At 28.8% G+C, this 144179-nt stretch overlaps 20 protein-coding genes across 38 annotated transcripts in view; 9 read left to right on the top strand and 11 right to left on the bottom strand.

Annotated features, from left to right (window-relative positions):
- The window catches only part of dally (division abnormally delayed protein), a 121282-nt gene extending 86817 nt beyond the window's left edge, over positions 1-34465 (top strand). Inside the window, exons 5-8 of the mRNA XM_015319989.2 lie at positions 7873-8165; positions 27853-27994; positions 29996-30191; positions 31066-34465. Coding sequence (XP_015175475.1) covers positions 7873-8165; positions 27853-27994; positions 29996-30191; positions 31066-31172 — 738 coding nt within the window. The 3' untranslated portion in view covers positions 31173-34465. The remainder of the gene's footprint in view (positions 1-7872; positions 8166-27852; positions 27995-29995; positions 30192-31065) is intronic.
- Positions 34466-37249: 2784 nt separating this feature from the next.
- Positions 37250-50625, bottom strand: Ipk2 (Inositol phosphate kinase 2). Of its 3 annotated transcripts, none has more exons than XM_089173712.1 (6): positions 50346-50625; positions 49328-49524; positions 48588-48799; positions 46485-46661; positions 45740-46000; positions 37250-45193 (listed from the first exon to the last, which is right to left on the bottom strand). In XM_089173712.1, the coding sequence occupies exons 3-6, from the start codon at positions 48757-48759 to the stop codon at positions 44415-44417; spliced, it is 1389 nt and encodes a 462-aa protein (XP_089029838.1). In that variant the 5' UTR covers positions 48760-48799; positions 49328-49524; positions 50346-50625; the 3' UTR covers positions 37250-44414. The 3 variants fall into 3 exon arrangements, with proteins under 3 accessions (XP_089029838.1, XP_089029837.1, XP_089029839.1); XM_089173711.1 differs by lacking the exon at positions 50346-50625 and adding an exon at positions 48954-49147 and having other exon boundaries at positions 49328-50019; XM_089173713.1 differs by lacking the exon at positions 49328-49524.
- A 135-nt stretch (positions 50626-50760) lies between these two features.
- On the bottom strand, positions 50761-51565 carry LOC107065936 (zinc finger HIT domain-containing protein 1). Its single transcript, XM_015320071.2, has 2 exons — positions 51424-51565; positions 50761-51351 (listed from the first exon to the last, which is right to left on the bottom strand). The coding sequence occupies exons 1-2, from the start codon at positions 51563-51565 to the stop codon at positions 51029-51031; spliced, it is 465 nt and encodes a 154-aa protein (XP_015175557.1). The 3' UTR covers positions 50761-51028.
- Positions 51143-52143, bottom strand: Tfb5 (transcription factor B5). Its single transcript, XM_015320084.2, has 2 exons — positions 51962-52143; positions 51143-51818 (listed from the first exon to the last, which is right to left on the bottom strand). Exons 1-2 carry the CDS (start codon positions 51994-51996, stop codon positions 51632-51634), a joined length of 222 nt encoding a protein of 73 aa, XP_015175570.1. The 5' UTR covers positions 51997-52143; the 3' UTR covers positions 51143-51631.
- Positions 52144-52291: 148 nt separating this feature from the next.
- On the bottom strand, positions 52292-55313 carry LOC107065928 (nibrin). Its single transcript, XM_015320061.2, is given in 10 exon segments — positions 52292-52446; positions 52553-52624; positions 52700-53148; positions 53151-53291; positions 53365-53502; positions 53582-53840; positions 53945-54104; positions 54193-54347; positions 54438-54571; positions 54653-55313. Coding segments are annotated over 10 exon segments (1572 nt in total). The 5' UTR covers positions 54678-55313; the 3' UTR covers positions 52292-52407.
- A 715-nt stretch (positions 55314-56028) lies between these two features.
- Positions 56029-58207, bottom strand: LOC107067151 (BAG family molecular chaperone regulator 2). 2 transcript variants are annotated; one of them, XM_015322404.2, is made up of 3 exons: positions 57783-58207; positions 57272-57384; positions 56029-57184 (listed from the first exon to the last, which is right to left on the bottom strand). In XM_015322404.2, the coding sequence occupies exons 1-3, from the start codon at positions 57991-57993 to the stop codon at positions 56951-56953; spliced, it is 558 nt and encodes a 185-aa protein (XP_015177890.1). In that variant the 5' UTR covers positions 57994-58207; the 3' UTR covers positions 56029-56950. The 2 variants fall into 2 exon arrangements, with proteins under 2 accessions (XP_015177890.1, XP_015177881.1); XM_015322395.2 differs by having other exon boundaries at positions 57272-57387.
- Positions 58208-58351: 144 nt separating this feature from the next.
- Positions 58352-60218, bottom strand: Urod (uroporphyrinogen decarboxylase). The gene is made up of 7 exons (XM_015322370.2): positions 60045-60218; positions 59654-59951; positions 59421-59579; positions 59181-59342; positions 58971-59108; positions 58710-58883; positions 58352-58611 (listed from the first exon to the last, which is right to left on the bottom strand). The coding sequence occupies exons 2-7, from the start codon at positions 59948-59950 to the stop codon at positions 58471-58473; spliced, it is 1071 nt and encodes a 356-aa protein (XP_015177856.2). The 5' UTR covers position 59951; positions 60045-60218; the 3' UTR covers positions 58352-58470.
- Positions 60219-60364: 146 nt separating this feature from the next.
- RpL38 (ribosomal protein L38) lies at positions 60365-61418 on the top strand. Of its 3 annotated transcripts, none has more exons than XM_015322412.2 (5): positions 60365-60464; positions 60630-60657; positions 60983-61043; positions 61130-61252; positions 61346-61418. In XM_015322412.2, exons 2-5 carry the CDS (start codon positions 60655-60657, stop codon positions 61384-61386), a joined length of 228 nt encoding a protein of 75 aa, XP_015177898.1. In that variant the 5' UTR covers positions 60365-60464; positions 60630-60654; the 3' UTR covers positions 61387-61418. The 3 variants fall into 3 exon arrangements, with proteins under 3 accessions (XP_015177898.1, XP_089029846.1, XP_015177903.1); XM_089173720.1 differs by having other exon boundaries at positions 60397-60459; XM_015322417.2 differs by having other exon boundaries at positions 60404-60534.
- A 514-nt stretch (positions 61419-61932) lies between these two features.
- LOC107067115 (uncharacterized) lies at positions 61933-68022 on the bottom strand. Of its 5 annotated transcripts, none has more exons than XM_015322331.2 (5): positions 67871-68022; positions 63551-64027; positions 63125-63398; positions 62540-62867; positions 62034-62455 (listed from the first exon to the last, which is right to left on the bottom strand). In XM_015322331.2, the coding sequence occupies exons 2-5, from the start codon at positions 63998-64000 to the stop codon at positions 62428-62430; spliced, it is 1080 nt and encodes a 359-aa protein (XP_015177817.1). In that variant the 5' UTR covers positions 64001-64027; positions 67871-68022; the 3' UTR covers positions 62034-62427. The 5 variants fall into 5 exon arrangements, with proteins under 5 accessions (XP_015177843.1, XP_015177817.1, XP_089029842.1 ...); XM_089173716.1 differs by lacking the exon at positions 67871-68022 and adding an exon at positions 67674-67855; XM_015322340.2 differs by lacking the exon at positions 67871-68022 and adding an exon at positions 66742-67060.
- Positions 68023-68208: 186 nt separating this feature from the next.
- Positions 68209-70227, top strand: LOC107067105 (tektin-B1). Its single transcript, XM_015322319.2, is given in 8 exon segments — positions 68209-68396; positions 68455-68617; positions 68688-68948; positions 69020-69190; positions 69260-69482; positions 69559-69742; positions 69745-69781; positions 69872-70227. Coding segments are annotated over 8 exon segments (1287 nt in total). The 5' UTR covers positions 68209-68350; the 3' UTR covers positions 70074-70227.
- LOC107067096 (U3 small nucleolar RNA-associated protein 6 homolog) lies at positions 70071-72961 on the bottom strand. The gene is given in 10 exon segments (XM_015322308.2): positions 70071-70495; positions 70581-70755; positions 70839-71009; positions 71123-71205; positions 71208-71467; positions 71562-71849; positions 71922-72112; positions 72193-72333; positions 72424-72550; positions 72717-72961. Coding segments are annotated over 10 exon segments (1869 nt in total). The 5' UTR covers positions 72809-72961; the 3' UTR covers positions 70071-70154.
- An 86-nt stretch (positions 72962-73047) lies between these two features.
- Mppe (Metallophosphoesterase) lies at positions 73048-75628 on the top strand. 2 transcript variants are annotated; one of them, XM_015322381.2, is made up of 7 exons: positions 73048-73314; positions 73557-73766; positions 73931-74093; positions 74207-74338; positions 74452-74586; positions 74688-74919; positions 75020-75628. In XM_015322381.2, the coding sequence occupies exons 1-7, from the start codon at positions 73298-73300 to the stop codon at positions 75208-75210; spliced, it is 1080 nt and encodes a 359-aa protein (XP_015177867.1). In that variant the 5' UTR covers positions 73048-73297; the 3' UTR covers positions 75211-75628. The 2 variants fall into 2 exon arrangements, with proteins under 2 accessions (XP_015177867.1, XP_089029843.1); XM_089173717.1 differs by having other exon boundaries at positions 73049-73314; positions 73661-73766.
- Positions 75629-75851: 223 nt separating this feature from the next.
- Positions 75852-77109, top strand: LOC107065588 (DNA polymerase beta; the record flags this gene model as incomplete). Its single annotated transcript, XM_089173633.1, is given in 6 exon segments — positions 75852-76037; positions 76106-76144; positions 76147-76268; positions 76340-76622; positions 76685-76893; positions 76962-77109. Coding segments are annotated over 6 exon segments (954 nt in total), but the record flags the coding sequence as incomplete, so codon positions are not given.
- A 107-nt stretch (positions 77110-77216) lies between these two features.
- On the bottom strand, positions 77217-81086 carry LOC107067171 (heparan-alpha-glucosaminide N-acetyltransferase). Its single transcript, XM_089173709.1, has 12 exons — positions 80852-81086; positions 80450-80633; positions 80255-80364; positions 79899-80005; positions 79674-79789; positions 79475-79572; positions 79273-79380; positions 78934-79210; positions 78561-78840; positions 78359-78483; positions 78080-78263; positions 77217-77979 (listed from the first exon to the last, which is right to left on the bottom strand). The coding sequence occupies exons 2-12, from the start codon at positions 80576-80578 to the stop codon at positions 77801-77803; spliced, it is 1713 nt and encodes a 570-aa protein (XP_089029835.1). The 5' UTR covers positions 80579-80633; positions 80852-81086; the 3' UTR covers positions 77217-77800.
- A 220-nt stretch (positions 81087-81306) lies between these two features.
- On the top strand, positions 81307-87214 carry glo (heterogeneous nuclear ribonucleoprotein glorund). The gene is made up of 9 exons (XM_015322445.2): positions 81307-81467; positions 82130-82396; positions 82621-82764; positions 83736-83874; positions 84978-85147; positions 85220-85413; positions 85507-85626; positions 85812-85911; positions 86036-87214. The coding sequence occupies exons 2-9, from the start codon at positions 82138-82140 to the stop codon at positions 86119-86121; spliced, it is 1212 nt and encodes a 403-aa protein (XP_015177931.1). The 5' UTR covers positions 81307-81467; positions 82130-82137; the 3' UTR covers positions 86122-87214.
- Positions 87215-100972: 13758 nt separating this feature from the next.
- LOC107067295 (cholesterol transporter ABCA5) lies at positions 100973-125881 on the top strand. Of its 8 annotated transcripts, none has more exons than XM_015322716.2 (25): positions 100973-101926; positions 104893-105726; positions 108425-108546; positions 114087-114260; positions 114348-114529; positions 115050-115254; positions 115374-115449; positions 115573-115726; positions 115824-116010; positions 116143-116286; positions 116374-116524; positions 116603-117129; positions 117236-117585; positions 117701-118107; positions 118206-118466; positions 118576-118843; positions 118935-119109; positions 119204-119540; positions 119631-119905; positions 120002-120148; positions 120231-120613; positions 120687-120894; positions 120974-121313; positions 121433-121555; positions 122747-125881. In XM_015322716.2, the coding sequence occupies exons 3-24, from the start codon at positions 108454-108456 to the stop codon at positions 121534-121536; spliced, it is 5148 nt and encodes a 1715-aa protein (XP_015178202.1). In that variant the 5' UTR covers positions 100973-101926; positions 104893-105726; positions 108425-108453; the 3' UTR covers positions 121537-121555; positions 122747-125881. The 8 variants fall into 8 exon arrangements, with proteins under 8 accessions (XP_015178202.1, XP_015178211.1, XP_015178161.1 ...); XM_015322725.2 differs by having other exon boundaries at positions 117701-117998; positions 118068-118107; positions 121433-125881; XM_015322675.2 differs by having other exon boundaries at positions 100974-101926; positions 121433-125881.
- Positions 111527-114080, bottom strand: LOC107067329 (tubulin polyglutamylase complex subunit 2). Its single transcript, XM_015322738.2, has 2 exons — positions 113062-114080; positions 111527-112737 (listed from the first exon to the last, which is right to left on the bottom strand). The coding sequence occupies exons 1-2, from the start codon at positions 113330-113332 to the stop codon at positions 112085-112087; spliced, it is 924 nt and encodes a 307-aa protein (XP_015178224.1). The 5' UTR covers positions 113333-114080; the 3' UTR covers positions 111527-112084.
- On the bottom strand, positions 124139-127177 carry PIG-F (phosphatidylinositol glycan anchor biosynthesis class F). The gene is made up of 2 exons (XM_015323642.2): positions 127038-127177; positions 124139-126914 (listed from the first exon to the last, which is right to left on the bottom strand). The coding sequence occupies exons 1-2, from the start codon at positions 127048-127050 to the stop codon at positions 126208-126210; spliced, it is 720 nt and encodes a 239-aa protein (XP_015179128.2). The 5' UTR covers positions 127051-127177; the 3' UTR covers positions 124139-126207.
- Positions 127178-127246: 69 nt separating this feature from the next.
- On the top strand, positions 127247-134891 carry Ltn1 (E3 ubiquitin-protein ligase listerin). The gene is given in 25 exon segments (XM_015323629.2): positions 127247-127388; positions 127598-127807; positions 127881-128147; positions 128226-128341; positions 128439-128514; positions 128516-128794; positions 128874-129061; positions 129135-129270; positions 129351-129600; positions 129603-130036; positions 130120-130333; positions 130411-130759; positions 130840-131335; positions 131465-131580; positions 131640-131805; positions 131900-132078; positions 132160-132343; positions 132422-132596; positions 132686-133040; positions 133133-133279; positions 133375-133505; positions 133568-133779; positions 133868-134059; positions 134131-134298; positions 134372-134891. Coding segments are annotated over 25 exon segments (5145 nt in total). The 5' UTR covers positions 127247-127343; the 3' UTR covers positions 134432-134891.
- A 175-nt stretch (positions 134892-135066) lies between these two features.
- Positions 135067-144179, top strand: part of LOC107067783 (mind bomb 1) — a 35276-nt gene continuing 26163 nt past the window's right edge. For both annotated transcript variants that reach the window (XM_089173646.1, XM_089173647.1), the window contains exons 1-8: positions 135067-135273; positions 135663-136010; positions 136101-136301; positions 136411-136530; positions 136642-136971; positions 137063-137210; positions 137300-137541; positions 137683-137880. In XM_089173646.1, coding sequence (XP_089029772.1) covers positions 135172-135273; positions 135663-136010; positions 136101-136301; positions 136411-136530; positions 136642-136971; positions 137063-137210; positions 137300-137541; positions 137683-137880 — 1689 coding nt within the window. In that variant the 5' untranslated portion in view covers positions 135067-135171. The remainder of the gene's footprint in view (positions 135274-135662; positions 136011-136100; positions 136302-136410; positions 136531-136641; positions 136972-137062; positions 137211-137299; positions 137542-137682; positions 137881-144179) is intronic.

Genomic DNA, 144179 nt, shown 5'->3' on the forward strand with positions numbered 1-144179 from the left:
ATGCAAATCGTCTTATACTATGGGTAACATCAATTCTTACGAGAAAGAGAAAAATAAATGCCGAAGAATTCATTTCTTTTATTTTCTTGCTTCAATAATATATATATATTTTCTATTCCTTTTCTTTTCTTTTCTTAGTCGAATATCAACAATAAGGAAAAAGATTCCTTTTTTCTTTATTTTTTTATTTTTTTTACCTTTCTTTTGCCGATAAATATTTTCTTATATTAAATTCTTTTTTTATATATCTCGTTCTTTTTTTCTCTTTTTAATTCATGGGGAAAATACAAATATTTTTTTTAATAAATTTGAATAGTATACAATCTTAATATAGAATAATTCAGTAACTCTTGCCACCTAAATAACTCCGAAACTATGATAGTTGCAGAAAAGTTTATTAAAAAAAGTTGCATTAAAAATTCAAGACTATAATATAACGTAAGTTTTATTTTAGAGATTTATAATTAAAGATTTATTATTTAGAGGTTATGTAAATCTTTAAGTACTGTAAGTTTTCAATGGATGCCGCTGTATTACAATACAATTTGATGTAGTCATTTCATAAGTTTTTTTTCAGATTTACATATGACATAAACTACTAACCTTGCTTTTTATATTTTTTCGTGAATTATTATTTTATGTCTTCCATTATAATTGTAGTATTATTTTGTATGTGTTATTATTTACTAAATAATTTAGAATTGAATTAAATCAACGTTTTATAACAAAGTCACAACAACACGTAACCAGTACATCCTAATGTGTATATATATATATATGATAGCAAATAGATATAAATATTAAATTGATTATATATTCTATGATAGAGAAGACAAAACAAAATATTAGTTGATTCAATATTTGAACGTATTTATCAAAAAAACATTCTCTTTTCTTTCTTACTCTTACTCACACCCTTTTATCTTTCTTATTTTATTCTACAAAGAGAAAGAAAAAAAGATCAGAACGCGTAAAGAAGACTTTCTTATTACTTGTAACCCGGACGTAGTCTTTACTCGTAAAGGAAAGAAATAAAATGGATAAAAACGAGAGATGCAAGAGGGGGTAGACAGTTTTCTCGTAAAATAAAGTTGTCCTTTCGTTTTGCAACTACGACGACACCCCCGAGAGAAAGAGATACAAAAAGAGAGTAAAACATAGTAAGCAAGAGAGAAAGAGATACAAAAAGAGAGTAAAACATAGTAAGCAAGAGAGAAAGAGAGAGAGTGAAAGAGACATATTAAGCGTTAGTATTCATCGGTACACTCGAGAGAAAGTATCTTTTGCTATCTGCGATCTTAATAAACGCTTGGCAAGCAGTACTCCATTCCAAATGAAATCCTTCAAATTCCAACTTTAATCCACTTGACACGTGGAATTCGAAAGAACGTAAAATGTGCGTCGGAGAGTATATTCTTCTTTCTTCTCATTCTCTTTTTCTATTTTCTTTTGACTCTTTAAACTCACTCGGTAATATATTTTTTCAAGAAATTCTATACGAAACAAAATCATCTATATATAAAAATATTTATCTTTTTCTTAAACCTAAACATTTCAACAACAAAAATATACCACAAATTTATCATTCGTAATCTTCGTATTCATAGAATTTAATTTAAAATTCCTTTTTCGACGGTATGAATACGAAATTCTTTTTACGATCATAGAAAAAAAAATAAATCCGAAGTAAAATCGTGTTTATTATTGATCTTTACCGATCTTGTCGACAAAAATTTTACCAAATCTCGTTGATGAAAAAGAGGATTAAAATTTTCTTATTGAAAATCAACCTATAGATTTATAAGAAAAGAAGAACTACTAACCTAGCATTTTGTATTCATAGGTGTAGTCTTTTTTTCCCCCATGTACGAAAAAAAGACTATTAAAATTTTCAATATAAAAGACGACGACAAATCCTACTCCTTCCTTAGATAACAATCTAAAATGTTCAAAAAAAAAAAAAAGAGCATTTATAACAATAGGCATACTTCTTCTTCACGTTGTGTATTGTAGGCGAACTCCCAATAGAGGAAGCCCAAAATTTTTGCTGAATCGAACGATCGAAGCGACCACCACCGCCCGATTTCCGTTTCTCGATGACTCACCTGTCGAGAATAAAAAAAAAAAAAAAAAGAGAGAAAGAAAAGGAGATGGATGAAACAAAAAAAAATGTTGGGTGATAAAATAACAAAAAAAAAAAAAAAACACTTCTCGAATTACTCGAGACATAAGATTTCCTCTCGATATATACCACCAACCAACCAACCCTCGTTAATAAACGTAGAAAGAATAAGAACGGGATGAAGGGAAAGGGGAAAAAAGGTGAAATCGAGTCACCCCTTCGCGAATTCGTTCGCCCCTTCGATAGTTATCGATATCGTGGCTTATATCGGGAAATCGACACTACACTACACTACACTACGACGACGACGACAACGACAACGATCGACACAACCCTTTTCCAAAATCCTCCGATAAACTTTTTTTCCTTCTTTTTTTTTATCCTCTTTTCTTTGTTATTTTTTTTCCCCCCCCCCCCCTAATATGTATTTTATTCCATGGAAAAGAAACGAGAAAAAAAAGAGATACAAATATTATACGAGTCTTGATTTTTTTTAGGTTATGTTTGAATTATTCTCTTAATTAATTTAATTTTTTTTTTTTGCTAGAAGATAAAAAAAGAAAATAAAAGAGAGAGAGAAATATAAAGATGATTGGAATAATTGATCTGTTTTTATTTTTCTTCATCGTACTTATCTTACCCCTTTTCTATATATATATTTATATTCATTTTATATTATATATATATATATTATTTTTTATTTTACTGAAAAAAGATATATAGAGAAAAAGAACAAGAAAAAAAAATAGGAAAAAAACGATTCGTCTACGTATATCGATCCTCATCTCTCTCTCTCTCTCTCTCTCTCTCTCTCTCTCTCTCTCTCTCTCTCTCTCTCTCTCTCTCTCTCTCTATCTTTTTTTCTCATAGACGTACACGTACATACACACACAGATACACATACTTTTTTTGTCTCTGTTTGTCTTTCGTTCAACCCTCCTACAACATGACCGTGAAAGCTTCCCAAGCTACCCACCTTGAATTCGCGATTTTACTTTCTCTCTTCGTGGACGTAGACGGCTCGAGAGATTCATGCTCCCGATAAGAGGAAAGGAGAGTGAAAAAGAGAGAGAGAGAGAGAGTGAGAGTGAGAGAGAAGCACCCTCGTTATTATCTCGATAATAGGCCTTGTCGCAAGCCACGTCCGGATAACACGGCAGCAATTTCACGATATTACGTCGTCGATAAAGACCCATCCTAAAAAGGGGGGTGACTAGGGGGTGTACGGAGGCAAGGGAGACAGTGCAAATATATTATCGATTTTTCCTTAACCACCCGTGTCCTGATATTTTTCCAACAAATTTTTTATTCAAATTCGATCAATCTAATCTATAATTATCTTATCTTTTTATTTTTTATTCTTCTTTTTTGTTACATATATAATTGTATATTTATTATATACAGTTATAATAAATGTATTTAATTATGTTATTAATTATTACATATTAATACATATATTGTGTATTATATTTAACATATAACAATTATGTGTTATATTAATTTTATTATATATATATTATTATATTATAATTATATTATAATTATAATATTATATAATTAATTATATTATTTTTATTGTATTAATATATGTATATATATTTATTATTAATGTTTTAATGATTGGTTTGAACATATTTTTAGCAAAAGATATCACATAATTTCTTTTATTAAATAAATAGTTTTGATAAACTGTATAGTAGTGTACAATAAGTATTCAGCACATAATTGAAAGAAAATAATATGTGTAAATTATGTGTAAATCACGTGTACTTTTTAATTAATCAAAAACGAAAAACACATAAATTTTATCTATCATTATCTCATATTTCAATTTATTTTATATATATATATATATATATATATATAATAAAATTTATTACTAATATTTAATTAAATTAAACAGATTGTTGAAAAGAGATGACACTTTAATAGTCTCCCAATGAAATATTATAATAATTTACCAAAAGACATTTATTTATATGAATTTTCAAGTAAATAACATTAAAGGTGCCAAAATAAATTTTCTATACGACATATGCCAAAAGTTTCTAACCATAAGTGATTTTAAACGGTCAATTATTCTTTTCGTGACAACTTTTTAGATTTGTCAGTAGGTTTGTAATTTTATAATTAAAAAAAAAAATATATATATATATATATATCAACATGCCAAAAAGTTGGTATTAAATTTTAAAACGATTTTAAAATAACAATTATTATTTCAGAGACAAACTTTGATATTTGAAATTAGGCTTATAGTTTTATAGATTAAAATATATATCAACTTGGCAACACACAGAAAGTTTCCGAATAAATATCAACCGATTTAAAATGAAATTATTTATTAAGTTTAAACCCATCCTGTTAGCATCGTTACTGTTTCAATATTGATTTGCATTCAAAATAGTCGAATTGGAGATTTGGTTCCTGCATAAATTTCACGATCAACAATATATAATAATAGACAAAATATATGCAAATAACTTCATTATAAATATAAGTTTATTTTGTTGAATATTTATATTTCATTGATTCGAACGATAACAATTTAATTGTTGCTTCGTTTAATAATGTACATGGATTAATGTTTACAATTTGTTAAATTCCACGTTAGATAGAATATTTTTCTTTTGTTTGGATCATAAAAGAGTTAAAACATATTTCCGATGAGAACACATCTCATAATCATAGTCGTAATAATAAAGAGGAATATTATTTTTCGTGTTGAACCTTTAAATGAACCGTCCCATTAGTTTACATCCAAAAAAAAGTATTCTAACGGCCAAATTGATAGAATTGAGGGGAAAAAAAAGAAAAAAAAAATGAGAGAGAAAGAGAGAATAAAAATGAAGGAACACGTCATTTGCCAACAATGTCGCATAACAGCTTTGTAAAACGTATTAATTGAAGTACAAATTGTGAAGTTTCCTAACAGAACGAATGTGTATCGTATAAAAACAACAAACGCGTTTATAATTAAAAAAAAAAAATACACATACAATGTATATATACAAAAGAAGAAAATAAAAAATAAAAAGGAGAATATTCCAATTATAATTTACAAAAAAAAAAAAAAAAAATAAAAACCTCATCCGTTTTCGTTGTTACAAGTAATGAACACGAAATAAACAAAATAAAAAGTAAAAAAATGAAAAGGGAAGGAAACAATTTTCCGATTATATATTTTGTTGTTGTTTTTATCTCCTCGATAAACGAGAAAAGTAATTAGTTAACTCGTTATAAACTCATTTACCTTATTTATTCCTCATTCGTCTTGAATTTTTTTTTTCTGTTATTTCTCTCTCTCTCTCTCTCTCTCTCTCTCTCTCTCTCTCTCTCTCTTTCTTTCTTTCTCTCATAACAAGAAAATCCTCGTTCATTTTCCTTCGCTAAGCTTTGAATTAGAGAGAAACGTATGTGAGTATATGCCTTTATACGAATTTAAGTGTGTGTTCGTTCGTCTGTGTATATATATATATATATGTGCGTATGAGAAAGAGAGAAAGATCGAAAATGGTTAAAGAAGATAGACAGAGATACAAGCTTGTTAAACGTAATTGGAGTTTCAGCTTCCTAATCGCTTTTGACCGAAGCAAGTTTAACCGCTCGTAAACGGATGCTAAGGCTGCGAAATTGATAACGGAAATCTCACTAGGCGTATGCAAACGTTGAAAGAGAGAATATTCGTTATTAGCTATTAAGATGCAAAAGAGACTTTTGAAATCGGCATGATCGTATATTTAAGTATAACTTACATATATCTATATATGTATATGTATATAAAGTGATGATACAAGTTTCTTACTGGGTCAAAACATTTTTTATAAACTAATTATACAAATTATATTCAGTAATTTGTTTCCATGAAATGATATTAATAACTTAATAACAAATCTTGGAAAAATAATAGAAACACATTTTTTATTTATATAGGAAATTTCTTATTTGTATGTTTGTAAAATAATATTTTATAAATTTCACGAATAATACGTATGCCAAAATAAAAGACAAACCAATAAAAAATAATTAATTTATGTTTCTAAAATTTCTATTAAAGCATGGAATTTTAGAAACATAACAAGACCTATGTTGTACAGAAATTTCATTTATATAGTATTTAAAAGAAAGTTATATGTTTATAAAAAAAAAAAATATAAAAAAGCAATATATTACACGTTAACATTAAAAAAATTATTATTAATATAGAAACATAATAAATATAAAATAAAATATATATGAAAATAATATAAAATAATATAATAAATATAAAAAAATAATAAAAAAAGTAATATAAAATTAAAAACATGAAGAAAATAATAATTCAATTAAATTATTTGTGATATTCTAATAGTCCTCACCGTGCGCACCATTTAAGCATCAAAAAAGGTTGGAACCACTTTTAATACGTTCACATTTCAAAGAGTTAAAAAAATATATAAAAGAAGTTTTACAAAGTGTTTGACTTTCAAAAAAGTAACTTTTGTATTTCATCCACATTATTAATAACACGTCTCTATAAAAGTTGTACGTAATATTATTATTATTAGTGCAAATATATGTTATGGTGGTATCATACGCGTTCCACCAATTAAAAGATAATCTTCTAATCCTGCTCATTCGAGAGACACACGGAGGCGGAACCAAGCTCTTAATATTATCGTCGTCGTCGTCATAGTCATCCGTTTATTCATAGAGGAGAGAGAAGAACGGGTCAAGGGTATAATCCGTCTCCTCCTTATTCGTCCTCCCTTGAGAGCCGAAGGTTAAACGAAAAGCATGTACTATGAGAAGAGAACAGTACATATATATATATAGATAAAGAGTGAGAAAGAGATAGAAAAAGAAATAAACTAAGAACAAGGAACAACATTTACACGCCCACACAAGTTCCATCTTAATTACTTTATATGACCCCTCAGCGCACACGGTTTTACGATCGCAACTTTTCTTATTTTAAAAGTCATCTCGAATCTTTATCTCAAATCTTCATCTCGAACTGTTCGTATTTGATTAGCACACCGGTCACATCAGTGGGTATTTTTAAATCATTACGTATAAAGTTATATATATGGTATATATTATACTAAAGAATTTTATTTCTTTTGGGTTTCTATTTTTTTATTATTACTTACTTTTTATGTTTATTCAATTTATGATAATGGACGTTTTTTAAGTATTATTTATTTATTAATAATAAAGAAGAATAATACGTTTAGTTAAAATTAAACGTAGATCGTACTATTTTAAACATAAATATACATTCATTTAAATTTTATATATATATATATATATATATATATATATATATATATATATATAGCATTATTATGTTAATTTAATGATTCGGTACTCATCGGAGGAGACATGAATGCGTGGATAAGGAAGCAAAGAGTTAACTACTCAAGAGTAACTCCCAAACGTACCATATTATTAATTCAATACATAAATATTAATATATTATATTTATATCAAATAATATATTACAATATAATCATTTTATTTAATCATATTTCAAGATTCAAAATTTCATTTAAAACTTAAGATATATATTAAACAAAATTATTAGAAAATATAATAGAAATTCATGAGCTGTAAACATAATCAAATCAATACCAATTAATTCTTAAAAGTGAATAATTTGTTATTAATTTAAATTTTAGAAAATAATGATTAAACGAATTATTAATTGTAAATTGATTGAACCATTTCGTGATTAGATTTTTAACAGATAAGAAACGTTTGTTTTACAGGTGCGAAAAGTGTGCGGTCGTTCGGATGTCGAACAACCGTCTGAAAGTAGTGGAATAGCACCAGATACAGTTGAAAGGTCATCAGAAGCCAGTTTAGAGATGCACGCAGCTGCACCGCCACCTTCATCGTCCTCATCTACAACCCACAGAATACTACCTAACAAGTTGCACACACAACTGGGAAATTTCTTGGCCAGTGTAGCAAGTTCTCGTACCTTCTATGACACCCTTGCTGATACTATTTGCGAAGATCATCCCGATAAAGGTTGTTGGAACGGTGAACGAGTTGGAGAGTGAGTAAAATTAATCTTTTCTTCAAAATTATTTAGATCTTTCTATTATTTAATTTATTTCATTATCTCAACAAACAACAAATTTGAAACTTCGATGAAACCCTGGTGCAATTGTATTAAACTTATACGACATTATATAAATGATTAAAAATTATTATTTAATAATTACATAAAACGCGTACTTAATTTATTTTTTTTTTTTTAATTACACGATGTTTATTATGAACTGTTATTAAAACGAACCACACAATGTCATCTGTTCTTGATAAAGAAACGGACGTTTGAAGGATAAATAAAAAGAAAAAAGAAAAGAATATATGAAATAATGAAGTACTTATATATACATATATACACACATATGTATTTATTTATATATATATTTACTTATATATACGTGCTTGGAAAACGTTCTTCGTTGATGACTCGATTGTCGACCAATATGTACTTCATTCTCGTTATTAATTCGCTGCATTTTCCTTGCAGCCGTTCTCGTTTTGTTAGCTACGACAATAATGACTATAATTCGTTGACATAATATCGCACCTGCTCGATAACGAACGAGTAACACAATAAAAGACGTCAGAACCTGAACGATACGTGTTCGACAATATTAAAAACTTCCATACGGTTGTTTAATTGTTTATCTTTAACTTGTCGTTCATTTTCAAATGTTTAATATTATGATTGGATGATTAAGTATTATCAAGTGTTCTTATATCAAAATTCTTGGAAAATTTTATTGTTTTCATTTTTTATTATTTATATATAAATATATATATTATTATATATAATAATATATATAAATATATATATTATATATATATATATAAATTATTATATATTTTTATAATAATTATTATTATATATAATATAATATATTATTATATATAATTATAATATATATTATAAATAATATAAATAAAATATATAGATACTATAATATATATATATATATATATATATATTAAATTATTCTAATTACATTTTTTCGTAATATTTTTTTTAATTAAAGGAATTATTACAAAAAATTAAAGAATACTTCGTAATGATTTCTAAGATAGTGTTAAGATAATTTTTCTGTATTATTTTTCTTTTTTTTTTTAACATATTTAACAATTTTCTGAGAAAGGGATAGAAATTTAATGTAGTTCTTCCATTATACTAAGTTCGTTAAAACGTTTCACCGCGAATACAAAGAAAACGTGTATAACGTTAGTTGTGAGAGTATTATTTCGGTATCAAAAGCGTGCAAACGTGTTATATTTATGAACACGCGAATACCAACAATCTTTGAATATGGAGATTGTAAATTTAAAAAAAAAAAAATTAAAAAAAAAAGAGAGAAAGAAAGAAAAGAAAGAAGACTACACATATCGTTGCATAAAAAAAAAACGAGAACTCGGTGACGTAGTACAACGCGTTGGATGCAAAATTCGTGAATCGAAACGATGCATGTTTTAATATGTAGACGAGAGAAAGCCTGAGGACTTTCACAGCGTTAAAAACAAAAAAAATATAAAAAAAATATGACAAAGAATATATATATATATATATGTACATGTATATATGTACTGGGCGAGTCAAAAGTTACTATAAATTTTTAGTTTTATGATCTAAAACAAAACATGAGACTAAAAGTTCAAAGTTTTTAAGTCAGATTTTTTAACATGTTGGTAGTTTTGCAGTTTGTGATATGAAATACAAGAATTATATTTTAAAATGTCGACTAATAATAATTTACATTTTTTCCTTTTTGATATAAGTTTGCAATTAAACGATTTAGAAAAGAAACAAATATAATAAAAACAGAAATTATATTAAAAATATTTCGGTGATAAAATAATTTAAAGTTATTTTAAACATACAATTTTGTAAGTTTGTAGTTTTTTAATATAGAAAGAAATTAAAACATTGAGTTAGAAAATTTGAAGAAAAATTATATTTAAATCATTTAAATCTTAATTTTCTCTTTTAATTCTTCAATCAAAAGAAAATGTTAGTCTTAAAATACAAAATTTCGTTATAGAATATATTATATTTTTAAGATTCGAATTTAGTAGTAGTATTAATACCATTTAATTGTAAAACCTATATTATAACTTGGAAAATGTCTCGAAAATGGGTAATCGATTCAGAATAAAGTTACATACATATATATAATATATAATACGATATATTGTATATATAATAAAATACATATTTCGTTAAAAATATTACATATATAATATATTACGAACAAAATTTTTAAAAAATAATTTTTATCATTATAATAAAAATTATATTATATTATATTATAATTTAATTTAATTTATTATTATATTTATTTAATAGATCATTAAATTATTTTTATGATCTATTAAATAAAAATTGTAAATAGTTACATTTTATGAAAGAAATTTATTAAATAATTAATTTAAAAAATTTTCAACAAAATATAATGTATAAATATTAAAAATATATCTCGATAAAGATTATTTTTGTGTAAGTATTAAGGACTAATAACTTATTTTACAAAAAAAAAAAAAAATAAAAAAGAGGAATTGAAAAGAAAAAGAAAAAGAAAAAGAAAAACAAGAAAAGCAGAACGATAAATAGATAGAAGGTAGAGAGGGAAAGAGAGAAAGAGAGAAAGAGAGAAAGAGACAGAGAGACAGAGAGAGAGAGAGAGATAGATAGATATAATACAAGTAGGAAGTTAGAATTAATCGTTAGAGGTCACAAGAGCCAAGCTTTATATCGCAACTTTAAAGTTTCCTACAATGATCCATCCCTCGACGACTGGGACGACCGACTTTTTGGTTGTCGCAATTTCGTCTAATTTTTCTCTCTCTCTCTCTCTCTCTCTCTCTCAACGTTTGAAAACTTGCCATATAAATCTACCTACTAAAATAAAAAGTAAAAAAAAAACTCTACTTTTTCGTTTCCAAAACTTTTTCGTACCCCAATGCACATATAAAAAGATATTTACTTCCTCTTTGACGAATTTCCTAATGATACTTAATTACGCAATATTTTTCTTCAATAAATTTTTATCTATCTCTCTCTCTCTCTCTCTCTCTCTCTCTCTCTCTCTCTCTCTCTCTCTCTCTTTCTCTCTCTATTTCATTTTATTTTTTTTTTGTTCCATCATTTCGTTCCCATCAAATATTTTAAGCAAACGTTTTCAACATTAAAAGCAAGTTAAAGTATAGAAGAAGAAAAAGAAAAAAATGGAAAAGAAACATTTAGCAACGATATCACAGGATGGAACATCCGAAGTAAAGTTAAATATCTTAGTTAGAGAAGTATAAATAAAGATAGTTCTCTTTTCTCTACAAGATGGTGGTTCATACGAGTATATAAAAGTAGTTGAAATAGATAAAGGAAGATAGAAAATAGTTTTGCTAAGATAAAGAACGGAATGTGTACGACTGTGGAGAAAAAAGTTTAAAAAAAAAAAATAAAAAGAATAAAAGAGAGAGAGAGAGAGAGAGAGAGAAAATAGCATCATCTAACTCGCTATTTTGTATTTTTTAAACAGACCGACACATCTTTTACGGTCACGAATTCGAATAATTAATTCTTTCAAATGCAATGAAAAAGTATATTGATTATGTTAGTATAATATTCTACGAATATTTTTAACGAGGATATATACACACTTATATGAAAACATATATATACATAAATAAACGAATATAATAATTAATATACACGTATTAAGTATAAATACTCATACTCATGTATTAGCATACATGTAGGATAAATTAATATACGTACCAAATTTATTTCTTAATTTTCTTTACTGACGTGAATTTTGTATCGACAATTATATTTTTTATTTTGAAAGTATTTGTATAATATAATATTATAATATATAAATTATTGTATAATAATATTAATAATAATATGAAATAACAAAATAATCATTTGTATAAAAACTTACGAAGCGAAAGGAAACTCCGAGAACGTACGAGATAATTCATAAATTTTTTAAATATTTAAAGCAAACTATGTTCCAGGAAACCTTTTCAACGAGTTCTACAAATTGTTGTTTGCACATCCATAATTGAATCGTTTATTTTGAAATTGGTGTATATTCATTTCTTTTTATTTTAAAATGAAATATTACACATAATTTGTGAATTATTTAATATAAACTTTTTATTTATAACTAGTTAATATTTATTATCTTTTAAAAATACCAATATTTTGTTTTCCACAAAATTAACCGATAAAGGAAATCACGTAATGAATAAATTATGAAATTGATGTAAATTCAATCACAGTACGCAAATATATTTATTTTATCAAATACACCGAAAAAAGAAATTTTTATAATACAATCGAATTACATATTGAACAAAGTTAATAATAAAATAAATAATATAAAGTTAATATATAAGTTTAGTATATTATATATATATATATATAAACACTGCTAAATTAATTTATATTTTCTTTTTTAAATTGACCATTAATATTTTTATATTTAATTTTCTCGAAAAAACATCAAAAATAAATTGACACCATTTTCAAAATAAACCACATCACGTGTTATATATTACACATTACACATATATATTAATATCATTTGTCATGTTATAATGGTGTAAAAAACTGGGTTACGTTAAATATTTTTGCACTGATAAGGGTGTTGTGAGTCGTGAAACGACAAAAATTTGAAGACCACTGGTTTAAAGGAAACGTACTTTGCTTACATATGTAGGACAAGTAAAGCTTATAGGAAAAGAGAAAAGTGTGTGTATATGTGTGTGTGTCCCTCTTTTTTTCTTTCTCTCTCTCATTGCGACATCGTGACCTCGTATCTACGAGACGAAGAAGCATTTGGCTACATTCGCGTTGAGATCGGTGCGACATAGTGGCGCCCATTTCCTCTTCTTGCCAGACTCTTTGGCGGCTTGGCGTCCCACGGGCTACGTTCGACCTCTTCTCCCACTTTACTAACTCATAAACACACACATCCACATACACATATACGGATTCAATATACGTACTATCGCACAACAAACTATTATCTACCATTTGCTAGATTTTATGTATACATATATGTATGTTTATGTGTGTGTATGTGAGGGGGTGTGTTTGTGTAGTATTATACTTACGTAGATCATGTCTGTTAACACTTGCAACAATTGGAACGGGTTGGTCGCATAGGAAACGAGGTCACCTAATTAAATATATGTCACCGAGAAACCTTCCCAATAAATATTTGAGATTTCTTTTTATTTCTTTTTATAGTTTTCATGTAAATGTCAAGTGCACATAGAAGAAGTGTTGACAAGTTGTAAATTACGTGTCATTTATTTGTATATATATTATAATACAAAGTTAATATTTTCTGAGTATATATATATATTATTATGGAAGATATATGTTATCAGAGTTTAATATTTTATTGTTAATTAATTAAATATTTTATGAATTTTTTGGTTTATTCGATTGTGTCCTTATAAATAATTTAACAGTTAGTTCATATAATTTAATCAAAATTAATGTTTATCGAATATACATATTGTTTTAATATAGTATTTATTATTTTGCACGATACTAATATTTTTTTTTTTTTAATAATAATAATATTATGCAGACATATGTTATATTTAATCTTCCGTATTATAAATTACAAACAGAAGTAAAAAGAAATTCAATTAGTATATACAAACTTTTAAATAACATTTCTCATATTGAATACGTTTTTTTATTATTATTTTTGTCTGTTTTTTTTTATATTAATTCCTTAATTTAAATTTCATTTCATTTGTTTCTAACGACGCCAAACCCCTAACTCATCGATTATCGATAATAATCGTCGTTGGCGCCACATCGTTTTACGAATTGATCATCGTTGATTCATACAATCAGTGAACGATATACGTTCATACAGATTAGTATTCGTTTGATCTTACGAACCAACCGATGGATTTAATATATGCAGAAGAGATTAAAAAATAATAGAAAGAGAGAGAGAGAAAGAGAGAGAGAGAGAGAAAAGTATCTCGCTTCTTCTTTTTTATTTTATTTTTACATTCATTTAATTAATAATTCTTCCTTTGATTAATAAATTCTCTCTCTCGAACTGGCTTCTTAAACAAAAAAGGAAAAACAATTTCTTTTCGTTAATATTCCGCTTGTATCCTAACTCCCTCCCCCATACCACCACCACCCATTATTCTTTTTCTTTTTTTCTTCTTTTCACCTTCTCCGTTTCTACCCCTATCTTCTCGTTTCATTCCACCCCTTTCTTTTTACTTTCATGTAATATCATTCGCATACATCCTATTCACTGTCTACCTTGTCATTTAATATTTCCAACATGGTTACCACTTGTTCTTAACTCTACCATTGGAATTTTAACCTGACTGTTATACTTCCGATGATTTTTTACCTGATCTCTTTTACTCTTACTTTGTTATATAATATGTACGTATATATATATAATAATGTTCGTTATTATACATAATAACGATTTTACTATTACACATCTTTTTTTGTTTTTTGTATTCCATCTTGTAACTTGTTTTTTTTATCTATAACGATCAGGATTGAGATAACTGATATTATGTAAAATTGCGGATATAAAATTTTTTTTTAAGTATCTATTCGTTACATATAAACGATTAGAAAAATTACTTATTTATTTCTGAAAAGTTCTGTAAAAAAATTCATAGCAATAAAACGTGTTACGTAAAACGACGTATGTCGTTTGTATGTATCGTTTACAATAAATAAACCTTTGGAAATATCGTTTATTAAAAAGGTTTAACCCTTTGAGAGTGCTAAATATTTTTAAGTAAAATGTTTTGTAGGAACGGAATAATTTATTATTAACTAGATTCTTATAATAAATTATATTTAATAATTAAAGATTTTTGTTTCTATGAATATAATTTAATTAATTAATATAAACATTACACTATTTTATATTAATATTAACAAATACGTATATGCGTCGATAGACCACTCTGGTAATTTTTACCAAACGCATATATGCGTCCATAGCACTCAAATGGTTAATCAATATCTTACGAATAATCCGACATTTTGTTATAATTTTTACAATATATTTTTCTTTTTCTTGTTTTTTTTTTTTTAATATACGTTTGTTTTTAACAATGATCCAACTATTTTTTTTTTTTCGTTACGATTAAAATAATTTGAAGAATACATTTTCATTTCTTTTAAAATATTTTTTAATTATCTCTTTCGTAACATTTGTATTTAAATTAAATAAAAGAATGTAATTTAAATTAAAATTCTTTTTTTTCTTATTAAACCAATCAAAATTGTTTAGTCGTTTTATTGGAAAAAAAAATATATTTCTTGAATTATTTATTATTCGCAATAGTAAAAGAAAAACGGTAGTAAGGGGGATAAGAAAAGAGGGGGGTAGTGAATGAGAGAGAACCTTCGAGCGCTTCTTTGAACCTCGATTACCGACTTACATTCAATAAACGTCATTACAACGAACACGCCGCTGTGGTACGGCCAATTTTCCATGATTACTAAATTGCAAATAAAGGAGAACGCATAACAGATAACGATCCTTTCTCCCCACCCAAATACCTCCCTTTCTGTTACAGCACTGGTGTTCCCAATATCATCTCGTTCTCTTTTTCATCGTAGTATTAAGATTATACTCGCGATGATACGCATTGTAAGAAAATAATCTAATAATAAAATTATTATTATTATTATTATTATTATTTATTCGATTAAAAGAAATAAATAATTTGTTTGAAATTGTGTCGAATGGTTAAATAGTTTATTTTCAATATATCAATTTAATACAATTTCATAGATTTTGAATAAAAATTTATATTTTAATTTATTATTATAAATATATATGTAATATATTATAAATTATTATAAATATTATAATATATTATAAATTTATATTTTAATAAAGTTATATATTAGTAAATATATTAATAAATATATATATATAACTTATATAATATATTAAACTAACTAAATTATTATACTATATAATAGTTATGTATACTATTATATATATATATATATATATATATATATATATATATATATATATAGTTATATATTATTAATATATAAATAATATATTAGTAAATATATAACTTTGGTTTACTAACCAAAAATTGTTATTTTAAAAGATAAGACATTTTCGAATATAGTTACTGTAATTTTTAATCTCAAATTAAAGTAATTTGTAACTTATATTTATAAAATTCATGAAACAGTGATATGTTATATAATACTTTTAAAAATACTTATTTTTTGTGGTACGCTATTTTTAATAAAAAAAAAATAATCAAGAATTGAAATTACAAAAACTGTAATTTTTTGTATACGTTTCGATATCGTAACAAAATAATTTATTAAATTATTCATACTCATTAAATATCCAAATTAAAATGACTTACAATATCAGACCACTTATATAATCACCATAATTAATATAATTTATCATAATCTTCAAAAAGAAAAAGTAATTTTTTAAATATACGCACCACATTAAAAAAAAAAACTATAATCATTTAATATTATTACAAAAATACATTAATAAATAAATAAGAATATAAATTGAAAATGATATCTTTTTTTTTTTTCGAAAAAAAGCAAACATTTCATAATGACACAAAAGTAAGAGATAATTAAAGATTATTTAGTATCATCTTTTGTATTCCATTCATGGGCATTTATGACATTGAAGAAGAAAAAGGTAAGGATAAAGAGAAAGAGGGGGAGGGGGAGGAGGAGGAGGAAATAAACGATAATGACAAACTTTAAAGCTAGAATTTCGAATGACACGGTACACCGTTGAAAGAAGAAATAAGAGAGGGATGGAAGGAGGAAGAAACGTAATAAATCACTTCTACCATAATATATTTCTTTGGCAGACCCGAGGAATAGTAGAATGTAACACTCGAAACAGTATTTCACGATTTCGTTCCCGCTGTGTGTTCTCGCACCCTCTCCTCTTCCCCCTCCCCACGATCCACCCTTTTTCCCACCTTTTTCCCTGTGCCAAGTATACAACAACTTTCTTCCCTTTGGAAAAAGAAGAAGCTGGTGCAATCTTGAATTCCTACCATAAATTCGTGTACTAACCTAAGAGAGCAGCAGCCCTCATTCTGAAACCAACGTTCAGCATACTTTTCTTCAAATATACTAAACGATTTTCGTTGTACATTAGATAATTGGAAAAAAAAAAAAAGAAAACAAAAAATTGTAATACAATTTATAAAGCTTTTCGCAAACCTTTGAAGTTTAGATCGAATTACTTTTTCTTTTTTACTACTTCATCTTTCGTTTTACAATTTGATGAAATAAATTGGACCATTGATAAATTAGAAATAGAAAAATTATATGTAATACGAAAGGAAATGAAAAGTATAAGTTGAGTTAAAAGGTTTTGAAACACACCCTTTAAATACGAGGACATATTTGATACTGATAAATATTATGGTTTTGAAATACACCCTTTAAGTACGAGAACATATTTGATATTGATAGATATTGTGATATAAATATTGTAATTTGTTCATTAAGTATTGTCGTAATTTTTGTATAAGCAATAAATAATTTACTTTATTATATTTTTCCTTTTTTTTTTTAATATAAAATACAAAAGAGAGAGAGAGAGATTACTTTTTTGTGAAACAATACTTACACGAGTAGAAAAATAAACGCAAATTAAATAATAAAATAAAACAATCCGAATTCAAAGGATTTAAATAATATTATAATAAATATACTATATTATTAATTTAAACAATAGTTAATAAAAAAAATTTCAATAACACTTATACCGACCCACACACAATCCAATTTAAAAAAGAAATTTGAAAATGTTCAAAGTCAAATAAGAAAATTACTCTAATTTTCTTATCTTTCTTTATCTTGTTGTCTTTATCTTTTGTTACTTCTTTTTTTTTTAATATCATACATGTAAATTACCGTATTAACCTGTACTTTGCATAAAAACGTATTACATATACATATATATATATATATATATATATATATATATATATATATAATACTTGGATTGATGTAATCAAACACGTTCGAAATAAAAATTCGAATATTAGAATGAAGAAAATTCACGTTAAAAGTTACACATTTAAACTTCGGATGATGACGTAATGGAAGACGTATTAGAACAGTACCTCAAATTCTTCATCACGTTAAAGGAAAATTGGGTTCTCTCGATCGTCGTTCTGGTTACTATATAACATAAAACGAAGAGAGTGTGTCCTACTTCTGTTCGATCCTCCGCATCTCTAGCTAAAACCACTTTAACCCGATAATTCATTCATCCTCCAATTATTTCGATCGTTCTTCAACGTTCCCACCTCCTTCAAGAAATTTCTATAGCTTTTAGTATACCAGAAACTCCTCGTCCATTTTCTCTTTAGAACAGAAAGAGGGATAGAGAGAGATAGATAGATTCTGGATCCTTTCTAAAACGTCCCCTAAGAAAAGGGGAACCCCTTTTCCCTAACGGGAAAAGCAGAACGGTGACACCTTTCGCGAGATTTCTACCCCACCCTCTTAAAACGTCTCTCGATATTTCTTCTTCCCCATTATTCTCTCTATATAATACATATATATATATATATATATATATATATATATATATATATATATATGTGTGTGTATGCATTTGTATGTATTTCTATGTGTATGTGTGTATGAATGTGTTCAATCTGTGTTCATCAGGAACCAAGGAAATGTCCCCATGACAATGTCTACCCCCATACAAAGAGAATACTCGACTCGTAAATCTCGTAGGATGAGAAGGGAGAAAAGAGATTGTTTACACCTATCTACCTATCACCCTTCCTTTTTATTCTATTTCTTTTTTTTTACTTATTTTCGCAGACCACCCCCACAAATTATGTTTGCATCCGAACGAATGAAACGAAATGAGAAAAGAAGAACCAAACGCGAGTTGGAAAAAAAGATCGAATTAAATTAGCTTGGATCGATGTTAAGATAGGACAGAAGTACTTATATATAGTTAGTAGTAGTGGTAGTGATTGTTGTAATGGTAGTAGTGTATGATAGGAATAGACGGTGGGTTTCACTTTTCCCCTGATTGGCTATAGGAAGATTCAATCGTAGAGAGAGAGAGAGAGAGAGAACCTCAAGGCTTCCTTTTGGTCGGATCGAATCTCATTTAGATTTTCACCCCAAGATATAGTATACTATACGTGGGTCTGGTAGGACCTTCTGGAGCTTCTCTTGCCACGCGAACAACCACCATAGACGTATATATATATCACTGATGTGTTACGGGTTTTTATTTTACAAAATGATCAATTTAAATTTATACTTCTATTATATTGTACAGATAATAAACTCTTAATACATATTCAATAATCATTTAACATTTTACATATGATAATTATATTGATAATTATTTATTTATGTAATACATTTGCATATGTTTTTCTCTCCTTTTTTTTTTTTCTTAGAATGACTGAAAAGGAAAGATTATACAAGTACCGTTTTTTTATTTTCTTTTTTTTATTTCAGATAAGTGTATAAATATATAAATATAAATGATGTCTTTAATTACTTATAAATTTATTTAATTTATATTTTTTACGATTTGCTTCTATTATTAGTTCATTATTATTCATTAATACTTTAATATTGAATTAGTTCAATTATTAATTCATTAAAATGTTATTAACGTTTGTGTATTGTAGAATTGAACCCAAAAAAAAAAAACAAATTAATGTATACAATCACGCGAATGACAACTCAACGTTAATAAATCAAACTTTATTAGAACAAAAATACATTTTTATCGATTGATTTATGAACTTTCCGATGTTTACACAAAAATTATGAAAGATTATAATGATATTTTATCAATTCGGTGTGAAAGAAACTTAAAGTTGACGCACACACACAGCAACAACGTTGATTAGTAATTCTCATCAATCTTAAGCTGCGTACACACCGAATTATAATCTTATTTTAAACACACAAACAAATATAATATTTTTTGTTAATTTTTTTTTCTTTTTTTGTTGAGGTGGGTAGGAGGGGGATCATTTTAAGGGCAAATTTAGGTTATCGAGATCGCTGTTGGTTAATTAGGAAAGTGTCCTTAATTACCAGTACCGATAATGGTCCCGAATATTTCCCGTTTTATTACATCGTGTCAAAGGTCGTACCGATAGCAGAAACTACGACGCCGACACAATTTGTCACGTCAAAAAGGAGAGAGATAGAAAGAGAGAGAGAGAGACACACACACACACACAGAGTATGTATGAGAGAGAGAGAGAGAGAGTGAGACCGTTTCGTACATTTTCGCACGACCTAAAAAAGGAAACGCTTGGCTAATTGTCTGCCTCGCGGCTTTCATTCGTGCAATTAATACCTGCCGACACGTTTAATTGAGAACGAAGTTCTAACTTTTCGCGTGAGTTCATTTGCTTTATATGAATTATAAGCCAACGAAGAGGGAAATTTAAACCACACGAGATGTTACTGATGCAAAATGATTATGTAGTATCATATATACATATTGATTTGTTTAATATACTAATATACATATATAGATTTTTATGTATGGTTTAATAAGTTACAGAAATACACCTGTTTGTCAATTTGAAGTAATTAATATTGAATTTTTCATGAAATTTTTCCAAATATTTACACACAGAAACAATATTGTAGTTTTATTTAATTTTTGAAATGACGATATTGCATAAAAATTTTATTACAAAGGAGCATTCTGTATCGTAAAATAAAAAAAAGAGTTGAATTTTATTTATATTATTTATTTATTTATCTAATATTCAAACATCTCATATATTTAATATAAATTTTATTCGTCTGTTTGTATTAAATATTAATCAATTAAATTATTATTAAATGTTAATTAAAAGTAATCATTATTTATACGTATTTAGGCACGTATACATGTATATGTATATTTTGAACAAAAAGATCCTTACAGTTATAATCAATAAATTTATTTATTTATAATTAATAAAAGATTCATATGTGTGTTAATAAAAAACAAAGGACCCGAGTATAAACATACTTGTACACACACACACACACACACACACACACACATACGTCTCGAAACGTGTTAAATTAAATATTTAATTAATATTACATAACTACACTTTGTATATAATATGTACGTTGTACCATAATTACAAAACACACGTGTGTGTATGTATGTGTGTACATAAACATATCCAAGCATCTTAAAAAAAGAAAAAAAAACTTCGAGTCAATTTTTAACTTCCATTTAACTACCATTTGTTAGAAAGTAAAAAAAAAAAAAAGTAAAAAAAATATACACATCAGGTTTGTTATATATATACAAACTTCGAGTTATTCTAACGGCAAGTATCTGTCACTATACGTGAGAATAAAAAGTTAAATAAACGCTAACATTTTTTATTATGATTCTACGATCACGTTTATATGTTTCTTATAGTTTCACTTGCTGTTTCAAATAAACACGATTCTAATCTTACTGATTTAATTCTCTAAAACTCAAAAAACAAGCAAGCAAAAAAGAAACAAAAAATCACACTCACACACACAGTGAAAATTACAACCAGGTGGTGGTTCACCAAAAGATTCGATCCACTTTTGCGACATTTTATTAAAAGACGAGTTTCAAAGAGAACAGAACGAAAGGTTTGAAGGGTAGGAGTGGGTTGGGGGGAGGTCGTTGAAGAAGAACTGAAGAGAGAAAGTGGGATGGGAGGGTTGGGTGTACCTTTAGTTAATGCGAACGTGCATCAGTCCCATTCAGTATGAAACTCGGTTGTTAGGTAGAATGAAACAAACGTTAGATGAAGAGAGAGAGAGAGATAGAAGAATTAGGAGAGGGTGAGCATTGTAACGATCCCACCGGCATTAAGCTCGGCGTTCAATGTTTTGTTTCGAGCGTGTACTCGAATCATAATGGCCCAATTATTCCCCACTATTTTTCACCTATATATCCTCTATACGTAAGTATGTATATATAATTGTGTATATGTATATATACGTATGTGCGTGTTTAGTTATATACACTAGATCGGATCCTTAAGCTTTGTTACTTTGATGTTTTCTCGTTTAACGTTCTAATTTGTTTCTTATTGTAGTGTTAAGAGGATTTAAAAGATGAATAAAAAGAGAGGGGGAGAAAGACAGAAAGAGTAAGAGTGAGAGAGATAAATAAACGTTCATTCTCTTTGGTTTTTGTTATGAAGAAATAAATAATGGAATTGAAAATAAATGTTTCAGAGTTTTATATGTATATACGATTTTATAAATTTTTAATTATAAAAATGGTAAAGTTCAAATGATAGATACGGTGGTGATAAATGACGTATATTTGGTTTCATTGTCTCTTTATATTCTTTTGTTATATATATATATAGAATTATTTTATATTAAATTATATGGAATGTATTAATATTTGTTAAAATGGAAATATAACTTGTATTAAAATATTCTATAAAAATGTGTGTACTTTTCGTTTTTACACGAGTAGAGATGATTAAATTTCAATCATTTTTTGAAAGAATCGAAAAATAAATAATAATGATAATAATAACGTAAAAGTATTATTATTAAATGTAAAAATATATAGGATTTTATAAATTGAAAAACAATGTGCAATTAAATAAGAAAAATGGAGATAGAGGTAAATGACATAGATATTTTGTTTTATTTTTATTGCAGAGTTATGTTATATATTGCATTAAATGAATATATTGTATTTATTGAATTGAAATAACTTGTTTTAAAAGTTTATATATTGAAATGAATGCTCATGTAGAAAATTGAGAAAATTTTAATAATTAAAATAAGAAAAAAAAGAAAGATATAATAAACATTTATAATTTTATTTTCATGAAATGAAAAAGAAAAACTTAATATATAAAGTTGTTCAACAAAATGTTTAAATGAAGAAAATAAAATTTTAACGAATTCCTTAAATATTATTACAAACATTATTGATATATAAAATAAAACAAAAAAATATATCGTCACGTCAAGATAGTCTTGAAAAAAAAAAAGAAAAGAGAAAAAAATAAGTGTAATTTATCTTCGTCTTTTTGTCTTTTTGGAAATCAACGCTCCAATCACAGATCCTTTGATTCGTATATACTTCACCTGGATCTTTCGAAAATTCCCAAGACCCTTTTCCAATTACAAAAGCTTCCCAGGGATGAAATGAAATTAATCACGTGGTTTCTATTCCCCTTTTTCTCTCTTTCTTTCATTCTTTTTATCTCATCAATATTTCCTTTGCCATCTTCTGATCATGCATCATCTTTTCTTGAAAGATCACATCATATATGTGTATATAAATATGTATGTATGTGTATGTCTGAACATTTTCGTGTAACAAATTCCTATTAACGAATCACTTTCAATACTATTATTTATGTATAAATAAAGAGACTGGCATCGTCTGACAAATGAATTATACACGTACGAATACATTCTGACATACATGCACACACACACATATATATACACACGGTCTGTCGTTTTCGTTATCTATTGAAATATTAATTCGTCTGCAAAAGGGTCGGTCTTTCCATCACTAATATCGATTGACGTCTGACATTTCGTTTATGGTTTCCTGCGCTTATGTGTTTTTGTGTTTGCATACAAAATCAACTATTAAATGAAATTATTTCGAAGAATTAAAAATCTAGTTTTTTTTTTACAAATGTCATTAATTAAGTTTTATTAATACCTATTTAATATTTGTTTACTATATTTATATCAAATTTCATTAATTGTTTTATATCAACTTAATTTATTGTTTCATACAAATTTATTATATATTTATGTAATATAATATAATTATTATTTATTATATATATATTTAATTATTTATTAATTATTTATAAAATTTATTATAATATATAATTATATATTAATTATAAATATTATATATTTATTAATGTTGATTCATTTATTAATTAAATTATTATTAAACATTTAGGAATTATTAAAACACGTATATAAATCGATGATCGATAAATTGATTTAATAACAAATGATCAAATTAAAATAATTAATTTATTATATAATTTGTATAATTAAATCGGATTATGGCATAAGAATTACGTGATAGGTTAAAATATTTTTGAAATTTAAAATATTAATAATTAGAAATTTCTCTCTCTCTCTCTCTCTCTCTCTCTCTCTAATATTCATAATCAAATATTCAATAAATAGATTAAAATATCGTAATAATTCTCTCGATCAATCTAATTTGAATCATCGCATATTCATTTTCATGAATCATCTCTTCGCGATATATATATTAACTTTAATATCTATTCAATTTATTTTATTTCTAAAAAAGCACAGATTAGAATAAAATAAAAGGAGAGAGAGAAAGAGAAAAAGCGATTAAAGTCAGATATTTTTGCTTTTTTATCTCACGAAAAAATGATTTCTTCTTTTTCTCTTCCTTTCTAAAGAAGATCGAACGAAAAGAAAATCAAAGATGAAGAAGAAGAAGAAGAAAAAGAAAATGATGAAGAAGAAGAAGGTCGTGTACCATGAATGGGTAGCATTGAAGAAGATTCGCGATACTATTGCAAAAGTTTCCTTCCTCTCGTCTTTCCAAGCATACATATATCTTCTCCCTCACCCTTTTCCTCCTCCTCTTCCTTTTTTCCGCCTTTTCGCTTAGAAAGAGAGAGAAAGATCAGGAAGAGAAGAAGAGTCCGGGAACTCGTTGATTAATCGACGATAAATGAGGCACTAAGCCAGAACGCAACCAACACCAACACATATTTTACCACTACCACCATTAAATACATCAGCAATATCACTCTCTCACTATCCACCATTACATGTGCACCCATAACACCACCATCACTAACACAACATACACTAACAACTAAACGTTTTAAATTGTTCATTAATTTTTATAAAAATCTAATACATTTATCATTGTTATTATTATTGTTATTATTATTATAAATTGTTAACAAGGTGAATTATTTTCTAAATGATTTTCAGCATATTTTTTTTGTAATATATTCGTATAATGCTTTTATTAAATAATATTAATATAATATTAAAATAATTATGTTAATAATAATATTAAATTAATTATAATATAATTAATAATATTAATTTTTTATTTAATTAAATAACAATTACAAAATATTAACCAATAATGTAAATGAAATATTCATAAGTATCGCATATGCATATAAATATCTACACGTATTCATATATATGTACACATACTTCTTGTATACATAAAAATACGTGTATTTATACACATATATGAACTAAACATACTCGAGAATGCATGTATGCACGTATGAAATCACAGATACTTACGCATACACATTAACATACACATACTTCTCGTATGCATAAAAATACGTGTATTTTTACACATATGAATTACACATATTCAAGAATGCATGTATGCACATATGAAATCATAGATACGCATACACATCAACATTCATACACAGTATTTTTACATAGATGCTAATAGGTATCACTATACATATGCATGCATGTATACGTAAATAAGATTATACATAAGTACGATCGTATGTATTAGTGAATGCACATTCGTGTGATTTAATGAATGACTCGAGACCGTTTGTTGCTCGCACGCATCGAAGATTTAAAAGTCTTGATAGAAGGAATCACCACAGAGGGAGAAAATACGTTCGTTATTCTTTAAATAGCCATCAGTTTCTCTTTACAGCTTTCTATCTTTATCTTTGTCCTTTTCTCTTTCACTCTTTCTCACTTTTATTTTTCTATCGACAAGAAAAACAGAATTACGTAGAAGACGAGAAATTTTCTTTTTGCATGACTTCTCGATCAATCATTTTCTTCCATTTAAAAAAAAAAAAAGAAACAATTCGTTCAATCGTCTTCTACCAATTAACTCGATTACACTTGTTGAAATTTTATCGAATGATTATACTTATCTAAATAATTGTTTTAAACATTAATTATATTCTTTATCATTGTTGTTGTTGTTTTATTTTTCGAATTAATTCTTATACGAGTCTGAAGAATATTCGAAAAACATGTAATTAAAATGTTTCAAATTTAAAGTAACAATTTTTGATATCACTTTTTATGTTCAACGAAAATTATATTCGAGAGAGAATAATATCTGTTATTGATTTTATTTAATTTTTTGTTTGTTTTTTTTTTTTTGATTTTAACATTTTCGCATCGGTTCATTTTGTACATGAAAATTCTTTCCCTTTTTTTGTTTCTATATTTTTTTTTATCGAACACATGTAACAAGTTCGACGAATGATCGGGAACGTATAAACGATAAAACTGAGTGACGTGGTTCTGAGAAATACGCAAGTTGAATTTTATTCTCTTTTGTTCTGAACACTTCTCTAACATCCAACCACCAAGAGTACTACAACAGAAGATTACAACGAGCAGCCAATGAATCGGAACGGCTTTTCTCGCATCGTCTTTCTTCGAACGGATTCTCCATCGTTACGATTCTCATAAATACCAGCAAACAGACGAAGGATACTTGCTTCCTTCCTTCCTTCCTTCCTTCCTTCCATCTTTCCTTCGTTGCCTCCTTTCGACACGCGTTGTTTTATCGACTAACATTGAAAGGTGTTGCCTGGATCTTTTTTTGACGGTTCCAACAAAAAAATATATATTCCACTTTCTCAGAAATACTATTTACTAAAATTACTATCGTTGAGGGGAGGAGAGGGCGGGGGTAAAGGTGGAGTCATTTAAAAAAAATTATACAAAAAAGAAAATGTCTAATAAATACCCTAGAATATTTGTGTGTGTGTGTTTCTTCTTAACAGAAAAATGTACAGAATGTTAAAAATAATGACTAAACTTGTAATCCGATAAATACGTACTAAAAAAATATAATAATATACTTGAAAAGTGTTTGTAGTAAATTTCTATAACTCCGTACCACGTTTATACAGATATAATACACCTAATTTTGTAATAAATTATAAAAACATACAAAATAATACTACAATTAGAATGGAGTACATAAAATAATAATAATAATAATACTCGAAAAAAATATCAAAAATCAAGGTTAGTTATGTCATTTGTAAATCTGAAAAAAAACGTGTAAAATACAACGCCATCTATTGAATATTTACAAAATCTAGAAACTTAGATAACCTCTGTATAATAAATCCCTTAAATTAGCAATAAAAAATAAAAAAATAAGCTTGATCAAAACAAAATTTCATTAAAATTGGTTGAGTAGTTTCGAAATTAATCGCAAACCAACAATGTGTGACACTGAATTTTTATAGATGACAATGGCCTAACTCCATTCATGGTTAAAAAACGTATATTGTTCATTTAATAATTGCCACTATTTTAATAGGAAAAATATAAATTTAAAGCCTTTAGAAACACTTAAGCAGTATAACTCATTAGTGCAATTTTTCATTGCATTGAAACGCAAATTCTTCAATATCTCGATTCGAATATAAATGGAGGTAGGCCATTTTCAAAATAAGCGACTCATATATGCTTTAATCATATTAATGCACAATCAGAAATTAAGCTAATCGCCCATTTGGTAATATATCTGATTAGCATAACGTCCTTCTATGCCTATGAATTTCTCAAAGTAGCAATAAGCATATATGATCTGTTTGATATCAAACTCGTCCTAATGTCACTTGATTTGTCTGTTCAGATATTCGAAGACCGTGGTAGACTCCAGTTTAAGTGCTCAGAGATACAATCCAGAATTCACAGTGACAACGGTATCGTCAACCGCTTCCTACGGCAATACGAACACCAGCGTACTCATTGACCAATTGAGGCACATTAATCAGGTGAGTCCACAAAGTGTATGTAATTCGTCGTCGTCGTCGTCGTCGTCGGTTGGTTTAGTCTTGGTTGGACAGCAAGGCTGCCTCGGTATTAAATACTAACACACCAGCGTGTACTCATTGACCAATTGAAGCACATTAATCAGGTGAGTCCATAAAGTGTAATTTGTCGCTCGGTTTAGCCTTGGCCAGCCTTGCCTCGGATTCAATCGTGCGGCTTACATCCTGTGTTTTCGTACTCGTACTTCGTACAGGATCGACGCCCCGTGAAAACTCATTTTGGTTGATATTAATCTCTTTTCACCGTAATTTTAATACATTTCCCCCTTTTAGTCTTCGAATCTTTTCGAATTAAGACTTATCAATGCAAGGCATATGTGTTCTGTAATTAATGTCCTGCTGTGTTCTTCAAACTTTGATTACCTATGCTCTAATCATTGGAGAGGATGGGGTTTGATATGTTTTATAGTCTAGTTAATGTTCAACGAGTTTTCAATTTGTTATGAATAAGAATATTAGGATTTTGCACCGTGTCTATATAACTTTACTAATTATTTGAACTATAAAATTATGCTAGGGGATAATATTTTTTTCGTTATTTGATATTACCAATTGATCAAATGCTTATAATATTTTAATTTTTATATTTATACTAAGATATTTTTAAAATATATATATATATATATATAGTATTTGTTTCGTTATTTGATATTAGCAATTGGTTAAACATTTATAATATTTTAATTTTAGCACAGATATATATCTTATTATTAAAATTATTTTATAATATTTTAATAATATATATAAAGTGGTTATATAAAATACAATTCGCAATATATTTAATTTTTATATTAAACGCAATTGATCGTGATTATGCAATTAAATGATCGACTGTTAGAATAAATAAAAATATCATTGAAAATAAACTTATATTATAATTTGTAGAACGCGTATTGCATTGAAACGTTCGATGTTACAAAGTTAAATTTGGCAAAGGTTTGCTCGTGCGTGATGTTGTAAGGTGCGAAAATATTGCGTAGGTGGATATCGAGCATAGGACATTTGTCGTTAGCCTCGATCGTGCTCGACAGGTGAACGCAAAAAGTCAACGGACAGGTGCCAGAATTAACTCAAAGTAAAATCAAGTATGACATTTCTTAACACTTTACGTTTGGCTTCTACGCCAATTCAACGTTAATCGTCTAATCATCGTTGACCAATCCCAAACAACTGTTTGGATAATATCAGATAAAATCATTATCGTTTATGTCCTACTTGTTGTTAATGTTGTTGTCGTTTCATTCTATGGATTTTCGATCGATCGATAACTCCAAAACGATATCACCTGTTAATTGCAAGAAGATTAATGGATCTACTAAGACCGGAAGATACAGATGATACCATCTAACACATGTTACCTGTCTACGATCATTTGTAATCTCAGATTTTTTTTTTATGACTATCTTTTCATTTTAAACTATCCTTTAATGTTATTCGAATATTTTTTTTTTTTTTTTAATAAAAAATTATAATTTATTCAAACTTGTAAGATTTTCAATCTATATAAAATTTGAATCCAACTTTTATTAACAATGTCTTTAACACACAAATTGTTTGACTTATTGTTAAATTAATTCGAAAGCACTGATTGAAAAATTCAATCATATAAAGTTAGAAAATAATACTTATTGTTAGATAAGAATAAATTCATATAACTCTCGAATCATGGAGAGTATTTAAATAAAATCGTATTTCATTTTTATTTTTATTATTGTTTTTTATTACTTTTATGAATTCTAATCCTATTTCCTAGTTTTAATCCGACTTTGATAAATCGCAGATCTGTTAAATTTACGGTTATATTCCCAGAGTATTTTCTGTTGATCCTTCTTTGTATACAATATACATATATACATACACATACATACATACACACATATATATATATATATATATATATATATATATTTATATATAGTTTTTATTGTGTTTGGAATACCACAGATAGTGCAGTTGCAGTTGGCATTGGCACCGGACGGAGGAACTCCGCTTGCCGAAGAAGCTCACGATGGTTCCGGAAGTGGTGACAGACCTGGTTGGAGGAAAAAAGGTGACATGGAAGACGATGACGAAGATTCGACGAATGATGATAGAGATGATGAAGAAAACTCAGGATCAGGAATGGGACCCACTACACCAGGTAATTTATATTATTTATTGTTATTTATTTTTATCAAATCTTTAAAATGATAAATAATTTAAAATGATAGATATTTTTACTTAAATTCTATTGGCCCCCAATTAATGGATTCGGTTATAAATAATTATAATATATGCATAATTCTTTTTATTGTTTATCATTCACTGTACTATTTATTCTTTTTGACTTTGCTAACTTTTTTCAATTTTTGTTATTTTTTTTTTTTTAAGATTGTTAAAATTTAAACATAAAAAAGATATAGTAACGTCGGTCACTAGTGAAAACCCCATTTCATTCAACTTGTTAAATATTAGATGTATAAATTCATTCGATCCCTTTTATTTTTTCATTTTTTTTTTAACACCAAACCCTACCCACAAGCAGTCAAACGAATCGTCGTCAAATTACCGTAATTTGTACAAATACAAAACATGCTCTTCGATAATGTATAAAATTTATATTATTTATTTTTAAAATAAAAGAAAATATTTTCTTTAACATAGAATTTGTTTAATATAGAAAAATCTCTAGCACAAAGGCTAAAATTGTAAGTTGAATAATTGCTAAACGATTGTAAAAATTAATTATTAATATTTTCTTTTTGAATAAAAATTAAATTTATATGTATATATATATATATATATATAATAGTTTCTCACGGAAAAAGGAAAGTAATCGATTTAAATAAAAAAACAATTCTTCAACCTTTCGATCATTTGCACCGTGCATTAAAAAATATGAGAATTATAATATTAATTATTATTATTACTACTCTGTTATTTTCTATTGATTAAAAAAAAAAAAAGGAAAGCAAAATTATTAATAAAAGATAATATAGAAAGGACAAACAAAATATTTGATTTTCTTGTTACAGATTCATCGGTGAAGACCCACCAAGATTCACACCCAAAAGTAGCCTCATCGAATATGCTGATGCCATCGTTGACGTTGATCCTCGTGTTCTGCATATTAGTTGCCTAAGGAAATAAAAAAAAATAAGAAGGAAAGAAAAGAAAGAAAAGAAAAGAAGAAGAAAAAAAATAAAAATCATTTCCTGTTTCCGAAATAAGAGTCAACCCCCTCTTCTTCCCCCCTAGATTGGTGTATCCAAACAAAAAAAGAAAACAGGATTTTCTCTTTCTTCCCCTTTTTATCCTCGAGACAGTGAAATCGATTAAAAAGGGGGAAAAACGCGAATAAGAGACACGAATGTGTGTTTAATCCGCGATATACGCTTTTATTAAAATTATTTTTGTTTCTTTTTTATTTTTATTTTGTCCTATTAATCGTCCTAGTCGAAATTAGAATGAATTGGACGAAAGGAAAAAAGAAAGAAAGAAAGAAAAAGCTAGAGAAAGAGAAAGATAATTAGTTGATTATTATTAGTAAATAGACAAACGATAATCTTTTCGACGAAATAATGTAATAGTTGAAGTGTCGGAGAGAGAAGAAATAAATAAAATAAAATAAAAAATAAAATAAAAACAACGTATCATCGGTCAGTGTTAAAACTCAGGTGTCTCGAGGGTTATTTAAAAATAACAAAATAAATAAATGAATAAATAAATGAATAAATAAAGTATAAAAGAAATTAATGAAAAAAATAAAACTTAAATGAAAAATAAAATGTGAAATGAAACGAAACGAAACGAAACGAAACGAAATGAAATTAAGTGAAAAAGTATCGTGTAAAAAGAAATGGAAAAAAAGAAAATAAAACTCGAGTCGAGTTAGTGGCATTACTAAGCACGTACGTATTTAGAAAATTTAGTTGGCGAGTGTTTGCGAGGACATAGGAGTTTGAAACTTTGCCAGATGCAAAGCCAGACTATACGACGTCGAAAATCGTACGACGAGTTGCCGAAACGAGAAGTTACGAGAGGAGAGACGCTTTCCGATAAAACTATTAGAAAATCACCCGTCTGAAGGGAGAAAGAGAAAAAAAAAAGAAATAGCGAAAGATGGGTGGGGATGGGTTCTTTTGGAAGAACATTTTTCTCGTTTCTCGCCACTTCTCTCGAGACGAATATTTTCTAACTTTTCCAATGCCTAATTTATCGCTTTTTTTCTTTTTGTTTCCTCGACAAATGCGGAAAAAAATTTATTCTTTTCCTAATAATTTCTTGCTAAAGAAAACTGTAATATACCAATCGTGTCATTGGAAATTAAAAAATTATGATAAAGTTTTTTTTAGTTTTTTTTTTTTTTTATATCTGATAAGTCTCGCTTTTAATTTACTTTTACATTATTAAAGTTTGGAAATGTTGAGATAGAAAATTGTAGTTTTTGTTTTATACAATATTGAATTAACGTCAATAAATTTACATAGAAATAATTTCTGATTAACAAGAATAATATCGTTTAAAATTTTTATCTTTTCAATACGTAATAAATTTCTTTTTTATTATTATCATTTCTTAAATTATTTTTTGTTTTGTTTAGCGTATTAGATTATTCATAAATTTGTATATTAAATGAGATTACACAATGCCATTTCAAATAAATGTCCATCACTTTTTTGTCTAATTTTAATATGTAATTTTTAATTTTCGTTGAACAATTTATTGATCGTACACATATTCTATTTTTTAACGAGCTTTCTTTGAAAACCTGAAAAACAGGTCATTAAAAAGTATGACACGATTAAAAGTGTTAAACTCTCTTATTCCGGCAAACGCATTTCGTTCATTCCGTTGCTCGTCGTAAATTAGAACAAAAAAGAATTTAAAAACAAGAAAAACGAAAAGAAAAGAAAGGAAAGAAAGATGAGTTTGTTTTTACTCGCTTGTGACGAAGTCGTCGTGATCTATAGATCATCGAGAAAATATCCTACGATCATTGATGACGTTCGTCAGTGTGATATCGCGTATGCCATATACATATACATACATACATACACACACGTGTCGAATATTATAATACAATTGTAACTAACAAATATATATATATATGAAAGAAAAAATAGAAAGATAAAAAACTAGGAAAGAAAGAAAGAGAAAGAGAGAGAGAGAGAGAAAGCTGAAACACCGAACAAACATGTAAATTGATTAATTAATTAATTGAGTAATTAATTAATTAATTATACAAAGCAACTTCGTACATTCGCGATAATAAACACACTTCGTTTAATGTGATTCGAATGAACATTTTTTCGCGTATAGTTAAAATTATATATACATTATGTAAACGTACATAATAATATATATATATATATAAATTCTAAATGAATATATCATCATTTTTCCTCACTCTCTTCAACACGCGTTTTCATTATTCGTGATAATGAATGTTTCCAATTTTTTTTTTTCCCAAAACCTTTTTGTCTTCTTAAAATAAACGAAAAATAATAAATTATCCGAGAGTCATCATGGATCAAGAAGATATCGAAAAAGGGGAAAACGTAAACCGGAAAAAAATACGTGACGCGTATTTTACATGGAGAAGTTCCTAAATTCGTTAACAACTGTTGTATGAGAGATATTTAAATGATCGAAAGTAATTGAATAGTAAAAAAAAATGTTTTTTATCGGCGAATAATTCGTTGATCCGCTACGAGAAAAAATAATAATAATAATAATAATAATAATAATAATAATAATAATAATAATAATAATAATAATAATAATAATAATAATAATAATGATAGTATAATAATTATTAAAAAAAAATAATAATAATAATATATTCATATTATTAATAATAATAATAATAACATGCAAATACATAAATCTAATGATTTCTACTCGTATTACACATTGCTATTAAAAATACAGTATCGTTAATGTTTTGCAAAATTAACAACGATCTTTAATTTCAACTTTCCTATTGATCGTTATTAAATGTAATTTAATAATAATAATAATAATAATAATAATAATAATAATAATAATCATAATAATCATAATCATAATATCAAAACAAAATACCCATGAAAATTCTTCGCTGTAAAATCGTTAAACGTTCGACGATGAAAACCCGTTCGTAACTGCGAGGCCTTCGATGTTGTTTAAAATAAGGAAGAAAGGAGGAAGATTTTTTTAAACCTCTAAAAAAAAAAGAACCAAAAAAAATAGAAAAAAAGAAAAAAAAAGCAAATAAAAACAAACAAAACCAAAAATAGACTTTGAAAACGAGTGAAAGTATTAACGTTTAAGGAAGAAGGATCATCCACCGAGGATATAAACAAAACAAAACAAAACAAAAAAATTAATTAAAGGAAGGGTGAAGGGGGAAGGGAAAATTGAAAGAACGAAATGTAATGAAAAAACAACAAATTAATATATTCGTAAAATAAATTTAACAAATAATAATTAATTGAACAAATAAAATAAATACAAGTGCAACACACAACCAATTGCATACTTAACGAACTTCGTACTGCATCATTCGTTGCATCGTTGATTTTATTCGAAAAAAAAAAAAAGTAAAGGAAAAAAGAAAAAAAAGAAATGAGCATACGATTTTATTATTATTATCATTATTATTATTATTATTGTTGTTGTTGTTATTCTTATTATTATTATTATTATTATTATTGTTTTTCTTTCTTTCAAAATCACAATATAATTGGTTTTTTGACCATTGGAAAAGTAATTCAGTTGATTCCAATGGTGTAAAGAATTTTTGGACAATATGTGAAATCTGCAGTATGGTTGTTTTCGATGTTACTGGTATTAGATCAACAGACAATCCAATCTTCTGGAGATATCTCACAAAGTTTTTAGACACCAAACCTTCAGCTGAGATAACTATAGAGACAACAACAGTTTTTTCAACACGCCAAATGTGTTATTTCCAAGATTAGGTTTTTTGTACTTGGTTTTCTTTTCGTTCTCCGTTTTTACGACATTTTAGATTTATTGATGAACATATAGTGTTCCCTCATGTGTACCACCCCACATTTAGACAACTTATTGATACTTTTAATGCTTATTCCAATGTTAACTAATTTGGAATAAGTAACAGATAGAAAATGTTGTTCTATTTGTGCTTGATTTCCATTTTTTTTTGTTTTTTGTAAAACAGTTTCATTAATCATTGCAAAAACAATAAATATAAAATCTTTTCTGCCTCTGTCAAATTTAGGTACTTATGTAATCTCACTCTTGGTATTGATACTAAATTAAAGATGGTTCTGTCTTCTTTTAGCTTATTAACATCCTTCAAACTATAATCTCTAGGAATGTGGTCTAAATATTGGTTTTATTGATTTGTAACAGAATTTCTTTATCAAAATTATATCCAACTTCAACGCCTGATATTTGTAATATAAATCTAGCATCTTTGTATATTGCTAACAAATACTTTATTCAAAAAATTAATTGTATCAATATTAACAAACCATTTTGTTTGTTCCTTCAATAAAAAATCTAAATCTTTCAATAGTCTCAACGCCATATCTTCGTAGTGATAATAACTTCTTATCTTCTTTGATGAAATAGACAGGCTTTGTTTTTTAATTCAATGGTTTATTCACGACTTTATATTTATGATACCTTATTATTATTATTATTATTATTATTATTATTATTATTATTGTTATTATTATTGTTATTGTATACTTGTATTCGAACGATTCTACGAATAAAAACAATTCCAATACGATGATATAAGGAAATATTCATATCTTTTTATTACGTAAATATGATTCGTAGTAATGCTACCCTTTATACCTACGGTGTATATTCTCAAGACTGAACATATATATATATATATAGCTATGGTGGTGGAATGGTACATGAAAAAGAAAGAAAAATAAAATGAGAAAAAAAATAGAAAGGAAGAGTTAGTACAAGAGAAAAAGAGAGAAAGAGAAGGAAATACATAATTTCAGTCGTCGCGATAAAATCGAGACAGACATACAGACAGACAGTCAGACAAACAGACAGACAGAGAAAAAAAAATTGTCTACGCATTAAAATACCGAGTCGACCGAGCTTTCCCCGAACGAAAAATCCATGGAAATTCTTTTACGATAAAAGAAACAAAAAGATAAAAAAAAAAACCCTAAGGGATGATGAATACACGCACGCGATAACAAAAAATATGGGGCAAAAATTGTGGATAAAAAGAAAAAGTAAAGATGATAAAAATGAATGTAGAAAAAAATAAAAAAGATAAAAGAAGAGAATCGTGGAAAAAAAAAATAAGAATTCATTAAAAGCGAAAAAATAAAATTAAAATAACAATAACAAAAAGAAGAAGAAGAAGAAGAAGAAGAGAAGAAGAAATAGAAATGCAAAAGATGATGAATTTGTAAATAATGAATCCGTAAGATATTAATAGATTCTATATATAAATAAATAAATGTATACTTCGATTGAAAAAAAAAATAAATAAATAAATAAAACCCAAAGATATCCCAACAAGAGTTATGGAAAAGGGGATTAGGGTGAATAAGCATATTTGAAAATTATGAACTAATAAAATCATTAATCGTATTATAATTGCGTCTTCTAATAAAAGAAATGTGGGAAAGAGGAGAGAGAGTTAAAAAGAAAGGGAAAACTAGAACGAGAATGAGAGTGAGAATGAGAGTAAGAGTAAGAGTGAGAGTTAGAGTTACCGTTTTAGAAAAAGCGAAAGAGAAAAAGAGAGAAAAAGAGAAAAGAGAGAATGAAGAACGAACGCGTAGGCGCTAAGTAATATTAACCCCTTCACGCTCGGATGGCGCCACGCAGGAAGCAAACGATTTTGCTCATCAAGCCTTGGAAATCCGGACATTGCTACTTTATCGTGTTTAAAGATTAACGCTACGATTAAACGAAACCTTTTTTTTTTTCTTTCGTAGGTGTTGTGTTTAGAATTTTTGTTCTTTTTTTTTATACGCCGCAAGAAAGAAAAAAAATGTTTTACATCAAACAAGTTATGATAAATTGTAAAATAGGGGGATGGGAGGGAGAGGGTTAGACGATGACGACGACACACACGCACATTGTTATAATTATTACAAATTTAATAAACATATAATATTAATATAAATATTGGGTTGTCCGGAAAATTCGTGCCGATTTTGACAGAAGATTGAAATGCAACGCATTAACAATTTTATATATATATATATATTTATTTATTAAATTATATATAAAAGTGCCATTCCGTTTCACAACCTTTCACCATCTTTAAGGGTTACTTAAAAATTTCGTCCTTCCAAAATTTGTCAGGTTTTTTAACAAAAAAAACTTCATGTCACCTATCGAAAATCGGCACGAACTTTCCGAACAACCCAATAATTGTATTGGTTATTATATACACGATGAGAAACGAGTTTTTTATTTTTATTTATTTTTTTTATACTTTTTTTTTTTTTTGACCAAATCATATTGTCGATTATTTCTTTTTATTTTATTTTGTTTTTATTATATAACAACGCTACCACCCTATACCGATCAAAGAGAATTTTTATTAGCATTTCACGCGTTCCAGACTTTTTTATCAAAATTTTATTTTTCAACGAACAGGGGGGAATGATTATGAAAGAATAGGGGGAAAAATTGTTTGATCAGTCGGATGAAATGAATTCTTTTCCTTTTTTTTTTTTTTTTTTTGATTTGAGAATTTTGTTCGGGTTTTGTTTCGTCGAATTAAAGGGAAGAGGAAACACAATGAATGAATAGAAATAGCTATGAATGTGTGTAAAAATGTTCTATTCGATGAATGCGAATTAATTTCTTTTTTTCTTTTCTTTTCTTTTAACAACCAAATTAAATCGTCGATTTTTCAAACGCGAAACTCGCTTTTTGTTACAGGTAACAAAGTAAAACAAAAAAAAAACAAGAAAAGAAAGAATTTTTAGGAATCCTTTCGCCATTTTTGTAATTAAAATTCTTGTTTTTAATTTGCATTTTCATTCAGTCGATATATTATTTTCGATAACAATTAAAATCGAAATTAAAAGAATGAACGAATGCACATATTTTAAAACAGAATAATTCGAAACGAAATGTGTTTTCTAAACGATGAGAGAATGCTTTTGAAAATATTGTGAACTTCTCGTTAAAAAATAAAAAAAGATTCAAGTATAAGAAGATATAAGATAAAAAAAAAAAAATCATTAATGAAACAAAAAGTAGCCAACGATTGCAAAAAAATTGCAAGAAAAAATGAAAACGGAAACAACAATAACAACAAACATAACGATGACAACGAAGAAAACGAGCCGGTTTCGTTAAAACGTTTACCAATAATAATAATAATAATGGTTCTGGTGCGTTTAAAAAAAAAAAAAAAATGATGAAAGAAATATCTCGAGAGAATGATTGAAAAGTTCGCGCCAAATTAAATGTGCACGACCGCACGATAATAAAAAAAAAAAACCCTCCAAGCTCCTCCGATGTGTAATAGTTCCATTTTTTTTTCTTTTTCTTTTCTTTCTTTTTTCTTTTTGCGTGTGTGCGAGTATTATATGAATGTATACGTGCCTGTTGCGTGTATGTACGTATGTGTGCGTTTATGTGCATGTGTGTGCGCAGGGACTTTTTTGTCTTGCATCCTTCGTTGCTTACGTATTCGAATATTATATTGTACGTGCATTATGATTGGTCGAGTATATATGTGTGAGTTTGCGTGCGAGTGTTATTCTCTTTTCTGTCCAAGGTTCGGCAATCGTGATCGACATAATTACGGGAGCGGAAAAAGATCGATCGTTTCGATTGGACGTCTCGCTTATCCGTCGTCCTTGAGATGGTCCATTGACTCGTGAGAAAATAAAAAAAAGAAACACACACACACACACATAAAAATAAAAAAAGATAAAAAAATTAAGAAAATAATATGACAGCCATTTTTGCTTGTTGCCATCGAAAATTATGCATTTTTTTTTTTATTAATTTTATTTTATTATAATGAATTATTTGTATGTGTTTATTAGTGATTAATGCGTCAGTAGTTTTTCCCTTTTAATCGCCTCTTAAGGACAAGCAAGGGATTACTGAGGGGGTTATTCTTAAACGGGTTTTATTATTATTATTATTATTATTATTATTATTATTATTATTATTATTATTATTAATATTATTATAATATTTGATCGAGCATCCTTTTAAATTTTGCAGTTTTTGCAAAGATATTTACTATGAGTAAATAAGATCAACGAATTCATTATATAATAAAGTAACATTGTTTTTTAGTCCAAGTGATTATTTTAAAAATAAAATGTTTTCAAAGAAATTTGAATCAATAAGATTAAATTTGATTAACTCAACGTCATTTTTAATGAACATGTGTGTATAATTTATATTTATGTATTTATAAGGTTGGATCAAAAGTTATTAGGATCATTTTAAATTTATTAGGGTTACTCTTCATGAAAAAAAAAACTTTTGAGAATAATCATTTGTTGTTTCTAATTATGAAAGAATAAAAAAAAAAGGGTCTAAGAATGTTTGACCCTATTTAAGAACTTTTGGTTTACCGTGTAAATACATTGACTGTGTACTTCTCGATTACTGAGAAATATCTGAATTAAGTAAAACCAATAAAAAGATTCATTTTCTCGCTTTGTTACTTTTAAACGACTTCGTATTCGAACTAAGAAAATCACCGATTAACGTTGTCCATTTATCTTACAATTAGAAGTTTTAAACAACTTTCAATGGAAGTAGCACGATACGCCACGATTTAATATGTACAATTATAGTTAATCTTATACGTTATTTTTCTTCTATTTTTTTCTTTTCTATTTTCAATTTTTCAATTTTTTTCGTACGAAACAAAAAAATCTACAAAAATGTTAACTGTCGTTTAACATTTTTTTTGATAATTGTTAATCACCTTAAAAGTAAAAAAAAAACTAATAATAATAATTTAGTATTATTATTATTATTATAAATATCTGCACAAAATTATCTTATTGTTAGTTAAATATTTTAAATATAAAAATGTCACACATAAGTGATACGCACAAAATATCAAAATGATTAATCAGTGTTCTTCAATCTTAAACGAAATATCAGACAATTCGAAATTTAAATTATTGATTAGAAAAAATATCAAACATATCAAAAAAAAAAAAAAGGATTGTATCGTAAGAACAATTCAAAATTTGACCAAGCGTTTGGTGATTATCTGTGATCGATTAAAAATAAAATATTAACAAAAGACAAAAAATAAATAAATAAAGAAAAGAAAAAAATCAATTAAAATTAAAGAGAAAAAAAAGCGTATAAACGAGGACAACAATAAAATAATTTTTATTCCTCTTTTCGCTCAATAATGGTGCTTTGTTAGATAATATATTAGATATATTAATATTATTATTAATATTAATACATATTATCTCTGTAGGATAGGAAAAATTATACAAATGATTTTGTTTCCTTTTTTGTTTTGTTTTCTTTTAGACTTGATAGAAAACAAGAACAAAAAAATATCGTAAAAAAATAAAAATAAATAATTAAAATAATTAATTTATACATTTATTATTATTATTAATTACTACTACTACTACTGCTACTATTATTACTATTATTATCAATATTAGCAAAATTGTAAGATTAAATTAAATTAAAAATACAATTCGCGCCATTTTGACTGTGATCCCCTTCGCGGCGTATCGTGTCCATTGATTTAGAAAAAAAAAAATAACAACAACAACCAAAATAAATATAAACGAACAATTAAAAAAATTTTAAATTCGAAATGAAAACAAAAAATAATAACAAGAACGAAGCCGTTGAAAAGAAAAAAAAAAAAAAAGATTCGTCGAAATCTTGTTGAGTTTGATGTTTCAGAAAACTTTTTTCTTTCTCGTAAAAATCTTGTGTCGATCAATTCACGAACGTGAAAATAAAATGCCATAAATTATTCAATGAAAGTAAATAAAAAAAAAAATTTATCGATTTTTCTTTTTCTTCTGTTTTCTTTTTATTTTTTTTTTTTCTTTATCTTTTATTTCCACCGAAATTTCGAACTTCTCTATCAATGTTTATAAAATATTTTTTTCTTTTCACATTATGAAAAAAATCACTCGTAAATATTTTTTCGAGTATTACTAATTATTACAACTAATAATTTAAAAATATCGCGATCGAGATTGTGATATATTCTTAGGTCATACTTATATATATATATATATATATATATATATATATATATATATATATATATGTATGTACAGTGCTTTTTTTGTATTGTTTGTTTAACTTTAAACTCGAAAAATATCTAATAATAATAAAATAAAAATAAAAAATAAATTAAAATAAATTACGTTGAATTTTTAACGAGCTTCGTAACGTATAAGAAAAAAAGTAATTTAATTTTCATTTCAATGATATTCGTGAACATAATTTAAAGAAATTAGTTCCGGTACCAATTTTCTTTTCATCGTAAAGAAAAAGAAAACAAAAAAAAAAGCACTGCGTGTGTATGTATATAAAAAATATAATCTCGTGCACGCGCACACGTTGACTTGATTGTTAATAAAAACACGCAAAAAAAAACGACGATGCGGTCCATTGTATGCATCGGAATGTGTCCATGAGTGGAAAGAGTTAAAGTTTCATTGTGTACGTAAAATTTATATGCATATATGTAATAATGGCTGATTAGTTAGATTTTTTGTTTCATTGAAAAACTCCTCTCTTATTTTATTTTTTCCCCTCTTTTTTTGTATTACTATTATTATTATTATTAATACTAAAATTATTACTATTATTATTATTATTAATATTATTATTATTATTATTAGAAATACTCTTATGTTAAAAGTATACGTAATCTTTATGGTATTTATTATGTGATATAGTGCTACTTACTATTAATATTACTATTAGTTTTATCAATAACATTATTATAATAATAATTATTATTATTATTATTAATTGTATTAATTATTTTTATTATTATTATTATTATATTATTCATAATATTAGTACTATTACTGCCGCTATCACTGCTACTGCTATTAATATCATCGTCGTTATTTTTCTAACGACTAACATGTGTTGTTAACTTTGAAAAAAAAAAAAAAATAATAAACAAGAAAAAAATTGTTTCATATTTTCTACGCTATTGCAAGAAATGTTTGTTCAACGAATTTGTCCTTTTGTGAAAAATCGGCGATACATTAAAAAACGTATATTTAAAAAAAATAGAAAAAAATAAAGAAATAATAATGAAGATGAATTATAAGTTTCATCATGATCGATAAGTAAAGCTCCCAGTAATTATGTTACACACAACAACAGATGTATCTGTTTTTAAAAGGGTGTTTCAAAAATCGCTATTTTTCTCTTTATTATTATTATTATTATTATTATTATTATTATTATTATTATTATTATTATTATTATATTCAAAGCCATATTTATACCTTCGGAGGCTCCGAATGAAAAAATTATTAACACTAGATATACCACCATTTTCAGTATACCTATTTCTACCACACTAGTCAAAATGACTGGTGTATAAAAAAAAAATGCTTTTTGAGGCTTCCAGTCTTTATTTACTCTTTAAAAATAGCAAAAAATGTTTAACAATAATAATTTTAATAGATTAATAGACTTATAGATATTTTTAAATAACAAAACGCTTAATTATTTACAGAACTCAAATGTTACATGAAGTAGAAATTTTGAATTAAAATGGGCCGACCAATCCAAATGACTGATCTCGTACATCTAGTGTTAAAAAAGCATCTACATTTCGATTAATCAAATTTGTAAACATTTATTTACTTTTTGTGTATTTCTTTCTCTTTTTTTTTCTTTTTGAAAAAATAAAATTCGAAATAATTGAATAACGATTTTCTGACACACACACACTCTTGTATTTGATAGACGATAAGTTATTGCGAATAATTTTGATATGAAAAGAAAAGTTACGAAATATTCTTAACTCTCGTTGTATTTTCAATTGTAATTTCGTTAAAGAAAAGAAATAAGAATTATTTTATTGCGTTCGTGCCAACGCCAATTTAATTCTCGTTTGTATGAGCTCAAAGCTAAATAGAATTTAAAATTACCAAAAAAAAAAAGAAAAGAAACAATACATGCAACAATGAGAAAACAAAGGATAGATAAAAATTTGCTTATTCTATTGCAAAAAGGGTAAATTTAATACTTGTAATACCACCGTCGTTTGATTGGTTTATTTTTCCATTTATTTTATTCACCTTTTTTTTTCTTTTCTTTTCTTTTTTTTCTTTCGGAATACAACAAAGAAATAAGAAAAATTAATTGAGATCGATGTCTTATAAAGAAAAAAAGAAAACGTAATAATAATACAATCATTACTCGCACGTACGACACACGCGTGCCAAAATAAGAAAAAACATATTGAAAAGGAACACGCGAAAGAAAAGGTAAAAATTAAGTGAATAATAATAAATAAATTAAAATGGAAATAATAAAAAAAAAAAAAATAACACGAGTGTCTGCGAGAAAATGCGGCGAGCGATGTGCTACGTGATGACTGCAGGCGATGATCGTAAGCAATCGATATAAATATATAAATAAATAAAATAAATCTATATATATACATATATATATATGCATATATATAGATACATATATATATAGATATATATAATATAAATATTATTATAAATGTTACGACGAATTAAACGAATTATTATTATTAATTATTATTCTTTCAGTTGAGATAGATCACTAATCGAGAACTAACTTAAAAAAAAAGAAATTAAAATTACTCTGAAGAAAAAAATCTGCAGACGACAATGTAAAAATTGTTTAAGAGTAAATGATGAATAAAAAGAATAATAAAAATTAAAATAATAATAATAATATTAATAATAATAATAATAATAATAATAATAATAATAATAATAATAATAATAACAACAACAATTATAACAATGCGATTAGTTTTATCTTTATTTGTGTCAATAATTTTTTGACATGCAAGAACAAAATATATGTATATACATATACGAGTCATTTCTTTTTTCTTTTTATATCTCATATTTACCGAAGAAAAAGAAGAAGAAGAAGAAGAAGTAGAAGAAAAAGAAGAAATAACTAAAGGTAATGAATTTCAGTCTTGTATAGACTTTCGTTAAAAAAAAAAAAAAAGAATTAACAGGATCATCATTATCAAGTATATATATACATAATACATGATACACATATACATATTCATATACATATATGTTTAATATAGATCATTGATTCGTAATATTTTTTTCTTACGTGTTACTTAAACGTCAAAGTGGATCGTCGTTCGTACTTCTCATAATTTCTTTTTTTTTTTTGTCTTTTTTTCTCTTTATTCAAGAAAGGTCTCGAAAATTTTGATCAAATTTTCAATACCCTTGAGATAATTGAAGTCCAAGCCTGCGGTCTCATTTGGTGCAGGAAAGACGTGAGTGAAATCGATCATGTTCACCCTGACCCAATTGTTCTTGTCCTCGGATGTACTATTGAGTCCGCTCAAAATTGCTAAGTAATCCTCTTTCATATCGGCTAATTCCAGATCAAAATTATGAACTTGTGAATGAGTACGACACAGTTTATCTACTCTAAAATCTGGATCGTAAGAATCGCTTCTTTTTAAGAATGGTGATAATAATGTCTTATTTTCCTTAGTAGTAGTAGTACTATCCTTTTCAAAAGAACTCAAACATTCCTTACTACCAAATTGTAAACTCACGCTACGTTTCAACGATCTTGTCTTTTCTAAAACCTTTCTTCGTAAACACAAAACACTTTGTGTCGGTGATGGCGGTGCTGATGTCTCTTTTGACGAACAACTTTGACCCTTGTCCAAATTCTTCTCCTTGTCCATTGTCGTGGACAACATTGAAGAAAAGGATTGGGCTCGTTGACAATGCCTCGATAAATTCTTGGTATCCCTTTTTTCCAAATGCAAGCAATAACGCAACCTTCTAGCATCGTAAGCGATCAACAACGAGCTCGAATAGAAACGAAAATTTGTTTGCTTACGAAATATACTGAGAATCTTCCAAAGAAATGCCAATAATTTGACGATCAGTAGACGATATGCTTGTGGCCTTTGCGGTGTCACGTTTAAAAAGATCTTCAATGCTTAAAAAAATATTAATCAATTTGTTATTTGTCTGGTATAAATTATTTTCTGTTTTTTTTTCTTAAATATTTAACTAACACATAATACAGATTTATCTAGTTATAATATATCATAGTAGACAGATAATCGATTTTTCTGTGTACTTTCTAAAGCACACTCTTTAAAAAAAAGGAGATAACACAAATATCGACATATGTTCATATTTTGTAATTATATTAAACAGAGTGTGAATATAATTAATTTTTATATTAGAAATTTTATAATTTATTGACAATTATAATAAAAATTCAATAAGTTTTATCTTAATTTTTGTTAATGCTTTTATGACATGTAGAAAAATATACACGCGGTAAATTTTAATTGAATTAATAATAAGAAAAAAAAGATTTATTTTTTGTATCATACATTCAGTATTTTGAATGTTATCGAAAAAATTTAGAAAAAATTCTATAATTAAAATATATACACGAGATTATTATATCTAGATAAATTATAATACAATTCATCCCTTCTATTTGATTTTGTAAACAACATTTCATCAATACCTTCGACAACCCCTTCGGGAGTTAACGTCTTGCCATAATTCTTGTCAAACTTCTTTAGCTCGCCACTTGAGAGACAATAAACTTGAAAACCTGTGATACAAAAGCCATAAGCTTCCTTCAATTGTGCGTATTTCTTTTCCTCGCTAGCTCTTTTTTCTTTGCTAGCCAAAGGATCCCACGTACGTTTACCAATTTTGATATCCATCACGCATGGTTCATCCATGCCATCTGTTATATCTTGCAAGATGAGGAATTTTATTTCTATTTAAAAAACAAAGTCAAAATTTAATGAAATTGTGGTAAGAAAATTGAAAGATTACAATTTATTATAATATTTATCAATTTTTGCCAAAATAAATTATAAATATATTAGATATGTTTAAATAAGTATATATTATATTTGCATTTGCGATATATGAACATATATAGATGTACATATATTTTATTGAATACAATAAATAAATCCACTACTATTATTAAAACTACTATTACTAATATTATTGTTATATTTAATATATATTTATATTTTTAATATTTAATATATATTTAATATATATATATATTATTTATATTATATATTATATTATTTATATATAATAATTATTTAATTTACATATATTTTCTAATGAAAATTTTAGTTAAATATATTATATATTTATTTATATTTTTTTTAAGTTAAACTTATAATCAAATAATTAAGATAAGAATTAACGATAATCTATATATATATATATATACTACATACTTTTGCCGGAGTAAAATATTTCCGTCGTACCGAAATATTCGGGCACATGATTACTCAATTCCAAGGACGACTTGTCTTGAGAGCTTTTTAAATTCTCATAGAAGTTTATTTCTCTTTCACCGAGATGAGGCTTAATGATAGGTTTTAACACACGACCCGATGGAGTACGTAACATACCTGGAAACATAATTTCTATGCCTAACCAATTGCATAAGTTGCAATGGAAAAACAAGTGCAAGTTACAATAACGTGATGGCATAAATTAATTAGGCGATTCTTTCTTAATCGACGAACCCTACCCCATCCTCCACCTAATTATTTATCCCTTGTACAATAATATTTTTATTTTTTTGTTATATTGGTTTGCTTGATTAATTTTAAATTAATTAAAAATAATTCAATAAAACAACACACAAAATCTTATTTCCATTTAAACATTAAATCAATTATTTCTCTATTTATTTACGATGTTTTTAATTTTTTTTTTTTTTTTAATTATAATATATATAGATATTGTTGAAGAAAAATCGTTTAGATAAAAATTATCTGATTTAAGGAGAAAAATATTATAGCAATTATAACATTTTTTTTATTTATTGTTAATGAAAAAAAATAAAAAAAAAAAATAATATATTCAGATGAATTGCAAAGTTTTGAGCCTAATGTAGAAACAATTTGTTTTTCAGTCACTCACTTTTATTTAAAAAGAAAAAAAGAAAAATTTAGTGTTCTGTAATTGAGGCTCAACAATTTTCAACCCACTCTCGTATTTTATATAAGATAATAATTATTTTTTTTTTTTGTAATGTAGATAAAATTGAGCCGATTCGTGATAAAGAAAAAAATATTAATTCTTAAAAAGTGAAATAAATTTTCCTTCTGTGAATAATCGTGAAAAATATCTCAAGAATCCGCGTATAAAGATATGAAACCCAATGATAAGCTTGATACTTTAAATGTATGACAATAGGATCATTATATGAGATTAAGGTGACGTCATGTATTAACCAACTAACTGACGTCAAAGAAGATGGATCACGCGTAAAAAAGTAAAATTGTTTACCTCTCGAAGAACGATCTAATTCAAACAATTCTAATTTCAATTAGATCCTATCTAATAAGAAACTTCGATGATGTAAGCTAATAAATGTATACATACATACATATTGATATATATATTTGTAATTATATTAGTAAATTATATAAAAAAAATTTATCTTATAATTTATTACGAAGATTTTATTTGCGTTAAAAAATAAATCATAAAAATTAAATTTTCAATTATTTTTAAACTTAATCCAGTATTGCAATTACTGACATATATATTTTATTTCGTCATTGAGAAGATGTAATAAAGTTACTTACATTTGTAAAATATAATTAATAAATAAATAAATAAATGAGGGTCTAAATGAATGACTTGTATAATAATTTTGTTTATTAATTTCAATTCGATTTTAATAATAGATAATAATTTTGATTTGTATGTAATAATTAATATTTTAATTTTTATTTGGATATTAATTTTTACATATTTGTAATATAAAAATGCAAGAGAGATTTAAAAATTTTTGTTAAACGATTGTAAAGGAACCGGAACCCCTCAAACTCATAAAAAAGAGAGAGAGAGAGTAATAAAGATAATTACGGTTACATTTAATAAAATTTCCAAGAAAATCTAAAAACAACTGGCTGCACGTTGCAGTAATGAATGAAACAGTTGGTGTAACATACGCCCTTATTATTCTACTTAAAACAAACATAAAATATAATTAAAAACATATATAAAAACAAGTATAATTGAATAATTAGACCTCTTATTATGAAAGTGGCGTAAATATAATTCCAAAAAAGAACAATAATTGAGATAGTTTATTTCACATTTGTAATGAATAAAAAATGATATTTTCTCAATATTTTTTTCGAAAATGAACTTATAATATTTTCATAATAAACGATCCAATGATTAAATACGAATTTAATATAGGAAAAATAAAACGATTGGTATTTAATTACAATGTAATATAGATTTCGTTTTTTTCCATGGGGGGACATCCATTAAAAGATAATTAAGAAAAATAATGAGAAAAATAAGCAACTTACCTATCGAATTTTTTTCATTATCAAAATAATGACCAGCAACTTGTGATTTTAAGAGGCATAGTTCCTCTGGAAGATTATTCTCCAACTTGTTAACATCCAATTCAGCATCCCTCGAGGAGTCATCACTTGGATGACATGAACTTTTATCCGGGCAAGAGTTTAAACTCGTCATAGCACTTATATTACGTCGTACAGATCGACCGTAATTAACTCTGCAATTAAACAGTCGCACACCTTTGAGAGAACGTTTGAAACAGTGAGTGAATGAGTGAGAGAGAGAGAGAGAGAGAGAGAGAGAGAGGGAGGGAAAAAGATGGAAAGAAAGGAAGAGTGAGAGAGATGAAAAGATCTTATCGAGATGCGTACAAACATAAGTAAGAACATCCGCGTCCACGTTTGTGATCAGATCGAGAGGACGAGAAAACTTAGTTCTTTCGTTTCCTTTTACCTTGTCCTACTTGATGTCAACATTAACTCCCCTTTTATTTTCCCTTTTCTATTTTTCTTTCTTTCTTTCCTTTTTTCTATCTCTCTTTATTTTTCTTTTTAAAACTCAAAGTCTAAAAGTGCAATAAAAAATCAAATTACATTATATTTTAATCTGAAATATTAGTGATAGAGAAAAAGAAAGAAAAAAAGAGAGAAAGATCAAAATAAAAAAAAAATTCGACTTTATTTAATTACACCTTAAGAATAATAAAAGAAAATTGTCTATATATAAATGTGTTACACTAATTTACCTTATTTTCTTATTTATTTTTCTTGTTGATATACTTTACTTAAGTACTTGTCTCTCTATTTCGTTGATAAATAGTATTCGAAGAGAAAAACTAGTCCCATTAACTGATTATTTGTAATTGGACGATAACGCTTAAATTAATTTTATGTCATCTGTGAAATCTGAATCTTCTTTTCCTCTTGTTATTTTCTTCTTGCGCTTTGAACAATTGATTTGGATAGATTTATTATTTTTCAATAAATTTAATTCAATATTAATCCCACACAAGAGGTATACATATACATATATGCGCACGCACGCACCTCGCATACAAACACACGCACACGCTACACGCTTGTCGAAGAAGAAGAATAAGAAAAGGACGGAAAAAGGCTGGAAGCAAACAACTACTACTATTATTCGAATGTAAATCTTTCAAACACCTGATGATCGAATTAACGCGAGGACACGCCGATAGAGGGCAAATTTCAATGACACATATTATATATATATATATATATATATATGTATATACTGTCAATATATTTCGAACTATTATATTTACTTTATCGCTTATCTCACTCTTTTTATCTTTCTCTTTCTATCTTAACGTAACTTTTCTATACTACATTATCGACGATCGTAAAGATTGCTACGTTACCAACCGCATTGAAATTACCGACTGATAAATACATTTTTTTCACAGAGAAGTGGAGATTTAAAATTATTTATGTTTTATTTATAATCGTATTATTGTCATGAAAATTCAATTTTTCTCTCCACTTTTACAATATATGTATATATAAGTATATATATATATATACTTATTTATTTATTTTTTGTATTTGATATTAGGCTTATTAAGTAGGTTTAAAAAGTTTATTATTTTCAAAACGATCAACATGCAAAATAACAATGAAAGATTAATTTGTTAAAAAATAAATAAAAAGTGATTTATTAATCGTTTGTGTTATTACGTATATAAATACATATACAGTGATAATTTGTGTGAAATTCACGTTATATTAACTCGAACTAACCTATAAACACTTTGACAGCAAACACTTTGATATTACTATTGCTAACACTAAATAAAACTTTTTAAAAATGCGCATACGATACGATTTCTTTAATTTATTTCTTTTATTCGTCGCACAATAAATAAATTTATAAACATTTTTTCCAAACTTTTCCGTACAGATACTCTACACGATACTGTCATTATCGTGACTAACGATAACGATACTATGAACTCTTAGTAGCTGTGCTTATCATGCTTTCTTAATTCCCTACGTTATCTTCAAATATTTATAATTAACTGTTTTTTAATTGATTAAAAAGGAAAAAACACTTTTATAATTAATGCAGTTGTGCAAGTCAACTTATGAAAAAAAATTAAGAAAGCAAAATTTTCATGAACTATAAATAAAATATTAAAAGTAATAATACTCTGTGTTTTATTACTTCCCACAAAAATATCTTATTATTATAATATTCATATGAACGAATTGGTTTTTATTATTACATAATTATATTATGCATAATTACGTTTAGTATTTTTTAAATCCTATTATAATATTCATAAATTTATATAAAAATTTAATTTATATTATAAAAGGGTCATAAATTTTTATATAAAATATTATTTTTAATTATTTCTTTGTAAATGTTCAATTATATTTTCTTTATATTACAGTAAGGACTAATAATAAAGGTAAATAGTCTAAGCTGTCCATTTTAAACATCTTGTATCGAGATGCGTACCTAAACACTTGACACTGCAGTATCTAGCTCCACATGGGATGCATGTATAATTACTAGGAAAACCACAAACTGAGCAAAAGTGTCTTTCAGGAAAACGAGATGGAGGAGCTTGAGCAGAGACATAATTAGGTGGAGATGGATTCGCATTGAGATCTTCTTCGACCAATTGACCAAATGTTTTACGAAAACGTTGCTTATAATATTCCGCAGATCTGGTTTTCTTTTTTCTACCGCCTCTATTGTCCAATGTTTCTTGAAATTTGGGTACTTTCTTGCTCATTACTGAAAACAATCTTATATTCATTTTAAGAAGTTAAATGATAGAATATGGTAAACAGCATTAAAAAAATTCACCCAAATCAGCATGCGGATCATCATGAAAATTATCTTGCTCCAAAGCTTCCAGCGCTTTCTTTTGCCTACGTTTGCGTGCAGCATCATCGAGGACTCTTTTTTGATAAGCATCCTTTATCCTACCTGATTCTCTTGCTGACATTTTTATATTAATTTTATAACTAATTAACTTATATAAAATTTATTTTTTTTTAATATATATTATTATTTATATTCCTTTTTCAGCTAATGGAAATGATATTTGATCCATAAGATCATCCACTTTGGCTTGTAATGTCTCTAAAATGTCAACAGAAATAAATAAATGCCTTTCATCCAGATCTTGTATAATAAACTTTCTTCCCAGAGCGAGGGTTTCATCCAAATGTAAAAGAAATTGTTTCATAGCTGCATCACTGGGAAAGAATAATATTTAAATTGCATACAATGTCTCATTTTACAAACAATTAAATTATATACATAAAAAAAAACAAACAATATTAAAAGTATAAAACTTTCATACTTTATTATTTGTACTTTATTGTGTTAATTTACATACCATTCTACAAGAATTCCTTTCAAAACATTTACCATTTCTTAATATTTTTAATTATCACGTCGTAATTAAACAAAAATTAGGTTTCTTGTATATCACGTATCACGTATAAACAACAAACACCACATTTCAATATTTTTTTTTGTACTAGAATATCATGAGATATACAACACTATTGATGATTTCTATTAATCTGAAATTAGACGACATCAACGCCATCTTATCTTAGTGGATTTGATGCCCGCCAAATATAAACTGACTTAAATTCAATCGACACGCGTGAGCTTTTATAAAATCATAAGGGTAAAAATGTTTAGTCCGAAATGTTCCAGATTAGTATAAAAAATAATAAAATTTTTCTTTATTTATCAAAATGCTTATAACAAAATTATTGTTTATTTAAACATTAATAGAATCTTTTGTAATCTTTTTAATAACTTAATATGTGGCTAAAATCTTAATCTCTTTTCAGGTATTTTAACATGTGCCTAAATAAATTTTAAAAAATATATAATTAAGTAGTATATATATATATATATATAATAATTTCAAAATTGTGTAACATTTCTGTATAAAATACATTAATTCACTAACCTTTTGGAATGTTTTTCCAACTGGACGTTTACGTATAAATATATTTGACGTAATATCACTCTCTGTGGTATTCTATACGAAACAATAAATATTTTTAAATAAAAAGAAAAAATTTATGTATATCACATAGAAAATAAAATAATTTACCTCGTTTTGTAAGCATTTATTACTTGATATTTTAATTGTAGATAAGTTTTCTGTAATTTTAGTTTCTTTTTGCCCGACAAATGATTGAGATTCTTTTGCTGTAGATGTATCTTCCTCTTCACTTGATGCAATTTCACCAACTTCAACGTGATCAATGAATAAATCACTTGAACTACTTTCTTCTGATTCCGTAAATTTTGGTAGAACTGAAGATAATGAAGTAGTGGGTTGTACGGTAATAATTGATACTTCCTCATCATCTGATAATAGAATTTCTGATATTTCATCATCTGATTTTTCTGTTGCAGATATTTCGGTGTATCTATCAATATTATCAACAAATTTGGATGATTTCTTATCATCTTTTTGCTTTGTATAGAAAGATCTTTGTGTTGGTGCAGACATCATTTCTAAATCTTGTGTATCCATTACAAGTGTTTCAGGTAAAAAAAATCAAGTTTTTTTTCTTTTTTAAAAATATTTGAAAACTGATATTTTGGATTACAGTACTTTTCGATAGAACAATATAAAATAGCGAGTGGTATTTCAGAATCATGTATAAATCTTTGCTTTTTACGTTTCAACATCCAGACTAAAAATAAAATATTCAAATTAATAAAATAATCGAAATTATTTAAATACAAACAAAATCAAAATCAACTTGCATATATTATCGTGGTGTCGCTTAAAATTTCTCGATAATATAGCGTCTTCACTGTCTTTATTAATTTGTACATGAAAGGCATGTTCTCCGAACTCCAAATCCTGGTTAATTTCCAAATCTATGAAAAATGCCTTTCCATCTAAATCATTTATAAAACACAAGGTGTCATTAATTATAAATTGGTTTAATTCGAATGAATAAATTGATCAAATGAATACCTGCTAATTTTATCATTAATTTATACATCTCGTATTGATTTAAATCATAAAAGTAAAATGATTTTCTATTAAACAATTTCTTCCGTTTATCATTTGGATAAAGAGAAACTATTCCCCTGGGAATATATTCCTCCTTTATGCGTGGTATATAATTATCAGGTTTAGGAATTGGGTGCTCATCATTTTCCATAGCAAATTTCACTGCTTCCCAGTAATCAATGGTAACTATAACTATACCAGCTGCTAATGCTATAGCTACCTAAATAATAAAAAAATATACATTGAATATATCATATCAAATAAAATCGAGATTTAAATAAAAAAAGTTATATGACAAAGAAAGAAAGAAAAATAATTAGAAACCTTTTCCGTTAATTTTGGACATAGTGCCGTTAAATGTGTACAATGCTGTTGCCAATTATTTAAAATAATACCATCTATTTGTTTCATTATTTTTTCAAGTTTTTTCTTTCCCGTTTCTTCTAATCCAGACGTTAAAGTAATCATAGGAATATATTTAACACTGTCAAACAATACAATAATAACAATGCTATTTGATAATCTCAAATATTAGAATTACAATAAAAGATATGCATATATGAAAGCTTTACGTAAATATTTCATATTGTAGGCCAATTCTAATTGAATCTTGATCCTTTAAATGAACATTTGTTGAAATCTTTTCATATTCATCATCTTTTAAAATATATGTTCCATATTTAGATCCTTCATCTTTAAGTATGCATAAAGTTGTAGCTTTATCATTCTAAAAAATGATACAAGTGTGAATAAGCAATTGGGTAGAATTATTATAAAAAGAAAAGAAAAATATATTTCTCAATATACTATAGATTACCACAATTTGAATTTCAGTCTTAACTACAAAAGAAGCATGAAATTTACTTATCGAAGCATCGTGTGATAGAACAATATCACCTTTCGTTCTTCCTATTGTTAATGGAATGTTTGGTTTTAAATAGATGAGTTTTCCTAAAATCAAAATTGATACATTGTTCGATTTATATATATGATTTACTTATTGTAATAATATATTAAGATGTATAATATTACCTTTAGCAGTTTCTAATAACCACATTTTAAATAATTAATTAATATCTCTTTGAGATATTGATAATAATTTATGCATTTACTTTAATACACTTGTGTTAATTACATCAAATTTGTATTAACCTCTAATGTATGATTTATAAAAAAAGCTCTCATATACAATTAATTAGAATAAACATGACAAATTAAAATAAACTACGTTTTTCTACGCATGCGTAGTAGCTTAATGCATTTGGCATCACAAAAACTCTCCAATTTAAAAAACAAACTTTAATAGTTTTAACATAAAACAGTTTTATTTACATTGACAACTCTTTAAAAAAGCTATTTGATTATACAAACATCACAAAATAAAATAGAATATACAATCAAAATCATGTGTAATATACAGTAACAGAATAAGAGTGGAACAGCACTCTAGCCAGAATGCGATGTTTTGGATTAAAACGTGCGCATGTATACAGGGTGTCTCAGCTAAACCATATCATCCAAATATCTTCTTTATTTACAATCGCATAAAATAATATTCAAAAGAAAAAAGTTGCACTATTGCAGAGGAAAAATCTAATGTTGAAATCTTTTTTTTTTGTAAATTACTTTTTTAAGAGATTTCAAGGTTATCGACGTTTTTTTAATCGAAATTATATATATTTTTTGCGATATACTTGTAGAGCATGAAAAAAAAAACAAAAATAATCTTTGACTATATCATTTTAAATATTTATTCTAAAGATATTTACATTTAAAAATAAAACATATATATATATAAGATCACACACTTGTATTAAAATGGTTGACCATTTGCTTTTAACTAATTCTATACGCACATTTTCTATTTTCCGTAATTTATTCGATCAAAAGATAATGTATTATATAATAATTATGATTGAAACAATATAAGTATAAAAACTTTCTAATTATATTAAATAAGGAGTACAAAAAGATAGGAATTAAAATAAATTTTATATTTCGTTTTAATACATGTGTTATTAATAGCATTATAGACTATATAATATTAGAAAATATGTATCTAATAATAACAATTTTCAGCTTGTTCATTAATAAAGAATTAATATATTGTGATAAGGAATTATAGTTTCTTTATTTCATATTAAGTAATTATTTTAACTGATAAATATTATATTTTTAAATATAGTTACGTGGGTAAAAAACTACTTAAGAAAATGATTTTCTAATATACTTAATCTTAGATAAAATAAGATTAAATTAAGAAAATAATTAACCCACGTATCCGGTAATCACCAAATTAAGTCTTATAAAAATTGTAAAATAAATTACAATTACGGATGACGAAATATACCTTATGAAAATGGTATTAAATGTTTACCCTCGATTTAAAAGAATATCAAGAATATTGGATTTGATGTGCTTGATAAAAAATACAAAAATAAAAAAGAACCTAAATTAAAAATAAACACGAAAAATTTAATACGAAAATATATTTTTCAAAATTAAAATAAAATTTCCCAATTAAGATTGTTTTTTTTTTTTCATATTCGTGTACAAATAAATGTTTCCTTTTTAAAGTTACATCCGACAAAAAGTATTAATTACTTTTTATATTATTTTAATTCTTAATTGTAAGCTAAAAGCACATAAAATATATATACGTATATGTAATAACCTTTTGTTGGCATTTAAAACTGATTATAGTGAAATAATATATTGTATGTTTATTTGTTTAATCATTTTTATATTGTTTCTCTTGTATTGTTTCTTTTTTCTATTCTTTTTGTTTAAGTTTTTACACGTATAATTATAATTTTTTAATTAATGTTGCAGGTAAGGAAGCTCCAAGCCTGTGCTATTAATTTTTTATAAAATTCTTTGAGTATCACATGTGTCATTAATAATTCTATAGATCGAATGGAATTGTTGGTGTCCAATCTTAGGGCATGTGCATTGACATATTATACTTTATGTAATATATAATATATACACCACCAATTCTATTCATTTGTAATTATAGGCTATGTAAACTCTGTTTCTTATTATACATAATGTAAATAGTTAAAATTTTTGTAACAAATAAAAATATAGATGCTAAACTCACAAAAAGTTGACCGCGTGTACGCATGAGTGTGTGTTGTGATCATAGCAAATATAAAGAAAAATAATAGAGTTCTGCTGCATATGCATATTAAAGAATGATTATTTAAACATCTTATTTTTAATACTCGTATTTATCGATATTAGAACTTTACTAAAAACACATATTACGAAAATGCATAAATCAATATATTCGCAATATACATTATAATATTATTTATCATAGGTCTTTTAGTGAAATTCAATGGTATGCATTTTATCAATATAATCCAATAAACCTTGTAGTCTTTTCTTCACTCTTTTTTGATCATCCAAAGTACATCCAAGGATGGCAGTTTCAAAATTTTTATCTGAATGACCCATTGCTTGAGATGAACAAGCATTCATAAATGCTGCACATTTTTGTCTGGTTCCACTTGGGTCTTGACGGAGACTAATAATTAAACCATCTATTAAACCATTTACCTTAAAAATAATGATTGTTTATTAAATGTGATATATATATTTATTATATTATGTTATAAATACGTATATATTTATAATGAAATATACTTGATGTAATGCCTCCTGTTGGACATTATCACGTTGTATCTTTACTAAAACATCAACAGTTAAACATCGCATGGATAATCTTTCGGCATATCTTAATACGTCATCTTTGTCTGCTGCTTAAAAAGGGCAAAAATATCTTACTATTAATGTTTAATTTAAATATTTATAAATGAACATTTTTTTCAATTAATAATTCACAAAATGTTTCATTCTATTTTAATTAATAATTAAAAAATATAACATTTAAATGAACAAAAAAAAACGTATACCTACATATATTGTAAAAAACATTTAAAACCATCAATGCTATTGTATAATTATTTAAAATAAACAAAACATATCGTATATAAAAAAGGAATATAAAAAAAGTTCGCGTAATTTGATAAATCACTTATCAACAATTAATACATACACCTTTGCAATGTTTCAAAGAGATTCTCTAGATGCAACTCGAATGTTCGACAGATAAAGGTATCTTTAAAACATAGATCATAGCACTTATAATACTCACGTTCTTCCAATGCACTTAATAGTTCGTTATTTCTAATAGTATCTAAAGTAGTTAATAAAGTATCCTTTTCTTCTTCAAGCCTCCAGGCATCTTTCCGAAGTTGTTCTACATGTAATTCTATTTGATCCAACAAATTGACTAACCTATCTTTCGGTTTTATCGTACTATCACAATCCGCACTTTCAACAATATGAGGTAAAGGACTCTCCATTATAAACAAAATTATTTCGGAATAATCTCCACTCGAGTATTTAATTTTTATTTAATATTGTTCACCGCCTTTGCAACAAATTCAATAATGATATTTTTTATTTTTTAAGGGTTCATACATTGACACGATAGAATAGGCTGCTGTCATACATCTAACATGCGAAAAATTGAAGGTAGAACTGCGGCATCGTGATTACGGCTAACTTTATATTTGACCTATCCGAACAGCTAAGATTACATGACTACCTATGATTGGCTATACCAATACGCTCAGCGGGAAATTTGAATTTGCAATATTTTCGCTTGATCTAATCTGATTTGGTTTTTTTTTCTTTTTTTTTCCCAAGAAAATGCAATAATTATATAATGTATAATTTTTTTATTATAAATGCGATCATATATATTGTATATTTTTCATTTTTTTTGTTACTTATGTACATATATTATATATCATACATCATCATCACATCTCATATATTTAGACAGCATGAATACCTTTTATAAAAGCTTCAACTGATGAGATTGGTGTATCTGGTAGAATGCCATGACCTAAATTTGCTATATATCTGCTTTTACCAATTACTTCTACCATTTGTTGAGCTCTATGAGTAACGTTATCCTGATAATGAAAAGTATTTATATGTAAAAAAATCCGTTTTATCTTAGTTATTTGGATGGAATAAAATAAGAAAGAAAATAATTTTTGAATATAATTACTGCAGTTGCAAATAATGCGCATGGATCCATATTCCCTTGTAAGGTGATATTTGTTCCTAGTCGATTTCTTGCTTCCAGTAGATCTACAGTCCAATCTAAACCTATTACTTCATAACATTGTGTTTTGGCAAGCATTTCTAAAGAATTCATCGTTGCACCTTTAGGAAAAACAATCTAGAAAAAGATAGTTGTGTTGCAATCGTTGAAATATTAAAAACAATTTATTTAATTTTTAAAAGAAATTGAATGATCAAATTTTACCATTGGTACTTGCGTAATATTTTGTTCCTTTAACTTTGCCTTTACTCCATTACTTATTTTTACAAGATATGGAAGAGAATATTTTGAAAATAGATCGTCGTTAAGATAATCTCCATTACTTTCAAAAACTTGTAATAACTAAAATATAATATTGAATATTAATCAATAATTGCATATTACGTAACAATATAGCGGTTTATTCAGTTGTACCTGAGCACCAGCTTTAACTTGCATCACCAAATAATCTATTACTACGTCGGTAATAAGTTGTAACAGTTGATGTGACTCATTTGGATATTTGTAAAGCCAAGTGCGTGGTTTAGCCATAACAGAACTACCACCACCTTGAATCATATAACCCATCAACGTCCACTAAAATGATACTATGATTATTGAACATAGACATATATATATAAATGTAGTATGTAAGACATATAATTAAATACTAACAGGTGCTCCAGTAAATCCTATAAGTGGAACTTTTCCTTCTAGTTTATGACGGGTTAATGTTATAGCATCTCCAACATATTTCAAATCTTTTTCTACTTCGGGTTTTATCAATCTTGATAAATCTGATGGATCGTTTAAAGGATTAGGTAAGACCGGTCCCTACAAAATTACATTAACATTTTAATGAAAAAAAAATATATATATATTATTAATTAATACTCTAAATTTCTTACAATTTTAGGAACCATTTCAACTGTCAAACCCATTGCTTGTGGAATAGTTAAAATGTCAGAGAATATAATGCTTGCATCTAAATCAAAACGTTTAATAGGTTGTAATGTTACTTCGCATGCCAATGATGGATTTTGACAAACATCAAAGAAATCATGCTTCGCACGAACTTCTTGAAATTCTGGAAGATAACGTCCTGCTTGTCTCATAATCCATACAGGAACTTTATCTACTTGTTCACCACGAATTGTTTTGAGAATTCGATCATTTTGTAAAACAGGAAAATTGTGCTCTGTCATACTATAAAAAGAGAGATATTTAAATATCAACTTCGAAATAAAATAATCATTAATTTAACGTATTATCTCGTAAATTGTATGTTCTTCAGTTTACCTTAATAGTATGGTTTTGTTTAATTCTGTATAAAAGTAAAAAATAATTGATATTGTGTTAAAATAAATATTATCAAAATTATTAACTGGTTTACTCTCAGATAATCATTTCAAAGATATATAACTTTAACTTTATCATGTTACATGCGATACTTTACATTTTTATATATATGATTACCTCTGGACAAGAAATCGAGCGTCATCTAACAGCAGCCGCAAAAAGCAGATACTTCGATCGTGGCCTCTATATTGATATTACCGACAAGCATCTTTTACGGACAGAGACTTATCGACAGTTTTTATTTCATATAGAGAGTTCATCAATTTTTTGTAGAGAGTGCTGCAGTACATTTATTTCGAATCTTAGACTACGAGCTTCGATCTTCCTGAAAATTTCTTTTTCCGGTTTAACTTAGGTGAGGTGAGTCGCGTATTCAAGTGAAATAAAATCTGTGTTCTAGAAAATAATCCTGTATCATTTTATTGATTTGGTAACTTTAATATATGTAGAAATATATAATTGCAGATTGCGTAAGTGTCATTTCAATATGTTTTTCTAACTAGGTTATTTCTTTGAATGTTTCAGGAGTTGCTGATCAAACACATTCAAAATGGTAAATTTTTATTAATATTAATACTCTTATGTTTTAATATTTAAAAGTCTATACAAAAAAATCACTCTCTAAAAGTGAATTAGTTGATTGTGTGTGTTTTATTTTTTTATATAAATGAAATCTTGTAGAAGTAGTCATGAACTTATTGATTGTTTACAACTTCTGATTAAATTTAATACTCACAATATTACACAATATTATGCACGTTCATATTTTACTTTTTATTTTTTAATTCACTAACAATTTATATTTATGTATATAAATTGAACAATTTAATTGTATTAATCATTTATATGTAATATAACACTTCACATCTTTTTTATAGCCACGTGAAATAAAAGAAATCAAAGATTTTCTTTTGAAGGCAAGAAGGAAGGATGCTAAATGTAAGTGTTAAAAAACACTAGCTTTAAAAGAATATCTTTTGTGAACGACAATGTATTACAACTTAATTTCTACTTGATTTTAATAGCTGTCAAGATAAAGAAGAATGCAGACAATGTTAAATTTAAGGTCCGTTGTTCGAGATTTCTTTATACTCTTGTCATTACGGATAAAGAAAAGGCAGAGAAATTAAAGCAATCTTTGCCTCCAGGTATGTAAAATATATACATATGTATACAGGGTTAATAACTTACTTCATTTAAATAAGAAAATATGTTTTTAAGATTTGTTATATTTATTTTAGGCTTACAAGTAAAAGAAGTGAAAAGAAGTGAGCGTATGTAAATGATTCAATAAAATATCATTGAATTTATAAATGTGTACATTTATTGATTTTTTTAATTCAAATTTTATTTTACTTTTCTAAAACAACTTATTTTATCAATTTATACTCTTCTAATAATCAATTAAATTAAAATTTTCCATATAATGTTATGTGGTATTAATCCATGTGTCTCTGTATTACTTGTTTCAAAAACTACCGCTGTTTGAAATAAAATACCAATTTTCAATTTGTAAATAGATTATAAAAGTATTTTTTAAATTGAAAATGTAATACTATAAATTTAAATATTTTTCTTTTAGATAATAAACAAAATAATAGGTAAAAAAGTAAGTGTTATGAATTATTTGAAATTTAATTACGAATACGCGTCAATGTATAAATTTCTGAAATTGTACAAAATGCCCACTAAAATTGGGTAATAAATATGGTTTTTTTTTCAAGTTTTTATTAGTATTTATACATGAATATTTTCTTCAATATCATATACATAAAATGAATGATGTAATTAAATCATTTAAAATTCTAATATAATGTTTCTTTTTGGGTTGACATCAAAATATTTAATCGTCGTTTATTTCGCAGTATTTAACTCGTTGAAGTATAATATAGTGTTTCTTTATTTTTTTGTTCTACAATTGACAAAAAATTGTTATTTGTATGCATGATAACATAAAATTAATATTATCTTCAGTATTAACTACCAAAATATACGAAGATTATATATAAATTAGTTATAAAACATTTATATAATCTAATTATATATTATTTTACTCTGATTATAACATAAGTCTTCTAACAACTAATTAGAAAGATGCAAAGTATATGTTACAATATATATATATATATGTATATATATATATATATATATATATTGTATATTCAACTATAATAAAAAAATATGAATTGAATTTTTTTAAGTAATTTGTTTTTCTTCTTTAAAAAAAGATATAAAACAAAAAGGAGAAACAAAAGAAAAATGTAAAAATTAAGACGAAAAAATAGCGACGACAAAATTGTAATCAATGTACATAACTTTCTTTTTATTCATAGCACTCGTAATATGTAGCTCTGTAAAAAATTAGTAGTTTATGCATAATCAGGAAAAAGTTGAAAACATAAAAGAAGAAAAATGTAAAATGGTAAAAAGTTTACCTTTGTTTGTCAATATGTCGACGTGATAATCTTCTTCCTGAATCATGTGTCGATAATGTATAACGTTTAGTATGAGCAGGATTTGTTCTTAATTCCCGCATTTGAGTAGTTTTTGCTTTTTCAACTTTATCCATAAATTTACTTATAAGATCAGGACAATTTAAGTTCTCTTCTGGTTCCCAAGTGTCGTCTGCAGCGCTAAAACCCTTCCAACGAATAAGGAATTCTCTCTTTTTATTTTTTCTAAAATGTACTTCTATTATTTTGTCAACTTCAAACTCTTTTTGATTTTCATCATTTTTAATTGAGTCAGTATCCGGTTCCTCTTCTGTAATTAAATATTTAAATAATGCCATTATAGAAAGTCATTATATGTGTACTTCGAGCACCGCAAAATACAGTATAATCTATAGTAAATATGTATGCGTGTATGTATATATATATGAACCCCGTTTCTTTTGAAAATGACATAAGTTACTGTATTTAAGAAAAAACATTTTAAAAAGAGAACAGTTTCTAAGGTCCCCTACTTGTGTTTGCTATTAAATAGATTTTCGTAAAGAAATAAAAAAGAATAAAGCAAACCTTCAGACATAGTGGATTGTCTTTTGTTATCTTTAGATTTTTTCATCTCTTTCTTTTTATCTGCTTTAACTGACTTGGTTTTACTCGGTTTAGTAGTTTTTTCTGATATAGTTTCTTCACTTTCATTTTCATCCAGGAGAAAATTTTCGATAAGTTTAGGACAATTTAAATCCTTCTCTTGTTCCCAAGAATCAGACTCTTTTCCATATCCTTTCCACCTAATAAGGAATTGTCGTCTACCTTTGATAGTACGATGACCGACGATCTTATCAACCTAAAAATCGAATTCTAGAATTGATACAATTTATTTATATATAAAAAGAAAAGAAAAGAGAAAGAATCTACGCCGTTCGAAATAATAATATTCGTTAGGCGGGAGAATCGACCGGCACGCCATTGCTCTAACTGGTATATAAGTAAAAGTACCTCATACTCCTCTTCACCGCTAACTGCACCACGACTAGACGTAGGTGATTCTTTTTGTTCATCTTTTTTACGTCTTTTATTAGCTCCACGTCTATTTACAGCACCATTTTCTTGATCTGTATTGGTCTTCATATCATCGGAATCTTCCAACTGCTTTTTCGTTTTCGACGCTTGTTTGCTGTTTGTTGGTGATGCCGTTTTTTGTTCTTCGGTATGACGCGTTCTTGAAAGGCGCTGCTTCTTTCCGCCCGATTTTCGATTGGGGGTATTATTCAGATCCTCGTTCTCTTCAGATTCATTTTCTTTATCTTTTTTATTATTTTCATCGTTACTAATTTCGCTATTTGACATATCGTTTTGTTTCGATGATTCGTCGCCATTTTCTTCAGTTTCGCTTTCACTGTTTCTCTCTGACTTCTTGCGTTTCGTTCGCATGCTGAGTCTTCGCATACTAATCCGTCAACAGTTTAATTCCAACTGCAAAAACACCGCTTAGTCAAGAATTTGGATAAATATACTACGTTTTTTTAACGTTTTACATGCGTCACAATATTTTACTATGCTTTACCGCCCTTTTCTTTTACCACCTCTATTATTTCACCACTATCGCCACTATCATCACCACCACCAACTCTCCGCCACCAATCCCACACTACCATCGCTATAAAACCGCACCAAGAGACACGATCCGTTACCTATTTATTACTTATAATTAGAAAAGAATTTAACTAAAGAAATATGTTTTGTTTACGAAACTCATTGTAAAGAGAATGATGCTGATTAATATAAAAAAAAAAGATGTTAATGCATTTTCTTTCTTTAAATACATCGTCCTGATCATATTTTATGTTACGACTCCTACTAGTTGCGATCTTCTATTGAATCATTCAAAATTGTTTTTTGTCTTTCGCGTTTGAAGTATTAGCATAATGTATTAAAACATTGGCTCTGATATACCTTACAGCCATAAGTTTCCAAACGTAATTTCACGTTACTATGAAAAATAATTCTTTTCTTTAGATATGATTCAAACTAAACATTTCAACATAATAAATTATTATCGATAGAAATGGAATTTTGTTAAAGATTAAACTTTATAAAAACGATCTCCATATCTCGAAAATAAATGATAAACGCTATTCAAATTTAGCGCTATTCCAATGGACAATAAAATTGGACAAATCCATCTAAAGCTATAAACGAATGTTGAATTCCGATGCCGAATTACGACATGCCACGTTAACGTAGTAGTCAAGTGATATTTCTTTTATTTCTTTCTTCTATTGTTTTGTTTGCTAAGCTTGGTCATGCAGCACACATATTTGAACTATTTTTTTTAAATATATATAATGATAAGATTCATTGGAAGAAAATGATAAAAAGATGAAGCTAACAATACACATCAGTTAGTCGCCATTAGTAGAGAAAATGAAAATGAAAAAAATATATTAAAAAATGTACTTTTTTGTTATTTTATAAATATCTCTATTAGTTTAATTGATGATTTCAATACATTTAACTTTTGGCAATCTAGCATTTGATATATACAGAAGTCTATGAGCCAGAATAAATTATGTAAAACAGAATTGACTAACTCACAAGCTAAATGACTTGTAATTTATGTTAAGGACACTAAAGTTCTATTAATCTATTGTTTCTTTCAATGTATAGTTCATGAAACAAACCAAGTTGATCAGAGTCTTGTGACATAACTGATATTAGGAATAGATATATAAGACAAAAACTTATGAACCTAACAAATTTAAAGACTTTTACAACAAACAAACTAGAAGTTCTTAATATGCTTTGTTGATTTCAATTAATAATAATTGAATTTTCAAATAATAACTTCAATATAGACTAAGAATTTCTGACCAACAATTGTCTCTTCCTTTTTATCTTCTAACGAAGTTCTCTTGTTACTAACCAATAAATACAGTAATTGCGTTTTACTATAAAAACTGATCATAAACCATTGATCTATACTTATGCACAGTTATTATTTAACTAATTCGTTTATATTATGTAATTTTTATTTCATGAAACTATACTACTACTATTATAGTACTACATCATAATTCTAGTATAGTTACTATATAACTATACTAACTATACTAGAAGTAAAAAAAGGATTTAGATGCAACTTCACTACTTATTAAAAATTTCTAAATATACCTAATATTATCTTTAATACAGTATCTTCAAATGAATATAAAAAGAATAACAATTGTAACAAGACTTATCCAAAGTTAAACAAGTACGTACCGATCTTTGTTTAATATTTTCGGAAAAAACTGTTCTATTGATAGATGTAATAATGAAGTCTATAAATAAAGAATTCTATTGAAACCTAGATCACAAGATCTGCAAAATTACATACGCAGTACTCGTACAAAGTAATTACAGATAATAAAAAAACGACCATTTGAGTTTTACATTTTTTTTCGTTTTTCATTAACCCTCTAGAATAAAAATTTTGTTCTTGCATTGAAATTAAATAATGTAATATGAACCTTATAATCTAACTTAAATATATTTAGCATATATTAATCTTTAAATACAAAATTAATTTTGTTACGATAAAATCGAAAAGTATAGGTTCATACATCTTCAGATTTGTTAAACCTTATTAATCTTTGGATGTATAATTCCATGTAACTTTGAAGTTATATTAATGGGTCAAGTTATCGAAATGTAAGAAAGAAGAGAAGAAAAAAGAAGAAAAGGTTGACTCTAAATCTTATCACTACAAAGTGTACGATATTTATTAAATAACTATATAAATATTTTAAAGGCTACGATGACTGGATATTATTTCTGTTGATCGTGTCTCTTGGAGAATGAATTAAAATAAATTAAAGAAAGCTTTGTTAACTAACATTTTTTCTAAATTAGAATCTTACGAGTGCATCTACCGTGTATCTAGGGATTATTTTTTTAGAATTCTCTAGAAATGGATCCTCCTAATAAAAAATTATGAATTATTTCATCAAATTAAATAAATTTAATAATTATTTTATAAAACAACTTTGATTTTAATTTAGTATGTTCATCAACTAAACGCTAAAATTGCTATAGTTACTGTATAAAAAAATATTATTTTAAACATTGAAATGATCGAACTAATTTGGCGTCTTATAGCACCAAATGGATATAAAAGGGGAAAAAAGGAAGAAAAAAATGAAGCTTACAATTGAAGAAATATCAGAGATGTCGAAACTTCTTTGAAGAATATTAGACTAGTCCGAGAGAAGCTAATGAAGCGTTGACCTTGTATGGATATTCAGATATTTCAAACTAACTAGTTAAATTTACTACCATAAAAGATTATAGTACTATTGGTGGTATAGTCAGAGTGATTGGAAAAGGACATATAGTATAAGTACACGTGTTAAACTATAAAGTATCCCTATTTCTTCGAAAAATGCACTTCATAGGGGCCAATAAAATATTGGACAAATTTGGTTCAACCAATGAAAGTTGAGACTTCATCATTTATAGGTTTGGATGAGGAATTTTTGGGATCGGTATATCCTGTTCAGTTGGAATTAATGGTTACGTTACCATTCATTCTGAACACATATAATATGCGGCTTTTCACAATAGGCGATTGGCAATATATCAAATATTATAATAAATAAATGAAGAGAAAGATAAAATATATATAAAATTTAGGTTCTTCGTATTAATTTTTAATTAAGTTGCTTATTTTAAGAGTATATAATTTTCATTCATTCGGCTTTTATGCAAATAAATAAAATTTCATTGAAATCTCCTAAAATCGGATTATTTGCAATTATTGACTTTCTGCTTTATTTTTTCTATTACTATTACTTTAGTTGTTTCGAATATCTGACTATACGTAGGATTACAAATTATAAAAATAACATCTATAAACGGAGACATCGCGAAGAAATCTGCATCACGTTCTTGTGAGGGGATGATGTCATGAGCCGATACGCAACAAATATTTAGTTTTGTTTCATCTCTCTTACGTATAGGATTATATTAATTCTTCTTATATGAAATACATGAAATTATTTAAGTAATTTATTTGTTGTTATATTTATTGTATTATTTATAATAATATCTTTAATTGATAATTCGATATATTACTATTTACCCGCCATCCGTGATAAGTCGTATTAATTGGATAATTGTTATTTATGAAAGTATGTTCTGTACTGTCTAAATATTTGATTAATCCTAACAGATCGTCACCATATTGACGATCATACATCAATTTACACAACTAAATTGGTTGATTGCAAGGAGAGATTTATGTTCTCCTTTTCCATTCAAATTTTTCATTCTACCTGCCTTATTAATCTTCCAGTTTTATCATACAAAGACGAGTATGATTGTATGATGGCAACATTAATTTATAATATTTTTCTTCTACTATATGATCAGTTTATAATTATAGATGCACAATATTATTTTCACACAATTCAAGGTAACATAGAAAAATACTATGTAGATAATAGTGCGTCACACGTACATTTGCTTCTTTACTGCGTCTGTCTGATTAATTCTTATGTTTCCATGATAAGGCGCTATCGGCGTTAACAAACGTAATTAGCAGATTGGATTCATAAAATCGCGCCAATTTTAAATTTCATTTCTGCTTTGATCGATATGTCGAAGTTATTTAATATATATAAGTATATATATCGTCATAGAAACGACCTTATATTGAATCCTTTCTTCTAATGATTATTTAAATTTCCATATTGTTCAAGTTTATTGAATTGTTCTACTGGTAATTCGATTGAATTAAAAAATAAATTTTATTTCGTAATGGCTAAATCTGTAACTGTTTATGAGAAACCAGTATCACATATAGGTATGTATAAACAAAAGTTTAGAAATGAAAATAATTTAAAGATGATTTATTTAAAAAGGATTAGCCGATTGGTATGCTAAGCAATGGGAACTTCAGCAAAGTGTAGGAAGTAGAACATCAGATGCATTTGAATTGCGTAGCTCAGGAAGGATTACTCGATCCGAAACAAGAGTTAAAACAGAATGGAATACATATATGAATAATGTCCGATTAGCAGATAGGTGAAAATTCTTTTTAAAAAATGATATACATTACTGAAGTATAATAATTAAATGTAATGTTCTATAATAGGATAACAGAACTCTCCAGATGGAAAGAATTATTTGAACATTTACTAGAAAGATTGCTCTCAGAAATACGTTTTTTAAAAGATGAGAAAGCAGACACTGAAAAAGAAATAGATATATTAAATTATCCTTTACAAATTACTGCTGAATGTATTTCAATGAGAGATTGTCGTAGAGGAACTGAACTTACTTATGACGAGGCAGATACGGAATTAAAAAAAGAACTTTGTGTTATCGAAAATATTAAAGCTTTTTTAACCGATAAGTAAATGTTTATCAATTTTTATTATACTATATAATATATGCATAAGGATTACTTTAAAAGATTTATAACAGGGTGCAAGCTGCATGGGAAAAATTAAATTGTTTGGAAGAAGTTAAATTTAAAATAAGTTTAGATATCGAAGATAAAAATGAGACTACTAGAATTGATAAAGAAAATCTCGAATTGGATCGTACTTGTGCTAATATTAGTTATAAACCAAATGCTTTGAAAAAATCAAAAAAGTAAGTATATTATTAAATTGATGAAATTTATGATTTGTGTAATAAATATACATATTCATTGTATTATAGTGAGATATCTTACGAAGGTTGGATAGAAAATTGTAATAATTTGAAAATCTTGGCTGATAATGAATTAAGCGACGTATATAGCTTTCGAGAAGGTATGCAAGTTATGCGAGAACGTGCTAGGAACGATATAAAAGCTCAACAAGATGTTACTGATTTTGCTTTAAGAAAACGAATATATCAAACTCAAAAAGCTCGAAACGAACTTGAATGGCAGAAATTAAAGGTATATGAATGAAATCCAACATATAACTTTCTCTTCGTATTTATAAATTAATATAAATTTAACATCAACATTACAGATGCACAAAGAAATGGAAAATTTACATAAAGAAATAATACGTTTAGAAGGCGAATTTTTACATAAAACAGACGCAATAAAATGTGCCGAAACAAGATTAGAAAATCGTAGCTACCGTCCTGGTTTTGAATTGTGCGAAGATGAAACACAAATCGGGTTAAGAAATGAAGTTTTACAATTAAAAAAACTGAAAATGAATTAGCTAAAACAATTGACAACGCAAAGTATGTATATTTATCTATAAATACTTTATTATTAACGAATATATCTCGAGAGATTTTTAATTCTATAAAATTTTTCTTTTCTTTTTATAGAGCAACATATAATGGTTTAGAATCTTTGCTTCTACGAATTGATAGAAATTTAGAAGATAAACAGCATTCGCTCTCAACAGATATCATGTGTTTGGACATGAGATCAACATTGAAAACTGGCGATAGAACAAGATTACCCAATGAAACAGATCGTAATATTATATTGACTCGTATGGAGAAAGAAATACCATTGGAATCATAAATTTGGATCTTACATGTTGATTATTTATACATTTCTTAATTATATAACACATAAAAAATTAATTTTGACATATCTTATGTTTCAAGATACTAATTTTATTGAATCAGGATTAGCTTTGATTAAAGCGTATTCAGTAATAAATGTATCGGTCAAAGCTGCATCTAAAGTTTTAACTGCTCGTCTGTGTATCTTTCCAACTTTTTTTGCTTCTCCATGTTTCATTTCAAATATGATATAATCTATCCAAATCTTAGGATTAGTTTTACCAAATTGTAAAGTGGCCATTTCATAAGGACGTCTTGCATGTTTTAATACAATTTCTGGTTGCATAAGTTCTAAATCGGCCATTTTTTGATGTAATTCAAGACACATGGGTGGTTGTAAGCAAAGACTTTCGTATATCTTCCGAGCAGCTTGAATACCTAAAATAATATATTAAATGATATAAATATTTAATTATTATCAAATCAATATTAGAAATGAGGAAATTAATATTAGAATAAATACTTTTGGTTAAAACCACCCATTCGATATAACTAGGTTTCATATCTTTAGAAATTTCAAGAGGTTCTTGTACTGCAGCTTGAAAAATTTCTTCAATTTTATTGGGATTTGTAACTTGCGCATGTAAAAGCTTCATTCTCCACAAAGATAATGATTTTTCACCAAGAATTTGTATTGCCTGTGTAAAAAGAAACAAGTTTTTAAAAATATTTTTCATATACCATCGTTTAAAATAATAAATAAAAAAAAAAAATATTATACTTTTGCAAATACAGAATCAGCTTCTTCTTCCTGTTTTGTAATAAATAAATGTTTTAATCTAATATGCCAAAGAGAAACGCAATCAGGAATATTCTCAGTAGCAGAGGAAAGAATTTCCTCTAATTTTTTTGGCGCATTCTCATCTTTAATATCATTACTCAACATATCAATCTAGAATAAAATCATTTATTATTATTCAAATATAGATTTTACTTATTGTTAGTATTATATAATTAATACAACTTTCTACTTATATATATATAAGTACCCCAATATATACTCACCCAATGTAAATAATATTTTTCTTTTAATTTTTTAGCTTGATGTCCCTGCGTCAAAGCATTTTGTAATAATTTTTTTTTAAATTTGGCAAGTTTTCTGTATCTTGATTTATTTCTAATAAGCATTCTATATAAAAAGACCACATTTCTTCAGTTTTAATTTTTTTTACTGCTGTTTGATAAACCTTGTTACAAAAAATTATACGATCTCTTAAAGTAGACTGCTCCGAGGAATCAATTTCCATTATAGATTCGTCAAACACAAATGGTTGTACAAGTCCTTCCAATTCACGACGTGCCATTGTATCCCACATTAAAGGTTCATGTGCATATTGTTGAATCATGTCACTAAAATATATAGATATTTTAGATCAAATAAATCATAATCTAATTCTCTCTCTCTAAGTCATTGTCTATAAATTTATAACAAAATAAAATTTACCTAACAATTTTCTTTTCCAATTGTTCTGCCTTATATTCTTTTGCTATATTAAGTAATTCTACAATAAATTTAATATCTTCAACGGATTCTTTCGCTGCTTTATATATAACATAAGCTTTTTTCAATGGTACAGGCATATCATCATCATCTTTTTTCAACGGTACAGGCATATCATCATCATCTTTTTTCAACGGTACAGGCATATCATCATCATCTTTTTTAGACGGGGAACTTTGCATTTCGTTTTCATTATTTTCAGTATTTTTTAATGTTTCATCTAATTCTAATCTATAAGCAAGCTGAATATATTACTCTTATCTAAAATTAAATTAATATTAATTAATATTTATTTATATTTACCTGAAAATATCGATTAGTAATATTTGTGAATTTGGATGAAAATGTAAACCACGAAGTATTAATTGACGAGCAGTATCTATTTTTTTATTTTCTTCAATTTCCCAGCGTGCTGCTATATGCCAACATTTAGGTTTATCTTGATGCACTTGTAACATTTTAACTATTGTTTTTTTACCACTATTTTGAAAACGCTGATCAAAACAATCGCATTATGGTTAATACAATTTAATCTATTTCTAATTTACTTATCATATATAATAAATAGACTTACCATGTGTTTACAAAATTTAAGATATGCAATCCAAAATCTAACATCTTCTTGGAACTTCGATATGGCTTCTTTGTATAAAAGATTAACTTTATTTTTAATTGCATTGTCGATATCAGATTTTTTATGAGTAATGGCATATTTCTATCAAATAAAATAATAGATTTAAGTAAAATATATTAGGCTACTACATTACTATGATAATAAGAGAAAAAAATAGAAAAAATCACTTACATCTCTACGTTGTTTAATTAGTTTTAGGAGATCCATTTCATATTGAATGTATCGCAAATAATCCTCTTTACATTTTACATGTCGTTGAATTTTGTATTCAAATTCTTTGAGTTTTTTTGCTATACTTCTGTTGAAATAATAAAAAATAAAATTTTGTTATAAAGATTATTGTAAAAAGTGATTTTATGAAGGTTATGTAAAATCAACGTTAACATTAACATTACATAGGCTAAATTTTATTTGTATTTTTATATAAAAAATAAACATCAATGTATTGAATATCATGGACATACCGAATTTCGTTTATGTCAAAAAGTTTTATCCTTTCCATTTGTTCCAATTCAGGGATCATATCCTCGCATCGTTTTTCAACAAATTCTGCCATCTTGACTTGTTTTATTTATATTTATTTTATATAAATGAAAAGAAGACCTTTTTATTTTATTACAAATAATAAATTGCAAAGTACGAATACACTTCTTTAAAACACACGTGAATGAATCTAAATCTTCTGGTAGTATAAAGATACTATATATGCCTGTAGTAAAAAAAATATAGAACTAATATTGCGCCATCTGCATTTGAAAATACGTACTTAAACTATCAAGAAATGGTATTTACCCTCTAATCTGGAAACCCTACAGCTTACTCTTCAGTGAAAGAGGGTTGTAATCCTAATATATGTAACATATAAAAGTGTATATATAAATTCTATTATTCTCTAATTAAAATTCTGGGAACATTAAAATGTACTTAAATAATTATTCAAATTAACAATGATATGAGAATATTGGAAATTAGTTCATTTATATCAGAATTATAAATTTAGAAGTGTTGATATTAAAAAAAAAAAAATAAAATAAAAAACATTAAAATGTTGAGGCGAAATAGGTAATTATATAACTGAATAGATTATTATTATTTTTAATCCAATTTAATAAATTGATGATTAAATTTAATAATTAGATATTAAATTTTGTATATTTAATTACCAAAGAATTGAAATATTACTCTTATAGATTTTTTATTATTTATTTTATAAATAGATAAATGGTAATATATAATAATAATAATAATAATAATAATAATAATAATAATAATAATAATAATAATAATGAAAATTTATTACTTAGATTGAAACATAAAATAATTTGTATCAGTACCATTATATTTATCACTATTATTTATAATGAATATCTTGAATATGAGATACAAAAATTTAAATGGACTTTGCCAGATTGTACAGATTGCGTTAAAGTACTTTTAGTAGCGGATCCGCAAATATTAGGAGAGAAAAATGAGAATTATATGGGCTCATGGGCAGCAAGATGGGATAGCGATAGGTAAGTATAACACTAAATAGAATAATTAGAATACACTAGCATTAATTGCCCAGTTAAACGTTGGATACCCAATATACATTTAGATATATATATTTACATTTTTTAAACATTTCATGAAATGTTAAAATTGATCTCGGTTTTGTTCCACAGTGTATTATTTACAGGTACTTAGAAAAAACCTTCTCAAGAGTTTTAAAATACTCTCAACCAAATGTTATAGTATTTCTTGGTGATCTCATGGATGAAGGCCACATCTCTGACGCAGAAAAATTTAATACATATAAAAAAAGATTGGATTATATATTTCAAACTTCTGATGATATAATGGTATTGTAGTTTTACAAAATGATTTATGATTAATGATCTATTTCATTTATCTGAATGATATATTTTACATCGCTTTGATTAATATTTTATCCAATTTACTTGACATTAATTAGAAAATCTATTTACCTGGTGACAATGATATCGGAGGAGAAGAAAATAAGGTTTCAATGAATATTCATAACAGATTTCATTATGCGTACACTCAGCCCGACGTGTTAGTTTATAAACGTGTTACATTTTTTAAGGTAACATACCTTTAATAAGCAGATTTTTTAAGCTATTCGATTTTCATTAAACTCATTTTATTTTTTAGTAAATATATATTTTTTGTTTGTTTCTTATTTTTGTTTTTGTTTAGGTTAACAGATTGACTCAGTTTATACCAGAAGCTCCTAAGGATGCATTTCTTAATGATTATGCTGAAAGAAATACAACCAATGTTGTACTTAGTCATATACCATTATTATTTATGCCAGGAAGTTTTGTACAAAATGTATGTCTATATATACGTTTATAAGAGATACTCAATGATGATGATGATAACGAAAACGGCGACAACGACGATGATGTTTTTTATTTATTTTTTCATTGTAGATGATCAAAGAATTATCACCACAAATTATTTTTACTGCACATGAACATAAAGCGTTGCACATTAGTTTGGATACGATGACTGATCAATTAAGTGAAATTTGGGTTCTTCCACCTGACGAGACACCTCTTTATCAATTAAGAATGGATGTAGGTGATATCCATGAAGTTCAAATACCAACATGCTCTTATAGAATGGGCACTCGTAATATGGGTTATGGAATTGCTTATATTGGTATAAAAATAAATAATATATTTTTATTTTTATTTCCTAATGAGTTGTTTTTAGTGTGTATATATTTATATATATATATATAATTATATTATTATTACAGATACTCAAGAAAAAATAGTGCAATTTACAATTCTATGGTTGCCAAATAGGTTGTTGCAGCTGAAGACTTATATTTTTATTATAATACTAATGATATTATTTTTAATGTGTTCTTGTATATGCAGCTGTTGCTTCAAGACTCATACAACATATAATCGTATACCCACCATTTCGCAGTACAGTAAATCATAAATCGTTAATATTCAAAAATTTGATTAATTCTTATTTAGTGCGACAGTAATCCGTCCAAGTAATGTGATTGTTCTATCATCCACATTGGATATTTAAAACAAAATTTAATGGAAATTATATAAATATTGATGCTCTGTCTTTTTTCTAATAGTTTTAACTATTAAGATTTTTATTTAATTTAATGTATCTATAAAAAGTTTCCCAAAATTCCTTTATTATATAACACATACATATGTGCCTGTATCAGTGTTATGCACATTCGTTATTATGCATTTGTGTAAAACACTAGACATAGCTTATGCAATGCTAAGAAAATTATATCGATTAATATTTTTCTTATATAAATAATTTAACAAATGTTGCTGTATATAAAATTATATTTAAATACATAATAAAAATTCAATAATCAACACACAAACCGAAAATATATCTATATAAATAAATATATTTAAAAATGTGCATATACGCAAATATCAAAACATTAACATTATAAATTTTAATTGATCTATCATATATAGCAAGATTATTTTTTAAATAATAATGAATCTATCTTTTGCATTTAAATGCATTTATAATAATTCTATGTCTATATAAATACAATTATCTCTTGTTATTTATTTTTTATGATTAGAAAGTGGTAAATAAAAACATATGTTTACTTTATATACAAATATAGTGCTTATCGTAAAGGAGCTACTAGCTTGAGTACTTTAAGTGACAGAGTCAAGAGTGAAAAAGAAGCTAGAAAGTTGCCAGGAATAGGAAGACACATATCTCAAAAGATAGACGAATTTCTTCAAACTGGGAAATTACGCAAACTAAAAGAAGTAAATATATTGCAACATATTTCTATTATACTTCTATAATATGGATGTTGATCATTATTTCGTTGTAGATTAATAAAAATGATGATAATATTGCAATGAGTGTGTTAACACTCGTGTTTCTGGTATTGGTCTTGCTAAAGCAAAATGTTTAATCAAGCTTGGAATTAAAAATTTGGATGATTTAAAAGAACACTGGGAATTATTGAATAATTATCAACAACTTGGTTTAAAGTATTATTGATAAACTTTGTTTGTCTACCATTACTCTTACAAAAATTTATGGATTACATTTTCTTTTCCAGGTATTTTGATGATTTTGAGAAAAAGGTACCTAGAACAGAAATAGCTGAAATTGAAAAATTGTTAAAGAAGTATATTTATGAATTGAGTGAAGAATACATTATTAATATATGTGGATGTTATAGACGTGATAAAGAAGACAGCTGGGATATGGATGCAGTGATAACTCATCCAGATTATATTTCCGAAGAAAAAGAATAGTGATATGCTTAAAAATATTGTTGAATATCTTGAAAAAAACATTTAATTACAGATAAAATATCTATTGGACCAACAAAATTTATGGTAATATACTTAGATTTTTCATTTGATACAATTATTAATGATTCGTTAATTTAACATTTTAGGGTGTTTGTCGTGTGTCAAATGATAAAAGTGAATTATTCAGACGTTTGGACATAAGATGGATACCATATGATCAATATTATTGTGCTATGCTTCATTATATTGGTAGTGATCTTTTTAATAAGAATATAAGGGCTTATGTGTTGGAAAAAAAGTATACATTAAATGAATATACATTAAATGAATATACATTAAAACGACTTACAGAAAAAGATATTATTTGTTAATAAAATTGTTTCTATTGTATATAATAAAAAATTGAATAATAATCCTTATTTCAGGTATTCCAGGAGAAGCTGAGAAAATCACATGTGAAGAAGATATTTTAAAAATACTTGGACTTCCTTTTGAAGAACCAAAGGATCGAGATTTTTTTTATATACATAAAGAATAATATAATGAAAAAAAATAAATTTATTGTAAACAATGTATTAGTATTTTAATAATGTTTATAGTAAGAGATTCGAATATGTATATATATATATATATATATATATATATATATATATATATATATATATATATATATATATATTTTTTTTTTCTAATTATTTATTATACATTTATTTTCTGTGAACAAAATAATTTCAAAAAATACTGTTTATTTGAAAACTTTTCTAAAAATTCAAAAAATTCGTTTAAATTTTTGAATCTTCATCTTTTAAATGAGATTTTATTCATTACAATCGATTAAAAATTGTTTCTGGTACGTTCAATGACTTAAACGCTTAATTCGATATTTATATCTCGGGAAGATCGCACAACAGCCTTAATAATAAAGTATCATATTTTATATTTATTTATATTATATATATATATATTATATAACTTTGAGAAAATCAAATATTATTATTTATTAAACTAGAACAATCTCTAACATTGTAAGTAAATAGTATTCTCTCTGTGTGTCTTATTACAATGACACTTATATAGTTTTGTTAAATAATAATATAGTGTCATTTCTTATAATTGAAAATATATAAAATTTTATAATATAAAATATCAAATTATCTAAATATTAAATGAACTAATATAGATATTTTTTGAATATATATAAAAAAGAATATATATAAGAAAATAATTATACTTAATGTATATATTACATTTCTTTCAAAAATTTAAACTGTAATTACAATTTCTTTTTTGTAAAGTACGTATGAAATGAATGTCCACAACACTGTTGTCCATAGATTTATAATAAGTTGAACTGAATGTGTTGGATTATTTTCTCTCCATGACCAAGGAAATAATCCCATTGTAATATAATGACCAACATAAAGAAATATTGAATTAGCTCCTGTACAAGAATAAATATATGTAAGCAGACGGAAATGCATTTGAATTACAAAAAAAATATAAATGTTTAAAACTATAAATAAATTTTATTGTTCACAAACCTGCATATACGAACGGTGCTCCAGTGAAAAATTGCTTATAGTCAATTAAATAATATAAGATAGCAAATAAAAGGAAAGCAAAGCTGCTTGTTGTCAATACAAACGAAAGTGTCATCATTTTTTTGCTAACTGGTATTACACCATCTACTAGACTAAAATTGCATAAAAATCCAGCGATGATACCCTAAATTAATATAATTATATAATATTTGTTTGTTTACCACACCCTTTCATTTTTTTCATTAATAAAAAGACGCATAACATAGACAAATTATTTACCGTAACCAATGACCATAACAACCATCTTAAAATTTTAGATTTACATTGATAATAATATAGTAAAATATGTCCAGCTTGAACTCCCAAGTAAACGATAAATATTGCTGAGATAGTATTCATTATTCCTGAAAAATATGATTTTAAACATATATAATGTATATATTAAAAAAACATTTTTTTTTCTGAATGAATAATAACATGCCTTCAGGATCATGCTGTAATATATTTCCATACACAAGATTCTTTGTATTATTATACATATGCTTGCCAAAAACATATCTATCAATATAACCAGCTGCACCGCCAGTACAATTTGTATATTTTTGAAAAGTATCATATCCTCCTGGTCCAAAATATCCTTTTGGACAATTTGGGACTGGCAAGAGAAAAGTTATTAAAGTGTGAGTGGCAACAATAGCTAGAATGATACACCATTGAATCCAATTGTTTAAAATATCTTCTAAAATGGAAAATCGTCCAACCTGCAATAATCAATTTAAAAGTATTATTTTTTCATTATTTCCATTGTACAATATGTATAAAATATTTGTTTATAATAAATAAAATAAACGAACCGAAATAGGCGTTCTCATAAATAGCGTTTCCAATACAGTACAGACAAAATACGAAATTGCCAAAAGTTGTAGAACGCCAGGAAAACGGAGATTTTCTAAATAGTAACTTTTTCCATGGAAATTTGTAAATATTTTTCGAGAATTAATCATTAAACCAATTAATATTAACATTAACGTTCTGGTAAAATTACGCATAATTATTTTTGTTCGTGAAGACATATGACGAAATTCTCCTCTCTTTGATATTGCTATTGTCAAACCCATTATCCATGCAAACCTGTAATATAAACTTATATGTGATTTAATCATATGAAAAAAAATTAATTAATAATAATTTACCAAGGAAGCACCAAGTCAGCAACAGTAAGACCAAACCAAGCACTATGATTGAAAAATACATATTCTCCTCCTCCATTATTAACAAATATCATTAGCAGTATTGCAATACTAGAAAGAAAAGATATGAATATTTTATTGTAAAGACAAAATAATATTAGAATATATATAAAATAAATTCAAGTTCAGAGAAAAAAATCATTACCCTCTAAATGTATCAACTGACTGGACTCTTGTACTTAATCGAGTTACATTTATTGCTGGTTGAATTTGTCTTTCAGATTCTTGTAAGACTGATAAATCCTTTAGAATAATAATAACATATTTAAAAGATAATATGATATTATTTAAAAAAAGATTTGTGTGTACATCTTATTATTAATATATGTATTTTATTTACTTACATCATGAAGATACATTCCATCGTACCGAAAATAATGTTTTATAGCTCTCAGAATAACTTTTCCTATTTGTATTACAATTATTGATATAATTAATAACAACAATGCTGCTATTAATGCTGGAAAATAACATTTTTATTAACTTAAATAAAATAATTATTTATAAAAGCAGAAATAATATGTTAAAGAGATTTTTTTCTTAAGTAAAAATATATATCTATAGCTTACGAAAATAAGCATTCGATGGATTATTAATTAAATAAATATTTGAACATATTTCCTCGGCAGACAAATTCCACCCATATCGTCCATGTTCTTTGAACGTATATGTTGTGCTAAATAAAAGTTAATAAATATATAATTATAAGTGCAATGAAGAATTTAACATATTAAGTCCTAAGCTTCTTTTGTTTTGCTTATTGTTTAGGCCACAATAATTTGTTATCTACAGAAATACTCAAAAATGTCAACTAATGGTGATGCAGCCTGAACAAAAATTCTAAAGCTGGTTCATTAATATCGAAGTGGCGTTTAAAATGTTAAAAAAATATTTGACTGCTTAAGTATATATATTATTTGCTTACTGGCACCATTCATAGTTATTCATATAATACATGTGAAGTGGATATTTTGTAGATATTAATAATGATGTAGTATTTTCTGCAGGTAAATTGGCTGTTGGTATTCCATGACACTATATAAGGTAAATAATGAAAGTATTATATCGTGCATATATAGATTTTTTAAATAATAACATTAGCTTTATTATAAATACGTACCAGTCTACATTCAGAAAAGGTAGAGTAGAATGTAAGATCTTGTTTATATTTATTTATAATATTCAAACATGCTTGATCAATTCCAAGCGTTGCATTTGGATCCAAACAAGGATTGATCGTTTTTTCCATGATAGAAACTATGTTTTGCTTTACACGTTTGTTATTACAACATTACTTTTTCTAACTGTCAAAATCAAAAAGATAAAATAATATATATAAATGTAGTATATTAAGATTAATAAATTCATATATTTTTTGTATACATTATAAATATATAAATTGTCAAGAAAATTGTGTAAATAATTTATTATCAGAAAATTTATAACAATTTGACAAGCATCATTCAATATGAAAATTATTTACGAAAAAAAGCTTGCGTCATATTGTTATTATTTGTATTACCTTTTAATTAATAACACTTAAATTTAATCATTCCACGCTCTAAGAAATTGTCAACGCTCATAGACTTCAATATTAAAATGACATACTGTTTCAAATACTGTTTCATTAAAGTTAGTAATATGAGATTGTATGCATCAAAATATCATTAATAAGTAGAGATAGATATATCATATGATACGATATAAAAATATCTATGTTGCACTCACTTTCAAGATAAGTGAACCACGTCTGATTAGTTGATGGATGCACTGCATTAAACAAAAAAAATATTAACTATATTTCATATTATTTTATTTCATTTAATATAAATACATTTTTAATAATAATTATTATTATTTTTCATTTTTGGAATGGAAATAATATAAATAAATGTTTTACATTAAAGTGCAGTTTACATTTGCTCAAGAACATTTATATATACACGTGAGCGTTTACATGGAAACGAAGTGTTAGGGAAGCCATTTGGGAGAGCGCCATTTTGTCGGTTGGTGTCGTCGTAAAATCTGTGGTAGTGGTATAGAACATCTGCCGAAATTGCCCTTGAATTTTCGTTATTGTATTTTATTATAATTAATCAAAAAGTTGAAGTTTTTCTAAACTTCTAAATATAAACAGAGTAAGATCAGTAATTTTTTAAATTTATTTAATGCTAGATTATCTTAGAAAATATTATCGCAACTTAGGGCGTCTTATAAGATTATTGCAGTGTAGTTCATTCTTATTATGAAATCTTTGTTTTACGCATTAAAACATTGATAATTTTGATAGTATAATATTATGTAGACGAACTATTGTTAACCATAGTTATTATATTATTATTAACTCTAAAATCGCGGGTAATGTGAAATTAGCGGCCCAAATATTTTGTAAAATTTATCAGAATTATCAATAAGTTTCTTTTACTATTTCCTGTTAAATATGATAGTCACATTTTCTAAAAAAATAATACGATATTAAGAAAATCCCTTCTTTTTTTTTTTTATTTCTTTTTCTATTCCTTTTAATCTAATTCTTAAGACATATCTATATAACGAATACAATTAGCTTGTAGTTGGAGAATTAAGAGAGAGAGAGTCTCTCCTTTATTATACTCATTTAATAAAGTGTTTAAATAATTAGAAGAGTATATATATATATATATATATATATTCATATATAATCAATAAGTATAAGAAAAAAATTGCTTATAAATTATTTAATTCTTTATTTAGTAAATTAGGAATCCGCAGATACACGTGGGTTATATTAAATACTATTTTTTTTTGTTTTCTTTTGAAGTATAAACCATGTCAAATGGTGGTGGAGATCACGATGACGAGGGATATGTCGTCAAGATACGTGGACTTCCATGGTCAACTACAGTTGACGAAATAATGAAATTTTTTGGAGATTGTTCCATAACCAATGGAAAAGAAGGAGTACACATGACTATGTCACGCGAGGGAAGACCCAGTGGAGAAGCTTACGTGGAGATGGATACTCCAGAAGACATAGAGAAGGCTTGCAAAAGAGACCGAGATCATATGGGACATCGATACATTGAAGGTATATAATCATTGCTATTTAGACTACGATGATTTATTGGCTATAAAAATACATAAGAATTTTAGCTATTGGTGACCGATGCAAAGACCTAAAATCTAAGGTCGGTTTGTGAGGACTAACATAGTGTTTAATATGTTAATTGAACCTATATGCATATATTCTGCTTATCTTATTAAAAATATTCTTAAGATGTAATTAACATATCTTATGTGTTACATTAATAGTTTTCAAAGCAAAAAGGGGAGAAATGGAATGGGTAATCAAACGAAGTGGCTTAAATTTAGAAAATGCAATGGATGATGGATGTGTCAGATTACGTGGACTACCATTCGGTTGTTCCAAAGAAGAAATAGCACAATTTTTCTCAGGTATTTCATATATTTTTATCTATATATTAATATAATTTGTTTTTCTTGTTCATGATTGACAGTTTTTACTAAGTACTATTAGCTTTTGGTTCAAAAAAATTGTCCAGCACATATTTCTTTCTTTAACTTTAAATAGTCTCATTTCTTAAGGCACATATTGCTAAAAATAAATCATAATATTACTATAATTCTGAATCACAGGGACTAAATGCTTTTGATGGTGGTTCCACTGTTTAATTATAACTTGGTAATATTTCTATTTTTATTGTTAATGTGTAGCACTCAAATATATATGTGTGTGTGCATGTATTAACAATATACAATGCAGCAAATGATAAAGAAAACTTTACTATTATAGTATAAGAAATTTTCATATATATCTTTAATTAAATTTTCAATTAAAAAAATATAAAAATTTATGTATTATAGCTTTTTTTATCAATACAATATAATATATTGTTGTGACTATAAATAAATAACATTATTAACAAAATTTATTTTACATAAACATAATTTTATTAGGATCATATTTATAAATATATTCATTGTATTTAAAGATATATTTGTGTTAGTTCAATTATTAATGAGTATACATAATTTACCATTACCATTACCAATTATTAATACATTCAAATTTTAATCCATCCCAAGCAGTGTCTCTGTGTTTCTACGAATCATTACTATCCATTTTAGTTAAAATAACATATCATATCGTGAATTTTGTTTTTTAATTATAACGTATATTGATTTCATAAAATAGCATTGAACTGCTGAATTAAAATATAAAAATTCTGCTTCTACTTCATCTTTGCAAGAAAGAATATGAAATTGGAGTAAGACAATTTAATAAATATCTGCAAAGGCTAAGTAAATTGTGCTTAATAAGGGTTTGATAAGTACATTGATTCGATACTTTAACTCATAATTGGGTATTACGCTACAATATCGATGTTTGATTATGTGTGGGTCAGGGTTGGAGATATTGCCGAACGGGATTTCACTACCGACAGACTACACGGGCCGCAGTACTGGGGAGGCTTACGTTCAGTTTGTAAACAAAGATGTTGCGGAGCGCGCTCTGCAGAAACACAAGGAAAAGATAGGACACAGGTGGGGCACTGACGCTAGCTGGGTTTGGGTATATTTATGATTTTTCAATATCATTTTTTTATGATCATAGTATACGTAGGTATTTACATTTTGTTAGTCAATAGCGGGAATCAGTTTCTTTCAATATAGAAGCAGTTTCTTTAAATTAACTATCTTTACAAATTATTTGAAAAATGACACACAGTTTATTTTTATTCACTATTTAATGTTATGGTATACATCCTGGTAATTCAGGAAGTAACCGTTGTTTAAATAAATACAAACACTTATATCAAATGATTATGTAAAGAAACTGCCTCTTGGAGGGTAGAATCAAAATAAGGCTAAACATACGTAAGCAAAAGTACTGTTGGCCCAACTGAAACCTGTGGGTGGGTGCCGGGCGGGAAGTATCCCGTGACGTCGTCATCAAATCCCATGGGAGGTGGGTAGGGCCCCAGGATGGGTGGGCACTACAGAGGTAGTAAAGATCAATTTGATACTTCTGCCTCATACTAACAATTGTACTTTTCTTACAAAGCACAAGATATACATATCGTAAATTCTTAAATGTCGTAAATATTTGGACAAAATTTCTTTCTTTTTTTTTTCTTGTATTTATTTTTTGTTTATTTTAATTATATAAAGAAGTAGAATATATAAACAATTAAAAAATTGTACGTATTGATTTATAATAAAATAAATTATAAGAAAATTCATACCGTAAAAAGTGCAATTGCAAGTGTTATTTGCCTGAAGATCTAGTATCACAAGAGCTAGGGTTGGCATAAATTCATCAAAGCAATGTCATCGTGGAAGGGTGTCAACAGAAATTTAAAATAAATGTGGAGGTGTAGTATGCATAGTTGTTTCATTATCCCAAAAAATTGACTTAAAACATTAGATTTCCTATTTTATTAAAAAAATTTTTTTTTCTTTATACGAAAGCACTACTGTTCTTAACTTATTGAAGGTATGAATTTGAACACATAGTTTACAAATATTAATTGCCTCTTTTTCGAAGTTATATACTTTTCAATGTTTAATTACATTATTATCAAAAAATAATAGTCAATCAGTTTAATGTATAAAATATACTCATTAATATATTTAATTATTAACAGGTATATTGAAATCTTCCGAAGCAGTTTGTCTGAAGTACGTGCTAGCATAGGACCAAAAATGCGTGGGCCAATGGGTGGATTTAATCAAAGACCTGCACCATATGATCGTGGTGATCGTTTTGGAGGCATGAATCGTTTTAGTAACAATAGCAGAGGATCTAGAAATAGAGGTATTTGTTAAGTTTAAATAAATACTGAGAGAATTATAATTGTTGCTTAACTTTATATGCAATATATTGCAGATTTTGATAGTGGTCCTTGGGGAAGCGGAAATAACTTCAATTCACGTGGTAGTGGAATGGGTATGCGTGGTGGAATGGACATGAAAGGAGGAAACTTTAGAGGAAGTGGTGATAATTGGGGCAATAATACTGGTCTTCATAGTATACATATGAGAGGTTTACCATTCAAAGCAACAGAAGATGATATAGCAGATGTAAGTACATCGAAATTACTGCCAATTATAGTTATTTATTAAAAAGAATATGAATAAAACAACCGTTTACTAATCAAACATGTATTAATTTAGTTTTTCAGGCCTGTTGTGCCGATAAATGTTAAGATTCTCTTGGAAAATGGTGGGCGTCCATCTGGTGAGGCAGACGTGGAATTTGAAACCCACGAAGAAGCTGTTAGAGCTATGAGCAAGGTTAAATAAATTGTTAATTTTTTTAACTTTTTATTCTTTAGAGTACTGTTGAGTATTATTAAGTTATCTTGTAGAGTACTCTTCAAAATTCTGTGTTATTTGAATTATTATATAATTTCGACATATTTATAAATCGATATAGACGTATCTGAAAATAATATTTATATATTTGTGTAATGTTACAGGACAAAAGCCATATGTCTTACAGATACATAGAGTTATTCCTTAACTCAAGCAATAGCTCAAGTGGAATGTCTTTGGGTGGTATAGGGAACTTTTGTGGAGGTATATAAATTGTTTTTTTTTTTTTAATTAATAATAATTTTAAAATATTGTTATCATGTTACTTACGCAAGATATATTGAATTTATTATATATAGTAAATTTTATTGTTTATATCTATTTCTAGGTTTGGGTAATAACTTTAGGCCAGGATATTCTCCAAATAGAGGATTCAGCAGTCAATTAGGAGGTAGCAATTACAACAGTTTTTGAGATTCGATGCCACGTTTTTCACGTTCTCTAAGAAGAAGGATATAAGATGATGATTTAAGGTTTAAGGAATCAATATTCTAACTTCGAGAAATATTGATGCATATGGAATTACCTTTTGCAAATGATATCGAGTTTAGAAATGATTATTAATATTATTCACACATTGAATATTTTTTTTACGTTCATTTATTAAAATAAAATATTTAATTATTAAGTAATTTGGCAATCACTTAGATTTCTTGATAACAGATTCTTGAAGAAGAACAAGAAGATTCCGTTTAGAGACACAAATAATATGCGTTAAATTCATTACATGTTAACATAATTAATGATAAATGATAAAGGATCTATTTTATTTGAAATTTGTGTCAAACTTTTTCTTTTTTTTTTGTATTTTCTTTCATTTATACAAATTTATTTAATTTCTTTTATTTCTTTTGTACTTCATATTAACAAAAAGGAATATACATAAGCAAAGTGTCCTATTCATTAATATTTTTTACTAAATATAGTATATACATTTAAGAACGAATATTTTAAAAGTCACTGTTAATATTGAAAGTGTAATATTATCTTATTTTACTTATTATTTCACTTAAAAATAATTCAATATTGACAGATCTGTAATAAATATCCATTAAATAAAAATTTAGGCAAATTTCATTAGGCACTTTGTTATTATAGTTTATCTTCGTTTTGTACATGAAGATATCAGAATACACAAATCTTTATAATCTCAAAAATTATTTTCTTTTTTTTTTGTTAAAATAATTTAGTAAGAAAACCTAAATTGGTGTCTATAAGGATAAAATTACATTTAATAACATTAATTGTATTTTTTAAAATAATCGAATCACGATTCTGCAGGTGTGGTTTCATTGATTCAAAAAATGTAATACTCTTTAGTTTCTGTTTATGGTAATGATAAATGTCGCGTAAGGATTGTGAATATGTTTATGTTCCTTTATTAATTCTACTTTGTATATGTGGAAATCGAGCCTATGCCATAAAAGTATGAAATAAAATAGTAATAATGAATGCCGAATGAGAATTGTGCTTTAAAAGTATAGTAAATAAAAATGTTATCTTCTTATTCAATCTTATTCTGTGATAATACCTAAATCATTTTTATTTTTATATATATATATATATATATATATATAGTAAAGTAAGCGGTCTTTAGCTAGATTTCATTTGCCATGGAATGTATAGCATATAAAAATATGATAAACATTACATGGAAAGTAATATCCATTGCCCAGGTCTAACCACGAGGAGGTAACCGCTTCTGAAGACCCAGGAGGGATGTGCATTATAAAGATGCCCACATCCGAATATAATTCAAAGAAAGAAACCTAACTCTTAGGCCCCGCCATAAGAGAACCACCATAAATAATGCTTAGAATTACACACTAGAATAAGCACAATATATTTCAATATATATTTCAATATAAGCACATGTAGAAATTACAAGTTTAATATTTAATCATTTTTAATGTACCTAAAATATCGTATAAAAAAAACAAATATATATAATATTAGATAGTACCTGTAGAAAAAAAAAGATATTGGATAGTACCTGTAGAAAAAAAGAAGATACACAAAAAATAACTATCATATACATACGATACTAGAGAGAATAAAATAAAAAGAATTAAAATACTTCAGTTATTTTTGCAAGTAATTATTTTATATTTCCGTTTACCATAATTATAATCCTCTCTCTTCTTATCCTATTATTTTTGCATGTAATATTGCATCGTCTTTATAATTCATCCTGTAAATAAAAAAAGGAATAAATAAATTAAAATACCACCCGTTTACCATAACTCAGTCCTCTTTTAGTCCATTATCCCTCTCCTCTCGGCTACTCCACTATTATGAGAAACCTAGAACAAGAAGAAACCTAAAAAAAAAAAAAAAAGAAAAATAAAGAAGTAGAGAAGGAGTGATGGTTGGTAGGGTGAAATTCAAGGTAAGGACATGATTTTCTCCCAATTATTGGAGATAGGAGAAAATCATGGCTCGCGTAGGGCAGGGTCGCATCCCTGAAGTAGACTTTTCTTTGTGAAGAAACCAAAGAAAGAATCTACCCGCTACCCTTTAAATAAAGAAACTGGAAACGAGCCTGAAAAAGAAAAAGAAAAGATTATTTTGGAGGTTTGAAAAGATGCAATGAATGCATCGAAGGGCAAGTTCTCGATGAAAAGCCCGATGCACTTACAAGTGCATTAGAATTAATCATATCCTGAAACAAAATAAAATGAAAATTATGTTCCTAATACCTAGAAAAAAAAGATATATTAAAAAATATTATAAAATAATTAGTTTCCACGAATGAAATGAAGAATGAAAAATGAAAAATGAAAGGTGTGGGGTAATAAGAAATGAAAAAATTATATGATATTAGAGTGAGGGGGAATTCTGAATCTCAAATTTATCAAATACTCGATTTATTTTTGGCAATAAAAATCTCTGATAGAGAGAGAGAGAGAGAGAGAGAGAGATTTGGTGGTGGTAATTCCAACGATGTTCCCCTATAACAGAAAGAAAATTATATCAATTACTTCCATTCTTAAAAAACCACTATAAATTATTGACGAGCAAAATAATAAAATATAAAATGACCAACGAACTATTCGCAAAATTCAGCCATGCTGTTGAATTTGCAAATAACTCATTGAGTCTGTAGTTGCCCTCTTGAGCCACAATTAAGTGGGGGCCTCTTCGGCATGTTGCCTCTTCTTTCTTGATGCCTACTGTCGGACATTCCCTACGTGCGAGCATGAAAAGAATCATTGACCAAAAACGTCAATCGTTCCCAAAAAGTATTCTCATAATTTAGCATGTTACAACGATCAATGATATAGAATCAGAATTGTCCCTGATTCTAAATTATAAAATGGAAAAAAACCCGACCTAACCAACCCTAACACAACCCTGAAAATAAAAATGTGATTAGTAAAACATCTTGAGCTCTTTTTACATAGAAAATAATGATTACCTTTTGATCGAGAGATATCTCTTCGTCGAAAGGAATATTATTAACCATGTAAATTATCAATTCTATTCTAATACCATATCGTTGTAACATGCCAAGTTATGGTCCTACAATTTAGAAACGACTTCAAGACATTTTCACCCAATTACTCTCAACTGCTTATAACATTAATATAAATGAAATACATTTCATATTACAATACCTATGAAATAATTTCATTTATTTTTCTATCATACATACCATTTTGCAGAATAATTCCGATGTTCGTTATAACTCTGTTAAATAATTATTACAAAATAAATTCGCGTTTACCGTTAGCTATCCTAGCTCGTGGACAATCAATGAACTTAGAGTTCATCGACTGTGCACATGTTACACGAGCACATTTAATCGAATGTCCGAGCAGTTAATTAAGCTAATCCATGACACTTCGCACTTTTACTATCTTATAATAAAAACGAATTGAAATAAAAATAATACTAAAAATGCAATGCATTTTTTTGCAATATATTTTTATTTAATTTATATTAAATTATATCAAACATTTGAAAGACTAAATCGCGATAGTGCGAAGTGTTAAACCTGTTATACTTAAAACTAAGTATCAAATTCATCAAAGGTTTTGCGAATTTAATTTCGATTTTATCTCGTTCGAGATAGAATCGATAAATAAATTTTTCAAATGGTTGCAAATACCTTTGAATCATGATACATATTAAAAATGATAGAATTGTCACAAAATAAATTTACTAAGTAAGCATGATAGAATAAAAAGATATAATTTAGTGACAATTCTATATAAAAAATCCGGAGATGTGACTTGCACTTTCAAAGTGCAAGTTTACTATGTGCTTTTCCGGGGTCCTACCTACTTACAATTAAAGTTTCACATTCACTCAGAAAAAAACACATGCATACCCACCCACTCACTCCACGGTTCTCACACACTCCACCAGGGTGCAAAAGCCTACACTAGAGAGCATGCCCCGGGGCACCTCCGTCACCCTAGTTCAACCGCATAAACTAAACTTATATACTAAAAGGTTACGTACCAGTTGCTGTAATCGTCTGCCAAGGCTAGTGATTATTGCAAATAAAACTACTGCAAAATACAAGTATACACTAGTATATATATATGCATACTAGTTATATATCTGTATGTTTCCATAAATAAATGTGGGTGATTCAACTATGCAAAACGGTTATTAAAAATAAAAATTCGGATAGTACGCGTGACTCTACAAATTATTTTTATTTTAATAAATTTAAAAAAATGCGCGGTATTACGTATCGCGTAACGATGTACAATGCATTACCTACTACGCACACACAGGTGCAATGTACAACGTGCAATCACTAGCCAATGACAGCCGCCAAAGGAAAACTTAAAAACTAATAACCCATGCAAACTTTTTTCACCCATACGTGTAACACCTGGGTAACACGCATAGATGAGAACGAAGAGTGCATAGGGAGGAAAAAAAGGGGGTATTAGTATATTAGTTGCTGAAAATCCTAATCTAAAAAATTGATTAATACATTTAAATATTCTCAAATAAATCTAAGCGGGCTATGACTCTACAAGTCTTTAATACTTCCAAAAAGATATTAAAAATTTAAAATAATTAAAAAACCTAGGATGACTCCTTTGATTAAGTTGGCTGTTCTAATTAAAGAACTGGGCTTTTTTCAGCCGCCACTTAATTGCCAGAGTCTATCCGTCGCGAAAGGGTTTTGTCTTCTTGCTCATTTATTATATCGAAATAAATCGCGATTAAATAAACTAAGTACGAAGTAATGCATGTAAGACATTTATTACATGCTTTATTGGTACGAAATCGAGTAAATTAATACTCGATTTCACCACTACTAAAACGCGAATCAAACACGTAATAAAAAATGAGGGTGCATTAATTAATTTACACTGTTAATTAAGTGAATTTAACCGATAAGACAAGAAGACCTATCCTAAACTAATAAAACATACATATAATGAAACATACAGTTTCATGAGCCATTCCAAAAAAGGAATAATCCTTTTTTGGAATAAACTCATGTGCTCGTCAATAATTTTTTAATAAAAATTACAACCAGTAGCTCGTGTCGATTCGGACCTTTCATCCTCGGCATGATTGAGCACTGGAGGGACTTTAAATTTTTGACTCACTCGTTACCAATGTTATATAACATAGATGTGACATTTTATTATAATAGAATGTCATATGTATGCTATATGAACAGTTGGCATTAGAAGTTCTACGGTGGCTCCAAAACACTCCTACTTCGTAGAAAATGGTCCAGCTGCATCCCTCGTCCACCAGGTCCATCGGAGAATTCCTTGATGCACTTCTTCTTGCACTCACTCACTCACTCGCGTGATTCTAATAACGCGGTAAACGAATATAAGAAACTATAGATGAGTTTCTTATCGCGAAACCGAAATTTTTCTTATACGGCGAACAACACTGACTCTACATACGCGTATTATTTTAATTTAATTTACGCCCACCCGGTCACTGACTCTACTTCGCGATCAAAATTGTACTTTTTAATATTGGAACAAACACTGACTCTACTTTAAAAACTGCATTGCACGCAGTCAAATGCAAACACACGAAAATTTCACTCCCGGTCACTTCACTGACTCTACTTTAGCGAACAGTCTGTACTACTGTTATAAATAAAAAAATAACTTTATACGAACAAATACACTATTGTAATTAACTGCATTGCTCGCAATTAATTTACTGTGTATATTTCAAAAATAACGCGTACGCGAAACGCGACGAAATTTAAATTAACGAATGAACGAACGTGATTCTAAATCCGTGATTTTAAAATTATATAATATAAACGAACAAACACTCCCGTACATTGCCAACACGCCCGATTGCAATGATATTCTGAAACAGAAAAATGAAAAAGAGCAATTAATAATCATTGTCGTAATAAAATACCATTGAAATTTTGGTAGAAATATTGAATACAGAATTATACTTACTTCGAATTCTCTTCTATGAATGCCCGATGGGTCTCCTACCCTTAGGATGACGATGACCAGTAGACGGTAACGAACCTAAGAAACTTGTAAGTTTCTTATTGAGATCGCGCACTGACTCTACTTCGCAATAAAAATTTGATTTTAATTATTCGAACGAACACTGACTCTAATTCGCGATTAAATTTTATTTTTATTATTCGAACAAACACTGACTCTAATTCGCGATAAAATTTTGATTTTAATTATTCGAACAAACACTGACTCTACTTCGCGATAAAAATTTGATTTTAATTATTCGGACAAACACTGACTCTACTTCATAATAAAAGATTTTATTTAAGTTATTCGAATAAACACTGACTCTACTTTTATAACTGCATTCCGGGCAGTTACAATATCAAAACCCGAACACGTCTTACCTGCAAACAGAAAAAGAAAAATAAAAAGATTAGAATCATTGTTATCATTTAAAAAACATATAAAATTATTAAAGAAATATTTAATAGAAAAGTTAACTTACCTTTTCATCTTTTTAGATGATGCCCGACGGGTTTCCCACCCTTAAAGATGACGATGACGTAGACGGTTCAAACGACGGAGAAACTTTACGTGTTTCTTTATCACGACCACGGCACTGATTCTACTTCGCGATTTAATTTCACTTTAATTATTCGAACCAAACACTGACTCTAATTTTTATTAACTGCATTGCACGCAGTCCAAAAATTCAAACACTAACACTGCTTAACCTTCTGAAACAAGAGAAAAGTACAAAACGATTAGAATCATCGTTATCATTTCAAAATTATAGGTAATTATTAAATTAAATGTTTAATATCAAAATTCATTTACCTTCTATCTTCAGTGATGAATGCCCGATGGGTCTGCCTACCCTTAAGATGACGATGACCAGTAGACGTGTAACAAAAATAAAAAACTATAATAAAGTTTTTTATTAGAAACGTGAACGCGAACGCGACCACGACCGAGACGTGTTTTAAACCGACCGCACTACACGTCAAAAAACTCGACTGTAAGAATGTACATGATTAAATTTACAACAAAATAAATCGAGTATTATTATGTGAAATATAATATGAAGGGAATATTTAAGGGAAACAATAAGAGGAATGTGAACATGATATTAACTAGGAAAATGAAAGAAACCAATTATTATTATAATATTAATGATAAGCGGTCTTTAGCTAGATTTTACTTGCCATGTAATGTATACCATATAAAAATATGATAAACATTCCATGGAAAGTAATATCCATTGCCCAGGTCTAACCACGAGGAGGTAACCGCTTCTGAAGACCCAAGAGGGATGTGCATCCTAAAAATGCTCACATCCGATTATAATTCAAAGGAATGAATCTAACTCTTAGGCCCCACCATAAGAGTACCATCCGAAAAATCGTTAAAATTATTATTGAAAATACCAGAGAAAAATTTTAATACTAAAAAATACAAAATGATAAACAAGGAGTGTAATCTGAAAAGAAATTCAATAGAATCATCGATGATACTTAAAGCTAAAACACCCTAGAATAACTTCAAATTATAGAAATAAAATCTATATACATTTATATACATAATTTTCAATCTCCATAAAATAAAGTATAATAATTAAAAAGAACATACAATTATTAGTTGTTCTATGAAACCTATAAATAAAGAAAATATATTTAAAAATGTGCTATATCAAACATGTGCTATGCTACAAAGAGAATTATATAAAGATACAAATTTTCATTTTATTTATACAAATAATTATTTTATACTATCCTATATTACCAAGTCCACTTCTTGTTCCTTTATGGTCCTCCTTTGGTCCACCTGTGGTCGTTTCCTTACCATAGTCAAATCTGTAACAGAAAACAAAGGGATAAAAAAGAGTAAAAAATAAAAGGGATAGGAAAAAAAGGGGATAGGTATAATTTTCAAAGTGGAACTTTCCACGATTTTTTTTTAAAGTGGTTTCCCCCCGATTGGACTAGTCCACTGACTCTAAATTTTGGAGAAACCTACACTAAATGTTTAGTCCAACACCGTATACTAACAGCGAACTTACGGAAAAGAATCCTTGGGTCCGTCTAACAATTAGCGGAAGATGCCTTCCCTTACAATGAAGCTTCAGTTTCCCATGCTAAATGCATATCTATTGATGCATATCCAAAAGCCAAAAAAGAAAAAAAAGAAAAAAAGAAAAAAAAAGCCAAAAAAGAAAAAAAAAGAAAAAAAAGACGGTAGTTCCAGCTTAAAAGTTAAATGAACATGATTCTATCCTTGGGAGTAAGATAGAATCATGGCTCGCGTGGGCAGGGTCACATACCTGAAGTAAATTCTTTATTCGTAAATGGTACCACCCTTTACGAACAAAAAATTTACCCGCTACCCATTAAACCGCTTCTAAAACAGAAATTTTAATGAATATTAATACAATTTTATTTGCAATGTAAGTAATTGGAGTATTTTATGTTACCTTCCAGTCCAGGAACGCAATCAAGTTGAAGACAACCATCTGATAAACTGAAAAAATAAATTCAAAATAAAATGATTTTCTATTCAAAGTACGTTAATGTGTATGTAACTTTTAAACCAATGTATATGCGTTGAAATAATCTGAAATACAATTAGAGTGTATTAGAATAATGAAATGATTGTTAAATATTCGAAAAGAATTCGTATTGTAGTTTAAAATCACTGTGTATATGTAAGGTGGACCGTCTTCCTCGAAATTCCCTTTCAGACTGAGTCATTGTTCTCTGTAACAAAACTTTAATTAGAAAGTTGTTTATGTTTCTTTATTTTTATGTCGAGCATATGTGCAACGGTAACAATATTTCAAATAAACAAAATTTAATATTATAACTTATAGATTTTATTATTTTATTTATTCTAACGTAATTATTTTATTGTCCCTGCGCAGTAATGACTTCCGGGACAGGAATATCCTGTAATATAAGTAAAGTGTATTAGAATAATTAAATAATTAATAATTAATCAATGCAAGTATCGATTGTTGTTTCAAAGTACGGAATATATTTTCGGAGTACCTTTCTCTTCGAAATTCACTTATAGACTGACCCATTGTTCTCTAAAACAAAATTTTGATTAGAAAGTTGTTTATGATTTTTCTTATGTTGATTATTTCTCCAACGGTAATAAAAATTCTAATAAAGAAAATTCAAGATTATAACGTTCCGATTTTAACATTCTTTTTATTCTAATGTAATTAATTTATTGTTCATGCGCAGTGATAACTTCCAGGACAAAAATATCTTGTAATATAAGTAAAGTGTATTAAAATAATTAAATAATTATTAAATGATCGATAGAAGTGTCGATTATTGTTTAAAAGTACGAAATATATTTATGGAGTACCTTCCTTTTCGAAATTCACTTATAGACTGACCCATTGTTCTCTGTAACAAGACTTTGATTAGAAAGTTGTTGACATGTTTTTTTATGTTGATTATCTCTGCAACGGTAATAAAAATTCTAATAAAGAAAATTCAAGATTATAACGTTTGTATTTTAATATTCTTTTCATTCTAATGGAATTAATTTATTCTTCATGTGCAGTGATGATTTCGAGTATTAAATTATGCTGTAATATAAGTAGAGTGTATTAGAATAATTAAATAATTATTAAAGGAATATATTTTTGAAGAACCTTCCTCTTCAAAATTTACTTATAGACTGACTCATTGTAGTCTGTAACAAGACTTTGATTAGAAAGTTGTTGACATGTTTTTATATATGTTAAACATGTGTGCAACTGTAATAATATTTCTAATAAAGAAAATTCAATATTATAACGTTTGGATTTTAACATTCTTTTTATTCTAATTTTATTATTTTATTATTCATGAGCAGTGATGACTTCGAAGACAAAAATTTCCTGTAATGTAAGTAAAGTGTATTGGAATAATTAAATAATTGTTAATTAATTAAAAGGAATATCTATTGTTATTTAAAAGCAAAATCAAAAAAAGGGATTGAAGCGGTCTTTAGCTAGATTTTACTTGTCATGGAATGTATATCATATCAAAATATGATAAACATTACATGGAAAGTAATATCCATTGCCCAGGTCTAACCACGAGGAGGTAACCGCTTCTGAAGACCCAAGAGGGATGTGCATCCTAAAGATGCTCACATCCGAATATAATTCAAAGGAATGTACCTAACTCTTAGACCCCTTCATAAGAGTACCACCATAAAAACTTCTTAGAATTATTATCGAGAATACCAGTACAATAATTAAAAAGAGCATACAATTATGAGTTGTTCCATGAAACCTATAAATAAAAAAATACCTTAAAAATAACTACCACACCTGTACGATGCTACAAAGAGAATTATATAAAGATACAAATTTAAAATTTATTTATACAAATAATTATTTCATACTATCCTATATTACCAAGTCCACTTCTTATTCCTTTATGGTCCTCCTTTGGTCCACCTGTAGTCGTTTCCTTACCATAGTCCAACCTGCAACAGAAAACAAAGGGATAAAAAAGAGTTAAAAATAAAAGGGATAGGAAAAAAAGGGGATGGGTATAATTTTCAAAGTGGAACTTTCCACGATTTTTTTTTTAAGTGGTTTCCCCCCGGTTGGACTAGTCCACTGATTCAACATTTAGGAGAAATCTACACTCCATGTTCAGTCCAACACCATATACTAACAGCGAACTTACGGAATCCAATCCTTGGGTCCGTCTAACAATTAGCGGAAGATGCCTTCCCTTACAATGAAGCTTCAGTTTCCCATGCTAAATGCATATCTATTGATGCATATCAAAAAGCCAAAAAAGAAGTATGTTTAGTTATAAAGTAGTATTTTTACTTATATAATATGCTGATAAAACTTGATAAAAAAAGACCTCAAGGGCTCCTGTGTATATAGGGTAGAAAAAAAGAGCTCGATATTTGAAAAGAATATAGTACTCTTCGAGATGAGTAAAAAATATTTTATTAATATAAATTCTAAAATCAATTCTTTCAATATAATTATATTTTCAGTATTTATGAACACTCGATATCGTAAGTGTGTTTTTTTGGCAACGTATTGATTGTACACAGAGGAATTTGCTTAGAAACACATATTATAGAAAATGTCCCCGAGGATGTGTGATAGGAATTGTCCCTGAAGACATGTTATAGGAAATGTCCCTCGGGGAACATACCCTGTTTAATATGCCATTGCCATTATTTATATTATAATTTTTTGAAATATACTTCATAAACACTTTTATGACATTATACTATTCCTTTAATTTATTTCTAATAGTTAAATAAATGATATTTAATTGAAGGTATTTTTCTAAAAATACAAAAGAGATTTATTAAGAATATTTAATGTACATTTGCGTAAAATTCTAATGAAAATGATTTTAAAATTTAAATTCCATCATAAAAAGCATGTGGATTAAATTTTGATCCTCAGTTGGGTTTCATTTTCCTTTTTTTTTTATTTGATTCTCTTACTTTCTATTATTGTTCCAGTAAAATATTTTTTTTTTTTCAATCATTCTTATCAATGACATTGTTGCACTTTTTGTGTCGCGCTTTAAATTGTTTGTACCCGGTGTGTGGCTGTCTCGTATTTCCCCTGTCGTTTTCCGCAAGTCTTACCCGATCGATATTTCCCCGTTTCTCCTCCGCCACTCAAATAACACACTCCCCTCAAAACCTTTCACTTTTTGTCTCGTTTGAAAATTTTCTCAGTATCCTTTGAAAATAAGTTTTATTTTGTAACAATGTTTATTAATGTTTCATTAATGGTATCAACATGAATACATTGATATACGAAATAGCATACGTACGATATTAAAAGTAGCTTACATGTACGTATATAGGATGGAAAAGATAACAAACGAGTATCAACAAAATAATTCTAATTATAGATTCTAGTTGATGAATCAAGAGGTACGAATGAAAGGTACTCGTTCACCATCGGTATACCTTATGACGCGTATCTTTCTCATCATTACAAGACAGTATTTGCGCAAAATAAACGACCTCGAAACATTTCTATCGATAGACAAAGATAGAGGAGGAATACAGTAATGAAGGGGTGTGGTGGAGTTGAAAGAAAAGAGATATTGCATGACTTGACATTATCGTCAACGGAAAGGTCGACGTTACTATCCAAAACATTATTGAAATGAAGTTATATATCCGATATTGTTCGCCACTTTTATCTACAAATCGTATTCTTAGTATTTATGTTCAAGGGTTAACAAAAGTTTTCCTACTAATTACATTTTCCCTATGATATACTTTGCACATTTTTATTTCAATTTGTATTAGTAAAATATTCATATTTCTCGACTATACAATTTAATCAGTTAACTGTGAGTTTGACGAGTATACTCGTCGTGGAGAAATGACAATATTTTGTATTTTCGTTTCATTTTTGTGACATGATGTAGATAGACACTTTTCAAAGATATTAACACAGCTGGCTGGAGCAAATGATAACTACTTTTAATTAAGCATATCATAAATTAATTATTTTTGTTTTTTAAATCGTTCCATATTTTTTGATTTGAATTTAAATGTAATATTATTTTAATGAACTCAATTATTGTTAAACTAACAATAAGTACAACACTAAATAAAATTGTGTCACGATACGGTAGGAAGAAAAATCCATTCTATTATTTTAATTATATTATTTTATAATATATAAATAAAATATATAATGAAAAACGTTTTGAGATGACAACTATTTTAATCAATCAAAAGTTATTTTCTTATTTTATTCTAAATTTAATCTATGTCAATACTTTGGTACACTACTTAGTACGTATATGTATACGTACATTAGTTAATTAACTTAGAAGAGAGATATATAAAAATAAAGTTCTCCATTCGATCCCTTTTCTATATATCCTTAATACGATTGACCGATAGAATTAGTAAATTGCTAGTAAAAATGCCAACTCAACGTTCTTTCTCTTTTCTAATTCTGGTGATATCAATTATCAAAATATTATGAAAAATGTATACATGTGTTATAGATCGTCTTGATCGATCAAGGGCTCGATAAAAGACACGCGAACCAACGAACTTAAGGTGTTGAATCAAAGAAATGAATAAAAAGGAATTAAATTAAAAAATAAAAAAAATAAAAAAGACCACGTCATGGTTATAGGATCGATTCAACATATTTTTTCGCAAACCAACAGACATCTTTTTCGAAGGGAGTGTCGACCGTTGGAGCAAAGTGAATTAGTTCGAACAAGGCCAAGCCTCTAAGCCACCTGGGAAGCCATAGACCATACGATCGAGTATCGCCAATCTTATTTTACGTGGCTAATACGTGAACACACGCACGTGAGTTGACTTTTTACCAGGACAGCATAAAAAATAAATAAAGAAGAAAGTTTAATAAGAAGAAAGAAGACAGGAACAACGAAATAAGCGAAAAAAAGAGAAGAACAGAGAAAACTTTCGATATCAGCAATCTGTAATCTCTTCAGGAGGAGAACCTTCGAAATAAATAATCCTATATAGGATTTTAGATAGAGATCGGACAACCGTGCTGACTTGACGTAAAAGGCGGGAGAAGCTTTCGAAGCTCCTTTGTCGATACCAAATCCGGAAATAGTCTTTTTGCGGTTAACCTTTAACGTAAGAGAAATACAAAATATAAGATCACTTCTCCCCTCCCTTGATTTTTTTTGTAATTAACGTTTAATTGTTCATAAAGATGTATTTAACAATTTATTAAGAAGTTGAGTGACATGCACCTAAATAGTAGGAACCAAAACGATAAGACTGACCCTGATCGTCAACTCTTTCAATTATAATTTCTAAATACTTCTCATACTAGATTTACAAATGTACGTAGAATTATAACAATTTTTCAATATGAATTCCAATATGTCGTATAGAAAAATACGTATTGATATGGACCATATACTTTCAGTATTATACAACAAGCGTTTCTTCAAGAGACATATATAACATGTGTCGTGGTAAAGCATGGTTCATGGTTAAATCATCTGTACACGAGATACCTACGTCTAACTCTCTTAAAATCGATCGGAAGGAAGGAAGGTCCGGCAAGGTGGAAAATCGGCGAAAATCGGTGTCCCGAATAACGAAAAGTCGTATGAGGACGATCGAAGGAAGGGTAAGCAAGAGAGAGAGAGAGAGAGAGAGAGAGAGAGAGAGAGAGAGAGAGAAAGAGTAACGGGCGACCAAGTAAGCAAGTAAGCAAGCAAGCAAGCAAGCTAGAAAGCAAGCAGGCAAGCTAGTAAAAGAGAGAAAGAGGGAGAGAATGAAGAGGGGGTGGAAAACGGTGATACGCCACAGAACGTCGACGTTCTTGTCTTGGCCGGATAGAAGGGGTGTCGGAGGGTTCGTTGGGAGTCATGGAAAGGGTGAAACGCGTGTCGCTATCTCGGTGCTGACGTGGTGCCTTGGAGAATGAAGAAGAGGAGGGGAGAACGATGACGAGATGGTAGAGAAGAGAAAAGAAGAGAGGAGAAAGCGGAGAAAGAAGAAGAAGAAGAAGAAGAAGAAGAGATATACGCGCGTCGAGCTCGCGCGTGTTAAAGAGACATCCGGGGACAGAGAACTATAAAGTTAGAAAGAGAAAGAGGAATTACGTATAACAAGAGGGAGAAAGAAGGAGGTGGTATAAGCGGAGGAAGAGGAGTGCGCTGGCGCGCAGCTTCTCGCGTGGTAGTCGTGTGCGCGTCACACGTCTCTGCTTGATGCGCGCCTGTGCGCACACGGGCCAAGGACTGGGACAGAAGAGGAGACAGACGGGGGGTTGGTTGGTTGTGGTGGTGGTTGCCAAAGAGAGGGTGGGAAAGAACGTTGTGCGTTCTCGCGCAGTTTGCCGTCGCTGGTCGACGACGTTCGCGCGCCCTTTTAGACTTGGTTGTCTCTCCTCTTGGTGGACGTGTTGGAAGAGATTAGTTACAATAAAAAAAAACCTATATGTATAATTAAATAGAAAAAGAGATAATAAATAATAATAATATAAAAAAGAGGAAGATCGAGATTGACGAGGAATCTATTAATAATTAATAAAAGGTTTTTCCGCGTTTTTGGTCTCGTTTAATAAGAGTGATTAAAATATTTTATTATTTTTCTTTATTTTCAATAAAATTAATGGGATAATATTATTGGTGGAACGTTTTTGACATAACGTTGGGGTGCTGCGGCGTTTTAAAGATGGCGCCGAGGAAGGACGATTTCCGCGTGGTGAGGAAGGATCGTTCGTAAACGGTGAGTGGTTGTGTGGTATGGAAGAAGAATACGAGGTGATAAAAGAGAGAGAGAGTTGTATCATTAAAGGATCGCTATTGGTGCTGCTGAATAGCGCCGGGTACGTTCGTTTTGAGATTGAGAATAAGAAGAAGAAGAAAGAGGAGGAGGAAGAAAAGGTGGTGGTGGTAGTGGTGGTGAAAAAAAAGGAGGAGGAGGAGGATAAGGTAAAAGAAGAAGAAGAAGAGGAAGAAGAGGTAAAGAAAGAAGGACTTAAAAAAGAGGGAGGTTCGTTTGTTCTTCTTCTTCTTCGAAAGAAGAGGAGGAGGAGGAGGACCGGTGTTCGGTGCCGCCTCGGAATTCTCCATTCGAAGGAGCAGCTTAACGATAAGTACCGAATTAGAGGAGTAGGAGGAGGAAGAGGAGAAGGAAGAGGAAGGCCGGAAGGAGGTGCGTCGGCCTTTCGGATGTCGGCGTGCTGCTGCTGCTGCTTCCGCGACATCGACGACGACACCTCGTGTTTCGAGGATCGTTCGCCGTCGAGTTTCTTTACTGATATAAAGGTGATAATATATATGTATATAAGTATATACACATGTACTTACTAATTATATATTAATAGATACCCCTATATACACGAGTATATATATATATATATATGTGGATGTGTATATGCATATATATATAGATACATGTCATTTAAAAAAGCTCTAAAAGAAAATGAATCTACCCAACCGACGTGGACGATTACCGTTTTGTCCAGGTCGGTTGCGGATCGATTTCCTAGTGGCGCGACCGAACGCCAGAGGGGGAAAGAGAGAATGAGGAAAAGAGAGCGAGAGAGAGAGAAGGAACGGCTTGAGAATGGCAGAAAGGGTGAGACGGAACCAGGCAGTACCACCGAAAACGGGGGTTGGGACGCGTCGCGTACGAATCTCGCGCTTGTGCGCGTCTATGTTTCTGACCAGTCAAAGAGACCGCCGTGAAAAAGAGAAAGAAAGAGAGAAAGAGGGAGAGAAAAAGAAAGAGAGAGAGAGAAAGAAGGGGGAGTGAATTTAGGATCTTTAAAAATGGTTTCCACTTGGAAGGATGTCTCGAGCAAAATAGTGAATAACGTGTCTGGAAATTTGATCGATTAAATTCAATGAAATGACGTTATTTTGTAATTTTCTTTCATATTTTTTGTTATTATCGAACATAAGTTTCAATGTATTAGTATCGGACGTTTAAAAAAATAGTTTCAAGTGGTTATTCTTTTTTGCGAGTAATTCAAACGATTTAGTGATCATTTTCTAACGAGAAAGAAGATAAATTCCTGTTCACCACGAGGACGAGGGCGAGGGCGACTCTCAGTGACCTCTGGCGATAAAACGATCATGACTGTTTGGAAAAGAGGGTTGAACGCCGCGTGTATGCTGAAACATTAGCGTGAATCGGTCTCTCTCTCTCTCTCTCTCTCTTACTCTTTTTCTCTTTCTCCATCTTTTTCTTTCTCACTAATACGATCCGGTTTCGGTGGTAAAAGATCAACGTAGCTCACCCATCTTCGCTTTGGTCATTTATTGAGACCACTGGTGTGTCCGACCTCACCGAACAGCAAAACCTCCTCGTTCCTCCCTCTGACCCTCTTACGCCCTCTGATTCTTGTCGGTCGATAGACCCGACTCACAACGTACCTTCTCCATTCTCTCTCTCTCTCTCTCTTTCTCTTTCATTCCCTCTTTACCCCCTCTTTCTTTCTCATTTTCTCACTCTCTCACATGCTCTCTCTTTCTCTTTATCTTTTTCTCTATTTGTATTATGATTTGGAGTTCTTCGAAATACTGTTTTCTTAACTCTTAACTTTCATTGGTGTCGATGAAATCGCCATTTCGTGTATACAGGATTGGCCAAAAAGCTTAGATATATAATTTACATGTTAACAGCTTGTCTGCATCCAGAACGATTATGTATGTACTTACCTACTTCATTCAACAATACTTATAATCCGAATAAATTTAGAACAGTCAATCGAAAACTTTCGACATTGATGAAATTAAAATGTCTCAATTTACCTTACTCTTTTTGTGTCGTTGTTTGTGTAGATTCGAAAAGATCATCGTTCAAAGACAATCTCATCTCAATCTAGTTCAGTTTAGTTTGACCTTACTTCTTCCTCCGTTGTTAATCATTTAATCGTAGCTACAAAACGTCGTCGGATCCGAACGAAAATATTATAAAATTGACGGTCGTAAGATTAACTACGGTGTAAGAGAGAAAAATTAGGTTCATAATAGCTTTGCTCTATTATAAACGGCTACCGTTTTATCCTCGCAATGATCAATTCCTACGTGGGAGTCAGGAAACAAGAGTTTCCTGTACGCGTTCAAGAATCCGAGATATCTCGAATAAATTTCTTTGATCGTCCCGCGAATTTCATTTAACCAACTGGTTAGCCCACGTTTTTTATTTTTTCGTTACTCTAACGTAAAGGTCTATAATATCTTGGATAAAGAAGGAAAAGTTCAGGGTAATTGGTGGGTTGTCGTCATCATCTACGTCGCCATTATTGTTGTCGTTGTCGTTGTCGTCATCGTCATCGTCGTCGTTGTGGTCGTGGTAGTTATTGTTGCGACATAGGGTTACTTTCGTCGTTAAGGGAAATGGACGAGTTGGCGACGTTGTGTCTACTCGTCTGTTCCTTACCTTGATGATTCCTTCTGTCTCAGGGTGACGACCCCAATGGGGAGCTTGTCTCCCCTTTTCTACTTTGACTCTATTATTTATGTGGGAAAGAGAAACCGCGAATATAACAAAAAACAACACAGAAAAAACTTATCGAGGGAGTTAGTTAGCCGTACCGTTTAAAAATGAATCGTTCAATATTACGAAGGGTGTATCCCTTTAAAATAAACCTTTTAGTAGTAGCCCTCTTCGTTAATACAATTGAATTGCTTGTTTCCTGTGTCTCTGTTACAACGTTAAGCCCCCAAACGTATATCGTTTTCTCTTTACTTTATCTTCTTTTTGTTTTCACGACTCATCTTTTTTTTCGTGGTCTTCTATTTCATGCGTGTTAATTATCAGTTAATCAAGTACACCTATTACTATTGCAAAATCTAGAAAATTTTTCTCTTAATATATTTAAAATATAAACTCAAGTACTTTTAATTATTTTTTTCATATTTTCTTTTTGATATATAAATAATGCATTAATGTATTCAACAAATATATTTAATTTTTTCATATTCAAAATTTCTCAAACACACACACACACACAACAAAATGTACGTAAGTACATACACATTCCCATACGTTCACACGTACCGATACGAGTTAAAACACAAATATTGACTCCATTAATTCTTTAATTGACTCAAGTGTTAGATTATTGTAAGAGAACAAAATTACAAAGAAAAGATAGAGAAAGAGAGAAACTCATGAAATTTCGACACGATGTTCATCGATAGTTAAAACTTTTTAAGAAAAAATGAGATTATATTATGGAAAGGAGAGAACACATCCAATATCTTCTCTATCATATTCGTAGATGAAAAAGGAGACCGATCGTATCCCGGTGAACTTCGTGAGGACCTAGTTCATGTGAATGGCACGAAGTCGAGGAAAAAGGACTACGAGACACGACAAGCTATTCTAAATCCAGCCACGTGATATACTCCTTTCTTTGTCCTTCCTTTTTATCTTTTATTATCCTCCCTTTTCCTGTCTCTTTCTTTCTCTTTGAATATTTTATTTATCACACTCACAATCTTTCCAGCTTCCCCCTTAAACTGTGTTTCACTGAACATTAGTGATCACGAATGAGGATAGGTTCGTCGAAAAGAAATACAATAATAGGATAAAGATAAAAATAAAATAAATGAAATAATTATAATAATAATTCTTATACCTATAAACGGCAAAATAAGTGTCATTATCAAACACATTCGAGATAGAGAAAGCCAAGGATGGCGATAAAAAGTCGCGAAACTAAAAGAGAGAGACGACGTGGCTTTGAATTCTTTTACCTTCCTCGTCTAAACGTTGGCAACTACGTGCGAAGTAAGACAACAGTGAGATCTTATTGCAAGTCTGTCCGATCGATTGAGACCGGCACCAATAAAATCGGCTACAACGGAACCAGAAACGGCGGAATCAACGATAGCAACGGCTTCGACTGCACTTATACCTCTTCGATCAGTGGTATTATCAGAGACAACAAAAATAACCAAAACAACATTAATAACAACAAAAACAACTACATCAACATCAACAACTTCTACTTCTTCTCCGGAAGTGGTTACACCGATTGAGAGAGATCAACGTACTAGATTTCTCGTATGCTCTCTCTTTGCCTCTATTCCTCGCACGATTCGTGACAAACGTAAGTCCCTAAATCACCCTTCTCTTCCTCTATTTCTATTTTTATCCATCTATCCTTATTCTTGATATGTACATGTGTTACAAGGTGAAAGATTGAAATTGAAGAATGTCACATGGTGAAAGACTGAATATTTGTACCATGTGAATCTTAACATTCTCCAAGTTCGTTCTTTCATGGTAACATACATATACTCTAATTTTGAAACTTTTCAATCCTTTTATCCAAGCTATTCCTTTATTTCTTTTACTCGATCATTTATCTTGATTTAAACTGTCGATTTTTTTGCCACCCAAGAGATTCTCTAATATCTAAAAGCTTCCCTTGGAAAAAGATTATTTTCTATCATAGAATTTTTATATTGTAGAAAAATCCTTATATTGGTAAGCTCATCACACACACACACACACACGTATGAAAGATTATTTGTTATCATCAAATTTTATATCTTAGATAATCTTTGCGTCGAAAAGCTTTCTTCTCGTAGAAAAATTATATTTTAGGTATTTTAGATTTTGTTAATTTTTTCAAATCTTTGTTCAATTCTTTCGTTTATACGTAATATATTTTTCTAATTGAAATCTATATCTATATGTATATCTTTCTTTCGTTAGAATTCATTCTCCTTTGAGTGGGTAAGTGTAAGCACGATATCCCTCCAGTTTTATAAGTCAGTGTTAATGCTCTTTAACGCGTCATCCTTCCGGTGACGTACAGCTGCTCGTTGCTCGTTGACCGAACACGACTAAACGGAAGTACGATGAGAAAGGAAATGGCGTTTCGTGACGTTCTCCATGTCGAGTGACGTAAATGAAAAGAAAGAGAGGAAAGAAAAAGAGAAGAAGAAAAATAAGCAAGAAGAAGTGAGAGTATGTGTGTGTGAGAGAGAGAGAGAGAGAGAGAGAGAGAGAGAAAAAAAATTAGAAAAATCTTATAAAACGAGTTCAAGTTTTCTTCACTACGTCAGATTTATGGCAAAAGAAAACATCTCATATAAAACGAGTTCAAGTCATTTTTCTTGTCTTCTTCTTCTTCTTCTTCCTCTTCTTCTTCTTCTCAATCTAAGCAAATACTTTTTCCCTTTTACATTTTTAGTTATGAATTATTAAAAGAAGATGATATACAAAAAAATAACAAGAATTAATCGTTTATATTCTTTGAACTCATTTTTTAGAGTCGTACGTGTCGCTAAGTTACGTCAGAGTTTGCATACACGATGTGGTTGGCTGCAATTTTGCAGCTGACTTTTCTTCTTTCGTTAGAGCAGAAAATTTTCTCGACGATAATATATAATTTAGAATTGAAAGTCTCGTTTAACAATTTTGGTAACTCGTAGAAAGTCAACGAAATATTCAATGAAATTCGATAACGTTCGTTTGATGCCTTTTACGAAAGAAAAAATAAAAATAAAATCTAGAAAAGGTGAACTAGTTTAAATTGATTGACTAGGTCAAAACAATCCATCTTTTTAACAGCGATTAAATGAATGTCTTTCATTTATTTTACATCTTCGAAATGAAATACACGTGTTCTTGATAAATTTAATTTTGAAAATTTCTACATAAAAAAAAAAGAAGAGGTGTTCATCGTATTTTTAAAAAGATATCTTGAAATTTTACGAATGACATTAAATCGCGTTTTTTTTTCTTTCACGATTACGTCAGAATTAAAAGAATTTTTGGATAGAAAATGATTAGTCATAGATTGTGACTATTTTTAAATATATTTTACGAACGACTGCTCTAGCGCACACGTAGTATCACTTTGTACACTCATTCTCATTCTTTTTTTTTTCCAAATAATTCTTATGCCGATGTTTCTTTTTCGAAATGCCGAAGGCTACAATATCTGAACCGATACAAAAGGTGGTAAGAGTTGACAAAGAGGCGTGTGATTATCGATCCGTCAAGTTAACAAGTACTACCGAGCGATCTTATTTTCTGCTTTCGTTTCATTGCAATTCTATGGAAAAAAGAAATAAAAAGCATCGTGATTTTGGTCTTTGTTCAAAGTACGTGTCCAATTACACATTGGACAATTTTTACAATTTTTTCTTTTCTCCCAAACGAATTTGTCTCACTTTGAGAAAAATTTGGCAAATAAATTTGGAAAGAAGAAATTTCATGAAAAGAAATAAAAATTCATTCACACAGAAAACGTTAGCCCTCTCTAATTCTGTGTCATTTGAAGATTGCGTTATTAAAGTACATCTCTTTTGTTATTTATTACATATCTTTGTCTTCCGTCTAATCAAATCTAATTGGCCAAGAAGAGATTGGCTCTAATCATGTTACGAAAAGTCGATAATCAAGATAGGTCTCTCGATAGAAGCGATACACGCGGTACAATGAAGAAACCTTAGGAAGGCCTTGACATATGCTCTCGTTTACTTATGTTAGTTCTTTCTTATGCGCGGGAACATTTAAATAGTGCAAAGTATGAGTTTATCGACCATGTCTTAGACATTTCTTGTGGTACTTCGTTAGAAGGGCGTGATTTTCAATACCATTTATTATTTATTTAGATCTTCATATACATTTGTTTTATTTATGTCATTTTAATCAAGTAATATGCTCATTAAATAGATTGACCCTTTCGCCATTTTTTTAGAAACGATAGCTAAATGTTTTTTTTTTATTACTTGTAGTATATATATATATATACATATATAATACATATATATTTTGTTTTTTATTTGCAGAAATACAGAGGACGAGTTTATCTCGCAGGATGGATTCGTGCGGGATCTACTTGTCTCAGCTACGAGCAATGCTCGTGAGAAATCTTCTGCTGAAGAAACGTGAAAAGCGGAAGACCACCGCGGTACGTTTATCACATAAATATACTTCTTACTATTTTTTATTTTTTATGAATTATTATTATTTTTATATTTATACATATTCTCCCCTAAGAAAATGTATGTTTTATTTTAATTATGATGTTGATTTATTCGATTTCTCGTACATCCTTAAATATTTATTTGAAAATATCGTACATGATTGTTCGTTCCACTGAAAGAATAATTAATTAGGCACAAGGAAACTTGAAATTATTCATGAATTTAATCAACAAAATATTTCTAATTCTTAATATTGATAAACATGATTAATATACATAAGTTTTATAAAGTGTAGTTAGTAAAACTAAGCTTTGCTATTTAGATCAATGATTAAATGAATAGAGAGAGAGATCCGCTTATGCGTTTGCACTTGTTAATAGCTTATGCACGTGGATTAACAGTACGCATTGATACTAGTAAATACGATAATGACAAAGGAATGTTATAACATCCGATGAGACTATAACGTCATGTTGTATAATCAATCTACTTGGAAAAGTATCATATGTTTCTTTTCAACGACGTTAAATTCGATACATATGTATTATACATACTTATTCATGAAGAAACGTATAATAACGCGTATCCATCATTTAATACGGTGTAATAAACTAAAATGAAACAGATCAGATAAAAAAAAGAAAGGAAAGAAAGATTTTTTGCCGACGAAAACTTTACGTGTAACACACACAATGTATCACTGTCCTTCTCGTGATATATGGAGCAGAAAAGAATTTAAAAATCTAATAAATTTTCGATTGAGGGTTGTTTGGTCAGTGGTGCGTGTGTTTGGTGGCACGATTTCATTTTCTTATGAAAAAAAAAGTGGAACAGGAGTAGGGCAATAGGTAAGAAGATGGGTAGAATTTGGCAAACGTTATCGAATAATCGAATGATTGCTCAACGAATAAAAATTGTTAAAGTTTTGACGAAAATAACGAGTCATTTGGTTTAAATAAATTTTGAATTTCTTTTATTTTCATGATTTTATTTTTCATATCATTCGTCGATAAATGAATATTAGGACAAATCAAATGAATAATCATTCTCGTTTATATCAAAGCTTTTTTTCAATATCATCAACGTTGATCACGACTGTATAGTTGGCGTGTGTAGTTTATTCGTTTAAAATACGTACATTTATACTTTACTCTCCCACGTTGATCACTCTCGGTAGGAGGATCCTGTTTGGAAATACAAATATTCAAATATGTATACACGTTTTCACACACACACACACACAGCAGCAGCAGCAGCATATATATGTATAAATGTTGCACGTATACACAAATTTGTAGAAACACATCGTGAGCTCTTGTTCCGGCGATTAAAGCGTCAGCTCGAAAGTGGAACTTGAAATAAAATAAATGTTCGGGGAATAAGCAGGAAAAATCAATGATATTTCACGGATTATTTTTAACGGGAGAATCATCGAAGCGAGGAGGCTTGTTCACGAATCAAAAAATGTTGAAAAAAGGAGTTAATGAAAATCTATAATGAAGAGATGAAAGCACTAAACACAGAGAAAGAGAGATGGAGAAAAAAGAAACGATCGTTGGTTCGTGCCACGTCAAATTTTCTGCTTAGAAAATTCGCGAGGAATACGAAAATAGAGGAACGTCGAAGATCGATCGTAGAGCCTGGATAAACTTACGATACCACGGATAAAAGAAAAGATCGATTGAAATTTTACATGCACCGTGTATGAACTTTGACTTGTTGAGAATAATTAATGAAAGTATTGTTTTAAACTATGACGAGATAAACCAATATATTTTTGTATTTTATTTTTTTTTCGAAAGAAAAATTCGTTATACTTGAAAGTCTTTTTTACACAGTTATTTTCTTATTCACGAATATTGTCAAACGATCGATATTGGCGAAGAATAAAAAATGAATAAAAATAATAATAATAATAATAATAATAATAATAATAATAATAATAAGAAGAAGAAGAAGAAGAAGAAGAAGAAGAAATAAGGAAAGCGTTAGGGAGTGCCAAAGGATTTGTCCGCAATAGGAAGTGAAGTCTCTCTTTCTCTCTCTCGCTATGTGAGTTTGGAACAAACGGTAAAAAAGAAATAAAAAGTTTTAGATGGGTTTGTTCTATGGCGACGAAACGACTGCGTTTCACGGTTAGCCGCAGTAGCCAAGTACGAAACTACGGCGTGCTGCCAGTCGCAGCAGTGCGCTGCCATTTTTGCGTGCGTACCGTGCCAACTGGGCCAAGGGTCGAGGAGGAGAAGAAGAAGAAGAAGAAGAAGAGAAGAATCGTTTATTGCTGCTCTACTATTAGTACTAGTAGTAGTACTACTACTAGTATTATTAGTAGTAATAATAGTAATAGTAGTAGTAGTGGATGGTAAAAGGGTAGATGGATTTTAAGCAAGACTTCCATTTTCAGGTTTTTTCCTTTTGCTTTTATTTGTCTTCCATTTGTTATCTTCTTCTTCTTTTTTTCATTTTTCTTTTTCTTTTTCATCCTAAGTTAGATTTTATTTTTCTAGACCATCCGTGACACAACACAAAAAGAGGGGGGGGGGGAATAGAAAAAAACAGGACGGATATTATATTTTGGCTCGAACAACGCATGATCGATAATATCCTCTTCCTGTCCTATAATGATATTATCGAAAAAAAAATATAATAACAAGGGAAAAAAAAGTACATAAAACTATATATCGATGTTAATACGAGGAGTTGGATATATAAATAAAGTTAAAAATTTTATTAGCTTTCTTCTAAGGTAGTTATAAAAAATGTTGTATTCGATGGAACAAATATCGTTGATCGTTCCAATTCTTTTTCCCAATCATTTTATACGCGTTCCAATTCCTTTTTAAAATGTTTTACGATGATTTAAGGATTGAATTAACGAGCTGATTCGTAATGACGCGCATTAAATAACAGCCGAGGAAAGTAAAATAGAGATAAAGTGAAAAGGGGGGAGGAGGATGGGAGAGAGAGAGAGAGAGAGAGAGAGAGAGAGAGAGAGGAAGAGATCGTGTGCCAATTCAATTTCAATATCTACATGTATACCAATGATATAGCTACTGCTATTCTCTCGAAAGTTATGGATGACATCGAAAGCTCTCTCTCCCTCTCTCTCTCTCGTATTTGGAGAAATTATCTTCGACGTAGGGGAAAAAAAAAAGAAAAAACCGGAGGTGTTGATTTTTTTCAAACGTCACCTTTTACTATCATCCTTCGATCCCTCATCCCATCCCACCCCATCCCTCTTTCCACCGTAGATATGATACTGCTTTCCATCTTCGTTCCTAAGACATTTTTACGCGTGCTCGATTCTTTCATTTTCTTTCAAGAGAAGACGTGGGTGTCGTACATTTGATGGATCGCCAAGATTGATCCTTCCTTCGATCTTTTTTTTCTCTCTCTCTCTTTTTTTCTCTCCTATTATTTTTTCTCTTCTTCTATTTTTTTTTCTTTTCGAAAGAATAGAATAGAAAGATTTATTAAAGGGATGATCAAGAAGGACGATAAAGCCATGGTGGTGAGGGGAAATCACTTCTTTCTGGAGTTCCTTAGCTTATTTTCCATATTTCTAAAAATGCTAGGATCTAGTAAATTGGTAGGACCATTGTTCCATAGATTAGTAGAAATAGTCTCGGTTGGTTCGACTATGTTTGGCAAAAGATGAGGACCGACCAAGAAATAGACTTGCTCGACCCAAGTTGGCAGAGGTAAACCGACGACGCAGCATTGCCAAACAGGCAAACCAAGATGGACCAACATCATACGAAAGTATTTGGTAAAACTGTCGGCCAGATGATACCATCTATCGGTAGTTTCCTGATGTAGCCAAATTTCGGGTGACTTTTGTTCAACTTTGCTTGGATATGCCAAGTACACCTTAGCTTCTATTGTTGTAGGAAAGCATCTAACTATCTCGAAGAGTTTAGAACCACGTGGATTAGTCGTGGTAATCTTCGAAGTACCGGGAACAACGTTCTCTGTACTTCCTACGAATATCTCGACTTCCGGCTCGTTGTCGGTCCCTCTTTCATTCGAAACCAGACTCGTCATCGACGTTGTTGTCGTTGTTGTCGTTGTCGTTACACTTACACTTTGTTGTTGTCGATCCTTCCCAACACCGAGGTAACGTTTTAGAGACGACAGCTTGCCTATCTCCATTCGCCCTACCGGAAATTCTTCGCCTGTATACGAATGAGTGACTCTCTAATTCATTATCCCTCATATCTCAAACAAGCAATAATTCGATGTTATTGATATAGACAATTGACGTATACGATGTCCTTGAAAAATATATTCTTTAATAAAATAATTTAATACATAGAAAGAAATGGAAAAGAAATATGTCAAATGAAAATAATGAAATGATTGTATCTTTATTTTACAAACGTCAAGTGAAGAAAAATAGAAAAGATAACTAAATTGTTACGAAAAAATATTTTACAACGAGACATATCTCATGCAAGGATAGAAGCAAGGAAAAAAGAAAAATATGAAAATATACATACCGGCTATCTCGAGATTCCACTGTAGTAGAAAACCATCGATCGAAGCATAGAAATTCTTAACGTCTTCTGGCAGCACGCAGCCGTGTCGTTGCTCCCAATTCGCAATGGCGTTACGTTCGCAACCGTTACGCCTGTCTACGCGAACGTTTTTAACGCATGGCAAATTGTCGAGTATCTTGACGACACCTAATGTTAAATTTTCGTAAAAGGAATCCTCGGGTACGGCGTCGACGAAAAATGACATCGTTTCACTACGTTCGCGAGAATCCATCTTTGATTTTTTATTGTAAAAAAAAAAACTGTCTGCGCCAGTTCTTTCCGACAGGATTTCCGACAGGTGAACGAAGAAGAAGCTGGCTGGCTGGGCTACTCGAAAATATTGCTTTCGTTTAACTTGTTTATCGTCATGGCAACGGTATAACAAAGTTGAACACACCGGTTCATCGGTGGTTTCCTATTTACCCTCGAAGTAACGTTCAACACGAGCGTATCGAACACGACGGCTGCTTGTTCCTGTGCATACGATTCTCATCAAACAGATACACATGTCCACAAAAGGGGAAGATATTTTTTCAAGGAACAAGGAGGGTTCGAATCATGCGAGGAAACCTCACCCTTATGAAAAGAGAAAAAAAAAGAGACATGAAACAAAATTAACCTATGTATTTCAATTTTACATGGGAGTTACGTTACTCGTAACATATGATTTTCAGCCACCCTTCATTATCTTCCATCGTTATTGGTGGGACGAACTTGAAGGGGATCGTAAGGATTAGTCATAAAAACCTTTCATTGTTCCCAAGAAAATGTGGGAGTTTTACGAACAAACTTTTACTCTCTGACTCTATTTCATTTTATTTTATTTTCTATTTTTAACATCAAATGATGAATGCTAATGTTTCTTTTATGACGTTAAATAATTAATCTGAAATAAGCTGAGAATGTAATTAAATGATATTTACGAGATCTTTTTTTGATTTACACAATGAATTACTGTTTTATTTTTATTTTTATTATTATTGTAGGAGATCTTCCTGCCTCTTTACACTTTAGGAATTCTAATAGTGATAAAGGTGTTGATACCTAATCCAAATTATCCTGCAATGACGACGAGAAGGCATGAAGAAAGTATATTCGAGTTATTTAATGGTTATAAAAATAATACGATAGCTGTGGTACCTAATTCGACAGAAACTCTCGTAAGTTTTCATTAGATACGTATAAAAATATACATGTGTCTCGTAAAACCTATTCAAATCTTTTGATAGCATCGATTCGTCTTCTAGACCTTCTTAAATTCGATGAACACGCTATGGTTGTCTATGTGGGACCGCTCTACGAAATTACCTTTGAATTTCATGATATTCGATACGAAAGATGATCTACAGGCAGCTTATTGGAGAGATCCATACAGTATACCTCTGGCTGTGATCTTCGAGGACTCTCAACCGATCTCTCAACGTCTTCTGTAAGACTATTTTTTACATGTATATACATTATACATACATTTTCAGCCGAAAGTTTCGAATAACTACGTAAATTCAAAAGAAATAGTATAAATAACCCCTTAAGCAGATTTACGAATCAATAAAAACTTATTAGTAGTATGTTTAACATTTTTTGATCAAATAATGAATATATTTCTTTTCTTCGAATTTTCTTTTTCATCAAAATGAAAAATAATGATTCGTCGCAATTAACCCAAACTAAATTGAATTTGGGTTAATCGAGTAAATCTCCAAAATTAACGGTCTTCCTGTGATTCTGGTCATACTGAACATTTCACAAATCAACAAGTAATTTCGAAACTTTTGACTATAATTGTGTAGATAGATTGCTATTTCAAAGTTGAATGTATTAAATTGTTACTTTGATACGATTATTTGCATTCACGAAAAGCTATTCTTTTTCTTCCATTCTTTATTTGTTTTTTATTATAAACCAAATTGAAGGGTGGTTAAGAGTAAGTGACTACTTGTATCTTTTAGATACGAGATTAGAACAAATCCATCGTATACGTCACCTCCTTCGCCTACTGAACTCTATTCCGCTCCGGTTACTTGCCGAAAGGACACCAGCCATTGGATGGGTGACGTTCTGTCGATAGAAACTGGCGGATCATGTCCCGTGATTAACTACTTGCATTCTGGCTTCCTAGCTTTGCAAATGCTAATGGATATTACGAAGATAAGGGTACGTCAGTTACTTATAGTCTTGGATTATATTGCTTACTTTTCTCTTTCTCTCTCTCTCTCTCTTGTTCTCTCTTACGAAATAGATCTTCTAATGTATTACTTCCTTCTTTACTACAGCTTGACACGCAAAACATCGAAGTAACCATTCCGGATATAACATTAGAAATGTTTCCGAAAGAAGCATTTACCGCTGGTAAGTTAACTCTCTTTCTCTTCCTCTCTTTCTCTCTCTCTTTTTTCAAAGCTTATTTATTTTCCTTAAAGAAATGATGATGGAATAATGTTTTTTCCTTAATGCAACATATATATTTTTTAGATTGGATGTTGGCTTTTAGAGTGGTTATTCCTTTGTACATGGTCTTAGCACTTTCACAGTTCATTACTTATCTCTTGATATTAATCGTCGGTGAAAAAGAGAATAAGATTAAAGAAGGAATGAAAATTATGGGTCTTAAGGACTCTGTATTTTGGTAAGTGAATATATTGTATAAATGATGATGAAACTAATAAATTCTAATGTATGCATTAAGTGCATTTAATATTGATAAATCGTTTCTTGTGCTTTAGGATATCCTGGTTCATTATCTACAGTATCTTTGTATTGTTACTTTCTGCAGTCGCAGTTATATTACTCTTCACTCTACAAATGTTTCAGCATACGCACTTTTTACCGATATTTCTCCTTGTAGTACTTTATAGTTTTTCCGTCATCATGTTTGCCTTCATGATAACACCATTCTTTGACAAATCTCGAGTAAGTATTTATACGTTAGGATGAATTAACGTTAAAATTAAATAGATAATTTACGATCGATTTTAATGTAACATTATTAGCCAAACATTTCAAATTTCAAAGCGAACATCTCATACTCGTATCTTGTTTTAGACTGCCGGTGTCCTTGGAAACTTTGCAGTAACGATACTAAGTTTGATGTACTTCATTCAAGTATTCGTAGACGATTCTAGCTCGATCTCATTTTGGTTGGTATCACTTATAAGTCCTACGGGTGTTGCATTGGCCATGGACAAGGCAAGTTTTTTTTTTAAACGTTTAAACAATAATAAAATCTTCGTAGAGATAAATTTTGTTTGTTATTAATTACGAGTTATTTATTAGGCCTTAGTCCTGGACTTACTAGGAGAAGGAGTCAATTTTGATAATCTTTGGTCCGGTCCTGGTATGCCTTTCGGGGGAAGTCTCATTATGATGACTTTAGACATATTCTTATATGCTTCCTTAGCATATTACTTGGACTCGGTTATTCCAAGTATGTTTAACGAATAATGTGTTTGTTTTTTCTGATCCAGTAAAAGACGATTATCTTTAATGACATTTTGATTAATAGGCGAATACGGTACGAAAAGACACCCGTGGTTCTGTTTCACGCCAGGATTTTGGTGTCAACGTAAAGTTCAAAGGGTACCATCGTCTAACGGGGAATCCAATTCGTTTATACCCGGCGAGGAAACAAATCGAGACGTTGAACCGGTTGTTCGTGAGATGAAAGGAAGAGAAGCGATTAGAATCGTAGATTTATTTAAATCTTATCAGAAATGTCGCAAGCCTGAAATTAAGGCAGTCAATGGTATCAATCTAACGATTTATGAGGGACAAATAACAGCTATACTGGGACACAATGGTGCCGGTAAAACCACGTTGTTTAATATACTCACGGGATTGACATCGCCAACAGCCGGTACAGCTTTGATTTTTGGATATGACGTACGAGATTCAAACGATATGCAGGTGATTAGAAGTATGACAGGTGTATGTCCTCAGCATGACATTCTGTTTGATCTTTTAACACCTAGAGAACATCTCGAATTTTTTGCTGCTGTACGTTGCATTCCAAAATCGATGATCGAATATGAGGTATGACAATATATAAAGTTTTTAAATAATTGAAGTTCATTTTTTATTCTTTTTCTTTTTCTTAACTATTATATAAAACGTTCAATAATTATGTCAAATATTACAGGTAAAGAAAACGTTAAAAGATATCGATTTGGTTGAAAAAGCAGATACTTTTGCAAAATACTTAAGTGGTGGTCAGAAGAGAAAACTCTCAGTAGGTATCGCCATTATCGGTGACCCTAAGATCATTATCCTTGATGAGCCCACAGCTGGAGTGGATCCATATTCAAGAAGACAAATGTGGTCTTTCTTGCAATCCAGAAGGCATGGTAAAGTCATTCTTTTAACGACTCATTTTATGGACGAAGCAGATATATTAGCTGACAGGAAAGCAGTTATAAGTAAAGGAAGATTGAGATGTTGCGGTAGTTCATTGTTCTTAAAAAACAAATTTGGCATCGGTTATCATTTAACGTGAGTATAAAATATAATATAAAATACGCATGTGTGTGTATATCTGTAAAAAACAAAAATTAATATTTTGATTTAATTAATATATTGCAATTATTCTTGTTTATTATTATTCCAGTCTCGTACTCGAAGGTAACGCTAGGGAACATGCGATAGCGCGATTAGTATCGTCTCACGTAACGAAAGCCGAAAAAGCAAGACGTCATGGTCGTGAATTGAGCTTCATCTTGCCTCATAATTCAGTGGAAAATTTCGCCTCACTTTTTTCGGCTATCGAGCACGAAATCAAAACGAGATCGAGTAGGTTGGGTATCAGTAGTTATGGAGTATCTATGACGACCCTGGAAGAAGTATTTTTACATCTGGAAAAAGACGAGGAAACGGAGTGTACCATGGATAATCTGTCTAAGAAAATGGTTCGTAATCGTGCACTTAGTAGATCGTTGTCCTTGCAGTCGAAAAGTACATCGTACCAGAGTTTACAGAACGAAGGTGTTATCGTTCAAAATGATGGTCAAGCAAAAGGTAATTTTTTATATTTATTATATTTGTTAAATGCAAAATTAATTCACTATTTAATTCGTTAATTAAATATTTTGTTTTGCAATTATGTTGAATTACAGGAGCAGGTGATCTACCAGATGGAATTCACAATGATAGGAATCCTCCTGTTCTCGGCCTTGGCTTAGACCCCATCAAAATTCGGCCTAACTTCCTTCAAATTCTTTACGCCATGCTACGCCTAAGGATACTCAGGCTGTTTAGAAACATTCAACTACTTTACTTCACCATCATTGCTCCTCTTGCTCTCATAATCCTCGGTCTCTACATAAACAGTATTCAAACGGTCGATCTTAAAATGCAATCTCTTGAACTTAATAGTGGTACGTTTTTCTAATTTTGTACATATAATATAATATTTCAAGTATCATCGAAATATTTATTAACATTTAAGATATTGGTTCTCTCTCTCTTTTTCTGTACATTTTTTAGACACCTACGGCAATAAGACGAAAATTGTATATGTGAATAATACCAAAGTTGACATAACGCTTTTGATGGATGGTATAAGTCAAGATGTTAAGCACGTCGATGAATACGATGGAAATTTCGTTAGTTTGTTGAAAAGCGCACCACACATGGCAGCATTTAATATCAATGAATATAACTTTCCTAAAATAGGTTTAACGATCGTATATAACGATACTATGCAACATTCCTTACCCATCTTATTGAATGTACTTTTAAATACTTATTATAGGTATGTATATTATTCCTCATTCTTAAAACAAACAAAACAAAACAAAAATTACAAATTGCAGTAATTGTTGTAATAATTTCGTTACAAACAGATTGGTAGCTGGAAGGGACGATGTTACTCCAATTGAAGTAAAGACTCATCCGTTTCAACAGACATCACAGCCACAAGAATTTAACGTAGGCATTGCTAGCTCAGCATTATTAATTGGAATGGATTTTGTTTTATTACCGATCACGTTAGCAGTTGATATGGTTTACGATCGAGAAGTAAGGATAATTTCATTTAAAATATTATTTAATTAAAAAAAAAAAACAACGATATATTATATAAATATATATACCTATATAATTTAATTTTTAGATAAAAGCAAAGAATCAATTGCGCGTCAATGGTCTGTCATTTCCAATGTACTTCCTTTCCTATTTCATTGTCCTCGTCGGCCTGATGACATTTATTTGTTTATGCATCGTCGGCATTATATTTCTTTTTGACGTGCCTTCGCTTCAAGAACCACCAGCACTCATCACCCTTGGTGTCCTATTGATGTTATACTGCCCTTCGTCTATTCTATTCTCGACATGTTGGAGTTATATCTTTGATAAGATGGACTCTGCACAAAGTATTTTACCCAATATTGCAACATTCCTTGGACTTATACCGTTTCTGCTTGTCGTCATATTAGACATGCTAGGCGTCGGTAAATAACATATATTATTAATAATAAAATAATAATATATATGATATTATTATTTATTTAACAAATATAAAATATAATAATTTATTTAAGGTGGTACAGCAGCATTCGCTTTGCACGTGGTTTTTTCTCTGTTAAATACCATGTACGTGCCCTTCGCAGCGGTATACTATGTAGATCGCGTCCATTTAATGTGCTCCATCAATGCTGCTTGCCATCATTTAACGATGTCGGACTATCTTACTACAGAGATCATTTTAATGGCCGTTGGTGTACTCTTACATTGTCCATTATGGTTCTTTGTCTTGCTATTATTGGACATCAAGAAAAGCGGTGGTAACGTCAGCGATATCTTTAAACACTTCCTGGTAAGAAGATTTTTTTCTATTTGTCTTTTTTTATCATTACGTAAATATATATGTACATACAAATAAATGTATAACATGTATGGTATGTTTGTATAGAGAAATGGTGGTTCTATTGGCGAGGAGATCATGGAAAATTCCGATATAGGCGAACACGAAGATTCTGACGTTAAAAATGAAAGACAGAGAGTGTTTAATCTTATTACGTCACCTTCCGTTCAACAACCACCTGTGGTACTAGTGCAGGTAAAATTATTTTCTATTAAAAATGATGAACATATTAAATATGATATAAGCATGATCTGATTATGATTATTAAACACGTTAGAATCTACGGAAAGAATATCGTCAACGAGAAGCAGTTTCTTGTAGCTGTTGTACCAAACGGGAGGAAGAAGCAACACCACAAATGCAACAAAAAGTCGCCGTACGAAATCTATCATTGGCCGTTGAGCCAGGCGAAGTATTCGGACTGTTGGGTCATAACGGTGCCGGTAAAACTACCACAATGAAGATTATTATTGCAGAGGAAGCAGCGACACGTGGTAGAGTACAAATTGGCGGAAACAGTATTCACTCTCACATTGCAGAAGCATTCAGACAAATGGGATATTGTCCTCAACACGATGCCCAATGGAAAAACATTACGGTACGAGAACATTTGGAATGTTATGCAGCCATTCGTGGTGTACCTTGGGGAGAGATTAACAGGTAATTTTAAAACAACTTTTATCCTGTGTTTATAACAATAACTTTAATCATCTAACTAACAATATTATTTCAGAATTGTTGATCTCTATTTATCCGGTCTTCAAATACATGAACATGCCGATAAACAAACTCAAGAATGCTCAGGTGGTACTAGAAGAAAACTCAGCTTTGCAATGGCAATGGTTGGAGGACCAAAGGTTGTTTTAATGGATGAGCCCAGTACGGGTATGGATCCTAGGTCAAAGAGATTCCTATGGGATACCATTCTTGCTAGTTTCCAGGTACCATTGAAACAATAAGAACTTTCAATCGGTTTTTAATATATTTTTTTTTTATAATCTTCGTGAATTTGTTCAATAGGGCGGTCGAGGAGCAATTCTTACAACTCACTCAATGGAAGAAGCAGATGCATTGTGTTCCAGAGTCGGTATAATGGTCAAAGGTGAACTGAGATGTATAGGTTCGACGCAACATCTTAAAAATCTTTACGGTGCTGGGTACACTTTAGAAATGAAACTTTTGGGTGGCGACTGCACCCCAACTACGCCTTCCAGTGATAGATTATCTGCATTAAAAGAATTCGTTGCTGGTCTCTTTCCTGATGCAACTGTAGAAGAAAGTTTTGCAGACAGATTGGTATTTGCCGTTCCTCAACACGCAGTGAACTCGCTGGCCGAGTGTTTTATGCAGTTGGAGAAGGGTGAGAGAAAGAGAGAGAGAGAGTATTTTTACATTGAAAAAAAAAAATAATTCATTTTAAATACGCTTATGGAGCAAAAAAAGTAAAAAGAATAATAATTATAAAATTTTTAATTGCAGCCAAGCAAGAGTTGGATATTGAAGAGTACAGTTTCAGTCAAACTACGCTGGAACAGGTGTTTCTTAAGTTCTCTCATTACGATGAGAGCAATAGTGGTGAATGACGATCTAGATATTCAGTGTGTTAGTATCCCGTTTTTAATTATGAACTTGCTATACTTTCAAGATTGCTCAATAACGCGCGAGAGTATTAAAAGTAATTGTTTTTATCTCTACGAATGAAGAAAACCGAAACGAAAATGATATTAAAAAAGTTATTTACGTTGTGAGAAAAACAATATCACGACGATCGGATAATATTGCACTAAAAATGCGAGTACGAGCGATGTTAAAGAAACAAAAAAAATTATTTTCTTTCCATAAGTTCATAGTTTAATAATTTACAAAATTATAATAATCGTCTATCCTTTATTGATATATTTTTATTATTATTATTAATTATTATCTAAACATTACATCACAATGATTCATTACATGCACGACCTTTTCCTCTATGAGGATTCAGTGGCATACATTAAAATGTTTTTATCTAATAGGAAGGGTAGTATTGTCCCAAATCTGTAATTGAATTTAGATTAAACTCGTATTCTTGTTAAATAAATCATTCAAAGGATATTGTATATACATTATCTTGAAATATGCTTTTGTTAGTACTATAAACCATGTAACACATAATTGCACAATTAAAGAAAAGCAACTATTTAATACGAAATTTTCGCTGTCGAAATATAAGCTAACATACAATAAATACATGCATTCATAAAATAAATACATAAATACATTAAGCAAGTATGGGTTCTAATTTTAGGGCTTCCTGAATAAAAGATTTTTGTAAAAGCGAATTCATTTGAGAATCTTAGGATATACAAAGAAAAATAATAAACTAGTAATTGGAAGGGGTTTTGGTATCCATGATCCCACCACCATGACTGTATGTCACTGTTAGGATCGTATATCAACTGATATAATATTTAAACATACTACGAGTATACTGCGAGTATATACAACAATTAATATTGATATTATAATGAAATCGTTTATTTCTCGTGCTCGTATTTTGGTGCATCGTAAATTAGACGTTTGCGTAAAAATACTTCTGTGTTATCTGAGCAGATAATTAAGTGTTAATAATTAGCATCTTGTAAATATAGTCGCAAAAGGATAGTGTTCGAGCGCCGATTACAAAAAGATAAAAAAAGAAAATAAGTTCCGTTTTCATTGATAACACGAACAAAAAATACCAATTTAATAATCTAACATACAATTTATACTGATTTCATCGTTTCGGTATTATTTTACGCTCTCTTTTTTTAGATACCAAAAGAAATACTCGCGCAGCGGTCTCGTAACAATATTGCATTGGAATTGGATCCTATAATGTATCTAATGTTAGTCACAAAAATATGACGTAATGTTTATGATCATTAACAGCGAGGAAGCGCAGATAAGTCTCTTCTGCGTGTAATATATACATATACATAACACACACACACACACACATACATACATACATAAATACGAACATAACAACATATATATCAATTTATTTAATTTTAATGCGACAATTTGTTATCCGCAAACGTATGAGAAGAGCATTTTACCCCGATATAGAATCGAATAAATTTTAATCGATTTGAATACGATGACGTATTCGTAAATAATTCAAGAAAAAAAAATAAATAAATAAATAGTCGAGAAACATTGACGAAAAACTTTTACGTAATATTATCGATCCAAGAGAAATGGCATACATACAAAAAAAAAAAATAGAATTATAGTAATTATGTATCTAATAACGTTTCTTCTCCGTCTGTCTTATGGTCTTTTATCAAGCTTTTTTTGGATCACAAGTCAGAAGGATACAATAGGTCGTTATTTATTGCCTCTTTAGGATGTAAAACGATGATCATGATGATAATGAGGATAATAATGATGAAGATGATGATAAAAATGATGAATTAATGGAATGCAAAAATTTTATAATTCCGTTTAGATTTATGAGACGTACACATATAGAAAAGGATCTCGCATGATCCAATTGAGTTGAGATATCGAAACGAATAGTTGGTTGATTTTCGGTTGGCAAAAATTTGAATTATTCTTGAGTACCATTTAGATCTAACCGTTCAATTAAGTATAAATACTTTGAAAGTTTGATCAACGTATACTCTCGAAAATTCAATTTATTGCTATCTTTTTTATCGCCTACGAAACGTCATAATGATTGATAAGAAAATTGCTGCCGATAAGAATAAATATATATAAATATTTATATATATATTATATAGATATATATGTGTGTTTATGTATATACAAGATGGTTCGCTAAAATGATAGATTCTTTTTTTTCTTTAAAAATATCATCGATTGATTCCGTGATCCTTATATTATACGTAGAACAAGTTTCGCCTAGTTGTACGGATCAAACAACGAACGTTATTTGAAACTGAGTTTATTTAATGAAAAAATCCTTATCATTATTTGTACAAAATTACACCTTGCGACGTTAGAGAAAATGTGAAAGCCTTATAATTAGTTCTTCATCTTTGATCCTTTCATCTTTTAAAAAATAATGAAAAGTTGTTCGTTGAAATCAAGTGAACGGTCGGTGAACCATCCTGTATATCATCAAGGGCTCCTTAATCGTAATACTGGATCCAAGATCTAATTACGAAGGTAAAAAGCAAAATAAGAAAAGGGGGAACGTCTCAAAGATAAGAGAGAAAGAAAAATAAATAAATAAAGAAAAAAAGAAGAAATATAAGAAAAAGAAAATTAGCCAAACGTTAGAAAAAATAATTACATGATCTTTTGAGGCTTTTGAGAAAAGAAAAGATTAATAAAAAATAAAAATAAAATAAAATAAAATAAAATAAAGGAGAGCTCTCGTTTGCAGAATCGCGCCCTATGTCTCTCTTAGATCTTGATGGCGCTGCGATCGCGGCGGGAAAAATTCGAACGCGAGTTTCGGGCGTCGTTCGGAGGACTGAATGAAACATTTTTGTAGATGATATAATATATATATAAATATATACATAAATAGTGTAGGTAGTTAATATTTGAATCTCGTCATAAAAAGAAGTATCGATTTTTGTAAATATAAACTCGTTATATAAGAGAGAGGGAGAATTCTTATTATAAATATATATATGAAATAGAAACTGCGTGCGTAAATTTACGTGCATTTATAAAAAGGGATTGGTGTACGCACAAATCTCGTTCTAGAAAATACGATATTAACATAAAATTTAGTCAATTATGAAATTACACGATTGAAAGAAAGGGTAAAGGAAAGAAAGAAAAGAAAAAAGAAGAAGAAACAGAACAACAGAAGACAATTTTATGAGATTATATATAAATATATACCATTTTTTAAAACAGTTGTCACCAATTACAGGAATACGCGATATGTCTCGAGTATTTCTGATAATTTAAAATGAACAAATAAACAACAAAAGAACAAAAAAAGGGGGGAAAATAATAATAATTAAAAAAAAAATAGAAAAATAAATAAATTAAAAATAAGAACAATAAGTTAATGCGTAATCCGATAGACATGCAGCAGCAGCAGCAACAGCAACGGCAGCAGCAGCAGCATAATCGCGTTTGCGGTCAAAGTGCTTCATTTTTTGACAATTATTTTGCGAATCCCGTTGTCGGATATATTTAGTAGCCGTGTGTAAATACATACATACTTTACATACATACATAAAATACATAAATACATACATAGATCTCTAATGTAATCGTCTGCACACGCTCGCATAAATGCGCGTTAATTAAAAAAAAAAAAAAAAAAACCCTCGCTTTTCTTATTATGGTCCGTTCGTTCTTACGTGGATTGTCCCGATCGATCCGACTTAAACTTTAATTAATTAATTCATTAATTATACAACAATGAAAAGACAATGGTAGTCTTATAGTAGACGATAGTCAAAGAGAGAAAAAAAATAAAATAATAATAATAATAATAATAATAATAATAATAATACTAATACTAATAATAATAATTATAATAATAATAATAAAATAATAATAATAATTATAATTATATCCAAGTTGGACGATCGGTAAATCGTCTTTCTCATAGCATTATTTCGTTTTTTGGTAAGAATATTTCTTCTCGTGCATGCACGTATGTAAGCACCCACCCATACACGCGCGACTGACAAGATGGATATACACATACATACTTACATATATATAAACAGACACACACAATAATCATACATACTTACATATACACCCCATAAGAAGGAAAATACATTTCGTTCTTTACTCACACGTTTAAATCGTGTAATATCTATGATATTCATTGATACGTGCCGAACACTTAACACCCGTCAAAACCGTAATTAACGTTACGGTACTACGTATTTGTTGTATAAAGTGAATGTAATCAGTCGGTTAACGGAAGCTTTTTCACCAATAAAAATCAGTTAAACATAATGCTATAGTTTGTTTTTCTTCATTCACCCTATTTTCCTGTTCTTTGTGTAATGATTATTACATAATAAGTACATGTTAACATGTATAGTAAAATAATCAAGTACATGAAGGATCTTGTTAGATGACTGATTGTATTAAATAATTATATTACAAGAGCAGTTGCAGGATTATATGATAACTTACATAATTAATATAAATGCAACTTATATAATAATATTTACATACAAGTACGTTTACGCTTGTTACATAACAAATGTAAATGTACCTAATGTTTAGAGTTTAAAGTGCAGAGATTTTTTTCTAAATGGATAATGATACTAAATTAACTAAAATTGTTTATTTTCTTTCAACGTACGCAGGGTCTTAAAAAGTATGATAAAATGTGCAATTGTGTAACCAAGAAGAGCACCTATTACACAAGGAATAGGCCATACTTGCCATGGTCTATCCCAATCTAATGGAATTACAATAGCACCTAACCATGAACCTAAAAGAGTAGTTTTCACAACTATTTTAGCAGCATCTATTAGTTCATTGTGCTTTATTATTTCTGTTCCTGTTAAAATGCTGACCGCTGTATCTACTCCTAAATGTAAACTAGCAGGAACAAATGTTAAGCACGTTAATATTATAGTGAGCATGGTTGTTTCCTCGTGTTGACTAAAAATTGGTGCACCAAATATAACAATGATAAAATAATAAATAATAGATAATATAATACTTATGATAACAAATTTAAAACCTTCCTTGATATATTTGGTCCAAGATTTTTTAGCTTTCGAAGTCTTAGTTTCTATCTTGGTGATTAGTACCGGTTCTGTTTGTAACAAAGAGAACATTACTTTAATCACCTCTGCAAACATCAATATCAATAATGTGGGAATAAACTTGTAAGAGCCAACATTATATAAATTGCCACTTGTTTGTAATAAAGTTAATATTCCTGGAAAGTAAATGCAAGTGAATGACGAATAAACGAACAACACTTTTTGCGCTGCTTTTATTCCACCGATCATATTTCTATTTTTATAGTCTGTAACATAGAGATAACCAATATTTAAAAATATATAAAACGATAAACAAAAAAATATATATATATATACATGTGTATTTTTGAAAATGACATTAATTTGAGGTTAGTTAACATGTGACTTACCACCGAGATGCATGTGTTACCTTTTATAAATCCACATATACATAAATTATTAAAAAAATACGTATTATTTATTTCAATAAGGTGCACTTAATTAGATGTAATTTTAACAAAGTGACAATTTTACTGAAAATATTTAATAGTATTTGAGCGTGCGGTTGGCAACATTTTGACGTGTTAGTTTCGAAAGCAAACAGTTATTAGTGTCAGCTGTTATAAGAGTGTAGTGTGCATTGGGAAAAGGAAGAGACAACAATTTCATACTATTGCTTAATACAAATTATTTGTTCTTATTTTAAATAAATTATCATGGGTAAAAATAAACAATCGCAGAGAACTAAAAATAATGCAAGGGTACGTATTAATTATTATTTAAAATTAAGACTTTCTTTATATTAACCTCAAATTTTTAAGACATTCTATAAGTCAATGTCTGATTTTATAACCAATATACAAGATTGTAGCACTTTTTGATAAAATATGATGAAATATTAATAACACAATATGTATTTGCTGTTTTTTGTTTTGTTTCAAATGTCTTTATTATTATTCTCACTTTGTAGCCATCAAATAGTAGTAGAAGTGCAGAGCTTCTGGGAACTCCAATGCCCAAATTTGTTGGGTTTTCAGCTGTCAAGGATGGTGGCTATGTTCCTGTGCTTCCTGGATTAACTCTTTGTAATTTAAATGATATTGAAATGCATAATGTCAATTCTGATTTTCAAATTGTCTTAAAAAAAATGAATAAGAAGGATGCAACTACAAAATACAAGGTGAAAGTTTGTTTTATATTACTGTCAAGTAATATTTGCCTTATCTATTTAACATATGAATGTATTTTTGTAGGGTTTGCAAGAATTTGCAACCATGTGTCAAACAGCAGAATTATCAGCAGTCGAAGGAATGTTACCTTTTTGGCCAAGATTATATAGTGTTTTAGCTATCGATATTGAACATAAGGTAAGAGAAGCTGCACAAATAGCTCATGCTGCTGTAGTTAAACGAGTCGGTAAAGGTATTGCAATGTATTTGAAACAAGTCGCTGGTCCTTGGTTTACTTCTCAATATGACACTTATCCACCTGCTGCATCGGCTGCGGCTAATTCATTTAATGTGAGTGATATATTTTTTTTTATTTAAGTTTTTATTTTTAAAATATAATTATTTAATAATTTCTTTTCGCATGTTTAGGAAACTTTCCCGCAAAATAAAATAGTGGACGTAATAATCCATTGTCAACAAGAAATATTATCATATATTTGTGATAATATTATAACCCAAACACCGCAGTCATTGTCTATACATAAGTACGTTTCATTATTTTATAAATATGATGTCTAATTGCATTACGCATGTTTCTTTGATATTTTTATTATATCTCTTTCTTCTCTTTTTTTTCTTAAGAACCTTAAGCGCCGAAGAAATGGAAACAAAGTATCAAAAAGTATTGGTGGCAAGTTTACACAGTTACAGCTATTATTTTAAAAAAAGTACCCATTCAAGAAGTAGAGAAAACTAAAGAAATTCATCAGAAAATTATAAGCAATGGTAAATTTTGGAAATTAACCAAGCACGATGCTATTCCTATAAGAACAGCAGTTTTTACTGCGTTAACGTCAATAATAGAAAATGCTGATTTTTTAATACAAAATGAAAAGAAAAGAACGGTAACAGCCATTATGAACAGTTTGGATGAAACGGAACCTGCGCTTTCTTCGGCAATCTGGGAGTCTTTGCTTATTGCTATTAATAAAATACAAGTAAATGATTTAAACTACAATTTCTGTTACATTACATAAAATTATGAATTGTTAAAATATAAATTTTTATTTTTTTTAGGATTGGTATATAGTAGTTAGTATCGAGAAGTTAGTGTTGCCAAAATTATGGCGAATTTTACGTGGTGGTGGACAATGTTGTGCGAGTGTCGTTTATCCTAATTTATTACCTTTCCTTAGTCAATTTCCAAAATTAAATATTGATAATACGACTTTGTACACGAATTTCTTTGAGAATATGCGACAAGGGTATTTATTCGATTTCACTTAAACTGTATGTTGTCAATTATGCAACAATTTTGATGATGTATACATTTTTCAGTTTTTCGGCTAAGAGCGTCCAACTTAGTCGTTCCGAAATGTTTGCAGTAACGGTTTCTTTTATAGAGTGTTTACGATATGCAATTTTATTGAATGTCAATGAGGTTCCTTTGTGTGAGAAGCTTTTGAAAGAACAGGTAAATAACAAGACTTAGAATATATTATTTTATATACTATTATAGATATTAATTTAAACAAATCTTTTTGAATATTGCAGCTAATTCCTATAATAGAAATGTGTTTAGTAGAAAATGTAGTAATGAAACAAATTTTATTTTGTGAAGTTATCCAATTGTTGAAATATTGGAGTAAAAATCGTTGCAACGAAGAATATAAATCATACCCACTTTTAATAAACAAATTTTGGGCAGAACTTAAACAATTATATGAAAAGCTCATAAATATGATGCAAACTTCCACTTCAACATCTATCGTACATATAAGTAATTCTCTAATAGAACTATTACTTAACTTAAAAATCCCCCAAATAGAAGACGACAAAATTTAAAAGTAAACTTTGCTGAATCTAATCAGCTTACCGAAACTAAATGTCAAATAGAAAAAGTAGAAGTAGAAGTGGACAAAGTTTTTCAGGGAGAACTTTTTAATTTTGTTAATGAATTTTGCGTAACATGTTTTGATAAAATTAATAGAGAGCACTTCATGGAATATATCGAATATCTTGACAGAATAATCACACATTTTGAATGTCAAGAACTTTTTATAGCTCTTACAAAATCATTAAAACCGAACATAAGTTTCTTTGAATTTTATAACGAAACTTTGAAAAATTGGTTAACGCAGGCATCGAACAAAGAGAAATATGTAGTAGAAATAATTTTCAAACTTGTTAAATACATGGATGATATGGATAAGGATAAAGTTTTAAGTTCATTAACTGAAGTAAGATTATTATATTTTATATTTCTTTTTGGTTATTGAAAATATAATATACACATATATGTAATTATTATTTTCATTTTTAGCTTGAGAATGTCACTATAGTTCGAAGTATTACAGAGTGTATTTTATCGAGATTTAATAGAAATGATGTTACGGCAAAAAAATGGTGTTCACAATCTAACGTAACAAGTCTACTTATAGATGTAGCCATGGAAATAGCTTCTGATAATTATTGTATTGATTTAGAAAGAAATAAAAATTTGATTCTATTGGCTTTTGATAGATCTAAGGATTGTGGTATGTTTCATACTTTTAATATCTGTCTCGGTCTTTTTTTTACATTTGTATTATGTATAATATTGATTTGTTTTTAGATCTTTTAATAAATGAAGATACAGCTAATCAAATAATAAAAATCCTATGCGATTCAATATATAAAAGAAACTACGTTTCCTTGGAAAAACTTGGAAAATTAATTTTACAACTTGTGCCGTTTCTGTGGATTTACAAGAGACCGATATCTGGTTCTCTACAATTATTAAAAGCACTTTTTGTACTATGTATTCAAGAATATCCCAGTTATTATGATATAATTTCTATCGATGATATGCGAAAAGTTTGGAAAAATAGTCTTGTAGCATGCAGACGAAGTCTTAATCATTTAGGGTTTACCATGTTTACTAAACATATTGCCATTATTACTTGGAACAAAATATACAAAACGTAAGAGTTTTATTTTTATTTTTGATATATTTAAAAGACCTATAAGATTTTATTTTTCTTATCATTGTATTTCTTTACAGACACGAAGTAGACGTAAAGGATTCGTTAGTAGATGTAGTAACTGATCTTTTTGAAGTAATAATTTATAATACATTAGTGAATACTATCAGCGTGAATTCGTACGAAAAAGAAGTCATTTCTACATTTTTAACAGAATCAAATATAAGTACATGGATAGCTGAAGTTACTGGAATAGTCATTTATGCAGAAGCAATAACTGGACATTTATATGTATCGAAACCCGAACAAGAGATACGTGCATATCACCATACTACAAAAATTAATTTAACCGATAACGTTTCGGCAGATAACACTGAGAATTGCCTTATATGGGCTTTGTTTGTAACTAAATTATTAAATAATATTTATTTAAGATATGAACAAAATATTATGAATGAATTGAAATATGAAATTAAAACGAAAAATCATACTGAGATGCAAGGATTTACGGAAATATTAATAAATATCCTACATTCTGTTACTTTAGGATATATTTATGTGAATTATTATAAATCTGTTAGTACAATTTATATTTTATATTTTTATACAAAATTATATGATATATATATATATATATATATATATATATATATATATATATATATAATTTTTTGAATTTGAAATAATTAACATTTTCGTTTACAGACTAAATGTTACAAAAATGTGGATAAACTTTTGACATCCGTAAAAAATAATTTGAAAAGTTTACAGAAACATATAACTAAAAAGGAACATGAGGAAATTCTTCAGTATATTCAAAAGTAAGTATTATCTTTTTGTACAATGTTTCAAGTTATAAATTAAAATGATTTCTTTTCAGATATAAGTCTGAATATGGAAGTATTTTACCATATATTATTAATGTCTATTTTATGGAATTATGTGAGCAAACAGATCTTTTGGAATATTGTAAAATGTGTAAAAACAATGGTATATTTCCAGAAAAAGATTCATCTAATAAAGAAGCATATTTACAAGCAGTGCAGGTATAATGCTATCTCTTTTTGATTTTTTTTTTCAATAATTATTGCATAATAAATGAAAAATTCTTTGTTAATATTATTAAATAAATTATTTCAGATTACGTCTCAATATTTAGATCTGGAAGAGATTCAAGTATCAACAGATGATCTTCTAAGTGTGTTAATTGTAGGAAGAAATATACTATCGACTCAAGAAAATTCTTTAGTACACCTACCTATTTTAGAAAGAATTGTTATTGATCAGTCAAAGAATTCAAAATTGTTCCTTCTTGATTGGTTCGTATATTTGATTTACATTTTTATTTATAAAAACTATTCCGCGACTACTTTTAAATAATAATTGGTATTTTTTTATAGCGATGTTAGCGAAGAGTCGTGGGAAAACGTAGCTTTAACTCTAGAAATAATAAGATTTCTTACGGAATTTATTATAAAAAAACAAACGGATTTAACATACGAAAATTGGGATTTTATTCTGATTTCTTTATCATCTTGGCAAGCTTCTGTAAATAAATCTAAACATAATTTCAATGATTTCAAGGTAAATATATTGCATTAAATGCATACTCTTTTTAATATTTTAATATTAAGAATATAATACGTTTATACATTTATACAGGTGATAGCATTAACAGTAGCTGTTAGTCAGCTTTTTTATGAAGTTCAAAGCCTGATGCATAAACACGAAGTAAAACCTTTGAGTGAATTACCACCTGATATTTTAGATGAATGGAAAGCTGTCTTTGCTAAAGACATACATAGAAGTATTCTAAAAACTTGGAAGCTTCATGCTGGTAATTTTGTTTGTTTATCAAATAATTTTACAAAGGTTACAATATGAATTTTATATTAACTAAAATTTACTGTGAAATATTTTTTACAGAATCTTATGTCGAAAAAATGGGAGTTTTAAAACCGATTATTGCTTTAGATTGTTTGGGTAGAACAATAAATTTACTTTATGCTAAAGAACTTTTCAAAAATGATAGTGAGTCTACCGAAAGCAATAATTTAGATGAAACGATAAAATTGTGTCTAAAACTTATTCAGTCTCCAGCACCGTCTATTCAATTGGCTGCGTATCATTGTTTGAAACATGCTATTTCTGAGCTTGTAGAAAACGACAAAACGTCAATGGAAGCGGAATGCTTTCATCCACTTGTTTTGAGTATTAGGAATTTCGAAGAAACACTTTTGAATATTCAATATATCGTTAACACCATGCTTATAGATTTCAAGTTGGTATTCAAAATAATTTACAGATAAATTAATATTATTTATTTGTAATACATTTTTTTTATCGTTTCGTGTTTATTTTATCTCCATTTAGATTATGCGACACTATTAGTTGTACTATTCAGCCTTATACAGATTCTTACACATATACTTTGGGTTACTTATTGCTGTGGGCTATCGTTTTGGATATGTGTGCAAATACACATGGTGATTTACGCTATCAATACGCTGAAATATTAAAGTAAGTTTTACTCTTGTAAATGTTATCATATTAACCATCATATTCGCTCGTAGATTTTACAAATTTAATTATAAATGACTATTTAATGTCTTTAGGAAAGATCTATTTCCATCCTTATTGAATAATATATTCCGATTAATGCCAGTGGAAGTATTGCAGGATAACAAAAACAAAGCTGCAAAATTAGTAGAAATGTTTTCTACCGTACCATCTATGAGTTTTGGAGGTACGTTTATCTACAACTTGTTGGCAATTACTTTATTATTAATTAGTATAATTTTAATTTAGAAAGTTGGACCGAATGGAGATTAGATCATATAGTGTGTTGGTTATATACAAATACTTTGAGGCATTTACCAGTATTAGTGAGACAATGGTGGAGTACAGCTGATAGCAGAGTTAGCGTAGCAGTGGATAGAATAACAATGCATTATGTCAGTCCTATGTTATGTCAAGAAGAACTTCTTAATAACAGGCTAGTCAATGTCGAAAACATGCAAGTAAGAAATATAAAATATGCACTACATTTAACACATGTAACTTATTTAATAGATTGAGAATATTTTCTTGTATTTATTAATATTATAGGTAAAAGTTCATCCAACGGCTAGAGAAGTAGTAGCATTATATCAAATGGATGATACTGAATTAGAACTTAGTATCGTTCTACCACCAAACCATCCATTGGGTCCAGTAACCGTAGAACCAGGACAACATGCAGGAGGTACTGCCAATTGGAGAAATTGTCATATGCAGTTATCAATATTTCTTACTCATCAAGTGAGTATTAGAATTCTATGTATACTTATGTGTATTCAAAATTTATTTTTATACAATTATTTTTGATACAGAATGGTTCAATTTGGGATGGACTGATATCGTGGAAAAAGAATTTGGATAAGAAATTTGCCGGTGTTGAGGAGTGTTATATATGTTTCAGTATCTTTCATATAAGTACTTATCAAATACCAAAATTGTCTTGTCATACTTGTCGCAAGAAATTCCATACACCATGCCTGGTAAGAATTTGGAATATATTTCTTAGTAAAATATTACTATATTATGTATTAAATTATATTCTTTTTATTCTAGTACAAATGGTTTAGTACGAGTCAGAAATCAACATGCCCGATATGTCGAAATGTGTTTTAATCCTAAGGAATAAAGATAATTCTAATCACATAATAAAATGTTATTATTATTAATATTATTGTCATAACAATAATATTATTATTAATAATAATAATAATAATAATAATAATAATAATAATAATAATAATAATAATAATAATAAAAAAGGCAGGTTAATATAGAATACGTGCAAGAAAGAAATAAATCCATTATGTAATATAATTTATGTGATTTTAGTATTAAATATAAATATATATATATACATACATATATGTAACTGGTAACAATTAATGTTTTATTATAACTAATATGTGCAGAATTAAGATGTATGTATAAAAACATTCTATTGTAATACAAAAATCCATTTTTTAAACTAAAAACAAAAAGAAAAGGAAGAATGTAAGTTTTTAGTTTAAAATTGAATAATTCGAAAGTTGCCAATAATTCAAGAAATAATGAAATATATTATTAATACCTGATATATTTACGATTTTTGTTTGAAATAATTCATTGTTTATATCGCAATCCGGCAATGTAAAAGGGTTAGGATTAAATGGATAAGTTTAATTCCTATTTTTGATACTACCGTTATTGGTGGCGCTGTCATCGATTGAACAGTAAGTTTTTAATGGCTGAAAGTTGGTACCATATGTTTTGACATTACTTTAAGATGGCGGTATTTTTCAGTGTTCGTACGTGAAAGAAGTCTCGTGTTTCGGTAGTTTTCGCGTTATCGGTTAACATTTAAAAAATATTGAGGGATGGAGACTAGTGCGAGTACCGGTACTCGTACAACGCGATTTATGATGGAGGGTGTCGGCGCTCGAGTTATTCGTGGACCTGAATGGAAATGGGGTAAACAGGTTGGAACATAGGTTACTTATTATAAATATGTATTTTTCAAATCGTTCAAATAGTTTTTCCACGATTATTTTGACGTCGTTAATATTGTATAGAATTTTTACATTACTCAATTATTTTATACGATAATTTTTGTGTGTAAATTATATTAAAATTTACGAATGCTTTCAACAAGTTTTTAAGGTTATCAGATAGTCAACAATTATTTTCTCTTATACTTTATTATTTGTTATTAATGTATTTTGATCTAAGTAATTGTTAATATTAATCTTATTGTATTGTATTATTTATAAATTATTTTGATATTATTAGAAAATTGAGGAAAAAAATTGTATTAAAATAAACGAAGGTTAAGAGTGAGTTTTATTAACAGTGCATTATTGTTTAATAGGATGGAGGAGAAGGACATGTTGGTACAGTTAGAAATTTTGAATCTCCTGAAGAAGTTGTTGTGGTATGGGATAATGGTACAGCAGCAAATTATCGTTGTTCTGGTGCTTTTGATCTACGCATATTAGACTCAGCACCAACAGGTGTCAAGCACGAAGGAACTATGTGTGATACTTGTAGACAACAACCAATCTTTGGTATTAGATGGAAATGTGCTGAATGTGGGAATTATGATTTATGTTCTATTTGTTATCATGGAGATAAACATCATTTGAGGCATAGATTTTATCGCATTGCTACTCCTGGAAGTGAACGCATTTTATTAGAACCAAGACGTAAAACTAAGAAAGTATGTATTATAAATATAATTAATAAAATGTTTATATCAATAAAATATCTATTGAATTTATACTAATACAATAATTTTTGTTATTTACAGATAGCCATTCGAGGTATTTTTCCTGGTGCAAGAGTTGTTCGAGGTGTTGATTGGCAATGGGAAGATCAAGACGGTGGGAATGGACGTAGAGGAAAAGTTAATGAAATACAGGATTGGTCATCGGCCAGTCCTCGTTCAGCAGCTTATGTTATTTGGGATAATGGTGCCAAAAATTTGTATCGTGTTGGATTCGAAGGAATGGTTAGTTTTTATACCATACACATACTGTAATAATAAGTTCTAAATTTTGATTCTGTAATTAATATTTATTTATTATTATATACTTATAAATATTGTTGGTATTTTTTAGGCTGATTTAAAGGTTGTCAGTGATGCTAAGGGACAGACAGTTTATAGAGATCATTTACCATTGCTAGGTGAACAGGGCCCAGGTAGAACTGGACCACATGGTCTACAAATTGGAGATCAGGTACTGAAGATGAATAATCTTTAAACTTATTTTTCAATTTAAATGAATTATTAAATATTGTATTAGATTTATTATATTTTATTATTAACATAATATTTTTCTTTGACAAAGGTTAATGTCGATTTGGAATTAGAGATAGTTCAATCTCTTCAACACGGTCACGGTGGTTGGACTGATGGAATGTTTGAATGTCTTGGTACTACTGGTACCGTTGTCGGAATTGATGAAGATCATGATATTGTTGTATCATATCCAAGTGGTAACAGGTGGACTTTCAATCCAGCTGTAATTACAAAAGTCCAGATACCTGTACCCGTTACAAGTTCTAGTTCAGATAATCAAACGTTTGCTGTGGGTGATTTGGTTCAAATTTGTAATGATTTGGAGAAAATTAAATTGTTACAACGTGGTCATGGGGAATGGGCAGATGCTATGACACCGGTAAGCTAAATGTTCTTTATGTCTTCGCAGATTCGAATATATTTGATAAATCTAATGAATATACTATTATATTATTTTCTTGTTTTTGTAGACATTGGGAAAAATAGGAAGAGTACAACAGATATATCACGATGGAGATTTGAAAGTTGAAGTGTGTAGCACATCATGGACGTACAATCCGCAAGCAGTGACAAAAGTTGCCAGTAGCGATGGCAGCGTTCCAGGAAACAGTAGCGGAGGTAAAGATTTTCGTTGAAATTAAATTCAATTGTACAATAAAATATATTGCTATTGTTGAATTAATTGAAACGTATTTTTTCACTTATAGAACGTTTATCGGCACTGTTGAAGAAATTATTCGAAACTCACGTTTCGGGTGACGTTAACGAAGAATTAGTTAAAACTGCTGCGAACGGCGACGGTAGTAAATGCGAGGAATGTTTGAAGAGACCGGAGGCCGACGTCAATGGCGTATTTTCCGGTCATACGGCTTTGCAAGCTGCGAGTCAAAATGGTCATTTGGAAGTTATTAAAATTCTCCTCCGTTACAAAGCTGACGTTGAAATTGAGGTAAATAAAAATTTACAGCAGACATATGAAAAATACTTTTTCTTACGATATTTGATGATTTAATAAAAAAGAAAAAAAAAACCCAGAAAAGATAAAGAAATTAAATGATAAATTAAAGTTTTCGTTTAATAAAACAAATAGGACAAGGACGGTGACAGAGCCGTGCATCATGCTGCGTTCGGTGATGAGCCAGGAGTAATGGCTTTGCTGGCAGGTGCTGGTGCTGATCTCAATGCTCGTAACAAAAGGCGTCAGACTGCCCTTCATATCGCGGTGAATAAAGGCCACGCCGGAGTGGTTAGAACTTTGCTGGAGTTAGGATGTCATCCGAGTTTGCAGGTAAGTTTTATGTCGATAATATATAACAACGTGTTGTGTGTTTCTACTTCCTATTTATATTAACGAGTATGTTGTCGCCTGAAGACCTACAATGGATATTATTCAAATGAGGACAGAAAACGAATTCATAAAACGAGATATTGACTGTCTACTTTGACTGTCAAATCTCTATAAATGTATATATTTATATATACATGTGCGCTTATGTAGTAGAATAGAAATTAAAAAAAGAAAAAAGAAAAGAATAATAGAAGAAGAGTTAAAAAAAAAAAAAGAAATTAAATCGATCATAGCGTTTTATATCATTGGGCCGATGAAACAGGGAAGGGTACGGGAATATATTAATTTACTCGATTGCCATTTCAATTTGAAATTTATGAACGATATAAATGAAATTTTTTCGTGCATCGAAATACGAAGGAAACTGTTCGGTGAGTGAAACGTTATTTGAGCTATCGATCGTATACATGTGTATATATACACATATATATATATATATGTATCATATTATATTATATTGTATTATATTATATGTATAATATATATATGCTGTCCCAACACAAGTTCGTTTAATATGAAATTATATGAGAAAATGTTCTCTCTCGAGTATAAAGAGAGAAAGAGAAAGAGAAAGGGTGAGAGTTAATTCGAGAAATATCGATGCTGTTCAATGGAAATCGATATAAGAAATTTTAGATTTATAGTTTAGATGCGTTGCAAGTTTTAGTTTTCCTTTTTCACTTTTTCTTTTTCTCTTCGTTGGGAAGAGAAGCAGAGGTTGGAGGGGGTGGAACATGGAAAGAGCTGGCAAAAGAGAGAGAGAGGAGAGAGAGAGAGAGAGAGTTTCAAAGTTTCATCAAAAAGGTCGTTGAGGATAACACGCACATAGTTTTTCGAAGAGAAAGCTCGCTTTTGAGCTTTTATTCTACACTCGAAATTTTCACGCTCAAAATCTCGTGAAATATAACTCGATATCGAGAATGGGAACTGGGAAGTAGTGAAAGAAGTAGTGGAAGTTGGGAGGGGGTGAGAGAGTGGATGGGTGGTAGTCCTTGTTTATTTTATTCTTGAATCGTCTAGACGTGATTTATTTCTTGGTATTCTACTTTTCCATGATTTATATCTACGTGAAAGCTCGCGAACTAACGTTTTCTGTTCTTCTTTCAATCGCTTTTCTTGTTCTTTCTTTCTTTAGTTATTTTTCTTTCTCTCTCTCTCTCTCTGTCTCTCTCTTTCTGATTTTCTTTGCTAGTAGTATGAAATTCACAAGAGTGAATTCTTCGTGGACGGGTAGATCCATCAGGATCCTCCTAATCTGCCTAGAGTCAATCTTCCCGTCATTTCTTTGCGTTATCACGAGCGTTCGTGACGTTACCTTGCTCGATCGGATTTTCTTCGTGCATCGTTCATAGATTATTCTCAAAGAATGATTATTTTTGTTTCTTTTTCATATAAGAAAGTTTTCAGAAAAATATTTTTACGGGGAATTTTTTTTTTTTAAATATTTTTTTTAAGTAGCACAAATGTCAGGTTTAAATGTTCCGTTTAATAGTTTTGATATATTACTGATAAATAAAAAACATATATACAGTTATAATATGTTCGTGTTCTCTATTTTAATTAAAAAGAAATAAATGATTTACAAACCGTGGAATGAGATACGAATAGAAGAAAACGATAAAAGAGAGAAAAAACACAATATAATAAATATATATATATAAGTATTAGAAAGAATGAAGAAAGAAAACAAGCTTTCTCGAAAATAGCTTATTCGCAAAATCGAAGGGAAAATAGGATCGTAGCGTCTAAATCGGCAAGGAGAAAAATAAATTTGCGGAAAGTAAGATGGGGGAAGAAAGAAAGAAGGGGTAGTTTAGGTGGATAAAACGAAACACATAGAGAGAGGGAAAAGGTGCGATTTTGGGGCATGAGAAAAAGCTCGAAGGAAAAAAGAGATAGAGATTCCAATCAGGATATATCGACGCATATCTTACCAGGTAACTTCGATATTCCACTATAAAAGCTCGCACCACTTTTCTTTCTATTTTCTTATTTTACGTTTCCACATATTTGCGACTATTTTTTTGAATTTTTTTTCTTTTCTTTTTTTTTTTTAAATTTTTTTTCGTTCGCATTGTCGGATTATTTTTTTTTCTTTTCCTTCCGTTTGAATTTTATTTCATTTTACGGTCAATATTATTATAATCAAACCTTTTATTATGATTTTTATTCGAGATAAATTCATGGCGTTGAAAAATTTATCGAATACATTTTTCCGTTCAATGAATGTTAAATATATTTCTTTTTTTGTTTAAGTCTAATCAATTTCTTAGAGAGAAATATAAAAGCTACACGGTGAAGAAATTATCTTTAGAGATGAAAAAAACCTTATTCTTTTTCCTCCCTCTATCTCTAATTTTCTTTATCATGCGGTAACTTGCAAGATTGTTTTTTTCCGTGTTTTTGCAAGACGGAAAAAGGTAACAAAAAATAAAAAAACATAGCTGCATAAAATAATGTTATCCCCCTAACTTTGTTTCTTTGTGATCTTTTCTTTCTTCTTCATAATAATACCGTAGTATTTTTTTTTCATAATAAAAATAAATTCAAATAAATTTTATATCACTTAACGACGACGCCTAGCCACGTCGAATTATTGTTTTTCATTAGATTACTAAAGTTAAGTAATATAGGTACGGTTAGTAAAATAGATAGGATGACCCGTTTGAAGTAACCAAAAAGAAAAACCGTGTGTTGTTGACTTCAGAGAGAGAGAGAGAGAGAGAAGAGAGAGAGAGAGAGAGAGAGAGAGAGAGAGAGAGGAGATAATAAAAAGATGCAATTTCCTTTAATAGTACTGGATAGGTGTGAGAAGGTATTCTTATTCTATAAGTAAACTTAAGACAGTCATATTGATATCCAATGATTTAACAATAAGTAAGGGTCAAAGTATGATGTTAGGAATAGGTGGAATAGAAAGTGGTAAGAAGAGAAGGAAGAGATGAAACCGAAAAGGTTTAGCTACACATAATAGGAGGATGAGGGGAGAGGATGGAAGGTTACCTACCTGTCTGCCTGCCAGGATACAAGTACAAGCAAGCAAGCAAGTAAGCAAGCAAGCAAGCAGGCAGGCAGGCAGGCAGGAACGCAGGCAGGTACACGAACGCGAATTAGCGTTAATTCACCTTCGTTAGGCGGGTATCTCCTCATTTGCAGGAGACTTAATTAATTTGGTTATCTGAGCGCTCTCGAGAAAGCTCCAAATTCCAGCTGCGTTTACGAGTGTCGCGCGGGCTTGTGTTTGAGAATACGCATTGCGCATAATCAAGCTGGAACTTCGACTCCGGGCCAAAGAGAAAGAGAAAGATAGAGATGAAGATAGAGATAGGGATAAAGATAAAGATAGAGAGAGAGTGCATGGGAATTGTATATACTTCGCGAGAGAACCGACACATAACGATTCCAACATCTCTCCTATTTTCCTTCGAAACAATTCGAAGCCGAAGACAACCGGCGGGAGCATTTTCCGTGATAAACAACCCTTACGTGCTCGGCATCCTATTTAGTTGTTTGTATTCGAGATGAGCCTTATTTTCATCTCTATTTTTTCTTTTTTTCTTTCTTTTTCTTTTACTATTTTATTTTTTCGATAAGGCTGCAGTTTCATTCATTTCAATGTTTATGGATAATTAGGAAGAGAGAGAGAGAGAAAAAAAGAAAAAAATGTTTGTGCACTTGTATAATGGCTGATAATAAGTAAGAAAAAGATAGCATAATTATTTGCTAATTTAAATCATCGAAATTAATTGTAATATTATTTTTGTTAACAAATTTTTATTGCCTTTGAAAGAATTATAATTTTTAATTATTTAATACGTTAAGCTTCAATTTATTTCAGTTATAACGAGTACGCGAATGAGTTAAGAAAAAATACAGTAATATTATGTCCCATGAACAATAATTTCTCGTAATCTTCTAAAAGATAATTCATTTTGTTCATTCGATTTATCTCGAAGAAAAAGTTGGGACAATCTTCGAAATCTTCGAATGTTCCTTTTGTAACCCTTACCAAAGCCAAAAACTAATTTTTACGATAGAACACAAGAAAATAAGCACGATAAGCTCTCTTTATTGTCCTTGTGTATAAATGTATGCCCACATGTGTGTGTGTGCGTGTATGTGTGTGTGCGTGTATGTGTGTGTGCGTGTCCTGTGTGTCTCTTTACGAGAAATAGAAAAGAACATTTTTGTGATCACGTTTGGTCCGACGAAAAATACTCTTTTTCTTCTTCTCTTTTCTTTCTTTTTTACTTGCTTCGTAAACGTGCACGAAATTCCAAATGAAAAGATTCGTGCACGCTTGCACGCGAGCGCGCGCGCGCGCGCGTTGTTTCACCATCAGAAACAAATACCAAGAAGAACGTTGTTATGTTGGGTGGTCCAGCAAAGAATTCTTGCCATCTTCCTAGATCGTTTCGTTTAGTTTTTTTCTTTTTTTTTTTTTGTTGCCGAAGGATAGGGCTAATCGAAATACCGTTTCGTACGTGAGTTCGGCACCATGACGGTTTTCGGCTTCGATATTTTCTTTCTCTCTCTTTTTTTTTGTTTTTTATTTTTTTCTCTTTCCAAGCATTGGAGACGAAAAACCGAATGACTTTTCCCGATAGGAAACTTTTTGAATGCTCTTTGTTCTTCTCACAGACTTTTCAGCTTCCTTCCTCTCATTCTTTTCTCCCTTTTTCCTTCTCTCTTCTATTTTTTTTTTGTTCATTCTTTCCTCGTTCTTCTTTACGTATTCCCTGGACGAGTTTCGATTTTTAAGACAAGGAGATTCCACGGAAAAATACAATGTGTTAGAATCCCTTTGGGATTACTTTTTTTCAATTTATTGTCTCTCTTTGGTTTTCCCTTTTTTTTTCTATTTCTTCCCCTTTATTTTTTTTCATTTTACTGTTTTCCTTATTTTTGATAGTTACATCTTGGTAGGGTATGAAAGAATTGTAAAACAATTCGTTTTAAACAGATCGTACGAGATATGTTCCGTTATTTAGTTAAAACATTTCAGGCAAAGATACTTTTTCTTTCTTTTTAGAATCTCGATTTCAGACTATATTTATTATTGTCTTATTAATTTTGATTATTAAAATTCTTTTTTGAATGTATAATGAACACTAAAAAGAAAGAAGGAAAAGGAAAGGAAAGGAAAGGAAGATAAGACATAAAGCAGAAACGATAATGAAAATCGTTCGAACAAGATTTACGTTCACTTTTGCAGATACAAAAGTCATTTCGATGCTGTCGCCTTACGTCGAATTCGAAATTTCTTCTTCTTCCACTTCTTCTACTTCTTCTACTTCTTTTCTTCCTCTTTCTTTCTCGTTTTCTCTTTTTAATACTTTTATCCCTTTCTACTAAAGAAGGAGAAAAAGTTTGATCGTTCCTTGGGCCAAGTTGTACCACCGACTTTTTCTCTCTCACTTACTCACTCACTCTATTTCTGTCTCTTTTTTTTTCTTCCTTCTCTTTCTGATCCTTTTCCTTCGATTCCACAAAACTTTTCTATAATCCCGTCACGCGCAACGCGGCTACGCGCGATAATAGCGTCACCTCGATTCTCGTTTCCCAACAGTCGAAGCTCATCCCGTCTTCCCTTTCGTTTCCCCTTCGAAAAGAAAAAGAAAAAAAAGAAGAAAAAAAGAAAAAACCAACGAGGGGAATTAATCGCAACGAATTCACCAGTTCTCCTTCACCTTATTCTTCTTCTCCTTTTTTTTTTTTTCTTCTTGAATCTCTCAGTCAGCGTTAATTTATTCCTACCCCTGAAATAAAAAAAGGAAATTCTTTAACGGAAACGTCTAATGCATGAAAGCGTATGCGGAAGATTCGATTAAAACGTATTATAACAAGTATTTTCAATTTAGCAAACAACAAAATATAACCGAGTTTCACTAGATTATTAATTTCACGAAGGACTAGATAGAAGTAATGTTAAACTCGCAACGTGAAAACTAAATACAGTCTTTAGATAGACTGCCATTTTCAACGGAGGTCTGCTTAGAAATAAAAAAAATATTAACAATAAATAACATTTGTTATTTTTATAAAGAGAAATTTGTCGGATGTTTGTTGGAACCGTTGTTTCTTTTTCTTTTAGTTTTTTTTTCCCTTCTGATTTGCTATCATTCTTACAACCCCTAATAACTGTACAGTACTTCGCTATATTTATTGTTAAATAATTCGTTAGAAATTTTTAAATCACTTAATATTATTTGAAAAAAAATATATATATTCTATATATA

This window comes from Polistes dominula, unplaced genomic scaffold (assembly GCF_049000335.1).
Source record: "Polistes dominula isolate Pdom_NZ unplaced genomic scaffold, Pdom_raw_medaka contig_33, whole genome shotgun sequence".
Taxonomy (NCBI): Eukaryota; Metazoa; Arthropoda; class Insecta; order Hymenoptera; family Vespidae; genus Polistes; species Polistes dominula.

Bases quoted from the DNA above. Each gene is read 5' to 3' on its own strand.
- Ipk2 (XM_089173713.1), bottom strand. From the start codon at position 48,759: ATGACGAGTTTAAACTCTTGCCCGGATAAAAGTTCATGTCATCCAAGT. The intron at 46,001-46,484 runs GTATGTAGTATA...TTTTTTAAATAG, and splicing joins AATATTTTACTCCGGCAAAA to AAATAAAATTCCTCATCTTG. The intron at 45,194-45,739 runs GTATTGATGAAA...TATTTTTTTAAG, and splicing joins TCCCGAAGGGGTTGTCGAAG to CATTGAAGATCTTTTTAAAC.
- LOC107065936 (XM_015320071.2), bottom strand. From the start codon at position 51,565: ATGTCAGCAAGAGAATCAGGTAGGATAAAGGATGCTTATCAAAAAAGA. The intron at 51,352-51,423 runs GTGAATTTTTTT...GATTGTTTTCAG, and splicing joins TGATCCGCATGCTGATTTGG to TAATGAGCAAGAAAGTACCC.
- Tfb5 (XM_015320084.2), bottom strand. From the start codon at position 51,996: ATGGTAAATGTTTTGAAAGGAATTCTTGTAGAATG. The intron at 51,819-51,961 runs GTATGTAAATTA...ATTCTTTCCCAG, and splicing joins AAAGGAATTCTTGTAGAATG to TGATGCAGCTATGAAACAAT.
- LOC107067151 (XM_015322395.2), bottom strand. From the start codon at position 57,993: ATGGAGAGTCCTTTACCTCATATTGTTGAAAGTGCGGATTGTGATAGT. The intron at 57,388-57,782 runs GTGAGTATTATA...GCCCTTTTTAAG, and splicing joins ATTAAGTGCATTGGAAGAAC to CAGCAGACAAAGATGACGTA. The intron at 57,185-57,271 runs GTATATTTCATT...ATTATTTTTAAG, and splicing joins AACAGGAGGCATTACATCAA to GTAAATGGTTTAATAGATGG.
- Urod (XM_015322370.2), bottom strand. From the start codon at position 59,950: ATGACAGAGCACAATTTTCCTGTTTTACAAAATGATCGAATTCTCAAA. The intron at 59,109-59,180 runs GTACAACTGAAT...ATTATATTTTAG, and splicing joins AAGTTAAAGCTGGTGCTCAG to TTATTACAAGTTTTTGAAAG. The intron at 58,884-58,970 runs GTAAAATTTGAT...ATCTTTTTCTAG, and splicing joins ATATTACGCAAGTACCAATG to ATTGTTTTTCCTAAAGGTGC.
- RpL38 (XM_015322412.2), top strand. The intron at 61,044-61,129 runs GTAAGTGTTAAA...TGATTTTAATAG, and splicing joins AAGAAGGAAGGATGCTAAAT to CTGTCAAGATAAAGAAGAAT. The intron at 61,253-61,345 runs GTATGTAAAATA...TATTTATTTTAG, and splicing joins AAAGCAATCTTTGCCTCCAG to GCTTACAAGTAAAAGAAGTG.
- LOC107067115 (XM_015322331.2), bottom strand. From the start codon at position 64,000: ATGCGAAGACTCAGCATGCGAACGAAACGCAAGAAGTCAGAGAGAAAC. The intron at 63,399-63,550 runs GTACTTTTACTT...TTCGATTTTTAG, and splicing joins GCGGTGAAGAGGAGTATGAG to GTTGATAAGATCGTCGGTCA. The intron at 62,868-63,124 runs GTTTGCTTTATT...ATTTAATTACAG, and splicing joins ACAATCCACTATGTCTGAAG to AAGAGGAACCGGATACTGAC.
- Mppe (XM_015322381.2), top strand. The intron at 73,767-73,930 runs GTAAGTATAACA...TATTATTTACAG, and splicing joins GCAAGATGGGATAGCGATAG to GTACTTAGAAAAAACCTTCT. The intron at 74,587-74,687 runs GTATGTCTATAT...TTTTCATTGTAG, and splicing joins CAGGAAGTTTTGTACAAAAT to ATGATCAAAGAATTATCACC.
- LOC107067171 (XM_089173709.1), bottom strand. From the start codon at position 80,578: ATGGAAAAAACGATCAATCCTTGTTTGGATCCAAATGCAACGCTTGGA. The intron at 79,211-79,272 runs GTAAATTATTAT...TTTATATTACAG, and splicing joins GCTGACTTGGTGCTTCCTTG to GTTTGCATGGATAATGGGTT. The intron at 78,264-78,358 runs GTAAATAATTTG...ATATTAATTTAG, and splicing joins TGTTATGGTCATTGGTTACG to GGTATCATCGCTGGATTTTT.
- glo (XM_015322445.2), top strand. From the start codon at position 82,138: ATGTCAAATGGTGGTGGAGATCACGATGACGAGGGATATGTCGTCAAG. The intron at 85,148-85,219 runs GTATTTGTTAAG...AATATATTGCAG, and splicing joins CAGAGGATCTAGAAATAGAG to ATTTTGATAGTGGTCCTTGG. The intron at 85,627-85,811 runs GTTAAATAAATT...GTAATGTTACAG, and splicing joins CTGTTAGAGCTATGAGCAAG to GACAAAAGCCATATGTCTTA.
- LOC107067295 (XM_015322716.2), top strand. From the start codon at position 108,454: ATGGATTCGTGCGGGATCTACTTGTCTCAGCTACGAGCAATGCTCGTG. The intron at 116,287-116,373 runs GCAAGTTTTTTT...GTTATTTATTAG, and splicing joins TTGCATTGGCCATGGACAAG to GCCTTAGTCCTGGACTTACT. The intron at 117,130-117,235 runs GTATGACAATAT...CAAATATTACAG, and splicing joins AATCGATGATCGAATATGAG to GTAAAGAAAACGTTAAAAGA.
- LOC107067329 (XM_015322738.2), bottom strand. From the start codon at position 113,332: ATGGATTCTCGCGAACGTAGTGAAACGATGTCATTTTTCGTCGACGCC. The intron at 112,738-113,061 runs GTATGTATATTT...ATTCGTATACAG, and splicing joins GTGGAATCTCGAGATAGCCG to GCGAAGAATTTCCGGTAGGG.